At 34.0% G+C, this 138,021-nt stretch overlaps 18 protein-coding genes, 2 long non-coding RNA genes and 1 pseudogene across 47 annotated transcripts; 9 read left to right on the top strand and 12 right to left on the bottom strand.

Moving 5' to 3' along the window:
- Positions 1 to 1,776: 1,776 nt before the first annotated feature.
- On the bottom strand, positions 1,777 to 12,174 carry LOC142545651 (12-oxophytodienoate reductase 3-like). 2 transcript variants are annotated; one of them, XM_075652961.1, is made up of 6 exons: positions 12,022 to 12,174; positions 11,872 to 11,953; positions 11,601 to 11,741; positions 10,667 to 10,797; positions 3,053 to 3,235; positions 1,777 to 2,652 (listed from the first exon to the last, which is right to left on the bottom strand). In XM_075652961.1, the coding sequence occupies exons 2-6, from the start codon at positions 11,949 to 11,951 to the stop codon at positions 1,991 to 1,993; spliced, it is 1,197 nt and encodes a 398-aa protein (XP_075509076.1). In that variant the 5' UTR covers positions 11,952 to 11,953; positions 12,022 to 12,174; the 3' UTR covers positions 1,777 to 1,990. The 2 variants fall into 2 exon arrangements, with proteins under 2 accessions (XP_075509076.1, XP_075509075.1); XM_075652960.1 differs by having other exon boundaries at positions 11,872 to 12,174.
- Positions 12,175 to 15,433: 3,259 nt separating this feature from the next.
- LOC142545650 (uncharacterized) lies at positions 15,434 to 24,604 on the top strand. Of its 2 annotated transcripts, none has more exons than XM_075652959.1 (19): positions 15,434 to 15,612; positions 16,755 to 17,091; positions 17,376 to 17,564; positions 17,657 to 17,740; positions 18,484 to 18,543; positions 18,885 to 18,929; positions 19,049 to 19,248; positions 19,758 to 20,177; positions 20,358 to 20,484; positions 20,572 to 20,769; positions 20,974 to 21,063; positions 21,257 to 21,319; positions 21,685 to 21,759; positions 21,886 to 21,936; positions 22,616 to 22,693; positions 22,982 to 23,116; positions 23,271 to 23,378; positions 24,083 to 24,148; positions 24,310 to 24,604. In XM_075652959.1, the coding sequence occupies exons 2-19, from the start codon at positions 16,789 to 16,791 to the stop codon at positions 24,376 to 24,378; spliced, it is 2,361 nt and encodes a 786-aa protein (XP_075509074.1). In that variant the 5' UTR covers positions 15,434 to 15,612; positions 16,755 to 16,788; the 3' UTR covers positions 24,379 to 24,604. The 2 variants fall into 2 exon arrangements, with proteins under 2 accessions (XP_075509074.1, XP_075509073.1); XM_075652958.1 differs by having other exon boundaries at positions 15,435 to 15,612; positions 16,758 to 17,091.
- A 512-nt stretch (positions 24,605 to 25,116) lies between these two features.
- On the top strand, positions 25,117 to 27,900 carry LOC142544600 (uncharacterized). 3 transcript variants are annotated; one of them, XM_075651632.1, is made up of 11 exons: positions 25,117 to 25,242; positions 25,748 to 25,813; positions 25,900 to 25,958; positions 26,045 to 26,105; positions 26,201 to 26,240; positions 26,411 to 26,527; positions 26,610 to 26,656; positions 26,834 to 26,894; positions 26,992 to 27,083; positions 27,163 to 27,402; positions 27,585 to 27,900. In XM_075651632.1, the coding sequence occupies exons 2-11, from the start codon at positions 25,766 to 25,768 to the stop codon at positions 27,732 to 27,734; spliced, it is 915 nt and encodes a 304-aa protein (XP_075507747.1). In that variant the 5' UTR covers positions 25,117 to 25,242; positions 25,748 to 25,765; the 3' UTR covers positions 27,735 to 27,900. The 3 variants fall into 3 exon arrangements, with proteins under 3 accessions (XP_075507747.1, XP_075507748.1, XP_075507746.1); XM_075651633.1 differs by having other exon boundaries at positions 25,163 to 25,405; positions 27,595 to 27,900; XM_075651631.1 differs by having other exon boundaries at positions 25,163 to 25,405.
- Positions 27,901 to 36,189: 8,289 nt separating this feature from the next.
- On the bottom strand, positions 36,190 to 40,771 carry LOC142545649 (protein Brevis radix-like 4). Of its 3 annotated transcripts, none has more exons than XM_075652955.1 (5): positions 40,660 to 40,771; positions 40,040 to 40,174; positions 39,516 to 39,907; positions 36,681 to 37,223; positions 36,190 to 36,581 (listed from the first exon to the last, which is right to left on the bottom strand). In XM_075652955.1, exons 2-5 carry the CDS (start codon positions 40,160 to 40,162, stop codon positions 36,503 to 36,505), a joined length of 1,137 nt encoding a protein of 378 aa, XP_075509070.1. In that variant the 5' UTR covers positions 40,163 to 40,174; positions 40,660 to 40,771; the 3' UTR covers positions 36,190 to 36,502. The 3 variants fall into 3 exon arrangements, with proteins under 3 accessions (XP_075509070.1, XP_075509072.1, XP_075509071.1); XM_075652957.1 differs by lacking the exon at positions 40,660 to 40,771 and adding an exon at positions 40,535 to 40,636; XM_075652956.1 differs by lacking the exon at positions 40,660 to 40,771 and adding an exon at positions 40,342 to 40,508.
- A 2,177-nt stretch (positions 40,772 to 42,948) lies between these two features.
- Positions 42,949 to 47,988, top strand: LOC142545647 (alpha/beta hydrolase domain-containing protein WAV2-like). Of its 2 annotated transcripts, none has more exons than XM_075652951.1 (8): positions 42,949 to 43,385; positions 44,184 to 44,219; positions 44,378 to 44,456; positions 44,613 to 44,667; positions 44,845 to 44,961; positions 46,027 to 46,191; positions 46,793 to 47,030; positions 47,685 to 47,988. In XM_075652951.1, the coding sequence occupies exons 1-8, from the start codon at positions 43,148 to 43,150 to the stop codon at positions 47,702 to 47,704; spliced, it is 948 nt and encodes a 315-aa protein (XP_075509066.1). In that variant the 5' UTR covers positions 42,949 to 43,147; the 3' UTR covers positions 47,705 to 47,988. The 2 variants fall into 2 exon arrangements, with proteins under 2 accessions (XP_075509066.1, XP_075509067.1); XM_075652952.1 differs by having other exon boundaries at positions 42,951 to 43,385; positions 47,603 to 47,988.
- An 824-nt stretch (positions 47,989 to 48,812) lies between these two features.
- LOC142545648 (PHD finger protein ALFIN-LIKE 4-like) lies at positions 48,813 to 52,682 on the top strand. The gene is made up of 5 exons (XM_075652954.1): positions 48,813 to 49,069; positions 49,282 to 49,314; positions 50,200 to 50,428; positions 51,143 to 51,278; positions 52,235 to 52,682. The coding sequence occupies exons 1-5, from the start codon at positions 48,973 to 48,975 to the stop codon at positions 52,478 to 52,480; spliced, it is 741 nt and encodes a 246-aa protein (XP_075509069.1). The 5' UTR covers positions 48,813 to 48,972; the 3' UTR covers positions 52,481 to 52,682.
- Positions 52,683 to 53,796: 1,114 nt separating this feature from the next.
- On the bottom strand, positions 53,797 to 55,425 carry LOC142547235 (uncharacterized). The gene has a single exon (XM_075655409.1). It carries the CDS (start codon positions 55,423 to 55,425, stop codon positions 53,797 to 53,799), a length of 1,629 nt encoding a protein of 542 aa, XP_075511524.1.
- A 132-nt stretch (positions 55,426 to 55,557) lies between these two features.
- Positions 55,558 to 66,032, top strand: LOC142547223 (uncharacterized). The gene is made up of 6 exons (XM_075655395.1): positions 55,558 to 55,590; positions 57,171 to 57,364; positions 57,467 to 57,604; positions 64,568 to 64,943; positions 65,446 to 65,559; positions 65,683 to 66,032. Exons 1-6 carry the CDS (start codon positions 55,558 to 55,560, stop codon positions 65,824 to 65,826), a joined length of 999 nt encoding a protein of 332 aa, XP_075511510.1. The 3' UTR covers positions 65,827 to 66,032.
- A 688-nt stretch (positions 66,033 to 66,720) lies between these two features.
- LOC142545645 (uncharacterized) lies at positions 66,721 to 69,970 on the bottom strand. Of its 3 annotated transcripts, none has more exons than XM_075652948.1 (6): positions 69,734 to 69,970; positions 68,416 to 68,494; positions 67,843 to 67,956; positions 67,298 to 67,424; positions 67,108 to 67,225; positions 66,721 to 67,021 (listed from the first exon to the last, which is right to left on the bottom strand). In XM_075652948.1, the coding sequence occupies exons 2-6, from the start codon at positions 68,423 to 68,425 to the stop codon at positions 66,968 to 66,970; spliced, it is 423 nt and encodes a 140-aa protein (XP_075509063.1). In that variant the 5' UTR covers positions 68,426 to 68,494; positions 69,734 to 69,970; the 3' UTR covers positions 66,721 to 66,967. The 3 variants fall into 3 exon arrangements, with proteins under 3 accessions (XP_075509063.1, XP_075509064.1, XP_075509065.1); XM_075652949.1 differs by having other exon boundaries at positions 69,746 to 69,970; XM_075652950.1 differs by lacking the exon at positions 69,734 to 69,970 and adding an exon at positions 68,604 to 69,727.
- Positions 69,971 to 70,626: 656 nt separating this feature from the next.
- On the bottom strand, positions 70,627 to 72,572 carry LOC142545644 (protein RETICULATA-RELATED 3, chloroplastic-like). 3 transcript variants are annotated; one of them, XM_075652946.1, is made up of 3 exons: positions 72,492 to 72,534; positions 72,163 to 72,194; positions 70,627 to 72,058 (listed from the first exon to the last, which is right to left on the bottom strand). In XM_075652946.1, exon 3 carries the CDS (start codon positions 72,035 to 72,037, stop codon positions 70,943 to 70,945), a length of 1,095 nt encoding a protein of 364 aa, XP_075509061.1. In that variant the 5' UTR covers positions 72,038 to 72,058; positions 72,163 to 72,194; positions 72,492 to 72,534; the 3' UTR covers positions 70,627 to 70,942. The 3 variants fall into 3 exon arrangements, with proteins under 3 accessions (XP_075509061.1, XP_075509060.1, XP_075509062.1); XM_075652945.1 differs by lacking the exon at positions 72,163 to 72,194 and having other exon boundaries at positions 72,492 to 72,572; XM_075652947.1 differs by lacking the exon at positions 72,492 to 72,534 and having other exon boundaries at positions 72,159 to 72,183.
- Positions 72,573 to 77,538: 4,966 nt separating this feature from the next.
- LOC142545643 (diacylglycerol O-acyltransferase 3-like) lies at positions 77,539 to 78,968 on the bottom strand. The gene is made up of 2 exons (XM_075652944.1): positions 78,394 to 78,968; positions 77,539 to 78,281 (listed from the first exon to the last, which is right to left on the bottom strand). The coding sequence occupies exons 1-2, from the start codon at positions 78,751 to 78,753 to the stop codon at positions 77,661 to 77,663; spliced, it is 981 nt and encodes a 326-aa protein (XP_075509059.1). The 5' UTR covers positions 78,754 to 78,968; the 3' UTR covers positions 77,539 to 77,660.
- Positions 78,969 to 82,765: 3,797 nt separating this feature from the next.
- On the bottom strand, positions 82,766 to 87,134 carry LOC142545642 (protein phosphatase 2C 50-like). 2 transcript variants are annotated; one of them, XM_075652943.1, is made up of 5 exons: positions 86,711 to 87,132; positions 85,560 to 86,386; positions 85,112 to 85,462; positions 84,918 to 85,023; positions 82,766 to 83,273 (listed from the first exon to the last, which is right to left on the bottom strand). In XM_075652943.1, the coding sequence occupies exons 2-5, from the start codon at positions 86,268 to 86,270 to the stop codon at positions 82,939 to 82,941; spliced, it is 1,503 nt and encodes a 500-aa protein (XP_075509058.1). In that variant the 5' UTR covers positions 86,271 to 86,386; positions 86,711 to 87,132; the 3' UTR covers positions 82,766 to 82,938. The 2 variants fall into 2 exon arrangements, with proteins under 2 accessions (XP_075509058.1, XP_075509057.1); XM_075652942.1 differs by having other exon boundaries at positions 85,560 to 87,134.
- Positions 87,135 to 88,475: 1,341 nt separating this feature from the next.
- Positions 88,476 to 90,179, top strand: LOC142544599 (uncharacterized). Its single transcript, XR_012820067.1, has 4 exons — positions 88,476 to 88,912; positions 89,156 to 89,173; positions 89,635 to 89,712; positions 89,903 to 90,179. It is a non-coding gene; the product is annotated as an uncharacterized LOC142544599 (long non-coding RNA).
- Positions 90,180 to 95,117: 4,938 nt separating this feature from the next.
- Positions 95,118 to 96,518, bottom strand: LOC142544598 (uncharacterized). The gene is made up of 3 exons (XR_012820066.1): positions 96,150 to 96,518; positions 95,943 to 96,056; positions 95,118 to 95,726 (listed from the first exon to the last, which is right to left on the bottom strand). It is a non-coding gene; the product is annotated as an uncharacterized LOC142544598 (long non-coding RNA).
- A 2,689-nt stretch (positions 96,519 to 99,207) lies between these two features.
- Positions 99,208 to 104,063, top strand: LOC142545641 (uncharacterized). 7 transcript variants are annotated; one of them, XM_075652941.1, is made up of 3 exons: positions 99,208 to 99,467; positions 101,046 to 103,681; positions 103,790 to 104,063. In XM_075652941.1, exon 2 carries the CDS (start codon positions 101,050 to 101,052, stop codon positions 103,387 to 103,389), a length of 2,340 nt encoding a protein of 779 aa, XP_075509056.1. In that variant the 5' UTR covers positions 99,208 to 99,467; positions 101,046 to 101,049; the 3' UTR covers positions 103,390 to 103,681; positions 103,790 to 104,063. The 7 variants fall into 7 exon arrangements, with proteins under 7 accessions (XP_075509056.1, XP_075509053.1, XP_075509051.1 ...); XM_075652938.1 differs by having other exon boundaries at positions 101,017 to 103,681; XM_075652936.1 differs by having other exon boundaries at positions 100,909 to 103,681.
- Positions 104,064 to 104,867: 804 nt separating this feature from the next.
- Positions 104,868 to 107,204, top strand: LOC142545640 (uncharacterized). 4 transcript variants are annotated; one of them, XM_075652933.1, is made up of 3 exons: positions 104,868 to 105,049; positions 105,443 to 105,554; positions 106,518 to 107,204. In XM_075652933.1, exons 2-3 carry the CDS (start codon positions 105,444 to 105,446, stop codon positions 107,175 to 107,177), a joined length of 771 nt encoding a protein of 256 aa, XP_075509048.1. In that variant the 5' UTR covers positions 104,868 to 105,049; position 105,443; the 3' UTR covers positions 107,178 to 107,204. The 4 variants fall into 4 exon arrangements, with proteins under 4 accessions (XP_075509048.1, XP_075509046.1, XP_075509047.1 ...); XM_075652931.1 differs by having other exon boundaries at positions 105,355 to 105,554; XM_075652932.1 differs by having other exon boundaries at positions 105,352 to 105,554.
- A 1,535-nt stretch (positions 107,205 to 108,739) lies between these two features.
- On the bottom strand, positions 108,740 to 114,390 carry LOC142545638 (putative protein S-acyltransferase 17). Of its 5 annotated transcripts, none has more exons than XM_075652925.1 (11): positions 114,061 to 114,390; positions 113,841 to 113,934; positions 113,351 to 113,445; positions 113,102 to 113,269; positions 112,931 to 113,003; positions 112,776 to 112,827; positions 110,894 to 110,986; positions 110,749 to 110,801; positions 110,060 to 110,185; positions 109,026 to 109,302; positions 108,740 to 108,930 (listed from the first exon to the last, which is right to left on the bottom strand). In XM_075652925.1, the coding sequence occupies exons 1-10, from the start codon at positions 114,207 to 114,209 to the stop codon at positions 109,027 to 109,029; spliced, it is 1,179 nt and encodes a 392-aa protein (XP_075509040.1). In that variant the 5' UTR covers positions 114,210 to 114,390; the 3' UTR covers positions 108,740 to 108,930; position 109,026. The 5 variants fall into 5 exon arrangements, with proteins under 5 accessions (XP_075509040.1, XP_075509041.1, XP_075509039.1 ...); XM_075652926.1 differs by having other exon boundaries at positions 108,740 to 109,302; positions 113,102 to 113,132; positions 113,241 to 113,269; XM_075652924.1 differs by having other exon boundaries at positions 108,740 to 109,302.
- Positions 114,391 to 114,693: 303 nt separating this feature from the next.
- On the bottom strand, positions 114,694 to 119,354 carry LOC142545637 (uncharacterized). The gene is made up of 7 exons (XM_075652923.1): positions 119,007 to 119,354; positions 117,446 to 117,664; positions 116,547 to 116,633; positions 116,215 to 116,361; positions 115,694 to 115,720; positions 115,508 to 115,603; positions 114,694 to 115,019 (listed from the first exon to the last, which is right to left on the bottom strand). The coding sequence occupies exons 1-7, from the start codon at positions 119,244 to 119,246 to the stop codon at positions 114,822 to 114,824; spliced, it is 1,014 nt and encodes a 337-aa protein (XP_075509038.1). The 5' UTR covers positions 119,247 to 119,354; the 3' UTR covers positions 114,694 to 114,821.
- A 573-nt stretch (positions 119,355 to 119,927) lies between these two features.
- On the bottom strand, positions 119,928 to 122,936 carry LOC142545634 (heat stress transcription factor A-7a-like). 2 transcript variants are annotated; one of them, XM_075652920.1, is made up of 4 exons: positions 122,804 to 122,936; positions 121,769 to 122,178; positions 120,199 to 120,954; positions 119,940 to 120,128 (listed from the first exon to the last, which is right to left on the bottom strand). In XM_075652920.1, exons 2-3 carry the CDS (start codon positions 122,096 to 122,098, stop codon positions 120,211 to 120,213), a joined length of 1,074 nt encoding a protein of 357 aa, XP_075509035.1. In that variant the 5' UTR covers positions 122,099 to 122,178; positions 122,804 to 122,936; the 3' UTR covers positions 119,940 to 120,128; positions 120,199 to 120,210. The 2 variants fall into 2 exon arrangements, with proteins under 2 accessions (XP_075509034.1, XP_075509035.1); XM_075652919.1 differs by having other exon boundaries at positions 119,928 to 120,954.
- LOC142545636 (uncharacterized) lies at positions 122,683 to 127,845 on the bottom strand (annotated as a pseudogene).
- Positions 127,846 to 130,232: 2,387 nt separating this feature from the next.
- LOC142545633 (DNA repair protein recA homolog 3, mitochondrial-like) lies at positions 130,233 to 135,405 on the top strand. Of its 2 annotated transcripts, none has more exons than XM_075652918.1 (9): positions 130,233 to 130,474; positions 130,992 to 131,049; positions 131,913 to 132,130; positions 132,769 to 132,856; positions 132,939 to 133,111; positions 133,217 to 133,363; positions 133,771 to 133,902; positions 134,546 to 134,942; positions 135,123 to 135,405. In XM_075652918.1, the coding sequence occupies exons 1-8, from the start codon at positions 130,415 to 130,417 to the stop codon at positions 134,936 to 134,938; spliced, it is 1,269 nt and encodes a 422-aa protein (XP_075509033.1). In that variant the 5' UTR covers positions 130,233 to 130,414; the 3' UTR covers positions 134,939 to 134,942; positions 135,123 to 135,405. The 2 variants fall into 2 exon arrangements, with proteins under 2 accessions (XP_075509033.1, XP_075509031.1); XM_075652916.1 differs by having other exon boundaries at positions 135,046 to 135,405.
- Positions 135,406 to 138,021: the final 2,616 nt, after the last annotated feature.

Raw genomic sequence — 138,021 nt, 5'->3', positions numbered from 1 at the left:
AGACTTCTTTAGAATAGAAAATATAGATTATCTATTAGTTCACTAATCAGTTTAAATTATTAGTGGGGATGTAATTTGATAATAAAAAGCGTGATTATATTTAAATTTGCTTCCCGCATAAGAGGATACGAGAAAATGAAGTTGTTTGTTGAACTTAAAAAATATTATATAAATTATTTTTGAATTTATATCCTTTGCCCCATTTATAAGATAGAACTTTATCATGATGATATTTATAATAATATACTTAAAATATATTTATTATATTGATGAAATTAAGGGATTAAATTATCCAAAAGGGAATTCTTTTTTATTTTAATGAAAAAAGTTTTATTAAAACATGATAGATAAGTAACAAATACGCTGGACATCCTCAGGAGATAAGCTTGATAGCTAAAAGGAAACATAAAAAACACACTCGTATTAATCTAGCAGATTAAAAGTGAAACAAACTGTAGTAGCAAGACACATGATATATGTCAATGAAGTGCACATCTTGTTGTCCGAGCTGTTGCTGTTACGATGAGTCTCCAATCCATATATGTCCACCAAACATAGCAGCCATAGAGGTTAACCCATGTTGCAATATCCACAGTTCACAAACATGTCTTCATAGGGCTGCGTTCGAGTTGCATCGCAATGTAAGAATTTGGATGTTACGTATGATTTCAGTGCACGGTTGGTTGCTCATTCTCAAAAAGTGCTCTGTTCGTTGCATTCCATATTGAGTAAATACACGCTGCCATCGCCGTACATCTCATTTTAGGATCGTGTTGCAAGAACCCACGAGTTTCGTCATTTCGAGCCACTCCCGAATCATCTTCCAAATGTAGCAAGATATTTCACAAGAGAAGAAAAGATGATGAGAAGATTCTTCATGTTTTTTTGCATAGAACACAAGTCTTATCGGTGATGTAGCACTGTCGGTCTCTGGTCATCAACTTACCATGCGCAAACAGCCACAAGCAGAACCGGAGTTTTGGCAAGATGCATGATTTCCATAGGATCGGCTTCCACGGCCAATTTCCATCGAAACGAGCAAAAGAAAGAATATGCAAGAGATAGACCACCTGCTCTGGTGAACCAGTTTTCCAAGCAAACTACTGCCGATTGAGTAGATCCCCGTCGTGCTATTATTTCATCCCGGATGATTAGTAGCTGTTTAACCAAAGGGGAATCATCTTTCCGCCATTCCCAATTCCAAATAAGTCCAAAATGACTATAATGATTCGTAATCCACTTCACCCATAAGCAAAATCTGGGTTGGCATGTATTTTCCATAGCGTTTTCGCAATTAGTGTTTTGTTCCAAGCTCGTAAGTCCTTCAAGCCAAGACCCCCAACTTCCTTTGGTCTACACAGCAATCCAAGATATTGGTGGGTATTTTGTCGGCCAAACAAATTTAGGACAAATTTATTAGCTGGAAACTTCTGATCATATATTCATCCGTGCATTGCATTTTTCCATTGAGAGTTGGGCTCTAATCTTTCTTGTCCAACGGTGCATGTATAATAAAGCTAAAACTTTAAAAAAAAGAATTAATCAGATTTTTTGTGATGACCAATGCTATATTTTTGTTTCCACCAATATTTATACGAAGATCATAACAATGCAGAGAGCGGTGGAATCCTCGTCAGTAAACTGAAACATAAGACATATGTTTAAACCAAGGCAGGAACAATTACATCAGAAATGACTAAAGAACGACCAAACAAAGAAACAACTCCCCTAGCTTACGCACGACCAATGTGATTCCAAAACCAAGAAAGAGTAAAAGAGACAGAAATCACATGTTCACAATAATTTTCCTCTCAACAAATATAAATTTGTTTATATGTAAGTCTCTAGTTTTACAAAGCATTTTCAACCAATAATGTCTGCTACATAATACAAACGTCCAATTAAAACTCTGCATAAGGCCAGGCTTGCGGATTATGACCGACAAGCTATGATACTGAAGCTCTGTGCTCCAGATATTGCAATACTGCGTTTAAAGACAAGACATGAGGATGTTTTTTGTTGTATCGTTTCCGAGGAAAGGGTAGTCGGTATATCCCACGACAGGATCATGCGTGTAAAAGGTAGCCCTGATGTACCTATTAAGAGGTGCATTGGTCTCGAGTCTCTTTACCAAGTCCGGGTTTGAAATAAAGAACCGGCCATACGCCACTAAATCAGCGTCATCCTGAGCCACAGCCTCGATTCCTAGTTGCCTAGTGAAACCGCCACTACATATAAAAGTTCCCGTGTACGCCCTCCGCCAAGTCCTCATGAATCGTGCCTCATCTTCCGCACTGCCATGTCTGCCTGATTCTGTTTGCCCATAGGCCGTGTATCGGGGCTGAGTTACGTGGAGATAAGCCAGTTTTGAGCCGTAATCTGACTGAATCTTGTTGAGTCTCTCGATTACTGCTAGGCCGAGGATGAGTGGATTTGAGTCCATTGCGTCGAGGTGGTCTATTGCCGGTGAAATTCTGACACCTACTCGCTCTGCACCGATGGCTGACACGGTTGCTTGAACAACCTGTGTTAAAAATCTGCAGCGATTTTCTAGAGACCCGCCATACTCATCTGTTCGTTCGTTGATTCCATTCTTCAAAAATTGATCGATGAGGTACCCGTGAGCCCCATGGATCTCGATACCATCAAAACCTGTTCGTCTTGTAATTATTAGAGGCAATGATGAAAGGTACTCACTTCATAAAATTGGAACCATTCAACTCAACTACAACATGCACGTAGCAGTCGAAGAGCCAAATTTGATTTCTATGTCACATAAACATCAGTGAAACAGATCTGTGTAACAATTGTTGCTATTCAATAAACAAAGACAAGCGACTGAAAAAGAAAAATGCTTTTAAAAAAGCTGGCTAATAGAATTGCAGCATCACTATGTGAACTACATGAGCAATTTACTCCATCTAATTGATCTACCACAATGCTTTTACACTTCTAATTTCATCATATGTAAAATCACCACGACAAAAAGCTCAAGAATTCAAATGCTAAACTAAGCAATAACAAGATTGATCAATTTACAAGTTCTGCTGACCTGCTTCAATAGCATTCAGGGCCGCCTGACGATAGTGTTCTACCAACTCTGGTATCTCACGAGTTTCCAATTTACGTGGTTTCGGGTAAATCTCGTGACTCCCGTCCGGTAAAAGCACCCTCCACTTGTTTGATATTGGCTTGTCCGTGGATGAAATCGGAGCAACTCCACCAGGCTGAAGCACTGCAAACACAACCAAGAAAACGTAAAATTCATCATGGGACAAAATGCTAGAAAAGGATTCAACTTCAAACATCTTCCTAATTTGATCAGTCTAACATATGCTCTCGCAAATCTTGGGATGATAAGAACACGGATAGAAAATCAGATTAAAAGAAAACCCTGTGATACGACTACTATTAATAGTACAAAATAATAACCGCCTGTATTCAGGAAAAATAAGTCTTCAAACTTTCACCTTTAAGCAGCTAGTTGTGAGTTTTGTTTCTCGAAAGCCTTTGAGATGAGTTTAGATCTTTCCAATTTTGGATAGGTAAACCACTGTTTATAAACAGGATTGATCTCTGGATCTTTTAATTGATTTTGAAGAACTTTAATTCGAGTTTTCGTTAATTTAATCTTCTTTTTTAATTTTACAAGATAATTGGCAGAAGGCATGATATAATCAAACGGTGGATCATATATGTAATGAAATTCATAAGACATATACTTACATAATTCTGGATGAAACTAGAACTCTGGAGAAATTGCAAATTATCAAATTTTTATTCAGAGAGAAGGAGTAGCTCGTAGTGTGTGGAGCACAAAGAGCATCCACTTCTTAAATATAATACAATATTAAACAGTACATCCATTATCTACAGTACACAAACTAATAAAAACTTGACATGTTCATACAAACCGATAAGTCAATAATTCATACAAAAGACTTTTAGTCATGGTATCCAGGTCATTTCCCATTAATTTATGCATTCAATAATGCAAAAATATCTTCTCCGTCATAAGGGTCTTGAGCATTCTGCTCTTGATTATCTTGAGCTGTCATTGGTGCATCTTCTTCAATTTTTTCTTTTCTTTTTGAAGAAGTTGATGCTTGAGTAGATAAATTAGATTTTTCACCAAATACTTCAGTAAACATGGAAGTAATAGTGCCTTTGTCCAAATGTTGAAATAATTCTTTAAGAAGTGTGGCCTGAGTAGGCATATCTTTATTTAGATTTCTCATGGTTTCTCTAGCTGGTCCAAGGGCAATAACTCCTTGCCGATCATAAACTTTCCCTCAGCAAAAAAGTCTTTTTTTCCTTACCATTTTATTAAAATTTTCCTGACCAAGATAGTAGGAGTAAATTTTATTTCCAGTTTTTCTTTGGCTTGGTCTTGTAACGCATATTCCCATCTGATTATCCAAGGAATATTATAATTGATAGCAAATTGGATCATAGCTGTTAATCCATCAAATTGTGAATTGGCTTGTTGGAATTTGGTCCATATAGTTTTAACATTTCGAGGAAGAATAGATGGCATTACCCCCCATGAAAAAAAAAAGTTTTTAAACCAAGTTGGTATAAACTGATGAATATCATCGAGTTGAAATTTTATCCACCAAGAATGTTTTCATTGGGAATTCTCGTATGTAAGAATAGTATCCCAGGCCATGATATAATCATGATAATTGAACATATTCGGCATTGTATGAAAAGTGTTCAATTGGCGAGCTTGGCCGAGAGGTAATCCCAATTAGCGGCTGGAATAATTTTCTTAATAATCATTTTAGAAAAGGCAAAATCGCGATTACGATCCATATGTTGAATTTCAACAGAGCCAGTTTCAACTAAAATTGTTTCAAAATAATCTCTGGTTTTTCTTTTCAATATGGGTTGTAGATCTTTAATTAAGTCTTTATCTACAGGACATCAATTAAGAGATTCTGAAAATAAGTAAGGATATTTTAATTCTTTTTTAGATCATTTTAATGCAAATATTACATTATTATAATAATGAATATCATATGCAGTAGGATTTTCAGCAAATTCTTTAATAGGATCAAATTTTTCTTCTTCAATATTGATTTTAGGTTGAGGAATATTTGTGCCTTTTTTAAAGGGTGGTTTATTCATTGGATTTTTGCCTGTTGCTGGCCTCTTTAGTACTGTCTTCCAAGGTTGATCCCTGCAAAAATTCTCTAGTTAGAAAATCTGGTAAAAAATTAGATTTTCCAGATATATGTTCGATATCAAAGTCAAAACATGCTAATATAGCTTGTCATCTAGCAAATATTTGTTTAGATGCTATTATTTTAACGTCTTTTAGAAGAATATCTTTGGAAGATTTACAATCAACTTTCAATAAAAACTTCTTATTTAAAAGATCATTTTCAAATTTTGTAATACATTTAACAATTGAAAGAATTTCTTTCTTTATTGTAGAATAATTCTTTTGTGTATTATTCCAAGTTCCAGAGGTGTATCTGACAATAATTTCTTTAGATTTAATATGCTCAAGCCATTATTACTGGTTTTACTGGCCAAATTCAAGGTTGGTAGGATTTTTATCTTTCAAAAGATGCAAAGAATAAAATCCTTAACTCCTCTATAATTGATCTTAAGGGAAGAGAAGAGTCAGACGCGGCTAATACACTTATTTATACTATTCTATCTAATTTTATTGGAGCTAATGAGCTTCAATTAGATAGATCTCAGGAACAATTAATGAACTTGAGATGTCCGACACTATCTGAATTCCGATGGTATAAAGATGTTTTTATGACAAAATTTTTAACCAGAAATGATTGCAATGCAAATTTTTTGAAAGAAAAATTTATTTCTGGACTTCCAGTTCTTTTCGCTGAAAGAGTTAAAACCAGATTAAAATCTAAATCTCCAACAAACTCTATAGATTGGAGTTTACTTACTTATGGAGATTTATCCGCAGAAATAACTGCAGAAGGAATAACTCTTTGTAATGATATCAAGTTAAAAAGAAAACTTGATATGCAAAAGGAAGAAAACCGAAATATTATCGGTGATTTTTGTGAACAAATTGGTTTTCATCCAATACAATATTCTAAAAGAGATAAGAAAAGAAAAAGATTTCCTTTTAAAAAGAAAAAACATTATATAAAAGATAAAAATAAAAAATATTTTAAGAAAAGGTCTAAACGTACTATAAAAAATAATGATTCAAATAAAGTGCCAATATGCTGGAAATGTGGAAAAATTGGACATAAAGCTAATAAGTGTGATGTCAAGAAAAAGATTAATAATCTCAATATAAATAATGATTTAAAAGAATCATTAATAAATATTCTTCTTCATAAAGAAGAAAATCTATAAGCCGAAATATTTATATATTAACATTTATATATTAACATTATTGATGAATAAATATCTAAAATCTCTAATAGTAGTTCAGATAATGATTCTGAAATATCAGAAAATAAGATTTGTGATACAAATTGTGATTGTGACACGTGTCTCATAAATTTTATGGGATTAGAAATAAATGTTATATCAAATGAAGAAACTTTCATTTTAAATCTTACAGATCAAATAAAAGATCCTATAAAAAAAAAAGCTATAGAACATTATCTAAATATAGCAAATCATAAGCCTACTAAACTTGTACAAAACACGGTACAAGAAAATGAATTATATTCTTATAATAAAATATTAGAAAAAACAAAACAAAAAGAAAGAGAATCCACTATCTCTGAATTAAAAGGAGAGATAGATCACATAAAATCTGAAATAAAACATTTAAAAGAAAGAGTAAATACTCTTAGTATTAATAACAATCATAGTTGAGATAAAGATTCTACTTCTAATGAAGAAGAAGATGAAAGTATTTTACCTGAGGACAATAATAAAATAAATCAAATGATATGGGTCAATAAAATTGATCAAATTATTTCCCAAAAGTGGTACTCAAAAGTAACACTTATTGTTAATAAAAAATTTAAAATTACTATTGAAGCACTTTTAGATATAGGAGCTGATGTAAATTGCATCAGTGAATGAATTGTTCCTTCTAAATACTATAAAAAGACTACTCAATTTATAACAGCTGCTAATAAGCAACCTCTTATAGTTAATTACAAATTGTCTGATGTGGCAATATGTAATTCTGGAGTTTGTCTTAATACTACTTTCATCCTTATTAAAAATATTTTTACTCGTGTTATATTAGAAACACCTTTTTTCCAAATGTTGTTTCCGATTAATAAAATTAATGAAAAATGATTATATATCAATATTAAAGGAAATGATTTATTTTTTCCTTTCACAACAATACCAGTATCAAAATCTATTAATATTTTACAAAAAATAGTAACTAATAAAGAAAATTTTATTACTTCATTAAAAGATGAAATTCTTTTTAAAAATATTAAAGAAAAAATAAATTCTAAAAAAATTCAAAGAAAAAATAAAAATTATTTCAGAAATTATATTTAAAGAAATATGTGCAGAAGTTCCTAATGCCTTTTGAAATAAGAAAAAACATCAAGTTAGTCTTCCTTATACAGACGATTTTAATGAAAATAAGATTCCTACAAAAGCCAGGCCTATTGCTATGGGGCCTAGACTTTTAAGCTATTGTAAGGAAGAAATTGATAGTCTTCTTAAAAAAGAATTGATCAGACCAAGTAATAGTCCTTGGAGTTGTCCAGCATTTTATGTAGAAAATGCCGCAAAGATAGAAAGAGAAGCTCCTAGAATTGTTATTAATTATAAATCGCTTAATAAAGCATTAAAATGGATAAAACATCCATTATCAAATAAAAAAGATCTATTAAATAGATTATTTAAAAGGAAAGTATTTTCTTCTTTTGATTTAAAATTAGGATTTTATCAAAATTTTCTAAAAGAAGAAGATAAAACAGCTTTTACTGTACCATTTGGACATTACGAATGGAATGTAATGCCATTTGGATTTAAAAATGCTCCAATGGAATTTCAAAATATAATGAATGAAATTTATAATTCATATATAGATTATATTATAGTCTATATAGATGATGTCCTTCATTTTAAACATCTTAATATATTTATTCAAGCCACTAAAAAAGCTGGTTTAGCAGTAAATCAGAATAAAGTAAAACTTTTCCAAACCAGGATAAAATTCTTAAGACATTACATTGAAATGGAATAATGATTCCTATAGAAAGAGCAATAGTTTTTGCTAACAAATTTCAAGATAAAATCACTGATATAAATCAATTACAGAGATTTCTTGGTAGTTTTAATTATATAGGAGATTTTTATAAAGATCTCGCTCAAGACTGTAAATTATTGTTTCAAAGGTTGAAGAAAAACCCTCAACCATGGACTAATAGTCATACTTTAGCAATACAAAAAATAAAAAAAACAGTTAAAGAACTCCCTTGTTTATCTATTGTTAATCCAGAAGTATTCAAAATAGTTGAAACAGGCGCCTCTGATAATGGATATGGAGGTATACTTAAACAAAAAACAGATATTAAATCTAAAAAAATTCTTGTCAAATACATCTCTGGACCTTGGAATAATACACAAAAGAATTATTATACAATAAAGAAAGAAATTCTACAAAATTTGAAAGTGATATTTTAAATAAGAAGTTTTTATTGAGAGTTGATTGCAAATCTGCCAAAGATATTCTTCTAAAAGACGTTAAAATAATAGCATCTAAACAAATATTTGCTAGATGGCAAGCTATATTAGCCTGTTTTGACTTTGATATCGAACATATCTCTGAAAATTCTAATTCTTTACCAGATTTTTTAACCAGAGAATTTTTGCAGGGATCAACCTTGAAAGACAGTCCTAAAGAGGCCAGCAACAGGAAAAAAGCCAATGAATAAACCACCCTTTAAAAAGGGCACAAATATTCCTCAACCTAATATGAATATTGAAGAAGAAAAATTTGATTCTATTAAAGAATTTGCTGAGGATCCTACTGCATATGATATTCATTATTATAATAATACAATATTTGCATTAAAAGGATCTAAAGAAGAATTAAAATATCCTTACTTATTTTCAGGATCTCTTAATTGTGATGTCCTGTAGATAAAGACTAAAAAGGTCTATCACCTATCAATATAGCTCAAAGCTATTTGATTAAAGATCTACAACCCATATTGGGAAGAAAAACCAGAGATTATTTTGAAACAATTTTAGTTGAAACTGGCTCTGTTGAAATTCAACATATGGATCGTAATCGCGATTTTGCCTTTTCTAAAATGATTATTAAGAAAATTATTCCAGCCGCTAATTAGGGATTACCTCTCGGCCAAGCTCGCCAATTGAACACTTTTCAGACAATGCCGAATATGTTCAATTATCATGATTATATCATGGCCTGGGATACTATTCTTACATACGAGAATTCCCAATGAAAACATTCTTGGTGGATAAAATTTCAACTCGATGATATTCATCAGTTTATACCAACTTGGTTTAAAACCTTTTTTTTTTTCATGTGGGTAATGCCATCTATTCTTCCTCGAAATGTTAAAACTATATGGACCAAATTCCAACAAGCCAATTCACAATTTGATGGATTAACAACTATGATCCAATTTGCTATCAATTATAATATTCCTTGGATAATCAGATGGGAATATGCGTTACAAGACCAAGCCAAAGAAAAACTGAAAATAAAATTTAGTCCTACTATCTTGGTCAGGAAAATTTTAATAAAATGGCAGGGAAAAAAAGACTTTTTTGCTGAGGGAAAGTTTATGATCGGCAAGGAGTTATTGCCCTTGGACCAGCTAGAGAAACCATGAGAAATCTAAATAAAGATATGCCTACTCAGGCCACACTTCTTAAAGAATTATTTCAACATTTGGACAAAGACACTATTATTTCCATGTTTACTGAAGTATTTGGGGAAAAATCTAATTTATCTACTCAAACATCAACTTCTTCAAAAGGAAAAGAAAAAATTGAAGAAGATACATCAATGACAGATCAAGATAATCAAGAGCAGGATGCTCAAGACCCTTATGACTGAGAAGATATTTTTGCATTATTGAATGCATAAATTAATGAGAAATGACCTGGATACCATGACTAAAAGTCTTTTGTATGAATTATTGCCTTATCGGTTTGTATGAACCTGGCAAGTTTTTATTAGTTTGTGTACTGTAGATAATGGATGTACTGTTTAATATTGTATTCTATTTAAGAAGTGGATGCTCTTTGTGCTCCACACACTACGAGTTACTCCTTCTCTCTTCTCTCTGAATAAAAATTTGATAATTTGCAATTTCTCCAGAGTTCTAGTTTCATCCAGAATTATGTAAGTATATGTCTTATGAATTTCATTACATATATGATCCACCGTTTGATTATATCATGCCTTCTGCCAATTATCTTGTAAAATTAAAAAAGAAGATTAAATTAACGAAAACTCGAATTAAAGTTCTTCAAAATCAATTAAAAGATCCAGAGATCAATCATGTTTATAAACAGTGGTTTACCTATCCAAATTTGAAAATATCTAAACTCGGCTTAAAAGCTTTTGAGAAACAAAGGTCAGAGCTAGCTGCTTAAAACTGAAGGTTTGAAGACTTATTTTTCCTGAATACATGTGGTTATTATTTTGTACTATGTCAAATATCGAATAAGGGCCCATCTATATATTTCGAGGACTAAAAAAAGAGAGTACCTCGATGAGAAGCTCGGCCAACATGCCACAGTTGACAGAAGATAATAGCACCCTTAGCATGAACAGCTTCCACCACTTCCCTCCATGCCTCCACTTGCTCCTTGTTAAAAATACCTGGCACGTGCGGAAACCTGCATGCAGGATTCAAACAACAAACGGGAAATACATACGAAACCAATCTTACCATGTATAATGTTGCCATCTTTTAGCTTTTTTTGAATTATTTTAACTTTAAATTTAATTGAATAACTAATGAAGACAGATTCATGACTTCGTTGCATTCATATTAAAAAGCGATGAAAAAGAAAGTTATAAAATCGTATGTAATGTGCGGGTTACTCGTTGCCGATTGATCAAATTCTTATGAAACTTTCGGTTACTTTTGCAAAGTTGAAAAATATGTACCAACTTTGAGATATTGATTAAATTGAGTATAAGTAAATGTAAAATCTGAGGTTAAAAAACACATATATTGATTTTTAAGTAAGAATAATTTTTTTTCTATAGATTGCAAACAATCCCAGCTCCCTCGTAAACGATTTTTTGTAGCACAAGTACCTTTTTAAGGGTATATATAATACATAAAATTATATTGAAAATTTAAGGAAAAATAAATAAATTTAATCCAAAATTTGTGGTACTCGTGTTTTTTAAGCGCTTAAAAAACACGCGTACCACAAATTTTGGCTACGAATTTAATAATACATGGGTTTTTATATATTTTAGTTTTAATTAATTGATTTTTTGCTTGTAGCTCCCTGAATTTTTACTGGGAATTTTAACAAATTTATTTATAAAAGAAAAAAGCTTCTTTTTGCAATTATTTACCGATGTGTATGCCAATGATTTAAGGATTAACGGGGTCAGGGATCAATAATGCCACTGGGCCAACGATTATTCTAACCTTTATCAGATGATGAATTTACTAAATTACCCTGCGGCGGTGGGGGAGATCATGGTGCCCTCTGTGATGAGGAATCCACCTTTCGTAGCTCTCTGTGTGTAATATTCAGCAAGGGCAGGCTGGGGAATACTGTTCAAGGCTCTGCATCTGGTCATGGGAGCAAGAACCACCCTATCCACAAGAATGTATCGATTCAATAAAAAGTAAAGATTCACAAAATAAGAAGCAGAAATTCGATCTGAAAACTTGAAGAAATCACTTATTTTTAAGAGTTGGGGAGAGAGATTCATTCATGGCTTACCTGTGAGAAAGATTAAATATTCCCATCTTGTACGGTGAAAAAAGAGATGGGCTCCCTCCATCTAACTTCGTCTCCGCCATTTCTGCACACCAAGCTCTGAGAAGACACACAAAAGAAAGAAAATGAAGTTCTGCAAGAAAATCTCTTTACTGTTAGGGAAGAAGGTGGAAAGGGTGGTGTGCTGTTAAAGAAACATGGGCTTGGGGTGGTCAGTGGGACTGTGGGAGTAGTTTTGTAAAAGACTGTACGACCGCATTTGACGCAAGGGCAGAGGGAATTTCTTGAACGAGGAAATGGGAAAAAAAGTTGTAATTATTAATTTCAGATACTGTAGATTTATTCGCATTTTACGCACGATATTCATATGTGAGTCCAATAATGTAGAATTCTCATGAGTGGTGCGATTATGACTTCTTTTTTGTGCGCGTTGACCCAGTCTGTGTGTGGTCATCTCTTCCTTCACTCAAAAGTTAGGCAGCAGTAGGAACTCGAATCAGCTTTGAGTTGATTTCCAATTATTTGAGTTACGCCATAACTCATGTTTGATGATACCTGCATTCAAGTCATTTGAGTTTATAATCTTAACCAATGTTAAAGATTGAGTGGGAAAATTATTTGATAACGTCCAAGTTCTATCAGTCAAGCTCATGTTAAACATATGAGATACTCTCAAAATTTGTTTCATGCACGTTGGTTTGGTACTCCAATCACTCTTATCTTTTCTCGAAAACCATGAATAAACCAGTTAGACGTCATCATGATTTCTATCGCTGTGACCTCTTTATTGTTTAAGTTAAGCAATATAATAACGAGAATAATAAGAAAATATGAGTTACGAATCAACCTTAATATAAGGTGATAATCTCCTTTTGAATGGAAAATATTAAAAATGTACATTTTTTTAATTTATTAATTAATTAAATAATAGATCTTATTTCTCATTTTTCAGGTCCACGATACCAATTAATATTATTGTGTAATTCTCATTCTTTGATTATTCTTATGTTGATTAAGAAAAATATATTGATACGTCATATGATGTGTCAAACGATTATTTTAAAGACACGATGAAATTCAATTCAATTTGCACGCCACCTTGGCCTAAATCAATGTTATTGACATAACCTAAACTAACCTAACCTTTCTTACAATGTGTTTGAGGAAGCGCCTGAGTCAATAATTATTGTTCTAAAAACAAGTTATTATAGGATAAAACGTAATTATAGCTTATAGATCATTTGTAACTAAATTCCAAAGAAAGTAAATATCAGCCGTCGACTATATTATATATTATCGATCGAGTTTTACATGGAGATGAAATAATGATATAATATTTTTAGAACGCAAAATTTGTATATGTTAAAAACTGTGTACAAAATGTGATTGTTTCTTTTTCTGTCCGTGAGAGTGGCATTATTTCAAACAAAGTGTCCGTAGAGGAGCTTTGATTGGGCTTTGTCAGATGGCCCAGATTTGGACTTGAGCCCAATCTTGTTTGAATTCTTGCGACTATATTTTGGGTACGGAATCCTACCAAGGATGGTTCGAGACTACTTCCTCACCCCATAGGATCTGGGCCATTGATTTTAAAGAAATTGGTGGATTTTATGTATGTGTGTATAAATCTGGGCCTTTGATCTTTTCATGGACCAGTGCCCCACAAAATAGGATGAAATCTTCCCCTGCGAATCAATGAACCTGACAGAACCATAGTTGTCAACAGGTCCAGACATTTCATAGCAAACGGACATGGAAAATTGGAGATTTACTTTTTTAAAGGAAAATTTGGCATTTTTTAATTTTGAAATCTTAATAAAAAAATATATATTTTGGTTCAACATTCAATTTCCCAACACAATCATGATTTTCACTTGATCTTTTACAACTCACAGCCACAGGTGTAGACATTCTAATAAAAATACAAAATCTCCAAATTTTAAAGGTCCACTTGTCCTTAAAAAAAGTAAACAAACTTATAAATTCCGGTAAACATAAAATTCAATGCATTATACGTTTTTAAATAATAAATAATATTTTTTAAAAAAACATACAAAAAATACTTTTGTCATACACCTTGTAATATTATCAATTTGACAAAAAAATATAACATCATGATTGTCCCTACAAACCAATATAAGTTTTTTCAGCGTGCTTACGTCTTACCTATATATTTCTTGTCAAAATTTAACTTGAAATATTGTAACAAAAATCCTAATTCACAACAATCAAAACTCATAGTTAAAGTAGAAAAAAGGGCGTGGATAAACTCGAAAAGATGTGGTCGTCAAAGAAGAAGCCTATAGCTAAGACCATACATTATAATAGCGATTTAATCAACATGTCCATGTTATGATGCGCTTGTTTTCTTTTGAGGACAAAGGCATCATGCCCAGCTGGTCTACTTGTTAATAAACTTCATTAAGCTTCTCGGAGTTTTATAGAGTTGTAATACACACAGGTGTAAGTCTCTTGTAAGACGGTTTCACGAATCTTTATCTATGAAACGTGTCAACCCTACCGATATTCACAATAAAAATAAAAAGTAATACTCTTAGCATAAAAAGTAATACTTTTTCATAGATAACCCAAATAAGAGATATGTCTCACAAAATACGACCCGTGAGACCGTATCTTATATGTCAGAATAAATGTACGTATTTAAATCCCATGTGTGATCTTTAACTCTTTTGTTATTTTTTTCCAATTTTACTATTTTGTTTTTTATGGATAATTTTTTTTTTTCCAATTTTACTATTTTGTTTTTTATGGTTCCAAATTACCAAAATATCCCTGATAATTTCAATCGTGGCTTGAACTTATTATATGTAAATTTTTGACTGGTAGTTAACATGGCATTTGAAGTGGTAAAAGCACCGAACCTGTGAAAACTGCACGTGACAGCAGTCCAAAGCATGCGTACTAGAGGCTATGAAATAAAGCCACTTCCGCCGCTAACCAAACTTTCTTTATATTAATTAATTAAATAATAATAAAAAAATCACCACCTACGGATCCTTCTAGCCGAACATATTTTTATTGCCACTAATTAAACACATTTTGATTAATCTAACGTTAAAACAAAAACATCATTTTTAATTTTCCCATTTGGCACAACTCCTAACCAAACCAAAAAGGGATTTTATGATTGATTTCAGTTTGGTTATGAGGTTGATAAAGTTGGTGGATTATTTTTAATTATTGTCTGAATTCCAACTGAATTAAGTTGTATTCTTGTGAAAATTAACTGAATTACCTACTGATTGAACGCTATTAGAGGAGGAAAATCTGAAATAAAAATAATATTATACAAACAATGTAATTGATAGGGAATATATAAAAAAAAACCATGTAAATATATAGTTGATTTGTTGAATAAATAATAAATATAACAAAGATTGGAATGGAAATTAAACATGGGATATTATCATTTGTTTATTTTAATTGGTTGCAAATGGAAATCTAAAAATTCAAGTGTTCAGATTAGCGAGCATTTAAGTGGATTTATTAGTGCCTTAAAATTGTTTATTACATCAATAATAGTAATTATACATCATGTTTTTCTCTCTTTTCCTCCATTGTTTGGAGGTTTCTGCCATTTAATCAATTGCCGAAACATCGACAAAGACGCGGCTTTCCTTTTCTCTGTTATGGCCGCCTGAAACTCCCTGTTTCTCTTAATAAAGCCCTCTTCCGTCTTGATTTTTCATGTCTCTCTTCCTTCATTCGTATTTTCATTAAAAGGTGATTTTTTTTTACAATTTATGTGAATACCTGCGTTTATTTGGCTAAGTTTGATTGGATTCTCAATCCGTTTCTGAATTTCTGCTTACCTTCTTGAATTATTGACTTTTTTATGCAAATGATTGATTGTATTTTTTGTTTCTGATGGACATAGTTAAAAAAAAATGGAGGCTTAAGCTCAAATCTTGTGGGTTTTTGTCGTTTAATTTGTAAATAAATCCATACACCCGAGGTTTAAAGTTGTGATCTTGATTCTGAAACTAAGAAAACTTTGGAAAGTTATGATCTTTTTGTTCTTCAGTGGTTTTTTCTTTAATTGATGAATATAAACCAGGTAGGTGCAAGTAAACAAAGCTTTTCCCAATCCTTTTTAAATAAAATTATAGACATATTGTAGCCTGTAGTTACGGATGTCTTTTTAAAAAAAAAAATAAAAAAGCACTTACTTTCTTTTTTGTTTTTTAGGAACGTGTTGGAGGGGTTAGTGGTTAGGCAAGGTGAATAACGATTGAAAGGGTGTATTCTTGATTTTTGTCTCCAATCAGTATTTTCTTTCTTCTATCTGCACACCAAGCCCAAGGGATGGAGTGCTTGATGTAAAAATTCAAGAATAAATCAACACTCGTGTTGACCACAATATTTTTACTTGGAAAATCTCTGTACTCTGAAGAAGTTGTGAATTTTACTCTTCTCTATGTAGGGGCAGAACAAAATTTAGGAGAGGAGGGGGAGAGTATATGGATTTCGGGGGAGGGGTGAAAGTTTTAGATATATGGATATAAGTCTTTTAAATATATTCGTTTTAGAGATGGTTGCCCCCACCTCGCACCCTTCAGCTTCTATTTTTGTTCAAACGAGTTCTACCTATGATTGTAATTTAGCTAAATTTAGGAACAACTTTAGAGATTTGTATTGGTTGGTTTGTTTTTGTTTATTTCTCTCATTTCGTCTTGCTTTTATATGACCACCTCATACACCACCAGAAGGGCCTACTGAATAGACTTTCCGTCATTATTTCTAAGATAAGAATAGAAGTCGGAAGCTTAAAATCTAGAGTTGTGCTCGGATTTTCATTATTATTTCTGTGTATTTTTCTTAAAATGGATGTCACATAATGCCTTTGTTCAAAATGCAAATATCAGCAGTGTGTGGTTCCATAGAGTGGAGGTTTGATAAATGGAGAAAAGTGAAGAGTCGGGTAGCCCTGGGTGGAGTGCATCATTCTTCATGCAAACAACTGAAGATGTAGCTAAAGCTGTTGCTGCTGCTGCTGCTGCTGCAGCTGTTCATTCTCCACGACCTTCTGTGGTATATTCATCAAAATTGGAAAGTGGGGGCCAGCTTCATAAACTTCAGCAGCATGTATCTAGAATTATTAAGGGTCTATCGAGTCCTCCTGAAGTGAAACGTGGACCTTACAACCCAGAAATTCTTACTAGTCAAAAACGTCAATGGGCGAGCTTTCAATTGCAGTCCCTGGTAGGTTCTTGTCTCATACTTTAACAAGTTTTCTTTACACGTTTGCAATCTTAGTTAAATTTGTGCCTAGTGCTCATTTTCTGGTTTTTTAAAAATAATTATTCAAGAAATAAATCAAAAATCCATTCTCTACCACAACAGAAGCTCATTTAACTAGAACAAATTGTAAATGCTCTAGAAACCCCACCATTTTCTAATCTAATGTCTAAAGTGAAGCCATTAATATATAAATTTGAAGTTTTTGCCTTGAATTTTTCCATTATTTATAATGCTAATGTTTTCAGGATCACAGAGTCTGGAAGGAGCCATCGAATCTCTTTGAGAGCATGATAGTCGTTGGGCTTCCTCCCAGTTCTGATATTCAAGCACTACAAAATCTTTACTTTGCTAGAAAGTATGAAGGCTCTGGGAGGCTTCGAAGTGCTCTTGGTGGTCCGCATCAGTCTCGTGTAGAACCTAATCTTGAGCCTCGGGTGCTGATTTTATGTATTCTTCCACCAACTTTGTTGTGATAAAATTTAAACAATCATAAAAATGGGAAACGATATTCTTTAATGGTTTTCAGGTTTTGTTCGTTTACCCTCCAGGCAAACAGTTGCCACTCAAATACAAGGATCTCCTTTCATTTTGCTTTCCTGCAGGAGTAGAGGTCATGTGAAGTGCAATTGTTTGTTTTCCTCTTACAACTTAATTTAAGTTTGTATATTTTATTTAGTACTCTCATTTTATTCTCCTTGGAGTTATGGTTTTCTTGTTTGGCAGCTAAACTCTATCTGGGTTGAAAAATTAAGTTTAACATGGTTTAAATGGGTAAGCATGGGGGCAGGCCACATAAGGTGCAAATTATAGTAACATCCTAGTCAATGATGATTAAAATAAATCTTTTGTTCATTATCCTTGATAAATTTTTGGGACTTTATACACAAATCATGGCTGTTCTCCAGCTCTGTGTGTGTGTGTAAAATTGTCTGCAGATGTTTTTCAAATCCACACAAAATAATGGTTTGTAGGTTTTTATTTTTTATGGCACTTCTTTGTTTGATAGCCTAAGAAGCCCTTTGTTTGGAAAGGGACCCTTTTTTCATTTGTTCCAGTTCTATTGCTCTGGTTCATTCTCATTGCTGTTGTTTTGTACTTTTCTAAATTATTGTGGTGGAAAGTACCTGGGATACGAAAGGTCTCAACAGAGCTTCAGTTTCATGCTTTTGTGGATTATCTTTTCTTTAAGGCTGTGCACTTGAGTCTCATTTGCAGTGATTAGTCATGAATAATAGGACTAGCAGAAACCGTGCCTTGTCAAAGATTAATTTCCTGGGGGTGTGATTGATATAAAAAAACGGTTGTTGAGGAATTAGTTTTTATTTAGGTTTCTAAATCAACTCTTTGTTACAGGTTAATGCTGTGGAGAGAACTCCATCAATGAGTGAATTGAACGAGATACTTTTGGGACAGGTATTTTTATAGTGCTTCTTCTGAAAATTACTGGACGACTTACCAACTCTCTTCTTCACAGGCCTTTTTTCCGGCTCTCTTTTTTATTCTGTTATTATTTTTGATAAGTTTTCAGTGTAGTTCGATGAGTGTACTTATCCCTTTCTACTTTTCTATTTGTATTTATCACCTTGGGTAGGTTGGGTGTTTGAAGAGATTGCATAAGATCCCTTTCTACTTTTCTATTTGTATTTATCACCTTGGGTAGGTTGGGTGTTTGAAGAGATTGCATAAGTGCCCATTTAAAAGTCATTAGCTCTCTCTGCCAAGTGCAGTGTTAATAAATATGGGTGTATTTACAGGAACATCTGAAACAGAGTGATTTGTCCTTTGTCTTCCGGCTGCAGGTGTGCTGAAACCATTCTTTACAAGTTTTGCCATTTGGCTCTTGATTTTCTTTTGCCAAACATGGTTTCTACTGTACCTTATTTTCCTATAGGTTTCTGATGACTTTGAAATGTTCTAGGTGGCAGATGATTCAACTCTCTATGGTTGCTGTGTTTTGGTTGATGAAATCGTACAAAAGCCATCAGGATTGATTACTATGATGTCAGATGGGCATCCCTTTTCTTCTAGCCTTGGCCGACATATTTTGACCACACGTCGCTGTTACTGCATTCTTTCGAGGGTGCCGTTTTTTGAACTGCATTTTGGAGTATTGAATAGGTTTGTCAATTGACGTGTCTATGTTGTGTTGTCTGATGCATCTCATTTTAAGAGATATCTGTCTAGATCCTTGTTCTATTGCAAAATATTACACCCGATGATGATACAATTACTTGCTCGTCTAATTTAGATTCCTTTGTTCTTTTATTGATCGTTCTGTGTTTCTTACTTCACGGAATGATTTGCTGCTGGCAGACTTGTGATCCTTCTTAAATTTTTTGCTGCCCACGCTGATGTTCCTGGAAATGGTAAACTCCAGGATCTGTTGAATCAAGTAGTTTTTAAGATACTACACGTTTGTGGTCATCTATCGACCAAAATTCGTGTGCATGTCACTTTAGGATTCGGTTTCTTGGTGTTTGATGCCGGATAAACTATAATGATATATTTGTTCTTTTGGCATCTCCACGAATACACGTTAGTGTTTTAAATTTTAGACTGCCCGGAAGTGTTATGGTTTCTACTTGTTATTGCTCATCCTTTACTTCAGTTCTTACTGTATTCTGTAGCATTTTCACTGAAGAGAGATTGGAACGGTTAACAAAGGAGATATATAACTTGGATCTGGAGTCACCTGTGAGCTATGACGAAGATGAAACACTGGAAGAAAGCAGTTGTTTACCACTGGAAGATGGAGAAGGTGCAACGTTAAATGGATCGGTTGAAGAAAGAGTGACAAATGATACATTTTTCTTTAAAAAGCAAAGTCTAAATGATGACAGTAATATAAAGAAGGGATCTGGTGTTGATGTTTCCGTGGTTGATGCTTCTATTGAGAATAACATTGAAGGCAATCAATCAGTGGAATGTCGTCCACCAAATCTTGAGAATAACATTGCAGGCAATCAATCAGTGGAATGCCGTCCACCAAATCCTACTTTACCATTATTACAGTTTCAGCAACTGGAAAGCTCTGAATCTTCCTCAAGGTAGATAAACTCCTATCTTTGGCCTTGTAATTTTATGATTTTCCACCATTATTGGGTTACGTGAAAAACATACACAGTGAAAACTTTAGTTTCATCACAGATACCATGAACAGTTCCTCTTCTGCTGTCCAGAGAAGGAACATGTTAATTTAACAAATGCATTATGAACTGTGGATGCAGTATTCAGGGCTCTCCAAGTGACTATAGACATTTCAGGAGTGATATGGATGAGGCTGAAGTGGAAGAGGCATCATCATCTGGCCAAGATGTCCTCAGTGAACATAGCGATATAACTGATTGGGCAAAGGTTGGAATTTTTATTCTGGATGTATTTGGGTCTCATTCATATTATTATTTGTCTGCTGAGGTATCCCCATCCCCGTTATGTTTTCAGGCAAACAATCATGGATCCTTGTGTATAATTTGTGAATATTATCGTTTAAATTGTCCAACACGTGGTTCAACCCTCAAATTCCACCCTTTGGATCATTTGCATCCTCTCGAGTATCACAGACCAAATGAAACAGTCTTACATGTTGCTGGATCAACAATTGATTTGACATCATGCAGCACGAGTTTGGAGTTAGCAGAGGTATGATGGGAAGAATATAAGTTTTCACCCTTATGTAGATGTCAAATGTTTAATCCCGTTTATGCAGTTTTGATTTGATACAAAATTGTCTGGTACCTTTCTCTGAACTTTTTTCTGCTTCTCTGGTTAGCTTTTGGTTGTGATATTGAGTGTCGTCCTTTCAACTGAGAAGTAGGTCTGCCATGTGTTGGTTTTTCCTTATAGGTCCACAGTGCGTTAATGGTGGAGGAGGAGGCCGCTGCTTTATCTGTATGGGCTGTTGCTTGCTTATGTGGTTCCCTCCGACTGGAGCATGTAAGTCCATCCCCTTATTGAGTTCCATGCCTTTTAACATATCATCCAAGGAAACATTGATATGATTTGGCAGATTGCCCATTACAATAATTTCTTTTCAACCATCTTGGTAAAAGGCGCTATGTGCAACACAAACACTTTCTTTTGTGGTGGATCATTCAATATCTAAAAGTTTTTCAGTTCCCTTTTTCAGGTATTGACTTTATTTGCAGGTGCTCTTCTGGAAAAGCAGATTGTGGTCGTTTGTTCAAATTTGGTAGGTGTCAGTTATGCAAATTTTAATTTTTTTGTTAATCATATTTCTGTCTTATCAGTCTGAAGGTTTTTGGCATTCATTCTGTGCATAAATATACTTATGCAGTTTCTCTCTCAGCTCTATCTGTAGACCATCTGGTCATGTAACTGGTAAAACTATCACATGATGTGTGTTGTACTTTAGGGTTAGCATGCTAGTGACAACTTCATCCAAAGGAGATTTACACTAACCAACTTTTCTTTTCAGATTCTTAATACTTGCATCTGCTTTTTTCTCTTATCTTTACATTTTTGCTGATCGTCTGGTATATTGTGGAAATGTAACTTAAAAGTTTCTACTACATTTGGGTTTTTATTGGCCTGCAGGGTATTTTGTCAGCTATAGTTTTGTCAATTATACCACTGATTCGTCCGTATCAATGGCAGAGCTTATTAATGCCGGTATCTCTTTGTCCCTGCAGTAGTTTTTCATGGTTTTTTTTATGCCTTTGGCGCAACTTTGTTTAGCTTTAATATGTATTGTGGCTGCACATGATGATTGTTATGTATCTGAGGTTGTTTTTGCAGGTCTTGCCAAATGACATGCTGGACTTTCTTGATGCACCTGTCCCTTACATAGTGAGTTTTTCCTGTACTTTTTAATTAGTGAGAAAATCGTACTCGATTTTTCGTAATTTAATTTTGGAAGCCATAATAGTTTATGAATTTTGGTGAGTTTTTAAAATATTTGAACCTGAAAGCTTGGGCTACTGCTGTATTGGATCCTGAAACAGAAGGTGGAGCTTTAGATGTCTGTATTAGATGATGAACAGTAAACTCAAGAAATGTTGAGCTTTTCCAGGAAACTGATTACGTATAATTCTTATGAGCTCTACCAAGTTTTGAATTTATGATAAAGAGTTAAGTATTAACGCTGAAGCATGTGGAGCCAAAAAAAACAAGAAGAGCCAAACGTCAACCATAGGTTATTTGTAGCATATGCATGATTCCTACTCTTCCAAGTTATTGTCTAGCCGATTTATCTTTTTTTCTTTTTTGCACTTGATGAGGCAAAAATATTGGCAAATTCTTATGCTTCATCTTGTGAGTCTATGAAATGAATAGGGTTTCATGATATTTAATAAATATTCCATTTCTTAACTTGAAACTCACATAACTATGTTTCTGGTCATTATCCTGATCAAATTTGATATATGTGAATATTTGCTTTCTCAAAGGCAATGCGCTGTTGCTACACGAAAGAGATCTTGTTTGCTTTTGATTTATGTTTAGTTATAGATGTCCATATTCTGAGCAGGTAGGTGTGAAGAACAAGACTACCGAAGTGCAGTCGAAGATGACAAATGTCGTACTCGTGGATGCAAACAGAAACCAGGTGCTTATAATTTCTAGTTTGGTGTTAGGCACTTGAAAAGTGATCCAAGATTTCTACACAAGAAATATATTATGTTGTACAAAGTCATGACCCAAAGCTTTTATTGTCTAAACATTTTGGTGTTCCTATTTGGTACTTTGGTCTCTTGGGGACTTCTAAGGTCCTTTTTTTTAAAATTGGTTCCACTTTTTTTTGGACGCTATCTTTACGGTCTTTTAGTAGTCATGCAAACATTCTAAACTTGTGATATCTTGTAATCTCTTTTATTTGATTGTATTGAGGCAACAGATGAAATCACCAGCGATACCCCAGTTACCTCAACAGAGAGAACTATATTCGTGCCTTAGTCCATTCCACGAGAAGCTCGTGGGAGAAAGTTACTTGGGGAAGAAAAGACCAGTTTATGATTGTACTCCAGTACAGGTATGTAGTTCTGTTGGTGCAGTTACCCCTTTTTCTGAGTTGTACTTTTGAATTAAATTAACAATTAGGGGTTTTGGTAACACCCGCCCCCCAAAAGAAAAATAATAATAATAAAATGAATATTGGTCTAGTGTACTCATTGTAACATTTTCAGGTCGAAGCTGCCCGAGCATTTTTAGGAGTGTTGCGATCTTACTTGGATTCTCTATGTTCTAACATTCGGTCTCATACAATCACTAATGTCCAATCTAACAATGATAAGGTATGTATATATTTCTAGAACACAACAATCTCTCAAGGAGCTCGTGTTCTTACTGTGCCGTAGTTACCACACTTTGCACTTGGGCATGTTTGCGTGCATAACTGTGATTCCATATGATACAAAGAGTGCATCTGAAGACATAATTTTTCTAAATTTTTTTAAAAGTAAAAAACAAAAGAAAAGAAAGAAAAGGGGCTCTTGTTGAAAGAAGTTATATTTTCTGGAGCGCTTGATAATATCAGAAAAAGAAAGTAGTAAATATGGCTTTTTAAGAATTCTGTTTTAACTCACCTTTTTTAAAGAATAAAATAAGACTCTTTTCAAAATTATTATATAAAAATGTAAATTGATACAGATTCATATCGAAAAGGTTCGTTTTGATAAAGCATTAGTTTAAGCTAAATACTCCTACATTCAAACTCTTTCTAAGTGAAAACTTTGGGAAATGCCATTTAAAGAATGAGAAACTGGGACTTCATATTGCTAAAAGCATTTGATACAGAAATACAAAAATAGCTTCGAAATATGCACTATTTAGTTCTTAGTGGTTATTTCCAGAGGGGTTCTTTTATATGCGATTTTGCAAGTCTACTTTCATTGTGGTGACTGGGGAAAAATATTTCTGGCCTTCCTGTTAATATTGCTATGGGGGGTTTTGGAGGATATATTTTGGAGCATGAAGTATTTTTTTCGTTGATCATCAGGTATCTTTGTTACTAAAGGAGAGTTTCATTGATTCTTTCCCCAGTCGAGACCGACCTTTTATGAAGGCACGTCCCTTACGACTTATTTCCGTTTCCTTAGTTTGTACGTAATTTTACATTACGGGCTTGCGTGGTTTTGCCATGGGGGGTTTTGGAGGATATATTTTGGGAAAAAGTTATGACATAATTCTGATATATTATTTCATTCTCTGGATATTGGTGAACAGCTTTTCTTGGATACACAGCTCTTCTCTGTACATACAGATTTTGTGCTCTCTTTTTTCCAGAAAGAATAGTACCTCGATCAAATGTGTGATGAATGTATTAGAGACGATATATACATTTTCAGTGTATAGACTGCTTGTGTTTTGCTTCACGATCACGTGACTTAGAGTCGAAGGAAACTTTTTTTTAGTCGTGTTGTGATGCATCCCCATGATTTATGATATGGTGGAGATGTTAAAATGTATTTGTTGTACTAAATTTGGACGAATGTATGCAAAATAAGATGATATCGAGCAATGTTTTTTCTTCCTGTTTACAATCTGCCGTGATTACTTATCAAAACATTGAGCTGCTATTGATTCTGTTTGTTTCTCAAAACTGGTTTCTATTGTTTCCAAGGTAATTTGCTTTGTCAATGACTTGAATTCAAGCTGGATTCACACTCACTTCCACTTATGATTGTCTTCGACGGAACAAAAGAATCGAACAATTATTTATTGAATGACGTATGATAAGAAGTCTGGAAGATTTTGATCGATTAAATTAAGGATAAAACTTTGATTTCTACGGTTGGTTGCACCACTTGTCTCGTGTTAGAATTTGCAGATTGTCTCGCAAAATCGATTGGGTCGCATGTTATTTCGTTGGTCTTCCAAGCATGTTAGAAGTTGGAAAATGATGGATACAAAATAGAATTATGATAAGTATTTAAAAGAAGTTATTTTAGTAAAATGAAAGTTACAAACCAAATATATATATATATATATATGTTTTTAAAATTTTAAAAAATCAAAACTAATTATTAATATAAATAATCAAATTAAGTCAATTTACAGGAATATCCCAACGAAAATGTGATCAGAAAGCGGAGAAGTGGGGGATTCAGGCGTCAATCGCCCGATGTAATGTGATGTAACACACAGTCGTCTGGCAACGTAAGCAAATACTTCCATTCTTAAACTTCTCCAAAACCCTAACACTTAGCCGCCAATCTCTTCCTTTCTCCTTATAATAACGCCACAGTGCTAAAATTCACTCAAGATCACACACAAGACAATTTCTTGAAAACCAGTATCCGATCGTTATTGATCAAAACAGGTTGGTTTAAGCATGTCCCGTATCAAGATTTTTGTTTTTATACATTGCCCAGTTTCTTTGGCGATCATCCATCAGCGGTATGTTGCAGCCTGCGCCAATGATTTGGGATCTTCGTACCTAAGATCATAGTATTGAATGCAAGAGGGGGCATGTCTTGTTGTTTTGATCAGATTCTTAAACATCAAAATTTGAAAATTATGCATGATCCAATGTGAATGTAACATTCTGGATAAAATACAAATTCGTATAAAAAATTTGGACTTCTTTCACGTTTATATGATTTGTCCTTTGTTTCTAACCAATGAGCGATGCTGTTCTTTTTTTTTCGACTTCTAGGATCAGAATATTTCATAAATTCGTATGGATTCAGAGCCATTCGCCAAGTCGGACAGCAAGGCGCCGAGGAAGGTTTGATTATTTGAATTTACTATTTTTTTCAGATATTTTGTGATCATTTCTATCTTGTCAGGATTGATTTGCTTTGTTTTTTATAGGTGAAGTTTGCTCCAAAAGCTCCCATCAAGAAAGAACTGAAGCCTACCCTGCCTAAAGTGTAATGGTCCTGGATTTCATGTTTGATACTCTGATTCTTGACGTGAACTTATTCTATATATAGTGAATTTATTATGTATTTGACAGGGAAAAGGTTGAAAGTGATATTGATGAAGCACAGGCACAGCAACTTCTACGCCGCTTACATGTATATCCGGTTCCCTTTTGTGCTTTAAATTCAGTAGCAAATCAAATGTGTGCTGATTTTTCTGTGCTGCATAATTCAATCGCTTTTCATTCCAGGAGTCATCTTTCAAGGAAAAGGCTAAAGTTCAGAGGAAGGGTAAGCTTGTTCCGAAAAATATTTGTATTTTCATTTGGAAATAAGCTGTTAAATCCACGAATAATGCTAGCTCGTAAAGAGAACTTCATTCTTCAAAGAATTATATTTTTGCTAAAGTTCTACTGTTGATCAATTCTTCCAAGGTGTGATCTCGATTTTTTCTGCTGCAGTTGAGACGAGTCAGGTTGCCTTTGGTTATGGAGGTCAATCTTATTCCATCAAGTCATTTGGCACTCCTAAATTTCCTCCAAAATTTATGAAAACCAAGCAAGGCTCGTCTTCTAATGGTCAGTGATATTTCATTACTTTTTTCTTATTTTCCATTGCTTGTAATTTGGAATTCATTGGAGATCACGTGTCTTCTTGTAGGTGATGATAATACCCAAGTAGCGGAGAAAGAATACAAGGAACCTTGGGTAATAACATACTGCTGACCTCTATTGTGGGATTGAGAAATTTAGTTGAGTAGCATTAACTTTGTGTTTTCTTTTCCACTTTGTTTTTTGAGGGAGGGGTCATTTTGACTGAAATCTTGATTAATTTGTGATTAAAGTCCTTGCGATATTCTTATGTTTCTTGAGTGATAACTGCAGGATTACTACACCAATTATCCTGTAACACTTCCTTTGAGGAGGCCATATTCAGGAAATCCTGGTAAGAAGGAGAAATTACCTGGTTTTCACACTCAATAAGTATGGTTGAAAAAAGTTCATTTCTCAAAGTGCCTTTTACCTGGTTTTTTTGCTCGTAGAGCTTCTTGATGAAGAAGAGTTTGGAGAAGTTACAGACAGGTTGCATAATGAGGAACATGAATCAAAGTCCACCGTTGACTTAGATTTAATGGTTCGTTATCTTTAAGGATGATTTGTACTAACATGTTCATATGTGCGTGTTGAAATTAAATGGGCAACATGGTTTTCAGGAGGATGAGCAGGAGAAGAGGATGATTTTTCTTCAGTTACCAGCTACTATGCCTATTTTGAAGCAATCGTCTAATGCAGAAGGTGAAAATCAGGACAAAAATCTTAAAAATTTAGAAAAGGGTGGAAAATCATCGCAAAAGCTTTGTGGTTTGGAAGCATTACCTGCAGGTTTAATGGGAAAAATGCTGGTATATAAAAGTGGTGCTGTAAAGTTGAAGCTCGGCGGTACACTATACGATGTAAGTATAGACCACTCAAATTTCTATCAAGTCCGATTTCCATGCGTGTATGTGCTAATCTGAAATTGAGGCTTCTTGGAATTTAATAGCCCAAAAAACGTCATTTGGTTACTAAATGCTGATGAGAAATTTCAAATATTGAATAAATAATATAAGAAAAGTAAATTTTACCTGGATTTCAGGTATCTGCAGGTTTGGATTGTGCTTTTGGACAGGATCTTGTTGCCATCAATACAGAAAAGAAACATTGTTGCAATCTTGGGGAACTCAATCAACGCGCCGTTATTACTCCCGACATCGACTCCATCCTAGACAGCATATCTGAGTTATGACAATATTTTTTGGTTAACAAATTTCTCTCCTATATTGAGTTTGAAACCACATTCATTTATTGTTTTTGAGAACATTCATGCGGGAAAGTGTTGATTCTTTTCTGAGAACGATACACAGAATGGATTTCACCCTACTTTGTAAAGTAGGTGCACTTTTGTCCGAGTATCAGTGTTATGTCATGTAAGAACGTGACGTGCAATATAGAAACAGTATCCGGGATCCCGAAACTTATACAAATTTTTTTTTTAAAAAAAAAATCACTATTATATCCCTCATGAAAATTACTTTAGATTTGAGAAAACACTTAAAATTGAGATTAATAAAGTACTTTTTTAGATTATAACTTCCCGAATCAAAATTTTTTGAGTCTCCCGGCACCATGATGTCCTAGATTAGATGATTGCAAAGTAGTTTGTGCATGCGTAGCATAAATACTATATATGATATATTTTTCAGAAATATGATCGATACATAATTTGTTGACTAAAAATAGAATCATTTCGAAATAAAATGTATTATGTTACATGTTCTTAGCAAATTCTATATAATCTCCTAGAAAAATAAAATAATGCGAGTTTAAGAAAAGAAAAGAATAATTTATGAAATTATATTTCATGACTAAACTGATGTATTTTATGTGCTTTTACGCTTACGTATGTTGTTTGTCGTGAAAAGATGCATATTTCAGTTCCTGAGCTTGAATTCAATTTAGCGGAGTAATACATTCTAACCTCTATAAAAAAAAATTTGCTAATATAATATATAATTCATGGAGGTACGCCTAAGATACGCTCTTCGCTTACTTTGTTCAGATATATAAGATTTATTGGATTTTCTGCGATTGGTACTTTGTGAAGTGCGCATTTCAATTCTGTTTATTCACGGTAAAATCCTTAAATCTTTTAATTTTGTACAAATTTGATTCGCAGGATAAGGTTCTGAGCTACAGTGTGATTTCCGATCTCCTAAACTATGAATTCTGCTAGGTGTTTACTCGTTTAATTTTGATTGTGTACTGGCTACTGATTCCGTTTCTTACCCAAATATTTAAATGAAATCGGGATTAGGATAGTGCGTGTTGTTCAGTTAACTCTGCCTAATCCTCACCTGGCATCAACGTGCTCAAATGTAGAGGCTCCGCAATTCTTGATCTTGGCTTCGAATAGGAGGATTTCATTAGTGATGGCTGTCCCAATTGGTGGTTTTGCAGAGAAATCTTGAGTCCCTGTAGTGCTGCAGTAGTCATAATACTTAAGTATAAGGGCATTTGCACTCTAGACAACTCCTCCATCGTTGAAGAGTCACCCGTTGATCCAGAAACACCATTTCCTCCGGTGCCCGGAACCTGAACCTCTACCACAGCATCATAGTTTCCTCCTCTGTCCGCCAGTGTTATTTCACTTTACGTTGGGAAGCTGCCACAGTAAGAAAAGTGAAAATCTTGATCATGAAAATAGATAGGCTCCAAGACTCGAGAATCGAGATTTATTGATTCAGTTCAAGCTTAGTTTGAAAATCTTGCAACCGCCAAAAGCAAGCCCAGACAGGACCACAGCACAGCATCACTGGAACCGAAACTATGCCGATGCAAGGATTAAGAGATAAGAACTGAAAGGTCCTCAAGAATATGCGAAGAAAAGCACAAAATTGACGCCTCCAGAGCAGAGCCTAGTCTCGTCTAGTGAAGAAAAGCCATGATTGTTCCTGTTCAGTTTCTTTTTAAAAAAAACTATCAACTTTCAACGTTGTTAGGGTCCATTCAACGTTGTTGGGTGCAGACAAATTAATGAGCATATTATTCACGTGGGTAAAATTAGAGAATCTGATTTTTTTAAAAAATAAAATAAAATTGGCCGAAAATTTTAAGTCCATATGAACCACGTGCGTGCAAGTTATTAAATTCCTTATGTATTTTATGATTTTAATGCATACTTTCATTTAATTTATGAAATTTATTATTTTAATTATTTATGTTTATTTAATGTACGTTAAAATGTTTTCTTGAGTTTATGTTCAGATGTTTATTCGAGGCGGAATCAAGGAAGGGAGACCGGGACGATTTTAGTCAATATTATTGTGGTATTTTATTTTAAGTTAGGCTTGAGGCATTTTTAAATAATTTATGAAGTTAATTTGAATATTAAGTTATTTTAGAATTTTAAACTTTTAAAGTTTATTAATTTAAGGATGTATTATTTTTAGTAGAGAATCATCATTTTTATTTAGTATACTAATTGATTAATTAGTATTTTTATTATATTAATTTAAAATCCTTAAAATGATCATTTACTAAATGATTTATTTAAACATGCAAGCACACACAATTTGACTCACACACACACTCACACCTTTACACATACATATACACGTATATTACATATACACACAAAACAAAACACATGTTATTCAACCTATTTGACTAAGGAGAAAAGAAAGTTTTTAAAAACTCTTCTCTCCATTATTATTTTTGGTTCCTCTCCACTTTTCTTTATCAAATTGTCTTTCCAAGAGCACGTCCATGTTTTTTTTTCTTTGCAATATTCCAGCATCTTTTGGTTGAGGTTATTCAAAAAAAATTCGAGCAAAGTTAGTCCCGGATCTTCTTCCGTATCGTCTCCGCTTCGGTATCGTCGTTACGGTATTTTTAAATATCAAAAGGCACGTATAATCTGTTCTTGCTGCATCGATCATGTCATATTATGTATTAAGTTGTTTTTAAGCATAAAAATGTATGTATGATGTAGAAGTTTGAGCAGAAAAATCTACCGAATGTATTTGGAAGTATTTTTGGAGTTGAAATTTCGTGTTATGATGGTCTTTTGAAAACTGCAATTTTTCTGTACATATTTTGAGAAAACTTTCAACTACAAAAACGTAGATCTTTTCGATACGTTCGATTTAATATAAAATTCGAGTTATTTGGATTAAAAACGAGTGAGTTATGGTGTTTTTAGTATGACTGCTCAAATTAGATCCGAAAATTCCTGTTTTGATGTTCTTTCGAAAACTGCAATTTTTTTGTACATATTTTGAGAAAACTTTCAACTACAAAAACGTAGATCTTTTCGATACGTTCGATTTGATATAAAATTCGAGTTATTTGGATTAAAAACGAGTGAGTTATGATGTTTTTCGTATGACTGCTCAAATCGTGTTTCAAGAAAGTTATGAATTTTAATGTGTTCTTGAAGTTTTTATGTTGCAGGCTTTGTTGGGGATCGATGGGTGATCGTTGCTGCATATAAGAAATTTAGTAATGATGTTTAGAGTATTTTTGAGGTTTCGATTCATGTCGTTAAAAGCTTGAATTATTAAGAAGTCGTAAGAAATAAACTTTAATATAAATGACAGTATTTTTGGGTCGTATAAATTGTAGGGTGATTATAAAAGTTTAGTTCATTGTTATGGTGTCCTAGAATGGTCTCATAGTGTGGAATCTTGATGCATTATGTGTTAATTGGGAGAATAGACATGTCATAAAATTTTCATCAAATAATTCGTTGGGCAGACGGACACGGACCCGGAGACGGAGGTTAGCACGGGGTTCGTGCCTTCTCATTTCTTCGACACATATTTAAACGCACAGACACGGACCCGTACACGGACCTAGGGACGGGGTCCGTGCTCCTTCTTTTACATGACACATATGAGGCAGTACCTACACGGACCCGGGGCCTGACCTGGGTACGGGGTCCGTGTAGCTGCAGTTTTTGGGATAAATATTTTATCACTTAAGGTTTGGTTTGAGGTGTTATGGTATGATTTAACATTAATGTTTTACAAGGTCAGGTGGTGAGAAATTATAGAATGTTCTAAGAAATTATTTAGCTTGAGATTAAGCATGACTTTTACGTTTAAGTTGTACACGTTAAGCTTATGAATTCATGTTAGTATGTTGCAGCAACGACACGATTGACATCCAACGAATCCCTCAGCGCTAAGTAAGTATGTATGACGTGCAAAGAAAATATTTGAAATTTTTGAGGTATGCTAAATGTCTTTTGACCAAAAGTAAATGGGTTTGGAAGTCGGTGAACGTGGCCGAGGACCTCTCCATCCCGTTAAATTATGAACGGGTTTGAAGTTAGGATTGGAAAGCGTTAAATTATGAACGGGGACCAATCCGCCCGTTAAATTATGAACGGGTTAGATCTTGGTTGTGAAACGTTAAATTATGAACGTTGATCAACTGGCCTGTTAAATTATGAACAGAGATCTCATGTATGTGGCAGTGGATACGTCCCTGTCAGCCCAGTACTGTGGTTTGTCTGATCAGATATTTATTATGTTAAGGGTCACTTGCTTTGAAACATCCTCTACGAAAATGATGAAGTTACGTATGTTCAAGTATGTTCAAGTATGCAGTATGTTTATGAAAGTTTATGATGATGGCACGTCAGAGTATGTATGTACGTATGTTCAAAGTCATTATGCAAAATTCAAAGTTATTATGCAAAGTTCAAGCTATTATTCAAGTTCAAGTTTCAAAGTATCTATGTTCAAGTTTTAAGGTTATTATGAAAGTTTTAAATTTATTATGCAAGTTTCAAGTTTATTATGCAAGTTCAAGTTTGAAGTTATGTATGTTCTATTTTTAAGTTGCATGCGATTTTATTATGTAGTACTCGTTATTCCAGTTTATACGTGTTGAGTCTTTAGACTCACTAGACTTGATCGATGCAGGTGAGTATGTTGATGAGGAGACAGGAGGTGGCGACCAAGGGGCAGGCTTGGACTGAGCGGAAGGCTAAACCCGAGGACCACTATGTTTATGTTTTATGAAAACTTTAAAATATTATGTTTTTATGTTGGTTGTGAGATAATTTGGAATAAGTACTTTGTTGGAAAATTTGAGTATGGGATGTTGATTTTAAATATTATTATGTTGAATGATAAGTAACGACTGTATGAATTTTATGTTTAAGAAAATTTTTAATTTTTCCGAAAATTTTGAAGTAGTAAAAGTACGGTACGTTTCAGTTTTCCAATCCTAACTTCAAACCCGTTCATAATTTAACGGGGTGGAGAGGTCCTCGGCCACGTTCACCGACTTCCAAACCCATTTACTTTTGGTCACAAGACATTTAGCATACCTCAAAAACTTCAAATATTTTCTTTGCACGTCATACATACTTACTTAGCGCTGAGGGATTCGTTGGATGTCAATCGTGTCGTTGCTGCAACATACTAACATGAATCCATAAGCTTAACGTGTACAACTTAAACGTAAAATCATGCTTAATCTCAAGCTAAATAATTTCTTAGAACATTCTATAATTTCTCACCACTTGACCTTGTAAAACATTAATGTTAAATCATACCATAACACCTCAAACCAAACCTTAAGTGATAAAATATTTATCCCAAAAACTGAAGCTACACGGACCCCGTACCCAGGTCAGGCCCCGGGTCCGTGTAGGTACTGCCTCATATGTGTCATGTAAAAGAAGGAGCACGGACCCCGTCCCTAGGTCCGTGTACGGGTCCGTGTCTGTGCGTTTAAATATGTGTCGAAGAAATGAGAAGGCACGAACCCCGTGCTAACCTCCGTCTCCGGGTCCGTGTCCGTCTGCCCAACGAATTATTTGATGAAAATTTTATGACATGTCTATTCTCCCAATTAACACATAATGCATCAAGATTCCACACTATGAGACCATTCTAGGACACCATAACAATGAACTAAACTTTTATAATCACCCTACAATTTATACGACCCAAAAATACTGTCATTTATATTAAAGTTTATTTCTTACGACTTCTTAATAATTCAAGCTTTTAACGACATGAATCGAAACCTCAAAAATACTCTAAACATCATTACTAACTTTCTTATATGCAGCAACGATCACCCATCGATCCCCAACAAAGCCCACAACATAAAAACTTCAAGAACACATTAAAATTCATAACTTTCTTGAAACACGATTTGAGCAGTCATACGAAAAACATCATAACTCAGTCGTTTTTAATCCAAATAACTCGAATTTTATATCAAATCGAACGTATCAAAAAGATCTACGTTTTTGTAGTTGAAAGTTTTATCAAAATATGTACCGAAAAATTGCAGTTTTCGAAAGAACATCAAAACAGGAATTTTCGGATCTAATTTGAGCAGTCGTACTAAAAACACCATAACTCACTCGTTTTTAATCCAAATAACTCGAATTTTATATCAAATCGAACGTATCAAAAAAATCTACGTTTTTGTAGTTGAAAGTTTTCTCAAAATATGTACAAAAAAATCGCAGTTTTCGAAAGACCATCATAACACGAAATTTCAACTCCAAAAATACTTCCAAATACATTCGGTAGATTTTTCTGCTCAAACTTCGACATCATACATACATTTTTATGCTTAAAAACAACTTAATACATAATATGACATGATCGATGCAGCAAGAACAGATTATACGTGCCTTTTGATATTTAAAAATACCGTAACGACGATACCGAAGCGGAGACGATACGGAAGACGATCCGGGACTAACTTTGCTCGAATTTTTTTTGAATAACCTCAACCAAAAGATGCTGGAATATTGCAAAGAAAAAAAAACATGGACGTGCTCTTGGAAAGACAATTTGATAAAGAAAAGTGGAGAGGAACCAAAAATAATAATGGAGAGAAGAGTTTTTAAAAACTTTCTTTTCTCCTTAGTCAAATAGGTTGAATAACATGTGTTTTGTTTTGTGTGTATATGTAATATACGTGTATATGTATGTGTAAAGGTGTGAGTGTGTGTGTGAGTCAAATTGTGTGTGCTTGCATGTTTAAATAAATCATTTAGTAAATGATCATTTTAAGGATTTTAAATTAATATAATAAAAATACTAATTAATCAATTAGTATACTAAATAAAAATGATGATTCTCTACTAAAAATAATACATCCTTAAATTAATAAACTTTAAAAGTTTAAAATTCTAAAATAACTTAATATTCAAATTAACTTCATAAATTATTTAAAAATGCCTCAAGCCTAACTTAAAATAAAATACCACAATAATATTTACTAAAATCGTCCCGGTCTCCTTTCCTTGATTCCGCCTCGAATAAACATCTGAACATAAACTCAAGAAAACATTTTAACGTACATTAAATAAACATAAATAATTAAAATAATAAATTTCATAAATTAAATGAAAGTATGCATTAAAATCATAAAATACATAAGGAATTTAATAACTTGCACGCACGTGGTTCATATGGACTTAAAATTTTCGGGACTTCACAATGGCTTTTAATAGAGTAGGTCTCTTGTGAGATGATCTCACAAATATTTATCTGTGAACGAATCAACCCTACTAATATTCACAATAAAAAGTAATACTCTTAACATAAAAATTAATATTTTTCATATATGACCCAAATAAGAGATTCGTCCAACAAAATATGATCTGCGAGATCATCTTATACAAATTTTTCCCATTTAAGATAATGTATTGATATCCTATTTAATGTACTCCACTTATGTTCATTTTTTTATCTAAAAAATTACAAAAAAGGTATTCTGAGCCGCCTCCCCATAAATTTAAAATTATCTATTATCTATTTCCATTCTTTTAGGAGTGAGTCGTCTTATCACTTATGCCAGTTGGAATTTAATATTTTTTGTGCTAATTTATTTTTTAAAAAATTAGTAATTATATTAAATTTAAAAATGGTTTTTATAATATTTTTATGCTGTAATTGATATGATTATTTAAATTCCAAGAATATAGATAAAAATAAAGAAATGTTTTATTAGGATGTCACAATTGTAGAAGTATGATATAAATTTATTTTGACAAAAATTTATGTGAGACGGTCTTACGAGTCGTATTTTGTGGGACGGATATTTTATTTGTATCATCTATGAAAAAGTATTACATTTTATTGTGAATATCGGTATAGCTGACTCATCTCACTGATGATGATTCGTGAGACCGTCTCACAGCAGACCTACTCATTTATTAAATGATTTATATGATATTTTATTAAGCAAAAATAAAATACTTTGTGATTTGAGAAGAGTCGCGATCTCAAAGTTCGTTAACTTAATTTCCTTAAACTTAATAACGTAATATAGATTGTAAGGATATAATAAGACTTTATTAAATATCAAAGTTAAATTTTCTAATTATTTTTTTATTAATCAATTTTAATCCTGTCTGATTCCATATTAATATTAGTCGAAACACTCTGTACAAATAATTAATTTTACTCATCTATTTATTTAAATATCAAAAAACGTAAGACTAAGCATTTGTCGTTTTACAAAAAATTATAATTAATAATATCGATGCAACTCAAATTTTTTAAACTATACAATAGCTCAAGCATCATGTTTCAATTCCTCTACCCAACAACTCAAATATCATGTGTAAATTACCAAAACGTCAAGTAAACATGACAAGTCAGGTTCTTTATTCTATTCGAAGAATATATAAATCCCAAGATATTTTTTTTTTCCGCGACTCAGAAATTTTGCACAATCAACATCAATGCCCTTCAAGCACATTTAAATTATACATATATATTCATACATAACTAAAAAAAACCCACAATATAGATATCCCACAATTTCCATTCAAATAAAGTACAAGAAACAAAAATTGAAAAAGACCAGAGGAAGGTTCTTTCAAGTCATAAACTATGACTCTCCCCTTGCAAGACTGAACCAGTTTCTTTCAATAAAAGGTAAACACTTTAGTTAGCACCATGTTATACTTCTCAATCAGTAAAATATTGCAGTATTTGATCTCCTTGCCTTGTTGAATTGAATCGATCACAAGTATTGTTTGTGTATCCTGGATCTATTCTCTTCCCACCATAGCTTTGCATGCACCTCCCCGAATTTCTCTCGGCTAAAATTGATTCCGATTTTAAGTCAAGTTGGAACAAGTATTAAACAACAAGACTACTACTCAAGATTCAATTCAAGCTTAAAAAGTCTCAAGACTAACCTGAATCTCACACGTCTCAGTTCTCTTTTACCATCAGGCAGTGGTCGAATTGTAATATACACACCGGGCTCATCCTGTTCGACCCATTCACTTTCCAGATCACTGACATTGCTTATCGATATCTCTCCAGAGCGATCAGCGTCTCTTGAGGAGCTAGTTCGAATTGAAGCATCCATGGAGGATGTTTCTGTTTTAGCACCACTGATACTTGAGAGTTTTGGCGTCGAGGAAACACCACATGAGTCATAGTTAGAACGAGAATGAGTCGATTGATGGTCTAGTGAATCCGATGATGAGTATGATATCCCGTTTCCCACCTGCCGAAAAAAGGTACGAGGCAGAGGTTCTCTATCTAATGGTGGCGTAACTGGGCTGTTTTGAATGGATTCTATCTTTGAATTGCTACTGCCATCTTCGGATCTCGGAGTTGTTGGAAGGGGAAAAGCTTGGCGGTTTAATCTTTGTACGTTGTAGAGTTCCATCACCTTCTCACAATTTTCGGCCCACCACCTTTGAGCTTGCCATTTGTTGAATGCTTCTCGGCTAAAGAATCATGAAATTGCAAACATTTTAAGCAAAATTTAAGGTGGTTAAGGAACAAGATTTCCCTATCATCGTCATTCATTCCCATATATTATAAAAAAACAGTTAAATATTATATGCCACTACTGAGGAATATTATGCAAGAAAGGAAACCAAATATCATCATTCTGACTTATCAAAGAATCAATTTAAACTTTATTTCAATGGTTATCAATTATGGCAAGAAAGTTAGCTGTGGCAGTGGAGCCATGATTTTCATAGAGGACGACGAAACTAAAGTTCTAGAACTCAAAAAATTCAGAGGTGGTGAAATACTGAAATCATATAATACAAGAAAAAATTTATGCTAAAAAGTAAAATCAAAGGGGGACAGTCTTAAATCCTGACTGGCCCCCGTTACACAAGTTTCATCACTAAATATGAAGGAACTGAAAATCATGGAGGCTTGGACTTAAGTGCATGAAATTTGAATGGTCTTTGAAATGGTTTCAAGATAATCCAAATCTCCGGTAAAATAATGAGTGCGCAGAACCAATGAACGAGAGTGACCAATCGAATAATTAGATCATGAAATGGATAGTGAGTCATACATAAAAATATATATTTACCAATTGTTGGAATATATTTTAAAGTGGTGCGTTCGTCAATCTATACCCACTAGATAATATAGCACAAATAGCCAGTGTCATGTGAATCCCATTCAGGAATCAGGGTAAAGTTCGACCCTACTCTTGGGATATTATTTCAAAAGTTGATCTAATTGCTATAAAAGGAGCCCACATCATTTTTCACTCTTTTACAACACTTAAATGAATATTTTGGTTAGTGTCCTAAAAGTAGAGTCGAATAAATACCCATTCAGGATCTATGATTATAAATAAACCAATGTCTATCACCAAATATAGCATAGAAAACATATTTAGGCTAAGAAGTTAGATCCACTATAATTCTAGATTGAGTTGATCTCATGTGCTAATTTTCGACCTTTGCCTACTGATACCAAAGCAACAAGATAAATCCAACTTTCATCAATGACTACACAAAATCCTGTTGTCTGCCACTGCCAGAAATGTTTATTGTTCAGAAACCAGCTTAATTCAGATGCCCATCTTGTCACCAGTTCAGTTTTGGAGTCACAGGATTGTACATTTCATAGTCAAATTGACAAGAAAACAGTACACAAGATGACAAAGCAAAGAAAGAGGCGAGGCGTGAGTAAGATTGAAAACGAAAGCAATGGCAATCCCCGACAAATCGACAACAATAAGTAAAAGGTTTCCCAACACTTGAAAACGACAGGCCCACCGAGATGTTTTCTTGAGTTTTAATTTGCCTTTTTAAACTTTTGAAAATGGTGTAATTGTCCTATTTTTCTTTTCCTCGTGGCCCAATTCATAATGATTAGCGTAATTTTGTCAAAACAATTGTGCTGATTTCTCCTTATAGGCACGATCTAGTATTTTTGCCCACAAAGTCTTGCTTTTAATGACCAGTTTATTTTAAAATAAATCCCATTAATTATGAATTTATTTGGAGAGAAATGAAAGTATGGCTTCCATAATAGAATGCTCAAGTAAGATATTTATGCAAGCAATTCCAAGTAATATGAGATTAAATTCGACTCAATATTTTTCTTCTTTTTGCGACGATTTATTTTTACTTAAAAGTTTGAAAATTTTGTATAAAGACCATGGTAGCCATAAATATATTTACACCAACCAAGCATGCAAACTTTTCATCCTAAAGTCAAGAAAACACTCATAGCCATTTAAATTTTCCGTGGACCATATATCATTCATTATTCTTAATTATGCTACACCAAGTATCAATTTTCATCATGCGTTTTAACTATTCCAGTTATTATTGACAATAGTCTCCACTCACAATTCATTATTCTGTCAAAGGGCTGTGAACCTGCATTTCGTACTAAATTTTTACATAACTAAATTGTCTTGATTATATCTAACAAATAATTAACTAACAGAATCGGTAGATAGGCATATATCGACTTGTAGTTCATATTCTAGCACAAATATCCCAATTTGGAACGAGATTTCGGGCTCGAGACTTAAATGCTTAGAAAAAATCATATATACATTTCTTTCCTCTCCAATTTGGTTTTTGAGAGGTTATCGAATTTTGGAAAAAATGGTCAAAATGGTGATCTAATTGTCTCAATCCTAGATTCTCGCATGTGGTGGGTTGCCATACTTTGGAAGGAAAGTAGAAATATATTAAATTATAATAAAATTGTACTTTAAGAAAAGATTGAGCGAAACTACCAAAACGTACCTGAATCGAATCCGCTTAAGGTCGTTTCCGCCACGTGGCAGGGAGACAAAGGTAATTAAGACCCCCGGCTCCACTTGTGCCACCCACTCCTTGGGCTCGCTTTCTTCCACGAATACAATCGGGTCGACTCGCCGGCCACTTGCCGACGCCGGAGTCCCTTCGCCGCTGGAGATCCCCTTCAGCCTCGCCTCAAGCTCCTTCCGCCCAGCCGTCGAACTGGAGTTGAAGCTTCCCGTCCGCCTATACGACCACCGGAATTTTTCGTGAGCCGCCGACTCAGGTTCACCGCCGCCTCGGAAACTCGTGGACCTCCGTTGCTGCGCCGCCGGCTCAGTTGTGCACGGCGCGCAGTGCCTATACGCACCCGAGGCCTTCAATGCCATGTCCTTGATCTGCGACACGGCGACACCAGGTTTTTTTCATTCAGTAAATAAATCTCAGGAAAAGAAAAAAATACCCAACAATTTTTGCATTCCTTCGAATAAAATCAACAGGAAAATCACTTAGTTTACACGTCCAATCACCTGAGAAGAAAGGTTTTTAATAGCTTGCTTGTTAGGAGTGACATTGGAATTAGGCTTTTCTCCCTGGTGATCAACGGACGATCCGTCACCCGTTTGCTTCGAACGTGCTATGCAAGTAAGCATCTTCTATCGTCTCTGCAAATATGATGCAGGAAACAGGTCAAAAAGAAGAAACCAAATTAAACAATCTGTAAAAAAAATACAAAAAAAGAACCCAAATAAAAAACCACACAAAATTACAGAACTATAACTTCGAAAAATCCTGTGTAGATTAATGGGGAGCGAGAGAGAGTTTACTATACATGAATGTAAAGGAGAACGAAAAACAGAGCGGTGATTTTGGTGAGCCGGCACTCTTAGTGCCCACCCTCAATTATAAGGTATGCACCAGCACGAGTCAACTTAACACGAGATTCTGTATTTTGATTGCATTACGTGTGTATATTCTGTAAATGTACACACACATAATACAAAAGAAAAATGTCGATATATTACAGGATCAGAAAGAAACATTGCAAGAATTCTGAGAATTTTTGCGGAAGATTTATTTCAGGGTGGTGGAGATGGGAGGCGAACCAGAGAAAAGGTGACGGAAAGGAATAAGGATGGTGCTTCGTTACCTTCTTGGAGGAGACTGAAGATGTGAAAAGCATATTGAAAACTCTCTCTGTCTGTCAGCCTTTGTGAGCTTTGAGGCTTTTAGATGCTTTTATTTTTGGGCTTTTGATTTTTACTTTATTTTGTTTTATCCAATACATTCAATGTTTGTAAAATTCTTAACTATAAGCTAGTTTAAGGATTTTCGACTTAATTAATTAGTATTTTAGAAATTCTAAGTTATTTATAATAATTATTATTACAATTAAAATATTTTATCTTCGCTTTAATAAATCCAGAAGTATAGATAAGTGGAAATTTATATTTTATTAATTTTTAGAATATAAAAAACAGAGACATGCATAGATACGATATGTTTGTTCTTTTACTTCAAATTACAAATGTTATTATACTAACGGATTGATTATTAATAATTGAATAATGTTAAAAGTATAATCAGTATAACAATATTTATAATAATTATATCATGATATTTTGTTATTATCTCGTATGAATTTATATTGAAACTATCATGATATTTTGATAAATGAAATGTTTGCATTTAATTTGTTGTACAAATTTGGTTGTACATGTAGCATTATTTTAAATAAATAGCAAATTATTAGAAACGATTTATATTAATATCATTATTCAACAAAAATAGCATCAATTGTATATTAATAATTTTGTTAATTTCATCCAACTAAGATCATTCGACATAACTATATTAGAGTTAATATTATAACAAAAAAATCATATATATATATATATATATTAATTTAATCCGGTATTTGGGTAGGATATAAATATGATTTTTTCTTTAATATCCGTCTTCATCCTCATATCAAAAAATTTCACATCTGATTACCTATTTATTTTATCAAATAAAAAATATTCTTCATAGCTCTCTTTGGGTCGAGTATAAGATTCGGGTGAAATTTTCATTCTTAATTGATGATATGTGAGCGTCACATCAACTTCACATGGAAAAATTAATAAACTTATTATAATAATCAAGAACTAAACATTAAATTTGATAACATAGAGTAACAAAATTGTAAAACGATGCACACGTAAAAGACCTTAAAAAATAATGGAAAATTGATGTTTCGTGTAGATGTTATGGGTTAGAAAACGTATTCCAAATGACGAATCAAGCAGCAACCTATACGATTTGTCTTAAATTTTATTAATTATTTGACGGTTGAAATCATCAATTATTTCAATCCAGTTAGTATAGGCACGTTTTTTAAAGGGAACAAAAATAGTAAATTACATCTTGTAAGCTAATGCGTTTTTTAAATAATTGAAGATTCATCTTAATCCAATTTTTTTCCCTTTCAAATTTTTTTCCTCGTGCTACTAACGTTCATCAGAAATATCATTAGCCTCCTACATCAATTCAACGATGTCTGGTCATCACACAATCTCTCTAATAGGTATAATGAAACCAATCAACAAAAAACCTTAATGCTACAAAGGTCAATGCACCGATTGTGGTATGATAGAGTTGTAATTTACTAGTTATTCGAATTGCTTGTCAAATTTAAAAAAATCAGAAGTTACTTGTATTCCTAGGAAACTCCGTCCACATCACCATTCAATATTTTTTTGGCCCACTATTTGCCAAATCATCTGTGCGATACATTGATCGTACTTTTAGCATTAATAAAAAATTCAATACAAAAGTTTCATTTAACAAAGTCTCAAGCTGTAATAATAATTCTCATTTTATAATTGTTATATATTTATTATTGACAATTTAGTACATATTAATAAGTTACTCGAAATAATTCAAATTTAATAAAATGCAATTATAAGTGATAATAAAATATTTGAGTATAATATGAATATTAAATCATCCAATGTTCATTCCGATGATAATGATAATGAATATAATAAATGATGATGCTGATGGATGATATGAAATTTCATCTAAACCTGACTCATTATCTTTCTTTATCACCGATAATGTCAAGTCAACATTTATTCTAAAAAATATATTAAATTTGACAAATATTAACAGATACATAGATAAAATTTAAATTTGTCAACATATATGATAAATATATATATATATATAATCAAAAATATAATTTTCATCTTCTAAATAAAAAATAACTAAACATAAAACGATAATCGGCAATGATTGCTAATAACGGTAAAATATTTATTTAAGAAATAATCCAAAGTTGATTAAAAAGAAATCTGGTTTTTCAAATATGTAAATATCATGTTGTGGCCTGTAACTATAAAAATAATTATTTTAATGTAAAGTTGATTAAAAAAAGAGTGAAAGAGGAGTATTTTAAAATAATATCGATTCTAACATACTCGACGTCGTCGTTTTAATCTCCAGCAACGTCTCCATTCCTCAACGTTCTCCGTCTCGGCTACTCCCTTCGCCGATCGAGTTGAACAACAGAATATACACCGCAAAAGCTTAAACGCACACTTATCTGAGATGCGAAAGTAGTGCTATAGGGACAAAGAGCTGGAAGGGCATCGATCATGGTGTCGTACGTGAACGCTTTTCTGTACGGGGTGGGCGGAATAGTTGTGGCGGGAATGGCATTACTGGTGGCATTTCAGGAAAAGCTCGTGTACGTGCCGGTGTTGCCTGGTCTCACTAAATCTTACCCCATCACCCCCGCACGCCTGCGCCTAATTTATGAGGACGTTTGGCTAACCTCTTCCGATGGCGTTCGCCTCCATTCCTGGTTTATCAAGCTCTTACCCGATTGCAGAGGTAGGTTTCATTTCGTATTTGTTTATTATTTCTGTTTTTTTGTCAACGGGTTTTTACTTGTGCTGTTGCATGTATGATGTTATGACTTCGTATCCAATTGATTGGAGAAAATATGTTGCGGGACGTGTAGGGCTTTGTGTTGGTTGGGGATGGGTAAATATGTTTGATTGCGATCCGTTTGAGACAAAGTCCGCGAGAGTGGTTTGTTGGGTTAGGGTTTACTGGTCATTTACATTGCGAGACTAGATTTGTGTGGTGTGATGAGATACGAGTGAGTTAAAAATTATTTCAGGCAACAAGGAAAAGGAGAGAGACGATGTTTTGCCACTGGATACATACATAAAACAGAACTTGATGGGTCATGTTTTGGTTTGATTCTTTTTTTAGTGAAGTTTGTGGAAATATTGCTTAATTTAGAGCGGATAAATGCTGGGAGTTGAAAATCATGGGTTAGAATTTCAATTCTCTGCTTCAAGTATGATTCTTTGCTCACACCACCACGAAATGCAATATTTGGTACAAGGAGTCATTCCACAGTGAAGGTCTTACTAGTTTGTTTGAGTTTCTGTGAGAGTTTTTCATGGAAAATTTTATCTTTGTCAACTCCACTGTTACATAAAATGTCAATTCAACTGTTACATAAAAAGAAGGTCTTTTTTTTTTCATGATGCAAATGTACTTGTAAATGAACAGCTTAGTAAGAAGAAGGTAAGTATGAAGAAGAAGCAGCTGCAGTTACAGTTGGATAGTCTTTGATGTGCGTACTGAAGTTAAAACCTTTCGTCCCTGTGATTGCAGGTCCAACGATTCTCTTCTTCCAAGAAAATGCTGGAAGTATCCTTTTTCAGTTAGATGTTAGAAACAAACATCGATGTAGCATTTCTCACCTTTTTTTATGCTTTCAAAATGTCTCTTTTTGTTCGAGCTCATTTGCTTTGCAGACAAAAAGATTTTAAAAATATTCTTCTTGGGGCCTTGATATTTACCTGCAGACATTGCTCATCGTCTTGAAATGGTTCGAATTATGTTGCAAAGACTCCAATGCAACGTCTTCATGCTTTCCTATAGAGGGCAAGTGATATTTTTCTTGTTATGTTCTTCTCTTTTATGGTTTATCTTCCTCTTTCTTCTGCTACTTGGTTGTATTTTTTTTATTAATTGGTGTATTTAGACATATATGCTTGTATTAGACTGAAATTTACATTGCTCTAACTCTGTGGTTCTCAGTTATGGTGCTAGTGACGGATTTCCTTCACAACATGGTATTACAATGGATGCCCAGGTCTTCCTTCAAGTTATTGTATTTCACTTAATGAAACACAGTTTTCCCCCCGGAAATCTTTTAGTTTTGCTTGTTCTTTTCTACCTTATTTTAAGGTGGGTTGGGATGGGGGAGGAGTGGTAGCCACTGGTAATCAGGCATGTCAATTCTAATCTTTCCCATAATCATGTGGAATAGGCTGCACTGGATCATCTGAGTCAGAGGACAGATATCGACACGTCTAGAATTGTAGTTTTTGGGAGGTCACTTGGGGGAGCTGTTGGAGCAGTGCTTACCAAAAACAACCCAGACAAGGTAATGTCCTCGGGGCCTGTCTCACCTTAAAGACCTCTTCGGGTGTGAAACAATACTTTTCCTCTTATATACTTACTTTCCATATTTCTGTTACTTCCAGACCCCCTTGTGTCTGGATGTGGTTTCTAGATTTGATGTTATATTTTGTTCATCCTGATCAAGGTGACAAAATACTTGATAGACTATGGCCATTGTTGAATATGATAGTCGTGCTTGTGAATTAAAAAGAATTACCAACATCTTTTCATTTCTTGGATGGGATTCATGTTCATATTCACATTGCAGTTGCAAATTTCTTTGTGTAAATTGTGGTCTAAATTACTATGTCCAGTCAGTCACATCATATTTACTGGTTTAAATTGGAAACCGTAATTTTTGATAGGTGTTATAGTTTTCAGTTGCATCTCCATGGAAGAGAATTTCCCCCTGTGTTTTCACGTCAACGTCTTTTTTTTATCTATAGTAAAGCTGAAAGTGTAATAATTTTCTACAACTGGTACTTTAGGCTGGAGAAGAAAACCATGCTGTAACATTCTCCTCTCATTTAGTTTCGACTTTGAAATTTTGTTTCTTTTCTTCTTATTTATATCCTATCTCTGTTACGTTCTGATTCTGCAAACAAATTGTTTTGGACCAATTGTTTTACTAACCCTTGCTGGATATGAGTGCTACCTAAGCAACAATGTGGGAATCATGTGGTACAGATGCAGCATTTTTTATTGTTGATCAATCAAGTTTATTTATTTATTTGCTATTTATATTTTGAAAAATTGTTCAAAGATGTTATTAGAGTGGTGTTAAACTTTCAGGTGTGACGTCAAATAATTTATTTCTCGTTTTATGGCCGTATGGTATTCTTCTGGTCTTCTTTATTGTTCATATGTCATTTTCACCATTTTGCGGTGTGTGGTCTGGGTTTTCTTTTGTACTTGTCTCCTTGTAAATCTAGAAATAAAATACTTGTTCTTCTTCTTGGAAATAGAAATAAATCTATTTTGGTTACTAGAAATGTGTTGGGTGTTCTGACTTTGACTCATGGAGCAACTGGTGCCTTCGTTGTTTCAGGTGGCTGCATTAATATTGGAAAACACTTTCACATCTATCCTGGACATGGCTGGAGTTCTACTACCCTTCCTGAAGTGGTTTATTGGAAAAAGTAGCTCAAAAGTTCCCGGGGTTTTGAATTTTCTTATTCGTTCTCCATGGAGTACCATCGATGTTATAAACGAGGTGAGGCTACTTTAGATGTATATGTGGTTTAGTATCTTTTTTTGTGGTTCTTGACATAATGACCCATCAATTATCAATTTGGCTAGCTTACCTTTGAAATTTTCATGTCTATCCAACTGAGTTAAAAAAGAGCCGAGCACGAGCTAAAGTGTAAGGCTTAAATTTAGAATAGTTGAATGGTCAAAGAAAGCTGGCTTCAGTTGGATTTCAAGTTCATTCCTTAAAAATCATAGACATGATTTTTTCCTGAAATAACGGAATTAGTACTGGTACCCGAATATCTGGTTTGTGAATTGAATTTCGTCTGCAATCCAGATGTTGATTTAAAGGCAATTTTATTGTTTAGATTTTAAGGCCATTGTTGTCATCTGATTGAAAATTTCCTATTTGGCTTTCTTGTTTCAGCAATGTTCTTGTATATGCTTACAGAATTGTTATAATTTTAAAGCCATTATTGTCATCTGATTAAAAGTGTTCCATTTGGCATTCTTGTGCTGCAATGTTCTCATATATGCTGCAGGCTTTTTGTAACATTCTTCTTATCATTTATTATCTTCCATATATATGTCCGTCGTTTAAAGTTCGATGCTTTGAACTGCAGATAAGACAACCAATCCTTTTTCTCTCTGGATTACAAGACGAAATGGTACCCCCCTTGCACATGCAATTGTTATATGCTAAGGCTGCTGCACGCAACCAACAGTGTTTATTTGTGGAGTTTCCTACGGGAAAGCATATGGATACATGGTTGTCTGGTGGTGATCACTATTGGAGAACAATTCAGGAGTTCTTGGAGAAAAGTGTTCCAGACAAGAAGATTGACGGCTCCTCTGAAAGTGGTATGTTTCGAATTTCTTTTGCGCCAAATTAAAGCAATGTTGCATCTTCCTGTATCTATAATTATAATTATCAGTTGTTTAAAACTTACCACATCTTGTTCCCAAAAGTTTCGCCAAAGGAACTGTCGTGTCGAATAAAATGAGTTGATCATGTGGGAATATCATATGTTGACCATCTGTTTTACATGCTTTACTTTTTGGTTTTACCTTTTCGGTGGTTTGGGGTTGGACGTTAAGAAAATGACACCGATGGTTTCCATGTATTTCCCTGTTCTTTTAGTTCTATGCTCTTGTAAACTAACTTTTGTTATATATATTTACTTCTGCTATCTACCAAAGAATCAATTGACTTCATCTGTCCATACCCTGCACAAGTTGGATATTTCTAGGCTTGAGAGGCTAGACTTATCGCTTTTGCTCGAGTAGATCAGTGGGATTCTTTTCCTTTTTCTTTCTAGTTTTTTAATCCCATCTATTTATCTTGTGAGAGTGATCAGAAATCTAGTTTCTTCAAACTAATAGCTACTCTATGTCCCAGTCCAAATTGATACATCATTTTGCACTTGTGTCAGATTTTGATGCGCATTGATCTGCTGCCACACTTAAGGACAACATCCAGATTCAACAGTTACGCCCTTTCTTTGGATTTTGCAGTAACCAAGAGCTATCTGTGATCGTCCAACACCGTGTTTTCCAGTGCTTTTCATCGGATGCATGATGTTCAGAAGAGGCAAAGGCTGTTAGATGCTTTAGGTACATAGCATGATACCGACACATCATATCCCATTAAACTGATTGATCGTCCCAATAATGATGTAACCGATCTGAAATTACTCATAAAATTTGAAACATACATGTATTCTTCTCCTAGGTTATTTCTGTATTGTGATAATGCTTGCTATGCTACTGTCGGTCGACCTGGTTCTGTTTGTAATGAAAGAACCACCGTTGCATGGTCTTTGTTAGCGTTTTACGTACCATCTTTTCTCGTCTCATTTAATCTGTGGTGTTATGCTCTTCTTCAATGTTTTGTCTTGTTTCCTCTTAAAAACATCATAAAAAGCAAATGGAGTTTCTGGGACAAGATCCCAGGTGTCCCCATTTAACATCTCAAAACATTTTCTCTTCGCCTACACAAGATTTGATAACAATGTCAAGTAGTCTGGGAACTGTCTCTATTTCCTGTGGATGTTTATGTGTTACAACGATCCAAATTGGTTTAGTGTGATAATTAAAATGCGTGAGTTGGTATTGTTAACGAGACATAGTTTTTGGTTATAAAGGTAATGCGTTCGATACTAATGATTTATTGTAAGTTCAATTATCGAACGCGATGTGATCTCAACACTTGAATAACATTTGATTTGTATGGTTTAAGTTCAAGTTTGTTAATGCTCTGGTGGTTGAAAGCTCGAATCAAACTTTATAAAGCTCAGCTTGAGTTTAACCATAAATGGGATTTCATCAATTACACTAGTTGTACCACATTTGCTATATAATAATGCATTTAAACATTTGTAGGGTAATTACAAAGGATGTCTATATATATAAAGACTCTAATTAGTATCTTTGATCTGATTAAGGTAATAATATCTTTACATTATTGAAGATTTTATTTTTAACATAAAGGAGTTATAATCAAATCAAATAAAATAATAATGATAATTTACTTAAGATGGGAAGTGGGGTCCGTACATATTGTATTGTGTATTTTATTTATATTCCACGCAAGTAAACCTACAAGAACAGGCACGAAATTTTGGTTCCCTTGGCTCCATAAAGCCCACCCCAAAAACTGACAGCATGAGTCCAAACGTACCCCCTAATTTTCCCCCTTTAATTTTTATCCTCGCTCGCCGTAGCCATTGTACATTTATTTGAAAAACATCGCTGGAGAAAACACACATTCGGGCGTGATTGTGTGTACGGCGGAGAATAAAGCATGGACGGAAGTGCTCTCAATGATCTGCGCACGGTGGAAGAAGTTTTCAATGATCTAAAGGGAAGGCGTAATGCGTTGATTAAAGCTCTCACCACTGGTGAACTCCTTACTTCCGTCTTTAAATTTTGAATATTTGAGAATTTTCCGTGTCGATATGTTTAACCGAATCGTGCAGCTCGTGTAGTTTGGGTGATTTTACTATTTGCTTGTGTTTTCTCCGGGCTTTGCGGTCTTCGCGTGTTCGATTTTTTAGTACAGTTGATACATTGTTTTCGTTTTTAATTCTTTTGTTTGTTTTTCGTTTTCCAGACTTTGCAGAATTCTATAAACAGTGCGATCCCGGTGAGTTGTTTTTCATTTTTCAGCTTTCTTAATGCTGTGATTTATCCGCCAATGTTATTTGTGTGGAATGTTATTTCTTTAATTAAGTTTTTTTTTTTAGTTTTCCTTGTGTCCACTGCATGTCATGGGATTTTGTTTCCTGCTTTTTTATTGCACTGCATGAATTTTAGTGAAGTCAATCACAATGTTTCATATAAGTTATATTTTTTGTGTGCGTGCACGTGTACTTGAGTCTTGGATATGTTCATAGTATTCAAATAGTATTTCTCTGAGCATCTCCCTGGAAACTGGAATTGTTCTGTGCATCCATATATTTCAAATTAGATTGTCTGAAATATTCATATTAGTACTTGCACACAATCATGCATTTACCATTTAGTTTGAGCATATATCCTCTTTATTTGTAGTTGTTGCTTTCACTATACTTAAGATTTGAATCTTCAATCCTTAGTAAAACAGAAGGGACCAAGTTTCATGCTTAATCTCTAGGCAATACAGGAATCCAGTTTACCAAATTTTGCTTGTATATTTGAACTAGAGATTTTGATAAATTTGTTTTGCTCAACTTTTTATAACTTACAGTTGTTTTGATGGGGGTAAAACATAAAGAAACTGCCTATTCAGGCTACTTACGTCATTCGATGTTCTCCTGGATAAGTAGCATTCTTTCAATATATGCTTAAGACTGTTTATTCCCCTCCCCTTCCATGTTTTGGTTACAGATGTAGCCTGCTGAAGGCTTATCTTTACTGACTAGTGTATGATTTTTTTAAATAGAGGAGATAATTAATATGTTACATAAATTTTTCCATGAAAAATGCGTATCTTTTAAAGTGTTCGATTTCTTTATCAAATGATACTCTGCTGTCACATGAAAATTTTCAGAAAAGGAAAACCTTTGCCTTTATGGATTTCCTAATGGGCGGTGGGAAGTTAATTTACCTGCTGAGGAGGTTCCACCCGAGCTTCCGGAGCCTGCTTTAGGCATTAACTTTGCCCGAGACGGGATGCAAGAAAAAGATTGGTTGGCCCTTGTGGCTGTACACAGTGACGCATGGCTACTTTCTGTTGCCTTCTATTTTGGTGCTAGATTTGGATTTGATAGAGCTGACAGGTATGCTTCCTTTTGAGTAGTGAACTTCATGGAAGATCGTTAAGTTGTTTTTTATTATTTGGATTTGATATCTCATGGGATGTCTTTTAGCCAAAAAACTTCGCTCACTTTGTTTTGCACAGTTGCTTCACCTGAACATTTTTTGGATTTACTTTTGCACAGCCATATTTCTTAGGCATGACGATCTCCATGTTACGGTTTTGTCATAATTTAAACATTATCTGTTATGTGTTTCATTGTTTGTTCACTTTCTGATTTCTGCTTCCCGAAAATTTATTTTGGGCAATGCTATAGATGTATGTTTTGGCAACTAATATCCTGTTTGTTTTTCATTTTTCTACCCCATCTTTCTAAGTCAGGTTTCCTAGGGAATTGCTTGTGTTGCCAAAAATTTGTATCCAATTTTGGTTCCTGATGTAAAGTTTAACCTCCATTTATGCGACAATAGATCTTCCACATGACTGAACGTTGTTAAATGCTTTATCTGAAACTGTGTCACTGAACGACCCTTTGGTTTGTTGCTTCCAAGATTCTGTCATAACAATGGTCTGTTTTATGTGATTAATACAATATTTCCCTCCCAGTCTAACTTGTTACCATTTGGCATTATTAGTAGGACGGGGGATCTTAAAATTGTGAATTGTAAAGGAAGTGATTTTTCATTTTGTTTCTTTACTTTGATATTAGCTTCATTCATTTTGTATCGGGATGTAGGAAACGCCTGTTCAATATGATAAATGATCTCCCAACAATATTTGAAGATGTGAATGGAGCTGCACAGAAGCAAGCAAAGGACAAATCATCCGTTTCAAATCACAGTGGCAGTAAATTTAAGTCAAACTCCAAAGCGGTAAAAGAAATTTGCGGTTTGTCAAAACGATGACAATGCTCATACATTTTACGTTCTACCTTCTCAAGATTTATGATACCCATTTATTATGAATTTAAGTATGGCCAATCACTAAATAGACTATGCTGAATTGGTGTATAGGCCAGCCAACCTAATTTTCATTGATATGCAAGATAATGTCTCGATATGGATACCAACTTAATTTGTTTCAAGTTTTGATTACAATTTACAAGTTGAGGATGGCATTAAATTTGTTCATGTACTTTGTCCTCTTTTCAAGATGCAACTCTACGGAATCTAGAACCCCTCTTGTCAATATGAGAGACCAACTTTTTAATTTTGACTATATATATTTTTTTAAAGTTTCAAAGATTCCATTAGGTCATTTTAACAAAAGATCCAAATTTACAACAGTTGACAAAAATGGAGGGAATCCTTGTACTCCATATCCGTCCAAAGAGTTGGTGCCTTTTGAGCCAAAATATGAGCCACAATATTGTTTTATTATGATTTTACTTTTGCTTTCAACAATAATATCTGTATTTGCCTGAGTGTATCACAAGCTATCTTTATGTTTATGATCCAAGTTGTGAACTTCTTATCATATAAGTTGCTCTTATGTGGAAATTTTATTATACTGCATTATTTGCTCTATCACGATGTTCCGCTAGTTTCTGTTGATAAAGAATTTGGGTATCATGCTAAAATGATGACAAAGAATTGGTCTACTTTTTGTGTTAGCTCTCTTTTGAAACCATATCTGATCAAACTTTATTTGCGCTATATTGGAAAATAGCAACAACCTTTCGGCATGGAATTCATCAGTTTCTTTTTTATTGCATATCTACAATTTAATTTATTTTTCGATAGTCAATCAGTTTTATACTTCTAACACTTTCTTCAAGCAGTTAGTCATTTGCGAAACTTCATTTATTTATTCATTTTCTGAATCTCAGGGCCAGATCTCCAAAGCCCAAGTTAAGGATGAGGATGAGGGATTTGATGAAGAAGACGATGATGAGCATGGTGAAACCTTGTGTGGAGCATGTGGCGAAAACTATTCCTCAGACCAATTTTGGATCTTATGTGATCTATGTGAGAGATGGTTCCATGGAAAGTGTGTTAAGATCACTCCTGCGAAGGCTGAGCACATCAAGCAGTACAAATGCCCGTCGTGCAGCAACAAGAGACCACACCCTTAGCAATGTCAAGGCAAGCATGGTTTGCCTTCCTTTTCATTATATCTTTCATGGACATAGCTGACCATGTAGTTAGTCTTGAAACTTGATCTTGTGTTTATGTGTTTATTTCACTGGTCTTTAGTCTCATTTATTTCGGATGTAGCTACTCTCACGTACCTTATCTTTCTATCCAAATAGTTGAGTTTAGATGCGTTTTTCTATAGTTGACAGTAATTTGTCCATACTCATCATACTTAGCGACTAATTCAGGCATGCTGAAAATGTTCATTTATAGTTACTTGATTCAAGGTCCTACTGGCAGGAACGTGATCCCATATGTGCTTAAGCTTAAATCTCCATAGAAAAGTAGGAACCTCCGCTTGGTTTATGCATTACAAGCGTGCGATGAAATTGAGTTAAATATTACTTATATTTTCCTTTATAAGCTTAATGCTCGGATTTGTTTAGCTATCTCAAAACTTTTTTAAAAAAAAAGGCTTTGAATTTGGCTCAAATTGGAGTTCTAATTTGAGTTGATTTGTTTCGTTCGAAATAATTTATTGACCCACAAGCAACGCTTTGAGTTCTTGAGATCGTTTAATATTTAAATATATTTCTAAGATTTTAAACAATACAAATCAAATGATATTCGAGTGGGCTCTGGTGATTCATATGCAAAACTAATGTATTATTTCTTAGGCCAGGGTTTGTTTCTTCTGCTGCTGCGTTTTCAGAGGAAGAAAACTTGGCTCTAGCTGCTGTTTTGCCTGGACCGTCTCGTTTTGAATACTAGTTCTTGGCTATCAATTAGGTGGATTTAATTCGAATCCAACTTCATCGGGGTCTAATTTTCTGGCTGGTGAAGGATCCAAATTCAAATTTGTTTTCAATTACACAAACATAATCGTTTTCCAATCTCTGATGCTCATTAAGAATCTAACAGTTCTGTATCCAAACCCAGTTTACACGGGACAAAACTTGAATTCGAAATTAATTCACTCTGAGCATTTTAGGCTGGTCTGCAAATCCCATTTGATACACATCGTTAGTATGATTTTAACGTGTTTGATTCAAACTGGAAATATGAAGTGCATTTGTATTATGACATTGGCCATGCATAAGGTTGCTGATGGAAATTACATCACATAATTATACTACAGTATGTGAAATTCATTCCATCTGATTAAATCATAGAATTCTCTACATGAGATATAGGTCGCACGATTGATCCATATAATATGCAGTAGAAACTGGTACGGTTTCATCGAAATTCTTACTCGAATTTCTAAATTGCTTGGTGAAAAATGAAAGATAATGAATATTCCTAACCACCGACATTATAGCCGGTTCGATGTGGAGACCGAGTTCTGTCTTTCATTTATGGAATTCAACTTCTCCAGCCTCCAACCATCCCTGAGCCTGGAAATGAAAGTGTCAGCCTTCGTGTTCACGTCTGGACTCGGGCAAGAAACTGAAGGCCTGATTGATTGTCCACTTTCGGATTCAATCAACATGACATCAACATCAAGTTTCGAGGAGCTTCCCTGGGAGCTGTTTGTGCTTCCCTTCCTCGCAAAATCTCCCTTTGGGACAAAGTTTATTTCTGGCATTCTGAATGGTGGCGGAGTTGGTGGTGATGGCACGGGGATCAGCAGTGATGGTGCCATCATTATGTCATTTTCTTTGTGAGAAGTGCTTTGTTTTGGGGGTTTTGGGGGCTTTCCTGTGTTGACAGGGCGGATTTCTGGTGGTGGAAGAGGTGGAGCAGGGTAGACAGAATTCTTGAATCTCCGGGTTTTGGTTAGATTCTCAAATGAAGAAATGAGTATTGGAGACGTTTGAGGTGAAGGTTGCGGCGGAGGCGGCTGGGAGGAAGCTGATGGAATTTGGCATCGCTGACTCTTACTGCCCATACTGAATATATTATTGAAAATAGAGTAAGGTGGGGATGGCGGTGGTGGAAGCAGATGAGAGGATGCTGAGGAAAGCTGTGAACGCTTACTTTTACTTCCAGTTTTGAAGATATTAGCAAAAATTGAGTTGGGCGGTGGAGGAGGAGGTGGAGGTGGCGGAGTTGATGGTGGGGCTATTGTGGAAGGTGGAAGCGAATCCTCGGCGGCGCTTTCGTAAATATCTCTGCATTTCACTTTCGTCTTTCTCTGCTTCTGAGTACCATGTTGGAGTGAAGCTGTGGCTGTAGCAATTTCTTTCGTGGTGCCACTCTTTTCCCTTTGAATCCTTTCAGTCCTTTCAGCTACAGGAATAAACTCTGGTTCCGGAGGCAGCAGTGGAGGAGGAGGTGTTGATTTGTTTTCATCATCATTTCTGCCCCTGTGAACAGATCGTCTCCTCTGTCCAGGCTGAGGCGGAGGAGCTGGCTCTGCAACATCTTTTTTCTCTACCTTTTGGCTCCGCCTGTGGTAGCGTTTTTCTGGCTGCCGGTGAAAATTAACCTCAAAATCATCAAAAAACTTAAATTCATTACTCTCACATCCCCACAACGATTCTTGTCTTAGATCGGGATAAGACCTGCTGTTTCTCATCTTATCATACTCTGACTTATCGGGAAAATCCAACCATTTAGAACTTGCAATGGATTTTCTTATATTGTCATCTGAAACATTTGTACCAGCATCTAAATTCTTTTGTCCATCAGCATCGGGGGAGGATGATTTTTCATCATTTCTTTTGGCAAAAACACCGCAAAGTACAGCAATTAACACCAAAAATATGTTAATAGAATCCCAGCCTTTTTTAAAAGAAATGGGCTTAAGAATTTGGTGGTTAGCGCATGAGAGAAATGGAGGGAATATGAGGAAGGTGATGAGTAAAACAAGTATTGGGATGGCTAATATTAGAGCCTCCGGATTAAGGATTGGAGATATGTGGCTGTGGCGGCGGCGGACAGGGATGAAGAGGGTAGTGGGTGGAGACCAAAGCTGCGGCAAGTCTCCATCGGCTTCCATGGCATGGGATATTTTTTGGTATTTGGTACAGAATTTAAGCAGATTGAAATTTGCGTAAATCTATTACGTTTTTGGTTGGTTGTTACACAAGTCATATTTAAAGTCGGACAATGAACGAGAAATTAAAGATTAATGTCAATTCTTTTTGCGAGAAATGAAATTTGGGTACATGTTTTTTCCCCCCAACATAGACAAGTAATTGACATATATTTTGAATGATTATAATTGCTTTATCACGATTGGCTTTACAGATGTTATAAGCAGCGTGAGAGAGGCTAGCTACATCACCTTGCAGCAATTCCAAATAGACCCAGCCGATCTATAAATTTTTGAGGTGGTCTGATTTGTATTTAGAATGATTAATCTTTAGTAATACTAAATTCATGCTAATACAAATTAATCTTTTAAGTGCAAACGAGTCAAATATTTTGTGTTCGATATCAAAATTTAAATAATCTCAATTATAATTCGTAAAACATATTGGTGCTCTCGCCTGCTCCATAACCCCCTTCTCAACCTCAAACTTCAATGCACGCACGCCTTTAGACAATCAACTTTCCCAAAAGAAAAGTGAAAGTGATGCCTTTTTTTTTTTTTTTGTTTCCATCTCTTGTAACATTAGTGCCATATAATTACTGATGGGACATAACTCTCACTTTGAATTCAAAGGGCTTGTTCGAAATACAATCCCGGCCAAATACTTTATTTTGACCTACGGTATTATCATTTGCGAAATATGTATGGTACTATACATAGTACAGTGCTTAAAAATTAAATAGTCCATGTAACACATGGTGCTAAGCGTAGAAGGATGATACATCAAAATATTAGTCAAATAAAGATTAAATAGCTAAATTCCCCAAATATATAGCCAATACGGCAAATTCATAATTAATAAATTTCATACATATTGAAACAAATATGGGTATGTAACTCAAAAAAGCCACAATCTAAGGTTTGGAATTTTGTGTGGATTTTGCAACATATCCCACCAACTTTTATTCAAGTGCTCCACTATTAAAAAGAAGCCTTCTTTTGGCCTTTTTTTCATAAATCAGTGTTCTCAGTTAAATATTAAGTACACAGTAACTGCACATTTTAATTTTTGTCATAAACAATTATCAAATATCTGTCTGTATTTACGTTATACGGTCAATTGGCGGGGTTTGGTGGACACCAATTCAGTTCTCAATCTAAATTTGGTCCAAATCAGCCTCAGATGAGTGAACATTTGCCGAAAACTATCAGCATTCCATGAGCTTGTGCTTGAACGGGAGGATTTGATTTGAAACGAGTAATTTGATTTGAGGTAAGATTTGAATATCCATCTTAAAAAGAGATTCAAATCCATCATAATTATAACACATTTACTTGAATTAACAAATGATAGATTTGAAACCCTCCCAAAATAAATTCATCCAAACAATCAAATGTATTTAAAATTCATAACTCCAAATTCTTTCGTCCAAATACAACCTAAAATCATTTGTAGTATAGCAATGGATGACCAACCACGCCCTTTGTTAGCAGGGCTGGCTGGATAACTAACAAAAGGTTGACTAACCGAATCCAATTGGATCACTGCTTTGATTCACTGTTATGAAATTTATTTATATTTTTAAAAGACAGGGGAATGAGATATAATTCGATTTTCTCTCTGATTTGAAGGTTTTTGAAATAAAGTAATGGGCCTGACTGAAAATAAAGCCCATTATGATTCGAATCGATGGGTTTCATGTGGATAGATCAAATTCAAAACAGCTACACCATCAGTCGCCTCTGTTAAAAACCCTAATCATAAACCCTCTGAAACGATATCGATCGCATCTGTTATTGCGGAGGTGAAGGAGAAATGGTGTGGTTTCAGTGTGAGGATTGTGGAGACAATCTTAAGAAACCCAAGCTCCCTAATCACTTCAGAATGTGTTCTGCTTCCAAGGTTCCGACTTTTCCTTTTGTTTTTCAAAATATTTCTTTGAGCTGGTTTTGTGAAGAAATCTGAATTATCTATCCCTCTTTTGTTTGTTTCTGATCGAGTTAGTTATCGTGCATTGACTGTGGACAAGTGTTTCGGCAGCAATCAATTGAAGGTCACACTCAGTGCATCACTGAATCGGTACTTTTTCCCTGAAATCGATGTAAATGTTGGATTGTCTGACCGACCTCCATGGTTCTGTAGGTATGATCTGTTTATGTATATATGCATGGTTCGCGGTCGCGGAGATCGGAACGGACGCTATCGTTCTAGTTACAATGAAATTTCGCGGAACGATCGCGGAACGGGTATTTAAAAAAAATATTATAAATATATAAAAATTAAAAATTTTGGAAAATATTTAGAAATATAAAAATTAAAATAAATATCATTTAAATAGATTATTTGATCTAAATAAGAAATTTAAATATTTTTAAAATTTTATTAACAATTTATTGAACACAATTTATATCGTCATTATATTTAAAATATTTCCAACCATATCAAAAATTAAATATACTATTAAAAATTATTTGTATTTAATTAATTAAAACTTTTAAATTTTTCGATTGGATATATATAAGTTCGCACAAATTTGAATCAATTTAGAGTGGTGGACTAATAATAAGCATCAAATCCTATATAAAGTGATGTTACAAATTATTTAACATCAATTAAAATAGAAATATTTTATAATTAAGGGCAATTTGGAGAAAAATACATCTGTCTATGATTTATTTAAGATTCAGTACCCAGGAGTTTTTTTTTGTATTTTAATACCTGACAAAAGATCAATTTAGTTTTTAATACATGTTTTATGCATTTTTACCTTTTTACCCTTTTAATTAATAAAAAATGATATAAATACCTATTTCTATTGGTCATCTTCTCTTTCCACTCATCATTCCCAATGCATTTGGATGACATGTAAATTAAATTTAAATTTAAAAAAAAAAAACAAATTCGCAATTAATTGAACTTTTTGAAATACTTAGTTTTAATTGCGAAATACTTAATTTCAATTTTAAAATACTTGATTTAGTAAATAAAATACTCATAATGTGTATTAAAATACTGAATAATCGAATATGCAACGCAAGTTCACCAAATGCTCGCATTTCCATCCAAGATCCATTTGGATAACATTTTCATTTCATTTAATTATTTTTTTATTGTTAAAAAAACAAATTCGCAACTAAGCATTGAACTTTTTCAAGTATTTAGTTTTACTTGGGAAATACCTAATTTCAATTTTAAAATACTTGATTTGGTAAATGAGATACTCAGAATGGGTATTAAAATACTGGATATTTGAATATGTAACGTAAGTTCACCAAATGCTCGCATTCCATCCAATATGCATTTGGATGACATGTTCATTTCATTTAATTATTTTTTAAAAAAAATTCGCAACTAAGCATTGAACATTTTGAAGTACTTACTTATATTTACGAAATACCTAATTTCAATTTTAAATACTTCATTTGATAATTGAGATACTCATAAAAATTAATAAAATACTGGATATTCTAATAGGCAATGTAAGTTCACCAAGTGCTCGCATTTCTATCCAAGATGCATTTAGATGACATGTACATTTCATTTAAATATTTTTTCATTTTTAAAAGAAAAACAAATTTGCAACTAAGCATTTAACTTTTTCAAATACTTAGTTTTACTTGCGAAATAACTAATTTCAATTTTAAAATACTTGATTTGGTAAATGAGATACTCAGAATGAGTATTAAAATACTGGATATTCGAATTTGCAACGTAAGTTTACCAAGTTCACGCATTTTCATTCAAGATATATTTGGATGACATGTTCATTTCATTTAATTATTTTTTTATTGTTTAAAAAAAAAACAAATTCGCAACTAAGCATCGAACTTTTTGAAGTACTTAGTTTTACTTGCGAAATACCTAATTTCAATTTTAAAATACTTGATTTGGTAAATGAAATACTCAGAATGAGTATTAAAATACTGGATATTAGAATATGCATCGTAAGTTCACCAAATGCTCACATTTCCATCCAAGATGCATTTGGATGACATGTTCATTTCATTTAATTATTTTTTTATTGTTTAAAAAAACAAATTTGTAACTAATCATTGAAATTTTTCAAGTACTTAGTTTTACTTGGGAAATACCTAATTTCAATTTTAAAACTTTTGATTTGGTAAATGAGATACTCAGAATGGGTATTAAAATACTGGATATTCGAATATGCAACGTAAGTTCACCAAGTGCTCACATTTCCATCCAAGATGCATTTAGATGACATGTTCATTTCATTTAATTATTTTCTTATTGTTAAAAAAACAAATTCGTAACTAAGCATTGAACTTTTTCAAATACTTAGTTTACTTGCGAAATACTTAATTTCACTTTTAATATACTTGATTGGGTAAAAGAGATACTCAGAATGAGTCTTAAAATACTGGATATTCGAATATGCAATGTAAGTTCACCAAGTGTTCGCATTTCCATCCAAGATACATTTGGATGACATGTTCATTTCATTTAATATTTTTTTTAATTGTTAAAAAAAACAAATTCGCAACTAAGTATTGAACTTTTTCGAGTACTTAGTTTTATTTGCGAAATATTAATTTCAGTTTTAAAATATTTGATTTGGTAAATGAGATACTCAAAATGAGTATTAAAATACTGGATATTCGAATATGTAACGTAAGTTCATCAAGTGCTCGCGTTTCCATCCAAGATGTATTTGGATGACATGTTCAAGGACATTTCAGCAGCCACAAAGCTTTGAAGGAGAAAAAAAGGCTTAGAGCGAAGATTTGAAGATTTCCGACAATGTTCTTCGAGAGAATAGTCCGTGATAGGAACGAGTAGCATAATCCGTGAATTTACAATTTACAGAGAAATATGAAGTCGGATACACGTCGATAGTCATAATTCAGTAGGTCGAAAGCTATGAGATTTAATAAAACGACATGCAATTCACCATTGATAAATAATTAAAGAGATTTAATTACTTCACTGAGTTGAATTAGTTTGGCATAACTTGAGAGGGCGTGTTCAGTTGGATATGAAATCTCGTCGAAAGCATAGATCATTGTCGAACGAATTAAGTAGATTAGCGAGGGGTAGGTGAACCGAGATTCACAACAAATTCATTTCTCATTGAACTTTAATCAATCATTCTAGCTTATTTATTTCATCATTTAATCCTTGAACCATTTCATTGAGTTTTTATTTAATAATCGTAGTAGTAAACAATCATCTGAAGTATCGCTGCTAAAAATTGAATAACTGAGAATAATAATTGAGAAATACAGTCCTTAGACAATGAAAGTTTTGCTCAATCACTAAGCATGGAACATTTTGACATCAAGCACTTGCGATTATTGAAAGTCAATGACTATATTATTACTTGACATCGTGGACTTGCGATTATTTGAGCTTGAATATTATTAATTTTTACTAAGAGTTTTACAATGAAAGTTTTGCTCGATCACTAATCATGGATTACATATTCATCTTATTTAATATTTTTTTGGTAAAAAAATTCTCAAATAAGCATGAAAATTTTAAAGTACTTAGTTTTACTTGAGAAGTACCTAATTTGAGTTTGTAAATACTTGATTTCGTAAATGGGATACTCATAATATGCATTAAAATACTGGATATTCGAATATGCAATCTTTCCATGGAAAATTCATTAGTATACTTATTCATATCATTTAAATAAATAAACATAGTTCATTATTCATCATGGACTAATTGAGATATGCATTATGAACATAGTTCGTAAATGAGCTTGAAGTTTGCACTTTAAGCATATCTATCGATTCTTGGATCAATGATTTATAAAATACTCATAAATATTAATTGACAATACTTTTTGATATTCATTGAATGACTTATTTGACAATTATACTTATTTGACATAATACTTATTGGTAATTATTCATTATATTTATTAGTATTTTTTTCTTTAAATGAGATGAATATGTCATCCAAATGCATATTCCAAGGAAAGATAAACACTTGGTGAGCTTACGTTGCATATTCGAATATCCAGTATTCTATTACATATTATGAGTATCTCATGTACCAAATTAAATATTTGCAATCTCAAATTAGGTACTTCTCAAATAAAAACAAATACTTTAAAATTTTTATGCTTAGTTGGGATTTTTTTTTTTTTACAAAAAAAATATTAAATGATATGAATATGTCATCCAAATGCTTATTCCATGGAAATATCATTACTTGGTGAACTTACGTTGCCTATTCGAATATATAGTATTTTAATACATATTGTGAGTATCTCATTTACGAAATCAAGTATTTGCAAACTCAAATTAGGTACTTCTCAAGTAAAACTAAGTACTTTAAAATTTTCATGCTTAGTTGAGAATTTGTTTTTTTTAATTATTAAATGAGATGAATATGTCATCCAAATATATCTTCCATAAAAATACCAACACTTGATGAACTTACGTTGCTTATTCGCTTATTCGAATATCCAGTATTTTAATACATATTGTGAGTATCTCATTTACGAAATCAAGTATTTGCAAACTCAAATTAAAATACTTCTCATTTAGGAAGTAAAATAAAGTATTGGTAGACTCGAATTAAATATTTTTTGTACTAATTTAGATATCACATTTTAACTTCACAAATGACACATCAAAAGTCACTCAATATTACTAACTATATTTTTTTATATCCCGAAATAATCAAAATTGAGTCTTAAAATGGTAAAATCAAGTATATGTGAAATCAAAATAGGTACTATTTGTACCAATTTTAGGTAGCACGTTTTTTATTCACAAATCTCATCATAAAAAAATATTCAATATTATCTTCAAATTATATATTTTGACATACTCAATCGAATTTGAGTATTTAAAAGGTAAAATCAAGTGTTTGTGAACTCGAATTATGTATTATTTGTATTAATTTAGGTATCACATTTTTGTTTCACGAATATCATCATCGGTGTCACTTAATATTAATTTCAAATTATATTTTGGCATCCTCAAATAATTGGATATGAGTATTTACGGGGTAAAATAATGTATTTATATACTCTAATTAGATACTCTTTGTACCAATTTAAGTATCACATTTTAACTTCACAAATGACACAATCAAAAGTCACTTAATATTACTTGAAACTTAAGTATTTTCTTACATATTTGAAGTATTCAAATAGCCAAATCATATATTTGGAACCCGGAAATAGATATTTTATTGATCAAAATAAGTAATTTTTCTAATTCAACAATGAGTGAGAAACTGTGTTTTTTCAAAAATTAGATGACATGAATAAGTCATCTTAATGCATTTTCAATGAAAATACCAACTTTATTGAATTTATTGTGATAGCTCGAAGATCCAGTATTTTCTTACACATTTGGAGTATTCAAAGAGAAAAATCAAGCATTTGGAACTTCAAAATAGGTATTTTGTTGGTCAAAATAAATACTTAATCTTATTTCATAATGAGTGATGACCTATGTTTTTTTAAAAAAATAAAATGACATGAATAAGTCATCCTAAGGAATTTTAATGAAAATACCAACAATGACTGAATTTACGGTGAATGCTCGAAAATATAGTATTTTTTTATATATTTGGAGTATTCAAATAGCAAAATCAAGTATCTGAAACCCCATAATAGGTACTTTGTATATCAAAATAAGTATTTACTTTTATTCCATGATAATTGAGAAACAATATTTTGATAAAATTATATTTTAAATGGAGAAAAATGATATAATATTGGTGGATAAAATAATATATTTATTTAAATAATAAAGGGTAAAAATGTAAAGTTTGCTTAATGGGTAGTTAAAACTAAATGTATAGAATTGTCATGTACTGATTTCTAGAAAATTATGGCTAGGTACTGAATTTTAATGAAAACATTGACAGATGTATTTTTGGGAAATTTACCGTATAATTAACTTAGTTTTTTTTACACTTTATAATGAAAATTTCTCAATAGAAATAGTTGACTTGCAGTCTCTTCTTTATTAGTCTTTCATTAATGGATGCAGCGGGAAGAAGACTCAAGATTCACCATCTCACATCAACCGATGTGCTTTGCTTTCCAATATTCCTAGTGAAATTAATGTTAAGCTTATTAAATTACTCATATCATATGATAATATAATAACAATGAGAAATGAAATATAAGTTGATGAAAACAAACATTTATATAGAAAGGTACATGTAAATGTTATATCATCGAGAAAGCAAAGATACGTGCATTAGGACCTACAATTGCATTATTTGTACTAGAAAGTAAAGATACGTGCATTATTAAATCTGATTCGAATTTGCGACGGTTTTATGAAAAACCGTTGCGAAATTTAGCGACGTTTTTTATTTAACCGTCGCCGATTTTAATTTAGCGACGGTTTTATTGAAACCGTCTCTAACTATAGCGACGGTTTATTAAACATCGGCGACGGTTGAATAAAAACCGTCGCTACATACAAAAAACCGTCGCTAATAGCGACTGTTCAAAACAAAACCGTCGCGAATTGAGTTCCGGTTCCGTTCCACCGTTATATCCCCGTTTTCGGTATACGAAACGCCGATACAAGCCATCAACCTACCCACCCCGGAACTTTGGAACGGCATAGGCCGTTCCCGTTCCGGCCGTTCCGGTGAACCATGTATATATGCCTTCAACAATTGGTCTTCACGGTGTAATTTATGTTTATTTGTTGAGTAGAAAGAGGCATTCTATGATCAAATAAGTTGGTAATCAAAAGTAATTTCTCTTATGCGAGGGTTGGTGTGAAGCATGGAGTGATTGAAAATGCAGAACTAGCTTTGTCTTACTAGCTTCCACCTTGGAAAACCTGTTACGCTTGAGGCTTTCTAATAGAAGTATCTTGTAAACTTTCGTTCCTGGTGAGAGTAGTCTGTAGTGATCAGTAGATACGATAACGATAGTAATCCAATTATGATTCTTCAATAACGATGAAGCTAGATGGCATTGGTTTAGTTGTAATCCGCTGTTCTTTATAATTTGATAGCTAGTTGCCCCTGTTGGTGCGAGGTTTTTAAACGTGACATTCTTTTTTCAGTCGGTAGCTTATGTTGGGTCCCATGTTCAACTTCTCTTCAGTTGTGCATTTTTCATTTATTTTGACTTCATTTATTTTGTAGTCTCTGTAACACCAAAACTACAAGCAAGCAAACCTTGCGTCTTCATGCTGACGGAAAGAAACAAAGAGCAAAAGCTAGAGGTTTCCGTGCATCAAAGCGGCAGCCCGTAGATGCAGTTGGAACTACGGACTTGACAGAAAAGAATGAGAAAAACGAAGTTCCTGAAAATAATGGTTTACGGGAATCAAGAGACCAAAATTCATCTGAAGTAACTTCTCTTCATGATAATTTGGAAGTGGAAACCTATTCGTTGAAATCAGACAAGAAAAGAAAACTCAAGGCATCTGAAGTAGATGGTGCTGAGCTAAATACTGGAGGTGAAACCTCCACAGATGGTAATGGTGAAGTTATTCAAATACAACAAACAGAAACAGAGGTAATTAAAGGCTTGAAGAAAGCCAAAAATTGTATGACCAAGGAAGGTGCAATTTTGGATTCAACTTCTGAAAAGGAAAACCTCAAGAAGAAAATAAAGTGGAAAAAGCTTGTTCGTTTCTGAAATCAGTATGTCACTCTGGTTTTTTATCCCTCAAGTTTTTCATGTATATTACAATTGTGAAATTGTATATCTGATATCTACTTCCTAAGCAATGAAGGAATAACGATATTAACTTATTTGGGATCATTCATGTTTTCCATATTTATTAGAAATATGGTTGTTTTGGGTGGGTTCGTCTCACCTTCAATGCAAGCGTTGGCATTATGTGGCCCTTGGAAACAAAAAGAGGGGCAGGAAGTGCTACGTACATGGAAACTGGAGTTCTGCTTCAAAGTTATTTTTGTTATTTGACGAAGCTTCTGTTATTGGCTCATTATTTGAAGTGGAAAGGATAACAATACATGAGATGATGTGGTTGCATCTTTCTTGAACGTGACAGGAATCAGATGGTGTAGGGAAATTAATAAAACTTCGGAAGTTTGTGCTAAAATCCCTCAAGGAATCTGGATTTGCGGAAGACAAGAACCAAGTATTTGAAATGCTTGAGCAGAAGGTGTGTTATTTTTTTGGTTTGAGTTCCTTTACTGTTGAAAGTTTTTATGCCCCCAAAGTATTCTGAAGTGACATTCTAATGATAAATACCGCTTGTTGGTATCATTTCTTCAATGCTATGCAGATAAGTTCAAGTTCTAGGTTTACGATGGCAAATATGTTCGCCTGGTCACCAGCAGCCAAGGGACCTAACATCAGTCTCGAAGAATTCAATCTTGAACTTAACCCAGTATGCTATTGCACCTGTAGCAGTAGCAAGTCGAGTTGACAATTTAAGAGCCTGCAGCAATTTTTCTGAGTTTATCGGCTAAGTGGGAATGAGGAAATATTATTTCAATGCATTTTTTTTTATTGTTTACTATAAATTGTACAGAGATCATGTGTGGATCAGATGATAGTTGGACGAGTCATTGATTATTTTACGCAGTTGATATGAAGTAAACACCGTGACATTTTCCATCCAAACAATTTGTTTTGTCCTATGTATTTGTCCCTGGCTATTTTGGTCGACTGTAGTATTTATGTAAATTTTTAGGATTAATTTTGTTAAAGTTTATTAATTATTCCTTTTATTTAATTTTATAATTAAGTGTTTATTTAACTTTTTTCAAAACAACTGCATTTATGTGAAAACATGATTTGTCGTTTAATTTGTACTCGCATTATGAATAAATTTTATACATAAATTCAAATATAACTAATAAAAGTTAAAGAGTCCGAACAATATTTGTCTGGCTGAATATCATTTATTTCAATAACAAAAATTAGAGTGCAAAAAATATTTGTCTGGCTAAAGATCATTATTCAATGTTTTAGTTCTAAAACAGCTTACCCACGGAGACTACAGCTTACCCACGGAGACTCAATGCTCTCCTATTCTCATCGGATTACCTCACAAGGAACTTCTTTCCAAAAGGGGTGAATCGGAGCCTCCATGGGATCTTAAGTTAGACCAATGTTATTCCCACTCTTAATGGAAAGCTTCTTAAAATGTAGGCTCTTCCTAAAAAGCTAACATTAATATTTACTAATATTTTTCGCCCATTAAAACCTTGATTCTAACTCCATACCAGAATGTTCTCCTTATGCCTAGAAAGAAAAAAAAAACCAAGTCTTCAAAATCCAACACAAGAAACAGAAACAAGAAATAAGGGAAAAACACTATTTCTCCCAAAAAGACTGGTGTATGTCTATGATTTCTCACTGAGCATTTCTACAGTACATTTTCACCATCCATAGCTCATAAAGAGAAGTAAGAAATATAATGCGTATGTTCATATCAACAAGTTGATGTAAGTTTCAGAAAAACTTTTAATTTCAACGCTAAGGAATTTTCTTTATCTATATTTTTGTCGTGTAAGTCCAACTCTATTATGATGCTTGTAAACTTTCAGGAATCAAGATCAGCACTAGAGAAGTAGAACTAAGATTGTGATTATCAACACGACGGTGCATGCCATGGCCTGCAACAGAAACACAAGACAGAGATGATTCTGAACTTCAATTACACATTACGGCATCAGGAAAAAATGTGATGGAATATACTCACAGCAATGGCAGAAGCAGCGAGTCCGGCTCGTTCTCTCGGATCCCTACGATAATAATTTCGGAAATACAATATCGTTGCATAATACCACATCAGTGGGCACAAGAAACCTACAAGAAAACTGAAGAATGGACTGTGAATCACAGTGAAAGCTAGGAAAAAATAACATGCCATTTATAAGGATAATACTTATGAGAACCATCCAACACCACAACCAAAGCAAGGAAGAGGTTTCTCGTATATCCCAAGTTGTGAGTCATCTTCATCTCGAATCAAAGTATATTTTCCCTTCACTTTGTCTGCAGCATCTGCCATTTTTCCTGTAAAGATGTACCAAAGAATTCTCTGTGTTGATTTGTTATAAAATTATGATGTTCAATAAAAGGTTCATACGCTGCAAGGTTACAAAATGTATGCGCTCACTACATGACAAATTTATACGATCATGTAAACATAAAATAATTCCAACTGACATATTAGATATCAATCAATACATGTGTATGCACATATATGTATATAAATTAAATTATTATTATTACTATTGTTTAAGCTAGTGACTGGGTAAACAAATGTTTAGCACGAGAAGGTGTATCAACATTCGGCACTTCGCTATCCTTGGACCAAGAAAGAAGTAGGAGGCGAGAAATGATGACTCGATCAGGTAACAAGAAATGGTGTGGAAAAAGCTCCAAAAGCCACTTTTAATAATGTCCCGCATTCGTAAAAAACAATAACTACCTTTAAGCATGGAGTAAAATCGAGCAGACGGTCTCAAAAGATCAAGACGTTTATCAGAAACTGAGGTGACTACTTCAAGGATATTTCTACCCGCTCCCTCCTCAATGGAAGCATCTGTAAAACCAAAAAGTGCCAATTGTAGCATCAGGAGGCTTATAAGACTCTTATTTTGGTTTTTATTCCCACCCATGTTATTATAATTGTATTTTAAAAAAGATCCAGGCAATATTTTATGACAAAAAGTGTTCCAAGCAACCACGAAGTTGAATGCTAAATTGTTTTCTCATACAAGTCAGATGACATGCATCTCTGTCACTGATGTTTGATGATGTAAACAACGATCTCAACTCTGAGAATTAATTATACAATTTAAGACAAAATTTACAAATGATTCCATGGTGTATGGCGAGCCATAGCATTAAATAAAGCTTCAAAATCCACACTAATTGCCAAAAAAAACTAGAGAATTTAAGAATGCAGCTCAGAATTTAAAATGTCAAAGAAAAAGCTGCACACCAATTTTAAAATGAAATTATCGAACAAACTAACAAACAAAAACTCAAAGTTGATTACTTTGCTCCATGGACGGTCCTCCCAAGGTGATATATTTTTGTATATTGAGATCTTCGCCACCAAATTCGTTTATGCAAACCTATTTTACAAAAGTAATAGAACATCAAAACCATACAAGTACTCCTGTTTGTTAAAGATTTGGTCAGGTATTAAGAAAATACTCAAAAAGTCGAGTTTCAAGGCTTCACCTTTGTACGTATTATACAATTTTTTGTCCATCATCCTAGGATAATACAATCTTGAATCCTTCCTCCCAAAAAAGAGCACTTTGAAAAGGAACCATGAAAATTATCTAAAAGTTGGTTTAGTGGAAAAGATGATCCGTAGTTGTTCATGTTATCGAACTAATACATTTAGTCTAATTGTGAAATTGTGTGGTTCTCTAGATATGTAGAGAACTTCTCTAACTTCACCGTATCATGCCAGCATCCTATGCGTTTTATAGAGCTAATAGTGAAACTCGTTGTCCTATCTTCTCATAATCATTCAGAATACATCATGGCAACTGTGCGAATGGTGGCAAATCATCGGTTGGATGATCACTCAAGCCACAAAAAATGAATATATACGTGTTGATTCTGTTTTTTTCCACAACCTGATAAATCTGATTGCTCCCTTTTCTCCTCATTTCTCGCATACTATGTAGGAACACTAGCTGCTTAGTTTCCTACATTTCTTCTCCCTCCCAAGCACTTGATCCGTCAACATAATTGTATTAGTTTTTCAATGTGAAAAGCTTCTGTGGGTTCCTAGATGATTATAGCATAAGCAGCATGTTCCATTTGTTCTTCCAGGTTCAAGATGCATGAAATTATTCATTAGACCAAATATAAGAAAACAGAAGACTGGAGTAGCATAATAATAGTTCAAATCTGCGAAGTTTAAAGCTATCGCTAGCCTACATGCAATAGCAGATCTAAAATTTTCGGAAATAAGTCTGAAATACTTGAACATTGGAGGGGTTGAGTGTAGGGGATTGAACAATTTGCAGAATTTAACAAATTGATGAAGGTCAACTTGTCCATCCGAATTTCATAGAATTATTGAAATATTTCTTTAAAAAGTATCATCCATCAAATACCACACCAAAACTAAACTGGAAAAAAGCATAGAATTGAACACAATCTGCCCTTTTCATCCACCAATCCACCGTTCCAAATTAAACCCGTTTCTCATAAACCACCATACACCAACAGCTTGAGTCAACAAACGAAAAACCATCGCAACTCGCAAGAACCCCAAAAGAAAAACATAAATCTCCTACACAAGAGAATAAAGAGAAGCAGAATTGATGTAAAACCTTTATACAGAAGCTTACTAGGAAACTTGCCGTAGAGCAAGAAGAGCTGAATGCTGATTGATATTCTCGGAAAAGTTCAAGCTTTCAGATCACAGCTCTTGAAAGAGGATAATAGAAAAGAGAAATCTTGAAGGGAAATACGATTACAAGAAAACCACTACTAAATACGCTTCGGTTTCAAGAAATTAATACACCACCAGGGCGCCACCACCGTCGGTTTCACGACTCGTTTCTCTTTTGCTTTTCTTTTTTCTTTTTTTTTATAAACTGAAAATAAAACTAATTTTATGTTTGAATTCCCTACTGTAATCTATTTTTATTTTAATTTTTATTTTTAGTTTTTTGATAAGATAATTTTATTTTTAAAAATATAAGCTAAAGGCCAGAAACTCTAAAAAAGTTATTTGTGACTTTGAACTTTCTTGAATGTTTTTCTAAACAATATATCCATTCATTATATGATTTTATTGAAAAACAATCCACTTTTGGGGGGGATTTTTGTTTTTTCTTTTATTTAGCTTTTTAATTTTTAATTATATGATTATATACCAGGTAAATCATTTTTTAGGTGATATGTTAAAACATTGTTGATACAATGTATGCATAATTTATCGTTATTTTTAAGCAAAATATTTTTTATCAGAATTTTTTGACAAATTATAAACTCAAACATAAATACTTGTATTTATTTATCCATGAACTTTGAATTTATTAAATTGTTTTTTACATAATTTAATTATCCCAGCCACATATGCATTAATATGGAACATAGATAGATAAGAACGAACATCATGAATAACTCATCCCTACAAAAAAATCATCATAAATAACTATCTGTATTAGGTGTGGGGATATTTTAGGATTCCATTTTCGTGTATCAAAATGAGTTTTTATTAGTAAAGAGCATTCCAAACCAACAATCATCAACTTTGAATGAAATTTCAAAAGTCGATGTCCATATCCCACCATCATTTTATGGATTCAACTAACTACAAATTTCAAAAACAAAACTGTTTTACCTTAACACAAGGATCCCAATTACTACAAACATAAACTCGTGCTGACACATTATCAAAGACTCGAAACTATAACCCAAACATGACGCTAACATTTCGATCCAGCTCAACAAAAGCTCGGTACCCATGGGTGGACCAAAGTGGAAACATATGACTCTTCGAAGAGGCTCACTTCGTCTCTATCGAGTAGTAGAGTCGGGTATGACCAAGATCACTTGGAAGTATATTCACCGGTTTGCAAGTCATCGTCCTTGTTCACTAGCTTCTCCTTCTCAGCAACGGATCCATCCTCGACACTAACAGAATTCACCTCTTGAACGCTTTGTGACCCTGTTATCCTGGCCAGAATCACAAAAGACATACCTCCAAGAACATTGTTCAAGCACCTCAGAACCACAACCGAGGTCTTGAATAAGAATGCTGGAAATCCCTTGGCTAACAAGAACTCTATTCCATTCAAGGTTTGGTATCTGAAATTACTGCTTACACCCATGTGAATTGCCCAAGTAGTGGCATTCAGAACCGTAGGTGGAGGATTGTTTGGCGTCTCGAACTTTGGGTCCATCTTTTTCCTCGTGCTAATCAACCCATTGGAAATAACAGTCCCGAAAAGTCCAGCAGCAAACCCGACAGCAGTAAACAGAGTTCCTTTGTAAACGAAAGTGCCAAGCCTACTCAACAAACTATAAGGTCCTGGTTCGAACATATGGCTAGCTGGAGAACTCGCAAAAATTCCTGGAAGATGTTGGCTTGAAGAAGACATAGTAGGGGCCAAGAGATACATGAGTACAAAATTCAGTATGGAACCAACAACAAGCGTCGAAAACACAAAATCAAGCTCATTGAGCCCGAAATTGGGGCGTGACGCCATGTCTCCAAGAACACAAGCGCTAACACCGACTAACTCTTCCATGAGAACTTTGAACGGGAATTGAGGGTCAGCAGCAACCCTCGACCTCCATCCATTTATGAAAGCCCCAACTGGTCCAAATCCATCCCACGAAGACTTGGACTCATCTGAGTTCCCACCCCCACTCCACCCACTATTGCCACCATTCCCACCACCATCACCACGACCAAAACCAATGTCGCTACTGCCGCCGCCAGCGGCGACGCATGGAATATAGAATTTGGAAACCAAATCCACGTTTTTTAGTTTTATGGTACTGCATTGTAATGAGGGTAGGGAAAGGTTACTAGGGAAAGTAGTATCGGCAAATCTGGTACCAAATTTGGCATCATGACGAGTAGCAGTGACACAGCCATGGCCGCCGGCAGGAGGAGAGTAGCATAGCTGAGCTGCCATCCTCTTCAATTGGAATAACCCCTAGAAAGATTCAAGAAAGATTACTAATCTACTAGAATATACAACTGAGAAAATAATTGAGACAACACAAAAGTTCAAATCCCCTAAATCCCCACCCTACCTACCACAACAAGCCAAATAGCATTCAGCAATGAACCTGTGAAGAATTAAAATATTATACCAAAACATAATCATTGAGAAGGAATACATCACGACACCCATCACAGAAAAAAAGAGAGAGGATCAAGAATCGATAATCCCAATGATCATACAAATTAGGGTAACAAAAAATTGGGATCACGCAATTCTTTCCATCACTTCAACACTATTAACTAAAAAAACTTAACCCGCATTCACAGGTACGCCAATAAATTTAAGAGACAACGAGAAAATCAGTGAAACTGACAGTGACAACATAAAAACGTTGGATTTAATCAAGAAAAAATTGTGGAACCTGGCTGCTGTGAGAGATCACACTCTTTCCGGCTGTGAATGGAAGAAACTCGAACTCAGCAAGGGGAAATCAGGCTTGCAACGGACAATTTATATTAGAGTTGGGCTCGGGCTAACTTAGCAGGCTCCGCAAAATCATTCTAGTTGGGCCAAACATCAGAATTTTTAATCCATTTAATTGCTCCGGTCCAAAAACAGTTCAATCCAAATTTATGTGATTATTGTCACGAAAATTGGGGTTTCGTTGGCTTCAATTATACTCGAAATTGTGAAATAAAGTATCACATCTTCATATATATACTTAGTACACAACGTTAGGGGTGAGCATTCAGTCCGTTCGGTTACCGACCGAACCGAATTAGCCATAATCGAACCGAACCGAAATAAATGATATAACCAAATTTTTTTTAATTTGAGAACCGAATTTTCGAAATAACCGAACCAAATTTTCGAATTGGCTCGGTTCGGTCGGTTGATTCGGTTTAACCGAAATCTTGCTCATCCCTACACAACGCTTTGTGTTTATATTGTATTTTTGTTATTTATTTAATTTATATTTAAATAAGGATAATATCATGATTGTAAAAAATAATTAAAGATCACGTTGTAATTTGAAATATTTATATTTGAATGAAATCACATCAGATCATTAATGAGATACTAACCATAATTTGAAATTATGAAGGAAAAAAAAAATACAAAAAAAAAAATTAGACCATAACACCATTTTGTGTCTCTGTAATATAGATTATTGAATAATATAGTAAAAGACATGAGAGTATATAATGCGTTGGTTGAATATTGTTTAAATATGATTTGAAGTTGATTTAATATGTAATACTGATATTTTATAATCATTGAACGAAAATTATAAAATAAAGTAATATGTAATTTTAATAAAATTTGGAGAAAATGTAGATATTGGACATTTTACTATTTGCTAGATTGTGTTTTCCTTCTTTAACAATATATTTTTAAAATTGTTGTATTGCTTAAGTTTATTTTATTTTTTAAAAAGGTAATCATGTGTTTAAAAGAGATGCATATTAGAAGTCAGAATGCATATTTTTATAAATCCAAGTATTTTTTGTTAATTTCATACAGATACAAACTTGTATAATTATTAAATTAAAATTGTATGAACGATCACACATACGAGGAAAACAATAGTGAATTTTTTTTAAACAAATTAAGTAATCAATTGTTTTGACATTTGGGTGGGTGTATTCAATGTAAGAGATTTATTGATTTTTAATGATTTTTATAGATTTTAAAAATCTAGATGTGTTCAATTAAAATTTTTACATATTATATAGAAGTCAAGTGGTATTCAAAATAAACTTTCATATAGTTTTAAAAAGTCAAGTAGTATTCAACATTGACTTTTAAAAACTTTATCAAAGTCTAAAGGTATTCAAATTTTCAATAGACTTTCAATAACTTCATGTAATTCATTAACATACAAATATTAAAACCTAAGATACAACTACAAATTGTCAAAAATTGTATTTTGGTTCAATCCAAATACTTGGATGAATTTTTAAAACTTCTAACTAATAGACAAGCTATTTATTTCTCTCTATGTCACTTCACATCATTTCTCTTTTTTATCTTCTCTCCTCTCATCTATCTCTATCGTTCTCTCAAATTTTCGAAGTGTATCTCTATATATACTAGTATTTAACTCGTACGATGCACGAGATGATATTATTAAAAATTAGTGAAAAATGAATAGATATAGAAGAAAATTATCACATTAGTAATACGTAATAATTAAAATTTTGTACAAATAGAAGAATAATATTTTTTGCTTCTCGATCATGAAAGACAAATTTCAAACTTAATGTCTCATTGTTCTCGTTGTTTTTATATGTATGTAGTTCATAATAACGAACAAATCTAAATTTAAAAGAACATTACATCTTGGAAGTATACATGTCAAAACGGGCTGACGGGGCGGGCCAGCCCGCAACCCACCGCAACCCGCCATTAGGCGGGGCGGGGCGGGCCTCTAAATGGCCAACCCAGCCCAACCCATCTTGGGCCGCGGGCTAGGCGGGCCAACCCGCTTATTATTTTTTTTAAAAAAAAATACTAAACAGTATTAAAATAAACATAGAAGAAAAATATATTTCAATCAAATATTTTCATAAAAAACTTAAAAACATTGAAATAAGACATTGAAAGCATACAACAATCAACATAATACATAAAAAAAATAAAGTGTTTATTCTAATTCACACAAGATTTCATCGTACACATGTACTAAAAATTAACTCATGTAATATTATGTTTTCAATAATACAAATAATTACTTTATTTACTATATTATTTTGATAATTCTGGATTAGTTCGAGTTAAACATTAAAAAAAAGGAGGGGACTGAAGAGTATAACATCTTCAAAAAAAAATAGAAGCATATAGATTTTATCAGAGTGATTGAAGTTAGGCACATGAGAAAAAATAAGGAAGAAATAGGAATTTTTATATAAAACTTAAAAATATAAAATTCTACCCTAATTTGGCGGGCCAGCCCGCAACCCAAACGGGCTGCTATTTTATCAACCCAACCCGCTCAATTTTATGGCGGGGCGGGCCGACCCGACGGGCCTGACCCAATTTGACAAGCCTACTTGGAAGGATTCAAATCATATATGGTGCTGAAAAGATGAGCCATTTCAGAATTCAATTTTGGAGTAGATAAATTTAATAAAATAAATAGAATAAAATTGGTTTCTAATATAATATGCAATATTGCATTATTTAAAATTTAAAATTCAAGTAAGACATTCCAAGTAACAAAAATTATACATATGATGTTTTTGACAGAATTATAGCATACATTAACTCTTTTCAATTATAAAAATCTCAAATTGCATGCATTTGGTGTTAAATATTTCTGATTATTGATGGTAATATACATGTTTATTGAGAGTAATATAATGTTCATTTGAAACTATTTTGAATCTATCTCTTTTAATTTTCTTGTGCTATCATATTTGAATTTTTAAGAAGACAATTCAAGATATACAATATACAAATGGTCTTGGAAGAAAATTACAATGCATTAATTCTTTCAAATTAAAGTAATTTCGAAATAATATGCATTTGGAATAAAAAAAATTATGATTATTAAATGGTAATTTAATGTCCATTGGAAAACCTTGTTGTAGTGATAACTTTTAACACTCAAACAATTTTATTTTTAGAAAAATTAAATAAACTAATTAAATGTTGTATTTATTTATTAATAAGTAATTTGAGCAGAAAATTACTTAAAATAGCAAAATATATTTTTGAATAATTTACCTAATGAGTGATACCGAACATTGCTATCATTTGTATTTTAAATTTACTTATACAGCTTTTAATTAAATTGATTTGATATAATCAATACAAAAATTTTAATATAGTGTACGTTTTCAATAGAGCTTAGTTTCAATTTAAATTACATTTGAATTAATATAAAAATTAATTAAATTCAAAATTGAATTAAATGAATTGATATAATCAATGCAAACAATGTAATCGTTTATTGCAGTACACATATGTCAATATTTATGATATATATATTTTTTTAGAAATGACATTTTAGAAAATTACTATTTTTTCAAAAACTCTGCTTTTATATATAGATGAGTGATACCGAACATTGCAGTCATTTGCATTTTAAATTTACTTATACAGCTTTTAATTAAATTGATTTGATGTAATCAACGCAAAAATTTTAATGTAGTTTATGTTTTCAATATAATTTAGTTTCAATTTGAATAAATAATAATAAAAGACATATAATACATAAATTATATTTGAATTAATATAAAAATGAATTAAATTAAAATTTGAACTAAATGAATTGATATAACCAGTGCAAACAATAATTGAAGTTATCATTTATTACAGTACACATATTTCAATATTCATGATATATCTTTCCTTTTTTAGAAATGACATTTTGGCGGAAAATTACTATTTTTTGGCAAAAACTCTGCTTTTATTTATACATATATGTATATGTATAGATTTTCACATTTTTTTTTCAAATTTTTAATTTTTTGATGGATTGTTTATTTAATAATTTTTATTTCAATATCATGTAAAATTTTGAATTCTAGAATTGATTTTGTGATTTTTAATTTATGATTTATACAAATTAATGTAATATTTAATAATAATGAAAGATGATATAAAAATATGTCGCTTAATTATTAATAATTTAATAATCTCGTAACAATCATGATTTTTTAAATTATGTTTAGCATTTTAAATTAATATGTAAGCTATGATATTTTATACAAAATTATATCCACAAAATACTAAATAATATTCTTTTTAAATTGATATTTTAAAAAATTTACAAACATGAATACAAAATCACATATATATACATTAAAAATTAAATTATCTAACTTTTAAATAAGCAAATTTATTTATTAATATAAATATTAAAAAACTAATTCAAACTAAATATGTCATGTATGTTAATTAATTATTGATTCAAAAAATTAATAAAAAAAAATATGTTACAACTGTAAAAGTTTTTTTTTACAAAAATGTTTATAAATTTGCCAAATTATGTAAAAATCAATAAAAATATATATAAATCTATCATTTAAAATAATCAGTAAAAATCATAAATGAAAAATTGAATATCTCGATTAAGTTTATCTATAAAATGTTTTTGAAAGCGTGGAGATCAAATGTCAAGCTGGAGAGAACAGCGACAGGATAGCCAACAAAATAATAATAATATAAATCAAATTATTTTTCGAAAGCGAGCCTTGGTAGTAGATGTAAATACCCCGAAGAATTAGTTTTCCAAAACTTTAATTGGATCATATTTATTTTCCGAAAATCAGCCATCCTCTCCAAACTACCAATGATGCGATACATATTACTTACAAAAATTTACAACAAAAGTACAGTAACAATTGAATAAGATAGTATCACTCTCTTGCACGAGCAAATTCACATAAGAGGGAGCATGAGTGGGCCATGTTAACCACAATCCTAAAACAGACTTGGCACATAAATTTGAACAAAATTAATAAGGCAATGGAAATCCAATAAAAACAGGGGAGCCCTAAAATTCAACCTCCAAATTCCAATATATATTTAGTATTTACAGTTTACAGGTAATTAAAGAAACTAGAATTAACGTATCCAAGACTCAAGCTGCAGCAGCAATGCCAGGATGTTCCCTACTCTCGCCGAGCAAATTGGAAACGATCATATCCACATCCTTCAAACCCACACCGATGAACAACGGATTATTGCCAACTTCACCGCTCTGAACCCTTACATTGGGGCCATCCTTGCATTTACCCATGCATTTGCACCCCGAAACTGCGCCTTCAATCCCCACGACTTTTTTGAATTCATCAAGAACGGCCTCTGCTCCCGATTTCTTGCACTTTCCACCCATGCATACCTCGAGTTTACTCGAACACTCGGTCTCCAAGGTGGCTTTCAGCGAGTTTTCGAGTGATGTAATCTCCGTTGGAAGTGTAGCCTCGCTTGCAGCAAATGTAGATGGTGAAATCGGTGAATAATTCTGAAGAACTGGTGGCAGGGCTTCCTCCTCTTGCTTCGGCTGTGCGAGTTTAAGGCCTTTCATGTCTATTACCTCGCCACATTCACTGTCACTTGATGATTCTGAAGAACTGGATGACATTTCGACGAGATTAAGGCTGTTACGCATCTGCTTCTTATGTTCTTGTCTCCTTTTCTTCTCAAGTTGCTTCTCCGCCCTGAGCTTCTCAAGTTGTTCCAGTAATAGATCAGCTGTTTCCTGAACATATATATTTTTTTTTAACATGATCATTAATACACCATTGGAAAAACGTTATTTAAGGTGAACTCAACCAAATAATACATAATCTAGGAGGTTTACAAAATCATACCGAGATGGTAGTGCCTTTGACCTGATGAAGCAAATCTTGATCAAGATTAGAATCCAATCCAAAACCCATCTGAGAGAAAGCGTATAAATCCCTGGAAAGACCCTTTAGCAACTTCATCTGCTTCTTCATCTTCATCTTCATCGGGCCCTTGTCCTCCTTCGCCACCTTTTCACATCTAATAGCCCCCATGGATGAAACCTGGCAACTAGATTTGCCGCTGCGGTTGTGATAATATTGCACAGAACCATGATCATAAAATCCAGGAAATACTCCTCTTCCACCAAGGTACTTCGATTCTCTACAAGAATCCGAAGAATAAAAACAGGGGGGTTGCCTGAAAATCAACCGTGAAGCCTCCATCGATATTCGCTTTCTTGCTCTGTGAATTGTTATGTGCTGTATTGATCAATAGACGGGAACTTCCTCTGAAGGGTAAGGCTGAAACTACGTACGAAGAAGAATGATAATCTCAGCTATCCCTCGGGAAGAACCCTTTGAAACACAGAATCTATGTGAATTCTCTTGATTATATCGGATTGTTTTGTCGATTGATTGTGGCCAAGGAGAAGGATTATCCGCCATTTTTATAATATATTAGGAGTCATCTTGCTTGAAGCAATCATCCTGCTCGTACACGTGTCAGATCATCGTTAAAATATCCTACGTGGCAGAGGTGTGTGCAGAGCGCCAAGCGGTTACGCCTTTCCACGCGCTCTTTAATCTCCTACACGCGTTTTGGGAGGATCCGAGCCGCTGGATTCATTTGACGTCAGGATTATGATCCACGTGAAATTATAGATCTTTTTTTGAGAAATTTTTTATTACGTGGATAGTAATATATATTCTTAATATTTTACTATTGATTTTTAGGCTCAGATTGTATATTAAAATTTTAAAATAATATGAACTTTTATTCATTATTGATACCTGTGAAATCTTGAGTTATGGATGATCCGGAATATTATATGGATAGCCCAAATCATGGTTAATTTGTAGGATGAATTATTCAGAAATCGGGCAGCTGGATGTCCGAGACATCTTCTCCCCGGGCTACCAGAAGCTCGTGTTTTCATACAAGCTCCCGGATGATTTCTACCTGGGCTATCTCGAAAATAGCACACTCAAGTGCATCAGTATGAGCTACTTTATGCTTGACAATCATTACTGTCAGAACCACATGGGTTGACACGTCAGAACAAGTTGTCAGAAGTAGGGTGGGCAGCCATCTTACCCTAAGTAGTAAGTGAGCACTAAAAACAAGGTAATCTTGACGATAGTTAGAGAGGACAAGTGTGTGAGATTTAACACAATTGCTATATTTTTTCTTTGGTGAGCTTTGAGCCTATGAGCAATCATGATATCATGCTCCATTTTCTTTGACTGTGTGTTGTCATTGCATTGTTAATTTTTCTAGAATTTGCATTGTTATACATGTCTTTGTCTATACTTTGTAGTGAATTAGGTGCATAGACAACATGATAAGGGCATTAGGTACAAACCATTTTCTTTCGCATCATCTGAGCCGCTCTTTAAGCCTACTCTGATTCATAGACCCTTAGTGAACCAAGTTTGAGACTCAGCCTTTTTCTTTGAATGAAAATAACCACACTACAAGCAGTGATAAATCTTTTTTGTTGGTTAACCTCCTGTTTTGAACCCTGAATAGCATCACTCAATCCAAAATAGTGTGAATTGTCGGAATTTAGTGAATCTCGAATCCTTATAGTAACCGTCTAAAAAAACAAAAAAAAAATAGAAAGAAGAGAAATAGACGAAGTGAAAAAGAAAAGAAGAGCAAACAAATAGAAAAAAAATGAGGGCTCTTGATGTTATAATGAGTTTGAAGATGTTATTATTTGGATGCAATTGTTTTTGTGAAAAGTGCATACGATTTCTCCAATTTTATAGCTCATTGTTCCCTTTTATCTTACCTTACCCCTAGCCACGTTACAACCCATTTATAGCCCTTTTTGTTTGTGTATTTTAATTCATTCATTTAGTGGAAAGATGTGATATATTTGCAAGCCTAAGATAAAAATTTTCAGTGCATTTGATACGAGAGTTTGTTGACATATGTATCCTAGACACTAATGAGCGGAATGAGCGGATCTTGTGAGGAGTTGTTAAATCCCATGCATTTTTCTCGCGGTGATAAAATTAAACATTAGACTATTCCTTAAATCAGACTAAGAAAATTAGCCAAGTATAGTTTGATTTATAATCTCCATGAAAATTAAAAATCAATAGAAAAGAAAGAGTGCAAGCTAATTAAGAGATGAAAAAAATTCGAGCGCCTTCTTGCTGCATACGTGTGATGAGAGTGGAATTTTGTTGGAGAAATCTTTTTCAAGGCTGCACCCCTTTTTCACGTGAGAATGATGGAGAGATAATTTTCTTCTTGCAGCCTCTTGTTTATTCTGTGTGTGGATGGAAAATTGGTTAGGTCTAAAAAATTAAGCTAAAAACCCACTAACTCTAAATTAACCCTAATTAATTCCTAAAATATAAAATAATAGATAATATACTAGATTTTACTCCTTGCAATTTTTTTGGCAAGTGAAACATCATCGTAAGGCGTGGCCACGCCTTGTTCCAGGACTTCTTCTGGTTTGACCATTCTCTTTCAAACTCTATCTTGAAAACTCCCATTCACGAGCTCATTTCTTTGATTGCATATTACGTTGGAAGCCATATCTCTTGCTCATTTTCCTTAAACACAACTCTTATTAGATTCGGTGGATTGTCTCGATCCGCTAATCCAATTCACCCAGATCGCATCAACTATCTAAATTTTTGTTTGAATTTTTATTTTATCACTTTTTTTTTTCTCGTGATAATACATTATTAATATATTGCTTATTATATTATATGTGTAAATAATTTTAAATATAAAAAATCTGATATTGTATATTATAATTTTTATCACATTGAGCCTGATGTTTTTCGTTCAAACACATTATTGGAAATAATGACATGTTGTATTGTGTTTAGTTGATTTGAATATGATAAAAAATAATGTTGTTATTGTTGAAATATTGAGTGAAACATGAAATGATATTTGATAAGTAACAAACTTAATTTGAAGTAAGATAATAAATTATTATTATGTATCAAATCTGGCCAGCGTTGTGAATTGTGATGGAATTATAAACTTGATTTGTTTAATAAAGAAGTTACAAATCATTGTCAATAAATATTCCGATCTGATTTCCTCACTCCTCAGGCAATGTGATGTCTTTATTTATGTTAATTCCGTTTTTTTTTTTTTGAAATATTTATCCATTTTTGGCAATATAATATTTTTATTTATGTTAATTTTTTTTAGATTTTCATAATGAGATTTTATAGTACGAATAAAAAAGTTAATCTACGTAAAAATTCTTAAATAAATACTTTAGAGTGTATTTGGTTGAGTGGATTAAATAAGGATATATTAATAGTCAAACACTTATCCATTGTTTGGTTAAAATTTTAGGGTTAAGATCCAATTTTGTTGATAACTATTTGATTATTAATCTAACAAATCAAATGAGATACATTATCAAAATTCAATAAATTATATTTTTTTCCTCTTATTTCTTAAAGTGTTAAAGTTATTTATTAAATAAAAACTTTAATTTATTTGTTATATTTTAATAAAATAATAAAAACTAAATTTTAATGTTGGTTATGCTTATCAATAATAATTTTATTTTTATTATATTTAATTTTATGATATTTACACTTATTAATTAAAAGATTATTAATATCTTTATTATTAACATTATTATTATTATTATCTAATATTATGTATTGCTTTCAGATGTGTACAATAAATAAGTTAACTTATCAAAGGCATAATAATAAATTTATTAATATTTAAAAGCTAAATACATATTTAAAATGTTGAACCAAACAATATTAATAGTATCACATGATGTTATCTATAACATAATCAATTATTTATATATCTCATCACTTATACCAAACATACCCTAAAGACTCTGATTTGATACTAGCTAATTTGGTACGAAGATGTAACCATTTTCTAAATCACCAATTTTTGTTATCTAGCGTACAAATTAATTTTTAGAAATAATACTATATTTATCCCACAACAAATTACATCCTAATTTTTTTAATCATATCACATCGTAATTTTTAAAATAATAGCAATTATCCACGCAATGATTTCAAATAGTTTTCAACATAATTATTCTTAAAAAACAAATCGCGTATCAACGCCAAAAAAGGTTTTTGGTTCGACTTAAAAAACTCAACCTCTGACAAACATTTAAAATCTATGCATTTAGAATCCTCCCACAAATTCAATCAGATAGTTAAACCTTCGTTTTTGTTTTAATCATAATGTAGAACAATACCTTCAAATAAATGAATAAAAACTCCCTCGTTTTCACTAATAAAAGAATATACAAGTCAAGACAAGTAATGTGCAGAGCAACTTAAAGTGAAGATGAGATTTAACTTTAAAACAAGAGTTGGCCTAACGATCTCATCTTTCTTACATAGCCTGTCAAAGTATCAAAAGTAATGTATTAGAACAGTTTACACCTTCTTTTTCACCTTCCGCTGGGCTTTCAAATCCACCACGACTACAGAGATGTTGTCTATGCTTCCCCTTTGGAAAGCAACCTGTGAAAGATAGTTGGCTGCATCTTGTGCCGCAGGATCGGCGTCCTTGCCTCTATCTTTGGAAATGGTACTGCCGTTTCTTTTGTGCCAGAGTAGTATTCGCCTTCTAGCCAAATCACAAGCCTCCTCGTTTGTCATCACGTCCCAAAGACCGTCACTAGCTAGAATAAGGCACTCGTCCTCTTTCGCTCGAGGATGGAACGTTATATCTGGATCTGCTATAATGTAAGGACTCAAATATCTATCGCCTACATGGAAAAGGAATGTTTGGAGGTGTTAATAGGGTTTAACTTTGTCTGCAAACTGAACATGAACATGTTTATATGTAGTATACGTGCTAGAAAATTCCTTGTACACTTGGCATCTCAAAAGTTCTATATCCAAACCATATGGCATCATCATTGCTACAGAACCCTTAAAAATCTTCTCAGCCGAAAATAGCCGAAACTCATGCTACCATAAAGTTCATGCCATTCTCATTTGTCAATTTTATTATACTAGCATAAAGCACGTACGATGCACGTAAATACCAATTTTTTGATTTTATAAAAAAACAATTTGAATCATTTTATTATTAACTTGAATTTAGACGAATAAATTAATTAAGAACTTATATAATTTACTTTCAAATTTTTTGTCAAATCAAAATTAAAGTTGTTAATTTTATGTTATGAAATAAATTATAAGTAGCACAATATATCGAACCAAATGAACTGAAACAAATTTTTAAAAAATATATATCCAAACATCACCTATAAGACATAGTAAAATAAAAATTAATTAAATTATGGACTTTATCAATGTAGAATCATAAGTTACATAAATTAAGCACACTAACGATAAATATTCATCAAAATTCAAAAAAATATCAAAACTAATGAGATAATAATATTGATAGTAAAATATAACTCATTTAAATAAGATTATATGGTAAATATCAAATAAAATCTGATAAACTCATAAAATAATTATTAAATATAAAATTTAAACTACCGGTATGATTTTCACTTAAAAAATATAAATATAACCAAATACATAACTTGCATAAAAAGGTTATTTTTTGTATTTGTTGAATTGGTTAGTTTGATTTAAAAATAAATAAATAAATAAAGATGTTAATATATCATATGTAAAAGCTCTAATACTTTGATAGATGTTAATCAATGATCATTATAATTTATATTTATTATAAGGATTATGTCATATATTATTTTTTATATTAGAAAATAATATTTCATTATGATATAACTCAATTTTATTTCTCTCACGCTCGTTTACAATTAAAAAAGTTTTCTATTATCCACGTATTTATATGTATATAGAATGCAATAATTTTTTTTAAATGAAATATGACATAATTAAATATTATAATGAAAAATAAAGGAATAAAGTCAAAAGCATAAAACTATAACCATAAAATGTGGTTAATTAGTATTTAATTATTAATTAATAAACTAAGTGTGAAATTACCACATATGTTAATTGATAATGGAAATAAGTAAACACATCCACACATTTATATGTATATGAAATGAAATAATTTTTTTTAAATAATGAGATATGACATAATTAAATATTATAATGGAAAAAAAGATATGTGAAAAATTTAAAAGCACAAAATTATAACCATAAAATGTGTTTAATTAGTCTTAATTATTATTTAATAGACTAAGCGTGAAATTACTAAATATGTTAATTGATAATTGAAATAAGTAAAAATGTGAAGGGTAATTACGTCCATTCACAATTGGAAAACATTTCAAGAATCCATACTTTTATAGGTATATAGATGTATCGAAGACCGAGAAACAGCCGTGAGGATATCAACTCAGCTCGAATTTCGAGCATGGGTAGACAGAGTTACTTCTTCACTATGTATAGAAAGAACATACCAATGGATCTTGACACCGCGAGGACACCCGAAACTCGATATCCATTCCAGTTAATAACCTTGCCTCCCAAAGCTTCTATCCTTTCGTACTCATCTTCTCTGTGAGGCTGAAAACAGTAAAAAAGGGTTAAATCTTGCAACAACAGATAAAATCATCAGCACAATATATATGATTTGGACAAACTCGAGCCTAACCTTATGGTCTGTAGATAAGGGCACGGCTACTTTCCCACGACACAGGACTGCCCTCGAATCACCGCAATTCGCAACAATGATTTGGGTCGAAGAGACTATCGCCACCACAGCCGTAGATCCAACTGAGTCCGGCGCAATGGGTGGAACCACTAACGAGTTAGAGGTTATATCTCCTTCGATTTCGGGAGAACCGCCAACTTCATCGTCTATTTTTTGAAAACAATCAAGAAAAATCTTCATCCATTGCTCCTTCCAGCTATATCCAACATAATTATATTTAAAATTTTGTTTGGATTTATCGATCTCCTCGGTTAAGGCTATATGAAGACGCTCTTTGCAATAGTTTGCAACCTATGCACCCAAAATTGACTATGTTAAATTTATTGATGGAAACATACTACGTGGCAAAATCAAATGGCAATAAAATAGCAAGAGTAACGAATGTTACCTGCGAACCTCCATGTCCGTCATAAACTCCAAATAGGTGGACGGTTGAATCTTGATCTGATGAACATAACTGAGGGTTATCACTCAGCATTTGGGAAGGTAATCTCAAGAATCTTGGTAAAGCCACCGCAGAATCTTCCATCTCAGACCTCCTTCCTTGAATCGACACCAATCCCCAAAGCGGTGGAAAATTAAGCTTATTTATCTTTGTTTCTTTGGAAACCTCGAAAAGGGATTCCGAAATTCTTTTACTCAAGTCAAGCATAACCATCGACTCACCGTTCTTTCCTACCAAAACAAGATCTTCTACTGCAAATGACTCCACCAACGATTCCCCAGAATCGGATGAATTGATACTATAAGAACCATTGCAATCCTTATTCAAGAAACTAAGTGCTATCGGCCCTAAATCAACCTCCAACACTTTGCACTCATCAACACATGGCGTGATAGTCCCATTTGATTCGTATCCACAATCTATAATCCCCGGAATCGAGTCAATGTCGAATGGTATAAACCCACCTTTCCTGAGTTCTTGATTAATAGGGTCACTAAGTACGACACTACCCTGATCTTCCCTGTTAATTGCAGAAAGATCGGCTACGCCAATACTCGGTTCATCGAAATTCGACTCATTCTTGGTGACAACTCCATCTAGTGGAACACTAGAAGTAAAGCTTATGTTTTCAATGGACAGGGGTAGTTTAGCCATAGATGGTTCCAACAACAAGCTTCTTGAGGACTTGGATATGAGCTCAATCCCAGTAATATCAACACAAGTCGTGAGCACTGAGTCCTCATTAATTAGATTTCCCAGCTTAAAGGAGACTGAAATTACAGGAGTTATTTCATCCATTAATCACCAGATAATTCTTAACAAATTACTCCACCAAGAATTTCTACCGAGACACACGGTTCGAATTCGATACCAAATTCAGAAAGAAAAATCACGCAAGGATTCCAAGAAAATCAGAACGAGAGATCAACTAAAGCAAAGAGAATCGATTAAGTAAAGAAAGTACAAAAAAGCAATCGATTCGAAGGGGGGAAGAAACAGGGAAAACAAATTCAGGAAAATTCCCACACAAAATGTTGAGCATCTTCTCGAGGAAGAGAACAGGAAAAAAAAAGGGTAATCAGAACAGAACTTACAAGCTATAAAAAAGGCTCCATTAATACGAGGAGGTGCCCTTCAACAGAATATTAATACCATTCTTGAAAGCTCCAAATTTAAGTAAAATAATGAAAAATATCAGGAAAAGGAAACCCCACTCAAAATGTTGATTAAAAATAGCCACTTTTGTAGCCCTTCGCCTCCAAGTGTTGAAAAATCCAGTCTTTAATCCCCACACGTCACCAAGTCAAGATTATTAGATAAATAATGATACGGATTCGGGACACCTATCACCTTTCCAAGAAAAAAAGAAGAAGAAAGAAATACATTTAACTCACAGCCACCCCCCAAAAAACAAAAAAATAGAAAATAAAAAATACTGCAACCTCATTTACAAAGCACGAAAAAAATAAGAATAAAGATTAAAATAACCCAAAAAGGGAAAATTACTCAATCGTAGAAGGAAGAAAGAGGTGGGGTGGGCCGCTTACCGTTTCAGAATAGAAGACACATTTTAATTTGAATTGAAGACCTACAAAAAGATGGATTCTTTGTGTATTTTGTTTTCAGAGTTTGAAAGGAACTGAAACAATTATGTGTCAAGCGCAGGGGGTTTCCGTGTCGAATCCCGCGGTCCAGGTGGGCCCCATATGTTGACATTTGTACAACCAGGTGTCACCAATATATTATGTCGGGAGTCCGAACTGATTGATGCTCTCTCTTCCTTCTCGCGTTTAGTTTATTTTATGCATATTTCTGCATATTAAAAATGTTGTTTTTTTTTTTAAAATAATATGTGGATTGATATTTTATACTAATCAAAGTTAGGTTTTTCCTAAATAGACAGACACGCCAATACTTGTGTGTCAAGATTGAATTTTCATAAGTTCAGACTACTTTAAAAAAATATAAATCTCTTACCAAAATCATATTGGATTTTCACTCTTATGTTTATAATGCGAGATACGTAATTTACGCTGTCATGGAAAATATTGATTGTAGTAATATTTTTAGAAATAATATATATTTAATTTAATAAAAAGAAATGTCTGGAAAATATTATGTTGTACAGATGTATGAGTATCGCAGAATCAAGGTAGGTAACTAAGTATTATATTAAAAGTGTTAGGATGAATGTTAGTTAAGTGGTTAAAACCAATGAACCCTACCTCTGTTTTTTTTTAAGGTTTGGAACAAGTGAGTGTTTGCAACTTTATTTAATAATCATTTGAAATAAATCAGTTTTATATATTTTTTAATCTCAGATTTTGTTTTAATTTAATCAAAATCTCAAATATAGTCTCGTGGTGACTTTGATTTTTTTTTAAATGATTACATTTTTTTTGATTATGCACCTCATAGTTTTTTATGATTTATTATGCAAAAATAAACCTATTATATTTAAATAATAAGAAAATAAATAGTAAAATTTATATTACAATACAATGTTAATTACAGAAAATGTGCAAAGTTGATGTAGGAAGAAAATTATGTTCTTGATCGGAATTCAAATGGCTTTCTGGTACGACGAATCGGTAAAATAGGGTTTTTAGATAAAAATTGATTTTGTAGATTTCATGAATACAAAATTTCATAAATGAATTTTTGATATAGTTGATGCCTACACTGAATTAGCACATAGACAAAGCATAAATTTTGAAATATTGCCTTTTATATCTTGTCTAAAAAATATTGTAATTCAATTTATATTTCCCTTTAAAAAACCAAAATACGTGTCTGGTCATAAATAAAAGATTTTACATTTAAAATAATATTATAATTTCTCAATTAACCCTTGTACTCTTGACATATTTAGAAATCAACCCCCTAAAACTCCATGAGTGGTGCTCTTCCACTGGGAATCCTCAGCCGTGGTATTCTGGGGGGAACTTTAATCATTTACTAATTTATTTGGTTATTCGTACAATTGGAGTACGTGTACTGATGTGGCCAACCCTGAGATGAAGTGTGTGCGCATCGTTGAATGGCGGTTTCCGGTCCATCAGTTGCAGCTTCTCCTTATTTTTGTTTGTCATGTTTCAATGGATGTCTTGTGAATTGTTCCTTTGTAGGTGGATGCTGTAAATACGTAAGCCCTCGCTTCGGAAAGTCCGTCTAACAGAAAGATTTGTCTGTGAGACCAACCATCGCCGTCGTCCTTGGCAGTTTCTGATCATAAGAAATGAAACATCTTTTGGAAGCCGAATTACTTCCAGTCGAGGCAGTTGACGACAAGATTGGTATTGCTTCCTTTCTTTTTTTGCCTTGTAAATTTTTGAATTTGTATTGGAGGTTCCACATTTACAGCTTGCATTTCTCTTGTCTGGCCATGTTCAAGCTTCTGAATGATTTATATTATTTATTTTAGTTTATTTTCTTTACTTTTCTTTTTTCAAAAAAAATGATTCCTCCGATTCAAATGCAATCTAGGGCATTTAATCCAAATGACTTATAAACGCTATGGCTGTGTTTGTGTTTTTTAGGTCGAATCACCAATGGACGTCCAACTTTCGGTTCTATTAAGTGTTTTTGTTAAGAATATAATTTGGACCTAACTCAACCCCAAAAGCTAGCTTAAGGAGGAGGTTTGTCCAAACCCATATATACAACTCCCATGTTATTTATCCAATCGATGTGGGACAATTAACACACCCCTCTCACGCCCAGGAATGAACATCTGGAGCGTGGAGTTTACAAATGACCCAATTATGGGTAGAACGGGTGGCCTAATTATATAGGCAGTCCAACACATAACGGTGGAACCCGAACTCTGATAACATGTTAAGAATGGAACTTGGACCTAACTCAACCCCAAAAGTTAGCTCAAGAGGGAAGGATTGTCCAAGCCCATATATACAATTCTCAGGTTATTTATCCAACCGACGTGAGACAATTAACAATTTTCCATATGCTTATCAGGTATTTGCCTCTTCAGTGCGTATATCCATACTTAACTTCCTAGAATAATTCTTTAGGTGGAATTGGGGGATTTCTTCAACATTTTGGCACATATATTGTGGCAGAAAGAAATGGGGTCTCGGTTGGGATCCTCGTCAACTTTTACTCATAAATTTTTCCTTTTATTTTGATTTATACACACTATACATTCACAAAACATAATTTTACCCCTATTTGGAAACTTTTGGTTTCACCACTGCATGTAGGTAAATAAGAAAAGATAAGGCCTTTAGTTTCACGGTTAATATTTGATAGAGGTTGCAAATGTGCAGATTATGGAGTTGTTGGTGTTCACCATGTTGGGATCTTGTGTGAGAACCTTGAAAGATCGCTTCATTTTTACCAAAACATGCTTGGTAATGTGGATGATGCATTCTTGATCCTTTTTCAAGAGGAAATGTCCGAGATTTCAGCTCTAGCATAACCACACAGGTCTTGAAATTAATGAAGCATGCCCACACGACAAAAACTGCCCTATGAAATACTTTTAAGAAACCTTGCGAGTTGCGTACAACGAGGAAAATCTATGGTGTAGAATAGTTTGTGCTTTATTAGAATAATGCACTTATTATATGCGTAGCATGAGGTCCGGTCTCAAGCAGTTGGTGACGTTACGCTCTTGTCCATTCTTGAATTGTAACGTACCGTACTTTTACTACTTCAAAATTTGCGGAAAAATTAAAAATTTTCTTAAACATTAAATTTCATACGATCGTCACTTGTCATTTAACTTAATAATATTAAAATCAACATTCCCAACTAATATTTTCCAACAAAGTACTTATTTCAAATCATCTCACATCCAACATAAAAACATAATATTTTAAAGTTTTCATAAAACATAAACATAGTGGTCCTCGGGTTTAGCCTTCCACTCAGTCCAAGCCTGCCCCTTGGTCGCCACCTCCTGTCTCCTCCTCAACGTACTCACCTGCATCGTTCAAGTCTAGTGAGTCTAAAGACTCAACACGTATAAACTGGGAATAACGAGTATTACATAATAAAACCACATACAACTTCAAAATATAACATATATACTTGAAACTTAAACTTTCATAATAACTTTGAACTCTCATAAACTTCTTTGAACTTGAACATACATACTTTGAAACTTGAACTTGCATAATAACTTGAACTTTCATAAACTTGAGCTTTGCATAAACTTTGAACATACATGCATACATAATATGACGTGCCATCACATAAACTTTTCTTTAAACATGCTTTCATACTTCAACATACTTAACTTCATCATTTTGCGTAGAGGATGTTTCAAAGCAAGTGACCTATAACATAATAAATGCCTGATCAGACAAACCACAGTACTGGGCTGACAGGGACATATCCACTGCCACATACATGAGATCCATGTTCATAATTTAACAGGCCAGTTGATCCACGTTCATAATTTAACGCTTCACAACCACGATCTAACCCGTTCATAATTTAACGGGCGGATTGGTCCCCGTTCATAATTTAACGCTTTCCAATCTTAACTTCAAACCCGTTCATAATTTAACGGGGTGGAGAGGTCCTCGGCCACGTTCACCGACTTTCAAACCCATTCACTTTTGGTCACAAGACATTAGCATACCTCAAAAACTTCAAATATTTTCTTTGCACGTCATACATACTTACTTTGCATTGAGGGATTCGTTGGATGTCAATCGGGTCGTTGCTGCAACATACTAATATGAATACATAAACTTAACTTGTACAACTTAAACGTAAATGTCATGCTTAATCCCAAGCTAAATAAATTCTTAGAACATTCTATAATTTCCCATGACATAACCCTGTAAAACATCATATTAAACCATGGTATAAAATCTCAAATCAAACCTTAAATAATAAAAGAATATACCTAAAATATGAAGGTACACGGACCCCGTCCCTAGGTCCGTATCATGGTCCGTGTCCGTGCGCTTAAAAATTGTTGTGATGAAATAAGAAGGCACGGACACCGTGCCTACCTCCGTGTACGGGTCCGTGTCCGCTCTGTTCGACGAATTATTTTATGAAAATTTTGCGACATGTCTATTCTCCCAATTAACACATAAGGCATCAAGATTCATCACTATGAGACCATTCTAGGACACCATAACAATGAACTAAACTTTTATAATCACCCTACAATTCATACGACCCAAAATATTGTCATTTATACTAAAGTTTATTTCTTACGACATCTTAATAATTCAAGCTCTTAACGACATGAATCAAAACCTCAAAAATACTCTAAACATCATTACTAACTTTCTTATATGCAGCAACGATCACCCGTCGATTCCCAACAAAGTCTGCAACATAAAAACTTCAAGAACATATTAAAATTCATAACTTTCTTGAAACACGATTTGAGCAGTCATACTAAAAACTCCATAACTCACTCGTTTTTAATCCAAATAACTCGAATTTTATATCAAATCGAACGTATCAAAAAGATCTACGTTTTTGTAATTAAAAGTTTTCTCAAAATATGTACCGAAAAATCGCAGTTTTCGAAAGAACAGCGAAACATGAGTTTTCGGATCTAAAAATAGCAGTCATACTAAAAACACCATAACTCACTCGTTTTTAATCCAAATAACTCGAATTTTATATCAAATCGAAGGCATCGAAAAGTTCTACGATTTTCACGTTGAAAGTTTTCTCAAAATCAATACCAAAAAATCGCAATATTTTACAGAACAGCAAAAACGTGAATTTGGTGATCCAAATTTGTTTCAAACTTGATCTAGACGTGATTGCTCAAACTTCTACGCATCACACATATAATTTTTGCATAAATAACAACACAACGCATAATATGACAAGATCGATGCATCAAGAACAGAATATACGTGCCTTTTGATATTTAAAAATACCGAAACGACGATACCGAAGCGGAGATGATACGGGAGACGATTCGGGACGAACTTAGCTCAATTTCTTCAAAGAAAACTTACTAAATATATGCTGGAAATTTTTAGAGGAGATGTGCTCGTTGAATGAAAAAAAAAAGGAAGAAAATGAAATAAATAAATTGAGAGAGGAGTGTTTTAAAAACACAACCTTCTCTTTAGTCAAAAAGTTTAATAGCATGTTTTGTTTTGTGTTTTGTGTTGTGTGTGTGTACGTGTATATGTGTGTGTAAATGTGTGAGTGTGTGTGTGAGTCAAAGTGTGTGTGCTTGTGTGTTGATATATATATGTGTATATATATATATACCTACATATATATAAACAATTGTAACATATGTATTTAATATACTAAAAAATCTATTTAAAAACATTTAACATACTAATTTAAAATAAATCTCATATTAACCCCATTATAAATTTTAAATTTAAATAAGATGCACAAATACTACAACTTTAAAATTTTAAAATCAATTAATCATTTAAATAATTAAGCTCTTAAATTACTAAAATTAATTAAATTATTTAAAATACTCCATCCTTATCTTAAATAAAATACTGCATTAAAATTTACTAAAAAAAAATCGTCCCTATCTCCTTTCCTCGATCTCGCCTCGAATAATCGCCTGAAACATAAAACTCTAGAAAACATTTTAACATACATTAAATAAACATAAATAATTAAAATAATAAATTTCATAAATTAAATATATGCATGGATTTTACGTATACTATTTTGGGCTTTACATGAACGGCAGAAAGTACAACATGATTTGGGGTGAGCATCTTGTGTTGTAATATTTGTTTTGAGGATGATAACCCCAAAAGCATACAGATCGGATTTCGCTCGAACTGTTCCAGTTCTTACATATTCTGGATCTACGTAGTAAAAGGTAACTACAACAACTGTGTCCTAGTATTCCGCGACATTGTCTGGTACTGCAGCATAAATGATCTTTGCCAGGCCAACATCTTCTATCTTGCCCACGAAATATTTATCTAACAAAATATTTCCAGGTTTATGTCCCGGTGAACTATAGGCTCCGGCTTTGATGAGTGCAGAAATGCAAGCCCACAAGCTAATTCAAAGACCGAAATCTTGAAAACAATGAAAGAGGTCTGCCTTTTCTGCGAAAGATATGGTCTACCAGGCCCCATTCTTCATATACTCGTAAAAAAGACAGCGACTTTCTGGACAAGCTCCAAGTAATAAGACAATTTGGGGATGACGCAATTGGCTAAGAACTTCAACCTACACGTAGTTTGTTTACAGACTCATGGTTCGCCGAAACGGGAACGGAACAGCCGGAACGGGCGTTCCGGAACGTCAGCAACCTTGACAAGGTTCCGGGGTGTGTAGGTTGATGGTTTGTATCGGCGTTTCATATACCGAAAACGTGGATATAACGGTGGAAAACGGGGATATAACGGCAGAACAGAACCGGAACGTAATTCGCGACGGTTTTGTTTTGAACTGTCGCTACTAGCGACGATTTTATGTATGTAGCGACGGTTTTTATTCAACCGTCACCGATTTAACATCGGCGACGGGTTTAATAAAACCGTCGCTAAATAGACGGGTTTAATAAAACCGTCGCTATATTTAGCGACAGTTTGAATAAAACCGTCGCCAAATTAAAATCGGCAACGGTTAAATAAAAACCGTCGCTAAATTTAGCGACGATTTTTCATAAAAACGTCGCAAATTCGAATCAGCGACAGATTTAATATACATAAAACCGTCGCTACCATCGTCGTGACGATACATTATTAAATTCTCCCTCATTACACCATATACATTCAGTTTCAAATCCACTATTCAATGCATATCCACTAGGACAATTTAACACTGGTTTATATCAGCAACCATATGGTGGAGATCAATTTTCTCAACTGAATCCCGAAAAAGAATACACTAATGATTTTGTTCCTCCACGTCATTCCTCATGGTATTAGTCTCGATGATATAACATTTTCAGGTACCTTTCTATATAAATGTTTGTTTTCATCAACTTATATTTCATTTCTCATTGTTATTATATTATCATATGATATGAGTAATTTAATAAGCTGAACATTAATTTCACTAGGAATATTGGAAAGCAAAGCACATCGATTGATGTGAGATGGTGAATCTTGAGTCTTCTTCCCGCTGCATCCATCAATGAAAGACTAATAAAGAAGAGACCGCAAGTCAACTATTTCTATTGAGAAATTTTCATTACAAAGTGTGAAAAAACTAAATTAATTATAAAATATTTCTATTTTAATTGATGTTAAATAATTTGTAACATCACTTTATATAAGATTTGATGCTTATTATTAGTCCATCACTCTAAATTGATTCAAATTTGTGCGAACTTATATATATCCAATCGAAAATATTTTAAAGTTTTAATTAATTAAATACAAATAATTTTTAATAGTATATTTAATTTTTGATATGGTTGGAAATATTTTAAATATAATGACGATATAAATTGTGTTCAATAAATTGTTAATAAAACTTTAAAAATATTTAAATTTCTTATTTACATCAAATAATTTATTTAAATGATATTATTTTAATTTTTATATTTCTAAATATTTTCCAAAAATTTAAATTTTTATATATTTATAATATTTTTTTTAAATACATGTTCCGCGACCGTTTCGCGAAATTTCATTGTAACTGTAACGGTAGCATCCGTTCCGATCTCCGCGACCGCGACAGCGAACCATGTTTACAGTAGATGTTATTCAAAGATGTATCGTGTCAATATTTTTGCTGCGCCTCTCTTATAAATCCCTCCTTTCTGTCAGATGCATCAAGGCGAAAACTTTAATAGCAACTGAGATATGATAATTCCTGCCCTTGTAAATTTTCCCACATCCTCCTCCTCCAATGATCTTTTTCTCAGAGAAAAAAATCCGTGGTCATCTGTATTTCTTCCCTTTGGTTCCTTCTGTACCTTGGATCATTCGATAACAGCATTGACGATCTCCTGTTTCTCCAGTCACCCTTTATGAGCCTTCATTTTTGCAATCTGCTTTTCATAGGTCTCTTTTGCTAGCAATGCTTTTGCCATCTGAACTTCCTTCTCAGTTTCCAGATACTTCTCTCTCTTTGATGGCCATTATCCCAAGACTTTCTTCTTTCGACCCGCAGCATTTACTTTTTGTGCTTCGTCCACGCATGCAGAAAACATCATTGGACCTGAATATATAGTATCAGATGGTGCTCTATTGAAATATCTTCTACTACCCCATAATGCATTAAAAAGTTGGTTTTATATACAACAAGCATAAACCAAATCCTGCTCAAAATAACATAAAAAGGAGATGACATGGTTCATTCCGTATTGTCAAGCAACAGCAGCTAAAAATCGCGGAAAGATGAAATGTCACATTTTGGGTGCTACAAACTACTCACGTGCTCGCCTTGCTTTCAGCATAAATCAGATCTTCACAAGCTTGATTATACATGGCAACAGTTTCCTTCAATTCCGGGCGCAATTCGCTCTATTTCAGCCTGAATGTCGTCGCACTGAAAAACAGAGATAAGCGTTTTCCTCTAATGATAAACATGCTTCTGAGAAAATGATTTGGCATTTTGTAGAAGCAATACATATAATATGACCTCTTTTTCTCCCCCCTTTTCTGAGAAGAACCGTGGCAGAAAAATTGAGTTGCGTGTCGAGTAGGGCAAAATAAACAACACAATCCCCGTTAAAAAAATTGACGTGGTACGATCACACAAATACATATACTACTGTGAGCATGTGTGATTTCAATTTTTGAAACGTGTGGAGGTAAGGTAAAGTACAGGGAGAAGGAACCGAAGTAATGGTGGGCATAACATGAACCAGGAGTCAGCAGTCAGCATTTGTCATCAAATTCTGCACCGCCCACCGCACCGCTCGTTGGCTTCCCCTTCCATCCGCGCTCTTCACCGCCACCGCAACCGTAGCACAGCCGAGCTTCATTTCGATTCCTTCAGTCTCTCTGATTCATCGAATAATGTTATTCAAAAGAAAAGTAAACGCGAATCGTTCGAGTTGACTGGTGAATTAGTTTGCTTAGAAATGGACGGCTGGGATTCAATCTTGTACGGGCTTCGCGGTTCCTCCAACGACTGACTGTTCAGCTGCCCTTCGAGCCGGCTCACACTTGTTTGATCGTTAGTCAACCAATTGACTATGGATGATTACGTTAGTTTTATAGCTATAGAATAAAATAAAATGTACTCAAGTGTAATAATTTGTGTTAAAATATAATTTAATATTTATTATTAAATGAAATTTATTAAATTCACAATCACTCAAATATAATGAAGTCGAAGATGAAACTTGTAGGAAGATTATACCTAAATTCCTACAACTTTAAATTAATGCATTTTAAAACTTTGAATTATTTTCTATGATTACTGATGTTGCTGAAATCCGCGATGGTAGCTGGGAGGTCGGATCTTCGCTTGGGGAGCTCGGATCAGACCTTCGAAAGGTAGCTGAGAGGTCGGATCTTCACTTGGGGAGTTCGGATCGGACATTCGAAATCTGGAAACACAAACATGAGTGTTAGAAGGGGGCCGGAAGGTTGTTCCGGCGTAGCCCCTCCGACGCTCGAGTCAGAGAACAGAAAACTGAGAGAGTAATGTGTGTGCTGAGAGAATGTTAATATATGAATTCATAAACAGTGAACGAAACCTGGTATTTATAGGAGAACGATAGAGTCCTGATTTGGTAGGTTTAAATCCTCAGAATCTTGAAAGATTTGAGTATATTTTGTGCCAGATTTGGTTAGATATTGTGCCAAATTTGGTTAGATTTTTAATGGGCTTTGATTTCTGTGGGCTACGCGTTAATGATTGAGTAAGAGCTCTCGTAGGTACGAGCCTACCTGAAGTCTGGACCTCACAGGAGCTCGGCCGAGATGTTTCCAATCACACCAATATCATAATTTGTGAGGTCGGCTCGGCATCATCTTGGGAGGTCGGCATGGGAGCTCGGCGTGGGAGGTTGATTGACCTCCCCGATCGCCGGAACTGCTGTTATGGGAGGTCGGTTGGGATGACCTCCCAGATGATCTCCCGTGCTTTCCTGAATGTCGAGTTCTCAGCTAGATGGGCTACCGAGAGCGGGCCGAGCCCATCCTCAATCCGGGGATATCAATTACAAAACTTATTTTATGTACTAGCATTTCTATCAACCGTGCAGTGGAAAAGTCAAGAAACCGAAGCTTGTACAATATGTCAAAAAATTGAAAATTATATTCCCAAGCTAATGGACTAACATTCGAGATATATTTATAGAAAAATCATCTCTTTTTATATCTATATTTATAATAAAGTCAGAGTGCACAAATTCATTCAATATTCATATCTCGGAGCTATCATTTATATTTATGTCTACTTTTAGTATCATGAAAAAATTCTACTTTTACATTTTTTTTAATTAAATTTTGCTTATTTTATTTTATTATTAATTTCATGGTTAAAAATATATATTCGATTCTCATTACTAACAAAGTTGATGTAATTATGTGAAGACATATTATAAGGAGCAATAATTATGTGAACTATTCAAGCATGCCGTTTTTGTTGATCTTTGGTTCAAATGATTTCAACATAAATTGCATTGTTATGATTGAACTGACAACTACGACTGTACTTTGAATCCGATTTGCTCGTTCACTGATTAATGAGTAAGTTTTATTTGAGACAATCTTACAAATTTATACACATAAGATGAATCGATCTGATATAAAATTTGAAATCAAAATTAATATTTCTGACATAAAAATTAATATATTTTCATGGATATGATTGGTTATGTGATCCGAGTCACAAAATTGATTTGTAAAACGATCTCATATGAGTTTTTTGCTGATTAGTATAATACTTTTTGCAATAATTTTTCGCTCATCCCTCCATCACTTGCAAACAAGAACAATGACCTCATGGTTTTGTGTATAGCCCACAATGATTTTAACCGGGCTCACCGTTTATTTCAGTTACTTCCGGACAGCACAAATAGACTTCCTCGGACTTCGATTGTATCGAGGCCTTACAAACTTACGACTCTAGAGACATTCTCTGTGTTCTTTACTTCACGAGACTATAAAGCACAAGTTCTTTTGATGTGGTTTTAGCTCAAACGTGTGGCATAAAGTCCGACTGTGACTCCACATGCAGTTCTCGATGACAACGATTAAAATGGCTCTCAAGTGGTCCAACTGTGTGTATTTTAGTTCTTCCATCATTACCGAGCCTCGCATCCTCGCATTGTCAAGCATGATATGTGCTATTTAGAAAGCTAGTAATGTCATGATTTTATGAGGTATATCTCCAAACTCTAATGTCTTCTTCTCGAAAATCAAGGTTGAAATCTATAGATGTTTAATTTTTTGATTGATATATCAGTTTAGGAATTGATTTCTTCTGTGGGTTCCTTTAGAATTAGATCCTATGTTTTAGGTTGGCAATTTAGTTTGCATTTTGACATGGTGGCCTTGGTGTGAGATGTATAACTCGAGTAAGTAATGTGTTTGATGTAACCGAAATTTTTTTGAATATTTTCTAAAGGTGTTGGAGTTCCAAAAACTTATAGGCCCATTGGTCCGGCCCAATAAAAATTGAATTTAGGACCAAGCCCAATTCAATTGGAAGATCAATCGATTGCTATATATATGTATAGCTCGCCGTCGACGATCGCGAAAACCCTGATTCTTCATTGCTTGTGAAAACACACACAAAAATTTGGGGCATATGATATTTCAGAAGAATACGGGGTCCCTTCGTCCTTTCTCATCTCCCTTAACAAAAATACAATTGTTTCCCTCCTTTTTCTTCCCTCTCTTTTCTGCGGCCATTTTTTTCCTAGCCACTTAAAAAACTCCTCTCTCCTGATACAATGGAAGTGCTCTTGTTCTTGCATCTCTTTCACTGAATCGTCGCCGGGTGCGTATGTATTAATGTATACCTGCATGTACGTATTTGGTTTGTACAAGATTTTCTTTGGTTTTTGTGCGTCGGTTGAGTTTCTAATTTTTGCGGTTTGCTGCTTTTTTAATGGTTTTTGCGGTTTGAGTTGCGGGTTGCTCACTTTTAGGGTTTTTCTGATCGATGTGTTCCTTGGTTTTTGGCTCTGTTTTTTTAAATTATATTTCTCCTACACTGTGGATTGATGGGCCAAAGTTTCTTTTGCATGATATATTACTGGAGCGTTGATACATTCTGGTTGGATGAGTGTCTGTATGAATCTGAAAGTAGGGTAGTTCTTGAGGATTTAGGGGGGAAGGGAGATTTGGTTATCTTGTTTTATTCTTGGAAGTTGTTACTGACACTAATTGATGCGGGATGGGGTGGTGATTTGTATTTTTTTTTTAATTCTATTTATAATTTTTTAAAGACTATCTTCATATCTGCGATGTGCCGAGTTTTTGTTCTTTTGTGAATTTTTGCGCAATCTTAGTTGTAAGCTTAAACTGTTTCAGTATCACTGATTCACTGTTGTAGCATGGTCAAAATATCTTTCTCAAAATTTCTATCAACCTCTTTTATTCGAGTGTGTTATTTCCATTACTTGTTAGCTGCATTATTATTATTATTATTATTGTTGTTGTTGTTATTATTATTATTATTGTTTTATATTTTTCTTGTGTTTGCTGGAGAGATTTGTTGCAACCTGAAAATTCATTCCAAACTTGAGAACTTGTGTCAGATGGGCTATAAGTAATTGGTGTGTCATCTCATTATTTGCGAACCCTTTTATGTGTATCTGAGAATGGTCTCTAATAAGTTCAGGTGCATGCCCGAGATTTATGGTACATATTTATTTCAAATACTCAACTGGCAGGAGCCAGACCAATATGGTGTCTTTTATATTTTGCCTAAATATTTTTTGTCAATGCTCTATTAGGAGGCAACAGTGAACAGTCTATTTTATCTCTTATTTATCCTTAAGAATTGATCGTGGGAAGGATGCCAATATATTTTCTTTCGTAACTTGCACGTGTGCTTGTGCGCTAGGTCTGTGCCTCATTGCATTGAGGTATGCCTTACGGCTTTTAATAAGCTGGAATGATAGGCTCTGTTCTTGTCTCATGTTGCAGGTGATCAATTGAGTTTGATACTTCTGTTTAAACTCTGTGTATGTCATTTATCCACCGCATCTCAGATGTCTCGCTAAGATAAAAATGCAAGATGGAAATTAGATTGCTCGACTCCTATTTTATAGTTCTTCCCTATTGTATCAGCATCGGCATGCTATTATCTAACCTATATCTATTGCTTGAACATGTTTGAATTTTTTCATTTTAGGAAGAAAGAACACTAAGCTTCCGGAATCTTTAACTTGAAATTTGTTTTTACCAAATTTATGTCTGCAATGTGGTTTCAGAGTTTAATTATTGAAATGATCGGTGGTCTCTGAAGTGAAGATCATAAGCATCATGTGTTACCGAGAGGATAATACAAACTTTTGCTATTTCAATTGAATTTGTGTCAGGATCATTTGGATTTCTATTTCCACGACAGAGCAATGGAATGCAACAAAGATGAGGCCATTCGGGCCATGGAGATCGCTGAGCAGAAGATGGAAAAAAATGACTTTGATGGGGCTCGAAGAATTGCTAAGAAGGCGCAAAATATTTACCCTGAGCTTGAGAATATTTCTCAGCTGATAACCATCTGTGATGTTCACTGTTCATCTCTGAAAAGGGTTTTGGGGTCTGAAAAGGACTGGTACGAAATTCTCCAAGTCGAAAAGTTGGCTGATGAGTCGGCTGTCAAGAAACAATATCGGCGGCTTGCTCTTTTTCTTCATCCTGATAAGAATCGGTTTCCTGGTGCTGAGGCTGCTTTTAAGTTGATTTGTGAAGCTAATGCAGTGCTTTCAGACCCCACAAAAAAGTCCTTGTATGACAGTAAGATTGGAGTTTCGAGTAGATCTGCGCCAGGATATCCACCGACTCACCACATAAATAGAAATTTTCAGTTTAACAACACGAACAGAGCTCATAACAGTGTTACCAATGGTTTCACCAGCCTGAATCTGCATCAAGCAGCAGGGTCAAGCTCCTCTGTCTCGCAGGAAAGTTTCTGGACTTCATGTCCTTTTTGTAGTTGTAGATTCAAGTACCTAAAGAAATTTGTGAACAGATCTCTTCGCTGCCAGAAATGCTCAAAGGATTTCATGGCGTGTGAAATAAGTTCTCAAGGTATTCCTTTGGGATCCAAGTGGGGACCCAATAGCACTCAACATATGCCTTCAAAACCCAGCTCGAATCAACCCTCTGCTTTTCAAGAAAAGGGGGGCAACTTTAAAGTGGGTGATCAAATTAAAAAAGGATCTTCTCCAGCAAATACTGACTCACGGAGCAATGCCCGCAGGAGAACAGTTCAACCAGAACAAGGGATCCAGACAGGAAGTGGTTCTGGAGATGCCCAGGCAGTTGGGACATCCAATGAAGATGCAGTTACTAAAGAATCAGGAGATCTAAAACGCAAGGTTGGGAAGAGGGACAGAAAGAGGGGTCGGAAGCAGACAGTGGAATCTAGTGAAAGTTTTGATACCTCGAGTGAATCTGACGTTGAATACGCGTCCAGTGGGGCAAATTTAAATGACTCAACGATTGAGATGAGTTCTGGACCTAATGACGTCCATTTCCCTCGGAGATCAACTCGGAAAAGGCACCATGTTGTATACAATGAAAGTGATGATGATTTTCCTTACCGTACAGTGGGTTCACAAGCAAGGAAATTGCCAAAAGATATTGAAAAGGAACAGAAGGAAGTTTCTGGTGGTGAAGGTTCCACACATGGCATTCAAATTAATTTTGCTACTGGTGCTGATTACTCCAAGTCAAAAGGCAAACAAATGGGAACCGTCCATCCTGAAGGAAACTTCCAGGAAAATGGTGCTGACCATGATGAAGAAGTCAGGCAGAGGAGAGAATCCGGCGGTAAGCTGCCCATTGATGCTGATACTGTTGAAGTAGAAAGCGATTCTGACCAAGATCCATATGCTGGTGATGATTCAGATGTGGGAGTGTATCACTGTCCTGATACTGAATTCCATAATTTTGATAATGATCGAGATGAAAAAACTTTCCGTGTTAATCAAATATGGGCTTGCTACGATGACTTAGATAGCATGCCCAGATTCTATGCCAAGGTGAAGAAAATTTCTAGATCTCCATTTAAATTGAGATATACGTGGCTTGAAGCTGACCCTAAAGATGAAGCTAGCAAGAAATGTATGGAGGAGCAGTTACCCATCTCTTGTTGCTCCTTCATGTTTGGCGAAACTGAAACCACTTCAAGCCGCCTTTTATTTTCACACCAAATGTGCAACGAAAAAGGGCAGGGAAGAGGTTCTTTTATAATTTATCCAAGAAAGGGGGAAACTTGGGCTCTTTTCAGTAACAAGGATACGAGATGGAGTTCCAACCCAGAAAATCGCCAGTTCAAATATGAAATTGTGGAGGTGCTCTCAAATTTTGTTGCAGGTGTTGGTGCCGAGGTTGTTTACTTGGACAAAATCACAGGGTTCGTGAGCCTTTTTCAAAGAACTAGCCAAAGCGAGTGTGGCTCGTTTTTTATAGGGCCTAACGATCTTTATAAATTTTCTCATCGCGTGCCCTGTCACAAAATGAAAGGCGGCGAAAGAGAGGGTGTACCGGAAGGTTCTTTTGAACTCGATCCTGCTTCCTTACCTATGAATCCTGATGATTTGTATTACCCGGGCAAAGCAGATATGGAACCTGGAAGTAATGGCCAGCAGAATCAGCTAAAAAAAGGTATATCTGCGATACCCAAGGGTACAAGTACTCCAAAAGAGTGTGTGGACTTGGACGAAGGGGACGATGAAGATTTCTAAGCTTTGGCTATCTCCTGGAGGATTGAATTTTATTAGGTTTAAAAAAAAGGAAAGTGTAGTAATCTATGTAGTCAGATCATGTGATTATTTGGAAAGCAGGAACCAGGTACAGATTCTAGCCCATGCATAGCACATGTTTACTTTTTCGTGTACAGCTACGACAATCTTCAACAAGCCTTGATCTATTGATATTGTCAACGAAGCTATGGGACCTAACCTCTACTTTCAAGTGTGTAGACTTTTTTTGGGCTTTTTGGTGGTAATGCTGGTGTTTGGGCAGAACAAATATCAGGTAACTTTCAATTGGGACACTTATGACCTAGCATAGGTTTTATACGATGAACTAACTGTCCAAGACCAATGTGCAGATTTGCAAAAACTAACCTGAAGCATTTTGCAGAATTCGCGTGAAAGGTTTTTCTTTTTGGCTCGACCAGGAATCTTGAGGGCATGAGCAATGTGTTGCAGCTATGTTTGCATCAGAGGCACACCATACTTGCTCAGCCGACATGTTTCTCTACAATTTGGTGCATGGTTTTAGCTTAGGACGCTCTTGACAGTGTTATCGTTGAACTGGTCGTGTAGGTGCGACTATTCTTTCTGTTACTTATATGGATAACAACAGTTTCTTTTGAATTATTGCTATTTGTCTTATAATATTTAGTTTCAATCCCTGGAGGAAAAATTGCACTCACGATCCTGTTGACATTGAGCTTGCTTGCAGCTTTTAGTCTTTTTTTTCTTTTTTAAAAATATCTCTGCAGATTTTGTTTTTCAAAATTGCTGGATCGAGACATTTGGTTATTTTACTAGTTGCTTGAATTGAATTCGACTATTTTGGAGGAATTCATGGAATTTTTTTGGTTGAATTGATGCAATATTTTGCACATATACGCATATGATACCACGTAATGTTGCACTTTTTTTTTTGCACGTGATGTTTGATTTACTGTTATAATGATACACATGATGTTATATGTATACGATACAATATACTAACAATATTGGTATTGCAATTACACATAATTGTACCGTATGATGCCTCATTCGAGTGATTTGACATTATATCAATACTATGGCATTGGGATTAAGAGCTGCGTATATTTATTATTGTTTTTACATGGAAGATGTTTTTTTCTTTATTTAATTTGAATAGCTTTGTTTTTTATTTTTTTGCCTTTTCAATTATTTTTTGATACTAAGGTTTTTTGAATCAAACTACCTCTTTTCATTTAATAAAAAAAATTAAATTACCATAAATTCATCTAACTTGGGTGAAGTGTCGTCTATGTGAGAGACGTACACGAACTCGTGTAAAAGGTGAAAAGTCTCACATTAAAACATTTTAAAGATAAATAATTTAATTGGATATAATATGAGGGTTTTTTTTTTTTTTTAGTTGTATCTAATTAAAGTTTTTTAAAAATAATTAATTTAATTCGATATAATATGAGGGGTTTTTTTATAAAAAAAACTTTTCTTTAAAAAAAAATAGTGTATCACTGTGAATAAGTTCATAAATCTGGATTGATAATGGGCCGAGTCTCGAAGACTTCAAAAAAATGTGAACTAGAACGATTTGCATTTCCACGAGCACTACTACTATTCATCTCTTTCCTTCACAGAGAGGAGGGAGAATTGGTACATTGATCAACCACAGGTAAACCTCTTTTTCGGCGCACTTTGCTAGTTTTGTGTTACAGGTTCGTTTAAAGGAAGTTCACATGATGGGGGATAGCGAGCTTTGGAGCAAACGGAGAGTAAAATTTGAATACACGCAACCTGTTCGAATCAATGCTTGAGGCGTTTTTTTATTCTGCTTTTATTAGATGTGCCTTGATTACTGGAAAAGTCATTTTCGTTTTATCAATCCATTTTAGCTCAAGAATTTGATGCTTATTGTTGTGCTTGAATTCAGTGATTCACAACAAAAGGTTGCAATTTTGTTTATTTTTTTGGTAGAAGGTTGTGAATTTGGGTAATGGGTGGACCAGTGAAATAACTTAATATTCTATGCTAAGGCGAAATCTAAAGCTCCAGACAAAAATTCTAGGATGTACAACGAGGAAAACAGGAATAGCGAGCCAGCAGGACCTGAGACTGGGTCTGGGACTACAAAGCACGTTGCTGGCTCAAAGACTTGCAGCGAACATAGCCAGAAATTGGTAAGCATGTTAATATTTCATTATTAAACATTGTGGTTATTATGAAAATATATGATTTTATCGTCTCTAATTACATAAAATCGAACTAATAATGCTGCTAGAACAACATGGTAGAGATCCTACGTCGTGGGTAGGGGTGGGCGTTTATTTACAGGTATCGGGTAAAACCCGATTGGGTCGGGTATTTAAAAAAAAAAAAACAGGTTTGTTGGGTACCCGAAAATAATTTTCGGATTCGGATTAGGGTATTTTATCAATACCCGATCGGGTATTGGGTACCCGAATTTTTTTTAAAAAAAAATTATGGGTCTATTCGTCTATTCATTTAAAAAATACATGTATTTTTTGTGGTTAGTTATAACCCAATATAATGATAAATGACTAATCATAAAATGATATAATGACATGATATTTTGTGAAATGTGAAAATACATGTGTTTTTTTAATTTACTAGTCATAATATGATATAATGACATGATATTTTGTGCAATGTGAAAAATACATGTGTTTTTTTAATTTACTAGTCATAATATGATATAATGACTAGTCATAAATCGATATAATGACGTGATTTTTTGTGAAATGTGAAAAAAAAAAATATATTTTTTCAAAAAAAAAATTAATTTTTTTTCCGGATACCCGACAGAAATACCCGATAATTTCGGGTACCTGACGACATGATCGGGTTGTAAAATTTACTACCCGACTTGTCGGGTACCCGAAATTTCGGATACCCGAAAACCCGACCCGCACCCACCCCTAGTCGTGTCGACGTGTCTGAACATATAACTCCCACGAGTCGTGGGAGTTATATGTTCAGACACGTCGACACGACGACAGATCGTTTGTCGACAAGCGTTCACGACTTGTCGATGTAAGTATTATGTTTAATTATAATTAAATAAATTTAAAATTTGTTGCGAAATATTGTTTTTAAATAACATCTTTTTTTTTCTGAAACAGCAAGCTATGCAGATTAACATCAACGAGTCTTTGACACCTCTCGACGATGGGACGATTCCTAGTCGGCCTAGTTTAGAAGAAGTGAACAACATGTTCAGCATGGTCGTCGGTGGACCGAAAAAGGGACGGATGTATGGATGCGGTTCCATGGCCTCCACATTCTATCCGGATAAGATGGCTCCACGTCCACGTGGAGGTTCAAGCAGTTCGAGCAGAGGGTCGCAGGATATGGAGAGGATGCGAGAGGAGTGGGAGACACAGAAAAGAGTTAATGAACATCTCCGTATCGACCTAGAGGCGACACAGACCACTCTAAAGGCGACCCAGCATGAGAATGCCTCGTTGAAGGATAGGATGACGATTCTGGAGGACCAGGTATGTCAACTCGTCGCTGGATTACCGCAGCCACAACTGCATCCGCACCCACGTACATCCCGACGAGTTCTGTATGGTCGAGGCTCATCTAGCAGAGGACGCGCTTTAGCAGGGTCATCACATCTTGATGAGCCATATGCAACTGGATCATCACATCGTCGATGTTCGGGCAAGGGCCTGATGTACTCGTCTGAGTACATACCACCATCACAAGACTTTGGTCACGACGGCGGTGATGGCGGTAGTAACGACGCATACGATGATGATGAGACTCGGTCTCCTTAGTTCTTTTATTATATTTTCATATGTATTTATTGACACTTGTGAACTATTTGTTTTTTGTATTTTATGACATAATTTAATATTGTTGTTTGAAAATAAAATGGTTTATATTATTTACAAGTTTAAAAATATTATTTTAGATGAGTAGAGGAGATTATTTATAAATGTGTACAAATAATTTAACAAAATAAATATTTTTTTAATAAATTAAAAAAATTGTAGACTTAGCGACGGTTGGGCTCTAAACCGTCGCTAATTGGTTAACTAAACCGTCGTTAATTAGCCAATTAGCGACGGTTTTTGAAGACGGTTTTTGAAAAACCGTCGCAAATGGATTGCGGTGACTTTCTGGACGGTTAGAAAATCTTTTTTTTTTTTTTTTTTTTTGTAATGTTTTATGATGCTGAGACTTATATGCCGCAAGTTATGTGATCATACAAAGGGAAGAGGTGGAATTTGGCCTTTATCATGTGTGCACAATTGAATGCTTTTCACAGTGGTCAGGTAACATTATGGTTTATTAATTATCATCAGAATTTCAGGAACTAGATAGAATAGTGTAAATTTTCATGGAGTGTGATTTTCCTCCCTTCGCTCAGATGCATCAAATGTTCATCCATGAACAACGTGTCCGTTTAACATTTTTTCATGACAATGAGATGACGGGGGCCAAAAAAATTTGTTTATCCCATTTGTCACAGCCTTCCCTCGCAGAAGCTTCTTTGTTGTTGAAGATTTTCTCGATGATAATAACCTGCCATATACTTACCAAAAGGGGAAGAAGTCCATGAATCCAACCAAGCACATATCTTTCAAGCAACGTACTGTTGCTTTTATGGAGCCATTTACCCTGGATGTCTTCATTTTAAAACGCATCGTATCTGCTTCAGTTACCCACAGGATAACGTGCAGTCAAGTTGCTGTGTCCGGTACAAATTCGAGTGATATCAAGGCTGTGCTTAAATCGCGATCAGAGATACCTGTGTGCTTGGCTATAGGACGGAATTTGGCTGATAGAGCAAGAGAAGTTGATGTATACACAGCATCGTATACTCCTAGGGAGAGTGACAAGTTTTAAGGGAAGATCAGAGTAGTTCAGTCCCTCATTGACAATGGTATTGAAATTAAAGTTTACCTTGATTGATGCATCTTTTAGCGTTCCTTGTGGAATTTTAGGGGATAAATTTTGTAACTTCAGTTTTCATTTGAGGTAAGCAACCACTTTTCTCGCTTCTGGCAGACACTAGTTTGTATTATTAATGACCTATATGAAGTAACCTTCGCCGATACACAACAAGATTTCCCAAATATCAAAATGAGGGGAAGCGAGATGGGATTATCAAAGTGGATTTGATAGGTAAAAAAAATTATATTTTGAACATATTAAATTAATTTTTTTTTAAAAAAAATCAGATGAGGAAAAATAATCGTCTCTAACCAGCTCTGCCCCAGAGCATACAAGAAGCGCATATATCAAATAAAAGTGGAGAATTTTATGGATAACAAAGACATGGAGATGTCTCTCCTTTTGTGTCTGTAGTCGTTTAAAAAATTCAATACAGGAATAAACAAGGCTATAGAGTGAATCTGAAAAATCATGGTCAGTGTCAACAATTGTCCAGAAATCCTCGAAGATTAACATAAGAGAAATATAAACACACAGCTTCTGTTGCAAGAATGAACGTAAGCACGTCTCTTGCAGTATACATATGGGACGAATAATTTAAACCATGTAACTCAGGGCCTGATCATCTTTCTGAACCACCACGAATTAAAATTCAAATCACTCTTCATAATGCCATGCCATCTAGCACGAGTCAAGATAATAAATGAAGGAACTGTAAACGTCACCTTATCCTGATTTTGACTTGTTAAGCCCAAACGACCGCCTAGTTGAAAGGGGATAGAGAACTTCACCGATATTGTTGAGAAATCCTCTCTCATATATGTTATTTTTAACAACTTCAAGGTCTTCTAAACGTGATCTTCTAAAGAATGCTATCCATTTACTCTCTTGAGGCTTCCTCTCTTGATTTAATCCACCTAAACTAGCTTTTAAAGCTTCTGCACTAGCCTTGGCCTCATTTACCTTCCTCTGCCAATGCAGGTGATCTTGCCATTTGAAACTCTGCCGTTTAACAGCATTCATCACTTCCATTTTCCAATTTTTTGCTTCCCAACTACGATTGGAATTAGTTTTTATGGTATTTATTGAAACTGGCGAAACTAAACTTATTATTGCATTCACCTCCCCCGAGGTTTAAAAATGTTACACATATGAGTCTAAAGTTATCATTCTAGTCTCCCTTCCACCGTCTCTTTGAAAAACTATGCTGTAATTACAATTTTTCTGCCTCCTCTTTCTTTGTTTAAATTCTTCTTTCTTGTACCTCTCACAAACTCAAACCCGGCCCTCTCTCCCAAAACCAGCAGCTGCAGCACTGGCTTGGAGGAGGGGACGGAAAAGGAAAAGGAAAAGAGGAAAAGGAAAAGAGGAAAAAGAATAATAATTAGAATCTTTTCGTGTAAAAAGTATTTCTAGTCAATGATTTTTTTGAAAGAAAGTTAGCAGGCAGGAAATAATTTTTTTTAAAATGGTAACATTTCTGAAAACCCGTGGACGCAATTGTTAATACCGGGGAGGGTTTCGCAGGTCTGGACAAAAAGAGGGAGGCACAAGAATCCTAAAACTTTTTCGGTGCAAGTAGACACGAACAACAAGCGATATTCGGCAGCTGCATTAATTCAATCAAGATTCTAAATATAATCCACATGAAATTGCCAGAATGTTCCTAATGTACAAAAAATAGGGGTTGCATCCATTTATTGCACACTGCAAAGTCTAATAGCCAATTATATCTAAAAGAAACGTGAAAGAGTTCTACCTCATTTGTGGTAGTATTTGTGAGACACAGTTTCACATGATACATGAAGAAACCAGCTAACAGCAGCGAAACTATGGCCAGAAACATCATAACAAGTATTTGCGTGTTGTAGGAGCTCAGCAACCACTATCAAAGGAAAGAGACCTAATGTCAGAAGCCATTACAAGATGAGCACACTTGACCAAACAAAACCAAGATACAATAGTTATGAATCAAGTTTCTACATGGCGTACATCCATCTATCTTTCAGGAAAGGGCGGTCATTCCCAAAAATTAACAATTTAGAAATAATCAAAAAAGATAATGGACAAAAAGCTCTCCATTTAGTTCCTGGTAATGTGGCGGTGCGCTTCAAATAAAAGTCAGTCGTGCAACTTTTGACCCCACCTGATGCATATTTAAATTCACGTTAATTTTGTGTTTCAGGAGAAGTATACTATTTTCGGCATTTCCACATGTCTATAGCCAGTATCAAAACAAGTTAATATCAAAGAAAATGGTCACTGACAATCACAATTTTCAGCGAACTGCTGATATTAATAATCATATTTGAAATAATGATATAAATAAATAAAAGGTTGGACAAAAAACTTAGTTCGTTGGTGAATTTTTGGAGGTTGGCATGGATCACTCTAGGAAACCCATAAAACGTAATGTTCTGCGCTAAGAATCAAAAGCAATACACTAACCTGTACAACATGTGGAGCCAAACTTCTAAAAGAATTTCCAATGCCATAATAAGCTGCAGCACCGAGTGAAAGAGAGAGATCATTTCAGCCACTATACATACATCTTCAACTGAGGAAGACAAATTTGGGAAGGCACCAATAATACCTGTTAAGATATAGATAACTTTCAGCTCCTTCAGCCTTCCAGCGAGAATCAATGCGAGTGCAACCAGTCCATATATACAGATGAGGAAATGCCCGCATACATGACCGACGATTTCGGTTGAGAATAAATCTAGCAAGCGGACTAGGTCAAGTTATAGTAAATGGATGATGAGTCCAAATATCGATCCCACAGAGACTAATATTTAATTACTAGAATATTTATCACTTAACTTAAGCTAGACAAAATAAATAAAAAGATGATATGTGGATTATTAATCCAAAATATTAAATAAAATAATATCAATTAAAACGACGGATTCAGATATCAAATGAGGGATTCAAATTCAAATAAATAACTAAGACACACAACGGTACCAAATTCTACTATGTTGACACGTGTTTAAATTCAATTAATTATTTAATTCTTGACAATCACGGTGAAATCCCCAAGTTTATTTATTAAACGATTCCTCGAGTTAATAAACCTATTTAAGTCTAACAGTCCAATTATTTCTAATTGAATTTAATTAGATTTAAATGCATTAAATCTTCGTGGAATTTCAGTTTTCACCTAAAACCGCACACTGAAACCGAATACTATTTCTAGTCGGTTTAACCATGTGTTGATGACGTCTTTGTTGCTATATTTAATCAATCATCTTCCGATTCGTGATTAATCAACAGACATGTAAATAGTTGATCAGGCTATTAACAAGAAATATTAAACTAACATCAATCAATAATTAAAATCAAGAAAAATAATATATTGAAAATAAACCAAATATCAAACAAAATATTGTTTGGCCCTATCGTGGTCTTAGCCTAAAGAAAATTATTCCATGAATTCAAAATAGAAGTGAAAAGTCATATTTAAGTTCATAGAAGAAAACAAAAGAAAGAAATAAATAAGAGGAATTCTCTGTGATTTAGGCGTGTGTGAGGAATTCCTCCAGCTTTTGTCACAGTAGCTTCTGTTCCTTTCTTCCGCGGTCTTCTGCGCTTATTTCTTCCTGTACGTTCTGTTCTTTTCCTTCCCTTTCCTTCTGCGATGCCTTCTTCCGTCTCTTCCCTCTATACGCTTCTCTCCTCTCTTCTCTCCTCTCTTCTCTCCCTTCCGCGCTGGTTTTTTTCTTTTGTTTTGCGCCTCCCCTCTTCTGCTCACGTACTCTACTTTTTATAATTCTTCATGGGCCTAATCCTCCAATTTCTTTTTAAGCTCATCTCAAACTTAACCCTTGTAAATAAGATTGTAGATTTTATTTTCAAATATGAGACTCAATCTTTATCAAAACTTCAATAATATCAAGATAATAAAATATAAGAATATTTTATTTCTTTTCCTTTGGTATTTTCTTTCTTTGAAGTCTTGTAGATTTATTTTATTTCCAAATTTAATCATTTTTCCTCTTTTATTTAAATCTACAATTATTAATTCAATTAAGCATATGATTAGGGATAAAAAGTCTAGATAAGGACAAATATTATCAAATCAAATCCCTAAAATCTTTGTAAGATTTGGCCTTATCAATACACATTGAGAATTACTCTTAAGGCAGAGCCGCAGAGCCAAAGTTGAACTGAAAAAAGTCCAATAATTTGATCATCCAAAAACTGTTACGATGATGTTCTACACGTGTAGATGTGATTTAATACAAATCAGCAGCTCCACATGACATCATTGTTTCTTTCTTTCTGACAATGCACAAGATATCTGATCCAAGGAAAACAGACAAATGGAAAGTGCTGCACATCCTAAAATATTAAAAAAAATCGAAGGGAAAGTGTGGACATTCATAGTGGCATAAATGCAAGGACGCTGCAGCAAAAACTGAATATAATTGTGCTGTTCATACAAGGAAACTTCTTAATGATTATTACTTACCATAGAATAAAAGCCATAAAGTATCCAGTGTTCCTCTCTCCAATGCAAGTATTCTGAAAAATGACAAAAATGAAAATATTTAGGGAAGGGGCGAGTTTCAGAGAATTGCACATTTCAAAGTTAACTATACATGCAAGAAAAAGGTAGTGAACAAACCATCCAACCACAATGATGGTCGAACCTAGCAACACAATGATTGCATATGCTGCAGTGCTTCGACCTAGCAGGCCTGAGTAAGTAACAACAAAATAATTTGTATCCCAGTGTTTAATCAGCAAATTTTTGGGACAAGTTCATGACATTCAATAGCTAGAACAATAAACTTACTTTGGAATCTTGCAGGTAGAGCATTCTTTCTCTGAGAAGATAATGTTGTCATAAGGATAAGCAGAAATATACTGAGAGACATTAGCAGAACTCACTGTCCCTGGATCAGAAAAGCTAGTCAATAGAAATAGGAGAATACCCACACCAACTGCCAAGAAGCTCGTGTACCTGAAATTATAAATACTTTTACACAGAAGCGAAAATTATAGATTCATTAGTACATAAATAACAAGCACATACCATTATTACCTGTGCACTCCACTCAAGTAATACCCAGGAAAGTAGCTGAAGGATGAATTTGCAATGAAATAATAAGTTGCCCCAATTATTAGAAAATATATCAACTGCACACAGGTTATAAACAGGTAAGTCAGACTTGTGAACGCAAATATGTAATTTTGGAAAGAACGGGCCAACTCAATCTCGTGATCACCCACTACACGCAATTATCCAATAAACAAAGAATGTTCTCATGATATCACTCAAAAGGATACTGACAATATTAATAGCCTAACTTGAATTTGAAAGATTCGCTGAAGCCATGAGTACAGTTCGGCTTAAACAAGTAAGGTGAATAACGAAACTAGTTCAGGGATGTCTCAAACGTTCGAATTTGTTCAGCAATCGAATTAAAGTTAAGCCATGTTAGCTTAGAAAAATTGAATATCAAATACCAATCTGAAAAACCCGAAAAAGAACAGATCGTCGTCATTGAAGGATTAAGTTACCACAAAATCACCTGTAAAATGGGGTTAGGGCGATCCCAACAATAATACTCAACGGATAGCATTGCATTGCTGCCGCAAGACCCGCACGCGAAATGGATAAAACGACTGTTCCACCAAAACAATCAAAATAAATCAACTCAAAAACAAAAAACCATCATACGCAAAAGCGCATCATCACACAATTTCCCATAAATAATGTAATATAAAAATAAAACCCGCCAAGGACACTACCGGAGATAATCATAGGCGCCGAAGGTAATGAAAAAATAGATGCGCTGAATGAAGGTGCCTTGGAAAATTGGCCACTGCCCGCAGAAGAATGATACTAAAACTAAAGCTATCAACAGGCCATGGCACACCAGCAGCCACAAAACATCCATCAAATTCAGCTGCAATATCGATTAACACAGCTTCGAGATTTTGTAAATTACGGGTTCGAGGGAAAATGAAAATGAAAACGAAATTGAATGGTTAAATTGTGTTGCGAATGAAGACAACAAAGATTTTGACTTTAGCAGTTTGTATTGCCAATCATCCGTCGTTTCAAACCTATTACTCATCCTCCTCCTCCTATAAAATTTTTAATATAATATTATTATTATTATAACTTCATAGCATATCCAAATTTAAATTTAACATTTGTTCAATATTATCTAATTTTAAAAATAATCATAAATTTTAGAATAATTAAATTATTATATTTTAATAAAAATATTAAAAAATCTTTATAAAAAATCATTTCTAAAATTTTAATTTAATATAATATCTAGATTTTACATAAAAACTACATATCATCAGAATATTTTATATACAAGATCAATGTAAACTAAATTGAGAGGATTTTGACCATTTGGCGTCTATATTCCCATTCAAAATTAAACAATTTATACACTACCAATTTGTCAACCCACAGCCACGATACATAGGACCAAACAATACATGGATTCTTTCTAATACAACAAGTAGATACATGAAACTGAATTTTCTATAAATCAAATATCATCATCTATTTTTTTCTCAATAATGTCTATACAATATCCCACAGATCTTCCCTGAGACATGGCATTTGCAAGCACCGATCGAGCTTTTTCATGGCGACGCAACGTGAGGACAGTGTTCAGCACTGCCCATCTCACTTGACCATCAGTTTTCTTCTGCGTAAAGCCTAAGCTTTTAAGTAACTTGTCCAGCTGTTGACCAAAAATGTCATGAATGAGAATTGCAGTTAGTAATGCAGAGACCATTTGCCAATAAAACAGCTGTACAACCTCCTTCATTGAACAATTTCCAATTTTCGCTCAAAAAGATTGATTATACTAACTTGGCATATGGCATTCGACATCAATAAGGAATGCGCTGGAACAAGAAAATGGCATTGCCCTACTGGAATGTGTTTGATGAACGCAAAAAATAGAGGCGAAATAAATTTTATTTCCAATGGATTTACTTTCAAGAAAAATCGACTTTTTTTTTAAATAATAGAATTTTCTGTAGTTACAGATCTCTAGCGGCTTTCATAGATCTCATAGAGTTCTAAAAAAATTTCATAGACTCCCTGTAGATTTACTTTTGAATATTTGTATAAACATCTAACTTTTACATAATTCAAGATGAGTATCAAGGACGTCAAGAAAGAAGAGCGTTTTGATGAACATAAATGAGCAGAGAGCCACAGAACCGTGTTAATATCCGCAAGACCTCCTTCTGAACAACCAAAAAGAAGATACTCAGTTGCCAAGCCAGCTAGTGCTATACACGAGAACTTGTCCAGTGTCTGAAAAGATGATTATCAACAGTTATTTGAGTTACATAGGCAAATAGTAAAAACAATACCATTAACCGGCAAAATATAAACAATACATACTGTGGCAGATACTTTTCCTTTGTTCACCTGAAATACAAAAACAATTACTCCCATAAGCGAAGGATAAGCATCAAATGCATGCACTACCTAAGGGTGGGTGCAACGATTCTCCCAGAAGAAGTGCCCAAAGAAACTTAAGTCCAGAAGAAAGAGTCCATATGGTAAATTCAATAACTCGTCAATACATTATTTGTAGAATCTTGAGTTACCAGTGATTGATGGGATACCTTCACCATAGGATTGGAAATTAAGGTACAGCGATGGCAATATTAGTAAAAGAAATTTGTCGCTCTTCCTTGAAGGCTTTCTGAAATTATAAAAACGGCGAAGGCAGCAACAATCCCATAAAAAAATCGATCAAAGAATGGGAACCTTGACATTTACAAGCGAAATACAAAAGCCGAAAACTGAATTAACTAGCACACTATCTCGTCATCCTTAGATCCATTTACAATCTCTGCGAAAGAAGTGGCAGCACATGAAAAGCAAATCAAAGGTAGAAATGTCAGAAGAAAACATACTTCTTCAAGAAATTCAAAGTCAACAAAAGCAGTCCCTGCTTGAACGTTAAGAGATCCTTCCTTCTTTAGAGCTTCCAAACTGGTTAATGTATACCCCCTTGGCAGAATTCCAAGCAAATAAGCAATTAAGAAATGGCCAGCCTCATGCTATGATATACAACAGAGAATCGATATTAATTATATTTCGAGGAACAGTGGGGTGGCCTGAGATCTAGTTTGTCAGTAATGCAAGAACACTTGTACTAATAAATATATATCTATTTAAATATATATATATATATATATATATAGAGAGAGAGAGAGAGAGAGGGACAGAGCTACAGAAAACTTACTTGAACAACCCTATTATGGTACTTTTGACTGAACAAATGGCCAAGGGTATCAAGAACCAAGAAACTGACCCCTCCATTGAGATAAACCTATGCATAATCACTTTGAAGCAGATAGTAATCATATGAAGGCCTTAAAAGTGTGGGGTAGTGACCTCATAAAACAGGATACATGCATACATGCCAGTAACCACATAGAAAACCAAAGGATGCCCATGGTTCACATATATGAGCTCACATCGTTGGGACTTGTCATGCCAGCAACTTTTCACAATACTAAAGGAATGCCAGTGGATAAAATCTATATATGAAAAAAAAAAGAACTAATGCACAATTATACATATTTGACGAGGCTGATTACTGCTTGATGAAAATGGCTGAAATATAAATCATACTATTATTCATAAGAACAAGAACCATTTGGAATGAACTTCATACCCGTGCAAAGGATCCCTAGACTGCCAGGGTTTTGGGCTTTGGCACAAATTGTAAAGAAACTACACTATTGTAGAACAAAATAAGTGCTTATTCGCAACATGCGATTTTTTTCCCTTTCAAGAAATTAGCTTGACCTTTAGCTTAACAAATCGAAAGTTTCACATTTTACCCATCTGTGTTGCTTTTCATTCATGCAACAAACTTCTCCTGTTTTTAGAACTAAACATTGTAAGTCTTCAAAAGGTTAGGTACAAATATCCATTTAAAACCCAACTCACGCGCCATGCCATGAACATAATTTCCTACTGTGTTGCATCAAAATTTTGAAATGCAGGTTGTTCTGTGAATTCAAATATTAAAAACAGAGTTACATCTATGTGAATGTTAAAGTCATAAGTAATGTGTATATGTTGCAGTATGAGCCAGAGTCACAAGTGAGGTGATTCGTAAAAAGGTAAGCATACCCCATCCAAAGTCCAAAGAAATAACAAGCTCAGAGATAAGAAAAGGATCTGTTGAGAGTTTAATTCAAATACATTCCAAGCAGCTATTCCTCCCACTAGAGTAGCAGCCTGCACAATTCTCTCTATAGAACCCAATGTGGTATCGACTGGTGATAACAGAGAGACAGTTTCGATTCCATTCAGTTTTAATTCGTCCAGAGTGTAGAGCCTTTGAGGTATCTGCAATGAGTCTATTTAATCAAATTAAGCAAATGTTCGAGATGGAAGGAGAGATTCAAAACTCGGAAGATAAGTCCAGTAACTTGACAAATTAAAAAACGTGCCTCGTTGCCAAATATTCATGAATGCAAACATGAAATTTGATCTTTATCATGATAACTAGATTAAGATCTTAATCCTCAGATATTAGACCTTGGAGACTCTACTGAATAATTATTCATTTCATAAATAAAAACTTGACTATTTTATCTAATCGCTGCTAAGACAGTAAAACAAAGTTAAGGTGAAAATTAACTCGTCTCATTTCAAAAAAATGATTTTTGCGACTATGCCGATCAGTTTCCGGAACAGAGCCTGGTTGGTTCAATTGAGTAAGCTTCCATCAAATCATGAAAAAGATTCTAAGCCATCGACTCTCATCTAACAATTCGAACTAAATTCAGATTCATACTTCACTAGATAAATTTACGGTTCCATGCATGAAAAGTTCAGTTTGTCATACCTTTATTGTACTCCATAGATTAGTTTTATATCCATGAAACATTGGAAGGAAACAATTCTACCCGATAATCAAAATCAACAATCGCACATGGTGATGCCCTGGAAAGGACCAGGTCATCTTTGGACTCGGGAGAAGACGCAGGATCAGTCTAGAGTTGGACCTGACAAGCCAAGCGAAGACCAGGTGGAAGCGAACCCGGATAAAGAAATAATCCGGGAAGTATATCAAAGCACTTTACATGCTCGGGTTTGTTAATTGTCCCACATCGGTTGGATAAATAACCTGGGAGTTGTGCTAGCTTTTGAGGTTGAGTTAAGTCCAAGTTCCAATCTTAACATGATATCAGAGCCCGGGTTCCACCGTTATGTGTTGGACTGCCTATAATTAGGCCACCCGTTCTGCCCATAATTGAGTCATTTGTAAAATTCACGCTCTAGATATTCATTCCTGCGTGAGAGGGATGTGTTAATTGTCCCTAATCGGTTGGATAAATAACCGGGAGTTGTATATATGAGCTTGGACAATTCTCCCCTTGACATAGCTTTTGAGTTTGAGTTAGGTTCTCCCCTTAAGCTAGCTTTTGAGGTTGAGTTAAAGTTCAAGTTACAATATTAACAATTTCATGCTCTTGGCCGAGTAAAACAGAGTTGAATGATACTGCCCGAGTGGAAAAGGTGTGTGGCCAGGTAGGGAGGGCCCTGGCATTTCGGCTGATCCTACCCGATCAAGAGTACTCACAATGTAGGTCAGGTCACCCAACTTGTCACTCACGAGGAATATTAATCGAACATCATACTAAAGGGTGTTAAGAGATCAAATAAAAGGCGATATTGCATGCACCTGGCGAGCGGAACCGAAGCCGCGGAGGCCCCCAGGCTTGTCCTTCAAAAGCTTGACGATATTCAAAGCAGCCCTCTCATTTCCTTTGCTCAACTCATTATCCAATTCCTCCAACTCCGGCCACCTCAACCTCCCAGTAGCCGGCGGCTTCTCCAATGCACTCGCAACTGTACGCTGTCCAGTGGAATATTTGTAGATTGCTCCATTTCCATGGCAATACACCATAACATGACTCGCCATTTTTCAAACAAATGATATATTATTTCCATCATTTAGTGGATAATCTATGAGAAAAACAGCAAGTTCTTTCGGAATCCCCCGACTTATCCTCTTTTGCATTGCACTCCCAATGTTATAGAATATTATAAACAAGTCTTTTTTATATTATTTTGGATCCCAAAATACATGTGATTTAATTTTGTAAAAATACTAGAAAATTAGAGAAAAGGGGTGCTTTTTTAATCATAATTATCAGCAAACAAGTATTTCTTTAAATGCCAAATAAATAAATGCGAGTAGTAACTCTTCATTATTATTATAATTGAGATTGATTTTTTTTAAAAAAAAATTTTTGAGAGGGAGAGGTTTACATTAAGTTCAATTTTGTGTTTTCTGTATTAGAAATAAGAGTTTCGCATGGGTCGATTTCTTCTTGTTTTATAATTGAGATAGAGAGTTTTATATAAATCTCGAAATTTAGATATTTGATGTACCACTTGATGTCACTAGGCCACATCATTCGTATGGGATCGAGCTATTACTTTTCAATATCATTTAATTTTTATTTTTTCTATAAATTACATATTTTGACAAAAAAAATTTAGAAATCGTTATTAATTCGAGCTTGAATTACTCAAGAAAATACCCGAGTAAAGCTCTGTTATCAACTTTTTTTAGTTGGATGCGGACAAGTATCGTTGATGAAAGTTGTGATGCTTTTGGATGAATATGATTGCTTCTTTCTTTATATCATCCTCTTAGCGCAAATGGTAAATTAGCAAGAAACTAGAAATCTTGGGGCTATGGCCTATGCTTCCATGCATCAACTGTTGATTCTTCTTTCTTCTAAACAAGAAAATAAGTCGTCAACCAGTACGTGGTGGCCTTTCCTATTTCCACCTCCTACATCATAGAATGTTTCATTTAGTATAGAAAAAAGCATATGGAGGAGGCCGAAATTAGGATTTTTAACCTTGAAACTATGCTATGGATGCTGGACATGGAGGGGAGGTTTGGCTATTAAATCCTCCAACTCTAGAATAAGATCAGATTGTTTCTTCGTGGGTTTTACCATCTCTTCTTGCTTCTGATATATGATATCGTCCTCCATGAGCTTCTCCCAAAAGAAGCAATTTTCAGGGCACGTCCCTAAGTTACTCGTTTCGGAGGAAACTTCGGCCTTATGATCCAATAAATAGCTGCCAGACTCATCAGAAGATAATACTGTCTTTTCATCAAGACTAACATCATTGATATCATCAGCATCGACGATTTTCAGGGCCTCGAATAAGTTACCATCACCTGAGTCACAAGAATTTAACCTCCTCTTCTTCAAGACCTCTAGTGCCCTTTTCTTCTTCATTTTCTCAATGAAGTTCTGCAGAAACTTTGGGTCCTTTAGGGACTCCAACAAGAAAACAATTATTCTTTTTTGCTTCATTTTGGTGATGTCGAGACGGTGTTTAAGAGAAGCCAGCTGTTGTTGTGTACTCTCTTGCCGTTTCCGTAGCATCATTATCTCTTCATTTGTAGAATTTTGTTCGGACCTTAGTTTCTCAAGCTCTGCCTCCATCCTATTCTTGGTTGAATCCAACGAGTTATGCATAGCTCCTTGTTTGATTTGAGGATCGTACTTTCTTCTTTTGATGTTCTTTAGCAAATGCTTCTTCCCTTGCTGAAAATCTTCATTGGCAAATTCATATCTGTCTGAATCAATCTTTCTAAATTTCTGCAAATTACATGTTTCATTAAGTTCCATTCAATTTTAACATTTACAAACAACACACTGAACATAGAATATTCTTCAGTCAAGCAAAACGGAAATAAAAAAATACAAAAAACACATGATCCAATGCAAAAAAAAAAAGAAAAAAGAAAAAAAAAAGCAGCACTTTGGTTTACAACAATCCAAAACAAAAGGAAAAGGTAGCGGAAGCCTTACACAGTACTGAACCTGACATAATCTACATGGCCGATGTCGTGCATAAGACGGCGAACAGCAAAATGAATTTTTCTATAATAAATTATCGAAGCGTTCACTAAGAAAAGAGAAAAAGCTACAATTGGAGGAAACGAATGGACACTGTGCTAGAAAATGCTGATAATGGATAAATCCATGAATCGATCATTCCTTCACTTTCCCCTCTCAAAATCAATCTGAATCCTGCGGCGAGAAATAAAGAATGCAGATACTAGCTATCTCAAAATAAATATAAAACCATCTTAAAATGCAACTCATTATCTTAACGAGAACAGAGATATATGTCTTAAAAATCATCGTCCTCCAAGAAAAATACAACAATTTGCCTATTTTTTACCCAAATATTATACACGAAAGTCTTTCCATCGGCACTTAACTTCAAGAAAGATGGAAACCCGAGAATGAATCTGTTCCAAGCAAGAAATTATTGCATTAAACATATGGATGCGGCATAAGTCAGCTTAATATATTTTTGGAGGAAACTACGTTACGAATCACCCGTAGAAACTGCAATGTTACGACCGACTAAAAAGACCAAAATGATCAACCCGCTGATGCTTACATAAGTGTTTAATTGACGAACAAAGCTCGAGAAATTGTTGTGCTTGAAGTGTTTAGGGAGCAAATCAGTAGAAAATTTGAGAGGATCCCAGACAATAAAACTAGCCCTCGTACTAGTCCATGATATTATAGAATCAGTATTGGGATCATTCACTATCTCAAACGTCTTCGTCAAAAATGGCGGTGGCCCCATTTCTCCTATCCTTTCTATTGGCTTCGGCATCTCCTTCCCCCGAGCCTCCCCGTCGTCGGCATCTTCCGAAAGAAATATAAATGGCTCATCCTGGTTGTTGTGCTCCATTACTCCGTCATTTTCTTGGTTTGGCTCCATATTCTGCTGCTAGTGTTTCAGGCTCCATACACACGACTTCGATATATATTTCTTGTGTGACCACGCCGATTATATGACTCCTGCATACAACAGTGATAAAGCGCGGTCCACAGGTGGCAGCAATGAGAGAGAAACCACACAGCCTTTAATTTGTATTTCAAGTAAGGATGATACGAAGATTTAAAAATTTTCACATTTAAAATCTCTTTCATGTTTAATCTTCACAAACATAGATGTTGAATGCAGACATGCATTGACTCGCAATATTTATCAATTATCTTTTGATTTTTTTTTTTCAAAATTTATATTTTTTTCGATGTTTGAGTCAATAAAATTATGACAAATTTAAAACATAAAAAATGGAAATCATTAATATATACGATTTCTTATTATTTTCATATCAATCATATTTCTCCAGTCGCATATCATAAAAATTTATGTACTTTTTCAAAAATAATATGTCTGCGGTTTGAGCGTAACAAACTTCAAATGGGTCTTTACCCTTCCGTCAAAAAAAACAAATTGTTTATGTATATGTGCAGAAAAAAACACATTTTCACATAGAATATATATGAATTTTAATATATATCAATAAAACCTTTAAATAAAACAACCTCAAGCCAGACTCCAGCATAATTTAATTTTTAGATTCACGTAACAAAGCAAACAGGAAAAATGAACTATTTTTTCAAAATCAAACTTGACCTCATAATGGCTTAAAACTTCATGCTGATCCTGAGCGCACTTGATCAAATTCGAGCTCGAACTTACATAAAAAAACACGCCCAACATCCAACCTGCCCCAGACTTCATCATTTCCTCCGACATTAAATTGCTCGAACACGTCATCTGCTGATGATTCCACAATCCCACATTCGAACCTGGGGATTGATGAAAACCAGTTTCAGAGTATGAACGTCACCCCAAACTTCAAGAAATTAAGTGATCAATGTGAGATTTTCTGGTCATGGAAGATGGTGTCCTAAATTAATTTCAGACTCAAACTTTGCTGCGAACGCTAATGTTGACTGGACAGCCTTCTGCACCAAACTTGGTGTGTTCGACAAGAGCGACGCCTTAAAAGAGCTGGATATAGTTTGGGGGTATCCAGCTGATGCTGATTGATCACAAGAGCCACCAAAGGGAAGTAGGCGCATTTTAACAGGAAGCTTACAGGGTGTCGTTGGTTTCTCTTCAGTTGATGACAAAAAAGCGCCATCTTTATTGACATGCCGTTCCCCCAAGGATGAATCATCTGGTTGATTTTTGTCCTGTGATGCAGAATTGTTACGCAAGGGTATAGTTGCAGGCGTTCTATTTGCTTCGCCATTCAAGTTCCATGAGAAATCTATCGCATTTCGGCTTGTCGGACCATGATCTTCAAAAAATTCACCATTCTTGGGCAATGGACAAGTTTGTTTTCCGTCAGCCAAATCAGCCATAACCAACTTTCCAGCTTCTTTACATCTATCTGAAAAGAAGTTTCCGAATGTCTAGAAACTCGAATCATCTAGAGAGGATTGAGCAAAAGATAAGAAATTTACTCCCCGGGGTTTCCTTGAAGTCAACTCCTCAGACTTCTTGTTCAACTTATTACTGCTGCTTGGTACTTTCGGGTTTGTTTTATGGGCAACCTCAACAGCATCACCGGATTTCTGAACTGATTCATCCAGTTTGAGCATATGGTTTTGACCAAGCAAGATATCGGTAAGAAAGCAAACTCCTTTAGGAGCATGTGCAGTGGTCCTCGAAAAAGGCTTAGCAACAAATTTTGCCGTGCTCTTACCGGATTTCCCTGGAGAGGAGAATTTAGTATTGTCTTTCTGATGGGATGTGAGAATGTCTGAGGAATTACTGGAGTTTGAGTTGTATAGTTGGGGTAAAAACTTCACTTCAGGCCTACTGACTATTGATGCTGTGAAAGAGCCTGCTTTGTCTGGCCCTTTACACTGCGCAGATTTCAACTCAGACATCAAGGCATCATGCGTCATGGATAGAATCTGGTTTTCCGGTATCTGAGACCATGTTAGTTTGAAAACTCGGTAAAAACACATCTAAACTTCTAATTACTGTAGTAGAAAGCAAGAGACAAGTGATGGCACCTTAACAAACTAGAATTTACAAAAGGAAATATTACCTTGTGTGAAAATAGGCAGTCAGCACCTCTATGACAAAATCCTGTTGATGTATAATTGTTGCATGGATACTTGGATAGTCGATGGTCATATGGGCAGTCATCTCCTTTCATGCAAGAGTTACGGGCAAAATGACCGCACGGCTGTAAGATATAAGATAGGCATTCTTTAAAAGATATAAACCATCAATCGCTCGAACGACTTGATCCATACAATAGATATTCTACAAACCATGAATCCACATTTTGGTTCAGGTGAGTATTTCTAAAACCCGATTTTTTGAATACATGTTGGTTTTTCCCCATCAGAAATTCAAAGTATTAAAGCATTGAATTTATGCATCCTTCAATCACACTTTCTTATTTAACTTCAACCTTGCCCATAGACTGACCATTCTGAAAGATAAGGATACATGCCCTTAAACCCCAGCAGCATGATATAAGACTTTGTCAAGCAAAGCCACATGCAGATATGTATATTACAAAAACATAGCAGTTGCAAAGTCATACCTTAGATTTTGTCAAGGGTGTGGTATCATGGGAGAATTTGCACTTCTCACCCTGTACAAACCAAAATGAACTATATAAGAGACAGTTTTGAGAAATTATTTTCTTGTCTATTGTGTGCATGTGAGTTTCCTAAATATGGGAATGAAGGTATGGGAGCATGTATAATAACTAACATATGACCCCTACGAAGCGCAACAATATCATAGATTGAGGATAACATACAACCTCATGGCACTTCCCTTGCAAATAGTGACGACAATACACTATCTTTTTTGGCTTTGAAACTGTTTGCAGCTTTAATCTTTTAATACCAAGCTTTCTGTTCTTCTCTGATCGTTTTCTTTTCTGCAAGTAACATTTCGTGCTAAATTACATATTAGGAAACACCTATTAAAGCTAAGCTAATATATGCAAACCACATTTATTTCTCTCGCTTTTATGTATTCCTTTTACAAACCTTTTTCTCAGCATTTCTTTCCTTGGCTGAAGAACCATTCTTTCTTTTATTTGTTCTGCCATCTCCTTCCTGTATTAGGGTCTCCAAATGTCATCGACCTTGAGATGATAGCGAATAGTTTATATTACATCTCAATAATGGCTTATAATTTGAAGTCCATCAGTGCTGAAATTCTCTATTTTCTTAAATTCTCAACTGCTTATAACAAATCACATTTGACAACAGTTTCAGGAATCTCATCAAAGATGAATGAAGAGAACAACTTGCCCTTTCCTGCATTCCAGCACCTAGTTTTATTTCTCTCACTCTAAGTTTACATTCCTTTGTTTTATTCAAGTGCTGTGATGAAGGAACAAAGAAGAGATTGGTGTTTGTCTCTGTGCCCTCAATCCTCATTGGTGCAGTCTTAACTCTCTATGAAACTCTGAAAAAAATTACATTTAAGAAGAGTAAAAAAGAGACTGGTGTTTGTCTATGTGCCCTCATTGGTGCAGTCTTAACTCTTTATGAAACTCCCAAAAAAACTACATTTAAGAAGAGTAAAAAGCGGAAATACCACTATAGCATCACCCTATTAAAATGAGACAAAAATTTGAATTTCCTACAGGTAAAGTCGAGTTATTAAAAAACCGAATCTAAAGAGTCCAATCACCAGGATGAAATAGTAAACACCTCTAAATAATTTCAGACCTACTCTACAGCAAACTGTCAGCCGACACAAAACAAACTGCACAAAATAAGATATAAGAATTTTAAATCTGGTAATATCCTGTTGCAATATCAAGAAGTTTACACGAGAAAAGCATTCATACCCCAAGTATCGTCTAAATTTCAGAGAAATAAAGTGCCGATTTACTAATTTATGCTAAAAATGAATAGCACTAAATTCCTACAGCTTAAGATTTTAAACATTGCCCTAGCCATCTTTATTGGGAATCAAACACCAAAAACTGCTTATATTGACTGGAAAATTTACTGGGTCAATGGTATAAAAATTGTTATTTTAAACTAAATTGGTGGTGTAAATTTACCCCAAGGGTAAGGCCCACAAAATTCTTCCCAGTTCCCACTAAAAGTTCCATGATCTTGCATTACAATTATGATTACTCCGGTGAGAATACACAATAATACAACAATGATTTAAAGATGCAACTATACTGTTGCATCAAGAATCTAAAAACTATATCATGCAAAAAAAAAAAAGGAAAATGCATAACAAACATATCATACCTTTTTGGTGATGGCAGAAATTGGATTGTCATTAATATGCTTTTGGAGGATCATTTCAGTCGGAGGTAAACTTTCCAAATAATTGGGTATAGCATCAAATCCTTGAGTCTCCATACCATCATCAACACCAGAGCTTTGGGACTGAATATCTAGTGATGGCCTGGACGATGCTTTATGTTCCACCTTCACACGATCATTTTCTTTGTCCACACAAGTATCACGTTGCGGAAACCTCGGGTCTTCACTCTTACAAGTGAAGTCTTGTTTATACCCGTTGTCCTCAGAAGTCTGTATGGATATCCTTCCCAATGATGCAGCATTAATACATAACGGATCAATTGACATATCACAGACCCCAGCTTCTCCATATATTTCCCCTTCTTCAATCTCTTCATCCACGCCTGATGTAGATACAAGCTTCTCCAATTCCATCTCTTTCAGCTGCACTTGATGCTCAAAATCTTCAAAGGTATTCACCTCCAATGCAAAGTTGTTCTCTTTCGCAATCTGAACCGCACAACCAACATGCAGGTTTTCACCAGCCAACAAATCCCCACGACTCATACTATCTGATCGTGTGACTACCTCCCCTCCATCTGTTACTAAGTTTGCACAACCCAATTCTGATACTGTTGTTCGTTCATCATCAAAATCTCCATCCTGAAAGCCAACAATTGCTATGCTCTTATAGATTCCAGTTCCTTGAACTAAGATATCATTAAGAACTAATAATCCAGCTGACTTCAACTCACCGTGATTAATTTGGATATTTTCAGCGTTCCCTCGCCTTAAACCATCATCTTTACTAGAACCTTCACACAACAAAAAGCAGGAATCATATTGCTACTAAAATTTCACCAAGCTAGTCCATGCAGCATGAAAAAATATCCCACCTTTCGAAATAATTCAGCCGTTTGATGTACAGATAAACGCACGTTCGGTAACAAGAAGCACAAAAAATTTAAAAAAACGAGACATTAAATAAACCAGGGCAAGTAATATGTTTCATCGCAAAATTTCGAAACTCCTCCTAGTCTAAAAAAGCGCCAAAAAACGATCACTTGTCTTCGATCGAAGGAACACAAATCCAGACGAAAACTAGAGCAAATTCTTCTTTTTCCCTGATTTACTCCAATCCGCTAAACATCAAACAAGTCCAATATGAAAAACGAAGTGACACAATTGAATGCCCGAGAGAAATAATAAATCACCGTTAAGTTGATAAATGTCGGTCTGGAAGTGAGAAATAAGTTGGATGAGATTGAAGTACGTCTGGCTGCGTATTGGCCTTCGGAGATGAGGCGGGAACGGCAGGACGGTGGCTTCGGACATTTTTAGGGTTGGAAACTGCCTCGGGTCCTCCATCAGAACGCCGCCGTTTGTGAAGAACCAGCACGGTCAGACCCTGCGTCTCCAACGAACAATGTTAAAATAATGCGATCAATAAAATAATTAAGTGAGATTTTGAATAATATTAAATAAATATAATAATACATATGAAATTATTAATTTTGAAATAAGTTAATAACTTAAATTTTTTGATAATTAAATACATGATTTAGGTAAATAATAATAATGATTGCAACCAAACAATAAAAGAAACCAAAAATTTACCTTAAATTATTAAAGTTTTTATACAAATAATTTTTTGAGACGGTATAACGAGTCAATTTTGTGAGTCATATCTCCTATTTGTGTCACTAATAAAAGATTTGTAAATATGGGCAGATTATCTCACAAAAGGCAAAAACTTGTGTGAGACGGTCTCATTGGTCGTATTTTGTGAGACAAATCTCTTATTTGGATCATACATGAAAAAATATTACTTTTTATGCTAAGAGTATTACTTTTTATTGTGAATATCGGTAAGCTTGACACATCTCACAGATAAATATTCGTGAGATCGTCTCATAAGAGACTCACTCCTCACAAAATACCTATTGAAGTTTTTAAAATTTTAAAAAATTGACGATATTTAAGAATGATAATAAATAAATTTTAAAACTATTTTTTTTACTTTGTTCCCTTAGATCTGGTCATTACGTAATACCAAACTTGGATCGAATATTAATTGGGCTGGTTGTAAGCAGCTCTGTTCGTAATTACGATAGTAATGATAAGTTTAATATCACGCGCATAAGTTGTTTATGAAGGATTGATTATTTTATACATGTGCTTAAAGATTCAAATTTTCACTTCATTTCACGAGTTTTAGAAAGGAAAACTCCATTGTAGTCCATATATTTCGAAATTAAATATTATTTTTAATAATGTGTAGGTCTCTTATTCAACTATCTCACATATATATATATATATCTATGATACATGTCAATCTGATTAATATCTACTTTGTAGTAATATTTTTAACTCAAACTAACTTATATTATCTATATATATTTTTACATAAAAATAATATTTTCACTTAAATCAATAATATTTTTTCGTAGCATAACCAACTATAAATTGTACTTTTTAATAAAAAAATTAATAATTTGGAGATTAAAAAAGTAATACTTTTCAGAAGTCAAATAATTTAAACTCAAATCAACATATAACGTACAATATTTATTCACGATGTAACTAACAAAGAAAACAATATTTTTACGGTAGAACATAACACTTTGGGTAAGGCCTGAATTTCCTAATTCGAACCGCATGCAATAATTAAATATAGTTGTCTTCCTAAGTGAGCTCAACCTATTTTAGTTTAGTTCCGAATAAAAACTTTGTTTAAGACACTTAGTATCTGATGATACCATTAATTGAAGTTTATAAAAGATAGTAATTACATATCCAAACCCTGCGAATTGATGCCTCAAATGTCTTCTTCGTTGACAATCTCTCCTACGTTTTCTATGCATTCATCCTCGTCATTTGGATTATTACTTGAAGACGAATTATTCATCACACTCCTGCGTCCATCCATTAATCCATGGATAACAACAAAAGTGTTTGCAATAACAAATAATAAATTCATATATAGATAGGATATTATAATTCAATCATAATCTTTATCATATAGCACTTTGAAAACAAGAAGTGCCTCACATGCTCCATGCACACAAACCAAAAAGTAACTCACATGACAAACATAATATAAAAACATCCACGATAGGACCCCGTCATGCAATATTTTGACCATATGAAAATAAGAGGTGACTCACATATTTCTAAAACTATATAACTTTAGACAAATCAAATTTACTAACTTTCAAAAATTATTATACTGTATTTAATTACTAATGATCAGCTATTCTATTCATAACTAATCCCAGATATTTATCAGAAAAATATTAAACATGGAATTGATTTTTTTTCTCTTCCACCATCTATGCTACTGTTATAATGGTGATCAACCGTTTCAAGGACTCTAGATTCCACTTTAGTGGTATTCCTATTTAACCATCAAACTTAGTATAAACTCTTACAAATCATTTTTGATAACTACAACGAGAGACGATTTCACATAAATTTTTACGTTTAATAATTAAGCATTGCGTCACAACAATTTGAACATTAAGTTTCCATATTTTTTAAAATAAATAATCTAAATATAAACTTTGAGGTTAAGTCGACCACATTTTATATCCCAAATAATCTTGTTTTATCACTCGTAAGTAACCTTTTACTATTATTCAACATTTTGAATAAAATAATTTTCTATTATTCAAAATGTTTAAATAAATCAACTTAATTATATAATTTAAAACTACAAAATTGGGATGGAGAGAGACACCCCCACCCCCCCGCGCGGGCCACTGATAATAAATTAATATATATAATAATTCAATTAAATGTTTCCTTTGGTCTCCATAAACGAGGAGTTAAAAAAGGAGGGAAAACCCCCTCAAAAACCCTAAAACCCTCTTCTTCCCCTTCCACTCTCTCGTAGTGAAATTATAGGGTTTTTGAGGAGAGCGAGTTAACACAAAAGCGTAGGGATTTTTTTCCCTATCATTATTTTTATTTTGAGCTGGAATCAGGAATGGCGAGGTTTCTTCAAAACGTTTCTTGTATTAGGCGCTGCCTGTTTCCGCAATTACAGGTTCTTTTTTTCCGACTTACAAGCTTCGTGTTTGTTCACTTCATTCTGTTTCTTTTCGATATGACGCTGGAATTTTGGTTAGAATTGAGAAGTTTTTTTTTTGAGGGGCCCATGTGGTCATATAAAATATTTTTCACATTCAAAACCGGTTCTTTGCTCGAGGACTTGTTAGAAAGGGGGTCGTTTAACTATGTGCTGGTGTGTGTATTTTTTTCTCCCATTTCTTGGATTTGCTTGCTTAGAACTGGAAACACATGTTTGATTTTATGTTATGAAGTTGCAATTTGAAATTTGGGTTTGTTTCATCAGCTTCAATGAGTCTATATTCTACGGCCTGTTTTTCGAAACACCAAAGCGTGCTTGATCTTCTTTATGTATGTCGGAATGGGGATTTGGGGGAGGGGTGGCCTGCTGGTTTGTTTTGTTGTTAAGCAGTTCCTCGAGATTGTCCTTTCAGTTTCCAGGAAAAACAGAAACGCCCTTTGCATTCTTAAATTTCTTATTATTGATTTTTCAGGAATATAGAAAGGGAATATTGGAAACATCCACTCATATATGCAACTTTTCTACAAAAGGTACTGGAATTTTTTCTAATTGACTGTTTCTTGTATATATTGATGTCTTCTGTGCCCATTTAATAACAATTGCATCTTTGATAAATTCGATCACTATATTGCATCAAAGTTGTTAATATCACAGTTAGTGTTTCCTTTTTTACTTGCTTCAGATTTATGTTTATATACACGGGACACAGCCAAATAGGTGTAGAGTGGACTAGTGGCTGAAGTAATTAAATGAATGGTTGATAACTAATTGATATGTCCAGGAATATTTGAATGTGTGTCAGTGTGTGTACCTACATTTTAACTGAGCGATTATGTTCTCACTTGTCCGAGTCACCTATGTAAGCTGAAAAGTTGGATAAAATTAATTGTTCATGTTTTACATGTAATTTTCCCCAAAGACGAAGATGTCTTTCTTCTTTCATTATATAGTACAATGTGAACTTTGTCATTGAGTATGCTTAGTGCAATTTCTTCTTCACGTACATTTTCATCCAGTCCTTCACCATTTGTAGTTAGATGATCGATGATGCGACTTTCTTCCATACCCTGATCTGATATCTCGATGTTATTCTAGTACACTCTTATTCACAATCATATAAATCCAACGAATATCTGTCTTGAGCTTTACAAGATCAATTATGGCTTTACCAACTTATAGCACAGTACTTGGTTGGCAATGATGAATATGTAATTTGTGGTTTTTAAGGAAATAAGCCCATTGTATTCTCCTATATTAGTAAGTTTTTGTGTTGGTTCCTATAGTTCTTTTTGGTCCTCTTGCAAGGATTTTCTTGCATTACTCTGTTTGTATTCATCATGTTTTCTTTTTTGAAAGATTCTAAGTGAGTTGATGCTGCTCTGTATGCATGAAGGTAAAAGAAAATCAAAGTCAGACAATGGTGATTCTGGTGAAGAAAATATGTCCAAGAAAGATTTAGCTCTGAAGCTTGCTTTGGATCAGATCGTTGCATCATTTGGAAAAGGATCCATTATGTGGCTCGGGCGATCTGTCTCTCCTAAGCATACTCCAGTAGTGTCCACCGGATCCTTTGCCTTGGATATTGCACTCGGAATAGGGGGACTTCCAAAGGTATTATACGTAAAAAAGATGTCCATGCCTGAAAACCTGTTAAAGAACTTCAAATTGTATTATCTGCATACTGCCCTATCCTCCTTGTATAGGAGTCATGGTTTTGGATCTTATTATCATGCAGCTGTGAATGTGGTGTAAGTTACAAAACCTTTGAATGTGGTGACCACTCCCTCGTACACTGCCAAGGGAAGGTTAAAATTTGTTAACTTTCACATTGTATTCTCTTTTGCTTCATGGGGGTCCAGTCAATTATCTTCTACGTGTTTTTGTTTTCAAAATTTATTTCTCTATTTTATTCAGATTTTATTATAGTATCGCGTGGACAGGTATAACTAATCTATTTGTATGGTTTTTCTAGACCCTTTATGTGTAAGCTATTGATTATGCCCTTAATGTAGATCCTCTAAATTTAACCTCGAAGAATAGATCCTTTACATTTAACCTTGAAGAGATGTTATTGATATATATAGTATTTCTTATGGGCTACATAACGTGACTGTAAAACCTTCTTGAACATTTTGTCAATGGACATATATTAGGACACCCATACATTCGTACAAGGCAGCTAAAACTGTGAGATCAATTTTTTGTTGGCAATTTTTATATTTAAATTTATGTAATGATGTTTATCATAGGGGCGCGTTGTGGAGATATATGGTCCAGAGGCTTCTGGGAAAACAACTCTTGCTCTCCATGTGATTGCCGAGGCACAAAAACGTGGAGGTTGGTCATTTTGCCTCCTCTTAACTTTCCTAATGCTTTTATTGACAAAATTTGTTTCTCTACCTTTTTTGTTCTTTTCTAGGTTATTGTGTCTTTGTGGATGCTGAGCATGCACTTGATCCAGCATTAGCGGAGGCAATTGGAGTAAACACTAAAAACTTACTTCTGTCACAACCAGATTGTGGTGAGCAAGCTCTCAGTCTTGTGGATACCCTAATCCGAAGTGGTTCAGTCGATGTAGTTGTTGTGGATAGTGTAAGTAAGACATGTGATTCCTGCTTATAATGTCATCGAAAGACTTCACGAAGACATTGTCAATCTTTTGTGATGCCATTTATTTTTCCTAATTTCATTTTGTAGGTAGCTGCCCTGGTCCCTAAAAGTGAACTTGATGGTGAAATGGGGGATGCACACATGGCAATGCAAGCTAGACTTATGAGCCAGGCACTTCGCAAATTGAGCCATTCTCTGTCACTCTCACAGACAATATTAATTTTTACAAATCAGGCAAGGGCTATAAACTTTTATTGTGCAACTTTTTTTTTTATTTTGCTGCTCTTTTCCTCTTTATTGCCTCATATCCTTGTATGTGTTTTTGCTCAAATGTGTTACCTTTTTGCTGTAAATAAACCAGAAAATAATTTTCATCCACATTTTCTGCGCATCTTGTTGCATTCTTCACATCTTTCCCATTAATACTCCTTTTCTTTTTGTGATCTTAGTTTGTCATGCAGCATATTTGTCCTTATTTTCACGAGCTTGACAATACCTTGCTTTTTAATATCTCGTCCACTTTCTACTTTTACTTTGTGCCACGAGTTAGATAAGGTTAGCTCAATCCCCTCTCCTTCCAGTTGTCCTTTCCCTTCAATTTCTTTCTTTCTACATCCTTGATGAATTATATATAATTTTAGGTAAGATCCAAGTTGTCTACCTTTGGATTTGGCGGCCCCACTGAAGTTACTTGTGGTGGAAATGCTTTGAAGTTTTATGCTTCAGTACGTCTAAATATTAAGAGAACAGGCCTTGTCAAGAAGGGAGAAGAGGTATGCAGCTTGCTCATATGTCAATAGCTTGGAAGCTCATACAAAAGTTTTTATAGTAACGAATATCTTGCATCTAAATAAAATGGAATGATTATCTCGTCCTCACTTTTATCTTGGTTAATTGGTCTGTTTTTCTGTCCCTTTTACAATGCGCATGACAATATAAACTCTTAGTTTTTGGTGCTTTTATTCTTTTTCTGAATAAGTTATTTTTAATTGTAAAGTGTAAACAATTGTATTCTATCTGTGGAATATGGCTTCTGGAGAGAAATTGCACTTCCAATTTACTTTACCAGAAGTTCTACATTGTCATCCTACGTTCCTAAACAAAACAATACCCGTATAATTATATGATAAACTGGATAGCTACCTCTTGAATACTATCTGATATTAGCATTTCCATCAATTTGGCCATTTGATGTTGCACGAGAATGAACAACTTATTTGGCCTTTTGTTTTCTCTCCAACTCTCTTTTTTCTCAACTTTTGCATGTTCATCACTTTACGTTTGGAAAAAAAATAAAGGTCACTGCAAGACACTGTGTTTGGTTTTGCTATCTTAGAGCGATAAGAGTTAAAGAGCACTTTGCAATGATTCAGTTATAAGTGTATTTTAATTTTAGTTGATTTTTTTCTTCTGTAGGCTATAGGAAGCCAAGTTCATGTGAAGATTGTAAAGAACAAGCATGCACCTCCATTCAGAACAGCCGAGTTTGAGCTCGAATTTGGCAAAGGAATTAGTCGTGAATCGGAGTTGATAGACTTAGGATGCAAATACAAGTTCGTTGTAAAATCTGGTTCATTCTTTAACATGAATGGTCAAAATTTTCATGGCAAGGAAGCTTTGAAGAGTTACCTGTCTGCAAATGAAAGTGAGCGAGAAGAACTTATGAAGTTGCTTAGGGAAAAACTCATTGACGTTGAACCAGATGCCACAAATGATTCTGTAATTGGAGCTATAGGTGGAGAGATCACTGAAGATGCTGCTGCATCTGACTCGACTGATGAAGAAATTGTTACTGCTGTTCAGGCATGAAATTGTAAGGTTATTCTTGATCAAGAAGATGAAATAACGATTTTTTTAGCTTATATTGCTGTGCAAGTTCTGCTTTTCCCGTCTAATCCTTTTCTAATCATTGATAGACATCGGCAAGCAAGATCAGTAGGAATTTTGGGACAAGTTTTGCAACCAATTTACCCGCAGTATTCTTCGTTGTCAGGTGCTGAAGTCTTGAACTGCACAGTGACAGTAAAATCCCAGATGCTTGATGTTTCAGGTCTTTCGGTCGAAATTTTACTTGTCCACAAAATCGGACAAGCAGGTAACCGGTTGATTGTATGGTTGTATGATTTACTTCCAATCATCCGTTTCTGATGTTCGGCCCAAGTTTTTGTATGTTAAAAATGTTGTGTTGTATATTCAGCAATGTTAATGGTTAAGAAAAGTTATCAAAGGCAATTAATTTAAGACTGCCATATTTATATCAGCTGTTTATCGTCTAATTTTGTTTTCTGTTGAAATGGCTGTGATATTTAGTACTGTTCCTCTGGCTGTTTTCAAGTTATTAGATAAAAATACGCCCTTTATCGAGGATGTTAAGCATTCGACGACTTTATGTATAAGAATGGTGGTCTTTGATTCAAAATTCATGTATTAGTGCCTACTTATCTGCTCCCTCCAATCTGGGCAATTAGTCAATCTGCTTTCAGCCAACTGAGAGACCGCTGAACTTCTGGAAGTGGGCATCACCAACTGTACAAGAATGATCGATCATATTACTCCGACTAAGGCTAACATCGTATAATTTATAAATTTCTTCACATAAAAAAATACTTTACACCGGAAAACATAATACCAAAAGAACTAATTTAAAGTTTTAAAAATAACATGTATGCATAAAATGGCTCGGTTTTTATTTTTTTAACCGTCATGATCATAATTTTGGATTATTATAAGATTTGACTTGCATTATGGCCAAAAGTATAATGGTCGAGTTTACAATTTATACATCTCAGAACAAAGATGTGTTATGTGATTTTTATGGATTGCACAAAGTGTGACAATTTTTGTCATGTTGTCGGTCAATTCAATGTTTAACTATTAATTTACTCTTTTCTCCTTATTTTTAGTTATTTTCATGGAAAGATGATGTGACATTACCTTAACATCCGAGTGAAAGAAAACCGAAATTGCAAAAAAGTATACAAATGAGTTGATTGGACAGTAAATTATACATTAGTTGATAATAAATTTACTATGATCATGATATCACGATATAAATTATTATATATTGCAACAAGCGCTTTCATTTAATTATATATTTTTAATTCGAAAACTAAAAAAATATATCTCAATAAATAAAAGGAAAAAAGAGAATGATCGCAAAATTAAACACTTGTATTTGTTAAATATTAGAATTAGAATTTGAACATATTAGTATCATTTTTTGTAGTTTTGTTACTTGATGTAATATTGTTTGAGCTAAAATTATTTTGGCTCGAGCCCAATATGATGAATTGACCGAGAAAATCAAACAAAGACTTCATTTTTTTTTTATATTTATTTTGAGTTTCTACAAGTAACTCGAACCAATGACTTATAGTTCATTCTAAATGCAATCACGATAATTTAATCATATGTTCTAACTATTCCTATTATTGTATAAAACAACCATTAAATAATTAAAATTAATTAGAGTGATTGAGTCGAACTATATCTTTTTTACCCTTAAAATTTAATTTGGGTTAGATGTCACCAACTTTTTGTCCATTGTGACATTGATTCAAAATTCGTGTATGAATGCTTCGAATCTGGGCAATTAGTCAATTTGCTTCCTGCCACATACACATCACCCCATTTTCTTTCAAAATCATCTATTTGGTATTTCATAGAGACAACTTCTGGAAGTGGGCATATCGCCAACTGCAGCTGACCACAAAGATGAGATGATATGATTTTGCTTTAAAAAAAGAAGAAGATGATCCTTAGTTTATTTTTAGCATTACGAGAAAACCCATATATGTAAAGATGCCAACATTGACGTATGTATTACATTCCAGAGAAAAAAGATAAAAATAATAAAAAATCGACAGATAACTAAAATCGCAAACATACAAACATATAAGGCCAAAATTGTATTTTTTTTTTTTTGAGTTTATGCAGAAACTTTTTGGATATTCTTAGTTACTCGGGGGATCAACCTTGTTTCATACTCTGATTTATTGCCCTTCACCCTTTCTAATCCATTCAACTCGATTTTAAGTGTAATTTTGTTGTTGGAAAACTTCAAAACTATTTACTCTTTTACATCGACATCATCACTTAATATACATTAATAAAATACCAAAACACAAAATGAAAAGAAAATAACAACAGTTTTGTTGACCATTAATTTTAATTCTCTTCAAATTCAAAACAAAAATAGAACACTCTAAAAGATACAACAAAAGAAAAGAAAAGAAAAGAAAATTATATTCCAAATTAGAAACCTAAGAAAGATTATTAAATGATACAATTAAACGTAAATTAATCATGAAAGCGATTTTCGTAGTCGAAGGTATATATTTTAAAAAACTTTTGAAAAGAAATGTTAGTGTTTGACATTTGACCATCATTGAATATGACCTTCTGTTCCTTTCATTTGATGTGATTCTAATTGGTCCCCAAAAATTTATTGTCAGTCAAGATAGGCAACAAAAGAATTTCATATACCCAGACAATTCAAAATTTCAAATTAACAAATAGAAAAAGTAATATAAATATAGAAATATTTATAAATATGTTAATTATTAAATAATTTGAATAAGAGGGAAAAAATTAAAGAGCGTGAAAGTGAGAGAAATAAGAAATTATAATGAGTAAGTCTTTGTGAGACGATCTCATGAATTTTTATCTGTGGGACGGGTCAACCCTATCGATATTCACAATAAAAAAATAATATTCTTAGCATAAAAAATAATATTTTTTCATGGATGACCCAAATAAGATATATGTCTCACAAAATACGACCCGTGAGAGCGTCTCATACAAATTTTTGCCAATTATAATATAGAAGGCTTCACAACATTAGACCATTGAAAGGGTTTAAAGAAGATTATCTAATTGCAAAATGTTATCGA

Source organism: Primulina tabacum, chromosome 5 (assembly GCF_025594145.1).
Source record: "Primulina tabacum isolate GXHZ01 chromosome 5, ASM2559414v2, whole genome shotgun sequence".
Taxonomy (NCBI): Eukaryota; Viridiplantae; Streptophyta; class Magnoliopsida; order Lamiales; family Gesneriaceae; genus Primulina; species Primulina tabacum.
The sequence above is the reverse complement of the archived record's forward strand: the minus strand, read 5'-3'. Positions and strand labels throughout refer to the sequence as shown.

Bases quoted from the DNA above. Each gene is read 5' to 3' on its own strand.
- LOC142545633 (XM_075652918.1), top strand. From the start codon at position 130,415: ATGGCGAGGTTTCTTCAAAACGTTTCTTGTATTAGGCGCTGCCTGTTT. The intron at 131,050-131,912 runs GTACTGGAATTT...GTATGCATGAAG, and splicing joins ATGCAACTTTTCTACAAAAG to GTAAAAGAAAATCAAAGTCA. The intron at 132,131-132,768 runs GTATTATACGTA...TGTTTATCATAG, and splicing joins GAATAGGGGGACTTCCAAAG to GGGCGCGTTGTGGAGATATA.
- LOC142545638 (XM_075652924.1), bottom strand. From the start codon at position 114,209: ATGGATGTTTTGTGGCTGCTGGTGTGCCATGGCCTGTTGATAGCTTTA. The intron at 112,828-112,930 runs GTTTGTTCACTA...GTCATTTTTCAG, and splicing joins ACCATCATTGTGGTTGGATG to AATACTTGCATTGGAGAGAG. The intron at 110,987-112,775 runs GGTAAGTAATAA...GTCATGTATGCG, and splicing joins CTTTATGGCTTTTATTCTAT to GGCATTTCCTCATCTGTATA.
- LOC142545643 (XM_075652944.1), bottom strand. From the start codon at position 78,753: ATGGAGGCTTCACGGTTGATTTTCAGGCAACCCCCCTGTTTTTATTCT. The intron at 78,282-78,393 runs GTATGATTTTGT...ATATATGTTCAG, and splicing joins TCAAAGGCACTACCATCTCG to GAAACAGCTGATCTATTACT.
- LOC142544600 (XM_075651632.1), top strand. From the start codon at position 25,766: ATGGATTCAGAGCCATTCGCCAAGTCGGACAGCAAGGCGCCGAGGAAG. The intron at 25,959-26,044 runs GTAATGGTCCTG...TGTATTTGACAG, and splicing joins AAGCCTACCCTGCCTAAAGT to GGAAAAGGTTGAAAGTGATA. The intron at 27,403-27,584 runs GTAAGTATAGAC...CCTGGATTTCAG, and splicing joins TCGGCGGTACACTATACGAT to GTATCTGCAGGTTTGGATTG.
- LOC142545640 (XM_075652933.1), top strand. From the start codon at position 105,444: ATGTACAACGAGGAAAACAGGAATAGCGAGCCAGCAGGACCTGAGACT. The intron at 105,555-106,517 runs GTAAGCATGTTA...TTTCTGAAACAG, and splicing joins GCGAACATAGCCAGAAATTG to CAAGCTATGCAGATTAACAT.
- LOC142545645 (XM_075652948.1), bottom strand. The intron at 67,226-67,297 runs ATAAGTATTATC...TCCATTCTTCAG, and splicing joins TGTGGTGTTGGATGGTTCTC to TTTTCTTGTAGGTTTCTTGT. The intron at 67,022-67,107 runs GTGAGTATATTC...TTTCTGTTGCAG, and splicing joins TCGCTGCTTCTGCCATTGCT to GCCATGGCATGCACCGTCGT.
- LOC142545644 (XM_075652945.1), bottom strand. From the start codon at position 72,037: ATGGCAGCTCAGCTATGCTACTCTCCTCCTGCCGGCGGCCATGGCTGT.
- LOC142545648 (XM_075652954.1), top strand. From the start codon at position 48,973: ATGGACGGAAGTGCTCTCAATGATCTGCGCACGGTGGAAGAAGTTTTC. The intron at 49,315-50,199 runs GTGAGTTGTTTT...GAAAATTTTCAG, and splicing joins CTATAAACAGTGCGATCCCG to AAAAGGAAAACCTTTGCCTT. The intron at 51,279-52,234 runs GTAAAAGAAATT...TCTGAATCTCAG, and splicing joins TTAAGTCAAACTCCAAAGCG to GGCCAGATCTCCAAAGCCCA.
- LOC142545642 (XM_075652942.1), bottom strand. From the start codon at position 86,414: ATGGATGAAATAACTCCTGTAATTTCAGTCTCCTTTAAGCTGGGAAAT. The intron at 85,463-85,559 runs GTAACATTCGTT...TTGGGTGCATAG, and splicing joins ACGGACATGGAGGTTCGCAG to GTTGCAAACTATTGCAAAGA. The intron at 83,274-84,917 runs GTATGTTCTTTC...TTTTCCATGTAG, and splicing joins CGCGGTGTCAAGATCCATTG to GCGATAGATATTTGAGTCCT.
- LOC142545637 (XM_075652923.1), bottom strand. From the start codon at position 119,246: ATGGCGAGTCATGTTATGGTGTATTGCCATGGAAATGGAGCAATCTAC. The intron at 116,362-116,546 runs GTAAGTTTTCTG...TGTATATCATAG, and splicing joins ACCATAATAGGGTTGTTCAA to CATGAGGCTGGCCATTTCTT. The intron at 115,721-116,214 runs GTATGTTTTCTT...TTTGTATTTCAG, and splicing joins ACTTTGAATTTCTTGAAGAA to GTGAACAAAGGAAAAGTATC.
- LOC142545650 (XM_075652959.1), top strand. From the start codon at position 16,789: ATGGAGAAAAGTGAAGAGTCGGGTAGCCCTGGGTGGAGTGCATCATTC. The intron at 21,320-21,684 runs GTAGGTGTCAGT...ATTGGCCTGCAG, and splicing joins TGGTCGTTTGTTCAAATTTG to GGTATTTTGTCAGCTATAGT. The intron at 23,117-23,270 runs GTATGTAGTTCT...TAACATTTTCAG, and splicing joins ATGATTGTACTCCAGTACAG to GTCGAAGCTGCCCGAGCATT.
- LOC142545651 (XM_075652960.1), bottom strand. From the start codon at position 11,951: ATGGCGGAGACGAAGTTAGATGGAGGGAGCCCATCTCTTTTTTCACCG. The intron at 10,798-11,600 runs GTAATTTAGTAA...TCCTGCATGCAG, and splicing joins ATCTCCCCCACCGCCGCAGG to GTTTCCGCACGTGCCAGGTA. The intron at 3,236-10,666 runs GTACTCTCTTTT...TTGTGTTTGCAG, and splicing joins TGGCCGAGCTTCTCATCGAG to TGCTTCAGCCTGGTGGAGTT.
- LOC142547223 (XM_075655395.1), top strand. From the start codon at position 55,558: ATGTCAATTCTTTTTGCGAGAAATGAAATTTGG. The intron at 55,591-57,170 runs GTACATGTTTTT...TCATGTGGATAG, and splicing joins TTGCGAGAAATGAAATTTGG to ATCAAATTCAAAACAGCTAC. The intron at 64,944-65,445 runs GTAATTAAAGGC...TGAACGTGACAG, and splicing joins TACAACAAACAGAAACAGAG to GAATCAGATGGTGTAGGGAA.
- LOC142545649 (XM_075652955.1), bottom strand. From the start codon at position 40,162: ATGCTTACTTGCATAGCACGTTCGAAGCAAACGGGTGACGGATCGTCC. The intron at 37,224-39,515 runs GTACGTTTTGGT...ATGATTCTTTAG, and splicing joins CTTAAGCGGATTCGATTCAG to CCGAGAAGCATTCAACAAAT. The intron at 36,582-36,680 runs GTTAGTCTTGAG...AATCAATTTTAG, and splicing joins CTGAGACGTGTGAGATTCAG to CCGAGAGAAATTCGGGGAGG.
- LOC142545634 (XM_075652919.1), bottom strand. From the start codon at position 122,098: ATGGAGCCAAACCAAGAAAATGACGGAGTAATGGAGCACAACAACCAG. The intron at 120,955-121,768 runs GTAAGCATCAGC...TGTAATTTGCAG, and splicing joins TTCGTCAATTAAACACTTAT to AAATTTAGAAAGATTGATTC.
- LOC142545647 (XM_075652951.1), top strand. From the start codon at position 43,148: ATGGTGTCGTACGTGAACGCTTTTCTGTACGGGGTGGGCGGAATAGTT. The intron at 44,668-44,844 runs GTCTTCCTTCAA...CATGTGGAATAG, and splicing joins GTATTACAATGGATGCCCAG to GCTGCACTGGATCATCTGAG. The intron at 44,962-46,026 runs GTAATGTCCTCG...TCGTTGTTTCAG, and splicing joins CCAAAAACAACCCAGACAAG to GTGGCTGCATTAATATTGGA.
- LOC142547235 (XM_075655409.1), bottom strand. From the start codon at position 55,425: ATGGAAGCCGATGGAGACTTGCCGCAGCTTTGGTCTCCACCCACTACC.
- LOC142545641 (XM_075652934.1), top strand. From the start codon at position 100,590: ATGATAGGCTCTGTTCTTGTCTCATGTTGCAG. The intron at 100,622-101,045 runs GTGATCAATTGA...TTTCCACGACAG, and splicing joins GTTCTTGTCTCATGTTGCAG to AGCAATGGAATGCAACAAAG.